The following is a 121,896-nucleotide window of genomic DNA, read 5'->3' on the forward strand; positions in this document are numbered from 1 at the left end:
TTTCTAAAGTTTCTGCCTCTATGGACAATAGTGAGATGTCTGACAGCCGTTCTTGTCCCATCGAAGTTCTTAAGTAATTTTTTATTAGTTTTAATTTTGAAAAACTTCTTTCTGCCGTTGCGGTTGTAACTGGAAGGGTCAAGAATAAAAAGCATGCTGTGATTACCTCGGGAAAACTGGATGCAAGACTATTGAATTTTACTAGCAATAATTCAATGAGTTCTTTAATGGAATAAATTTTTTTAATTTCAGAATTTAAGCATGTTTTTAGAGCCTTTAATTGGTCACAAAGATTAAGTGAGATGTCTTTACTGTATTTAGCAGACAGTTTTCCGGAAGCGTTTAATATCTCTTCGCTTGAAGAAGATAGGAGTTTCTCCGGTTGTAATATTTCGAATATACTACTCAGGTTGCAAAGGCTCTGAAATCTTTCTTTAGTTTGAGAAATTAATATATCTAAACAGCAATAGTATACATTGACTTTGAAATAGGATTCCGGGTCGGAAATTCTCTCATCTTGTGATAACTCATCAAAAAAACGCTTCGTTATCTTTCGCCTACTGTTTTTAAAAACAGTTGTTACCCCCCACTTTTTTGCTAAATCTTTGGATTCATTTAGCAAACTATTAAATGAATTCTGATTTCTTAATTGGCACAGTCTATTTAAAAGTCTATTTGAACGCACGCTTAAGGCGGGAAAAAAAGGAATTGCTTTATAGAATTTTGTCATTTGTAAAATAAAATAAATTAGAAAGTTTTTATTCTTTTTCCTTACACACTTTGGGGGCCCTTGTGGCCCGGGGGCCCCGTATAATTGATACGGCAAATACGGCGGTAGCTACGCCCCTGGGACTAAACTTAATATACTATGTATATATACATATATGCATGGTATAAAAACCATGCAATTAATCCATATACATTTCATATCTATATGTATATAAGGATAATTCTTTATTTTATAATATTTTTATATTTTAACATATCAAATTTTTATGTGTTGCTACTAAATGGCATTTAACTGTAGAATTTTCTTTGTTAAATTTATTTAGATTACTTTTTTAACATAAAAAAACACATTCCCTCTCCAAAGTTGTAAGAATATGCATGACCTAAATGAGATGCTAAAAACCTGTAATGTTGTTTTGTAGATTACCTGTACACAATTTTCCACACAATTTTGTCCGCCGTAAATATTACTAGAAGTCTTCAGTATTGTAAATCGTCAATACTCGTAGAGGTCCAAATTTTATAGAAAAGTGTGGTTAATCTACAGAGCCTCACTAGTCTCAGGTTTTTGGCAGCTAATTTAGGTCATACATATTTTCCTACAACTTTGATTGGTAGGGTGGACCCCCAGAACTATATGGGGGATTGGAAATAATTTGGAAATAAATTTTTTTTACCTAATAAAATGTATTGAACAAATAAGAATTTAACAGCTAGAACTATTCCATCCAAGTATCTATCTGTCAAAGATGGTTGCTTACATTAAAATTACAAAGTGGTAGTATCAAAGATTTTGTCAATTTTTTTGATAGTGGATCTCCCTTACTTAGGTAATTTATCAACATTAACAGTATTTTCGGGTATTTATTCAATTAATTGGACAAATTGTGTCATAGTTAAATTAATTTACAATATAACTGTAACTTAAATTTTGTATTTTATTATAAATAACAATGACATGTTTATATTTTATGACAGCCAATATATGACTATTTTCAAACGGATTTTTAAATCAGAAAGGTTACTCTAACATTCGTTCCAAATTCCTTACCCATTTGATAATATTTATACTAAATTTAGTTCCAAGTTTGTAATAGGTGTTCATAAAATCACTCGATTAGTTCATTTCCGGTTGTCTGCCCGTCTCTAAGCACGATAACTGAACAACGGAAAGAGATGTCAATCTGAAATTTTTATAGCGTGCTTAGCACGTAAAAAGTGAGGTCGAGTTTGTAAATGAGCAACATACGTCAATTGACTCTTATGAAAAATGTTTCTTTAAAAAAAATAAACAACTTTTGTTTGAAACATTTTTTCGTAAACATCACTCTTCACCCGTGAGAGCGCTAATTAGGGTCAAATTATATAGAACGTTTTATATGGGAATATCAGTTATGCGTTTGTGCCACTCTAAGAGTGGCTATCTTTATTTACTTACATGACGTACAATAACAAGCAATTGCTTAATCAACACTGTATAGTGTTTATATATGGTATTTCAACAATTAACTCAGTCAGTTGTTTGTTTTCACTTGTTTTAACATGGTTTTATTATTTAAAGAGAATGAAAAAAAAACCATAAATTCCAAGATTCTTTTAGATTCACACTACATACTTCACTGGGTTTTGTCATCTAGTTTAAAAATATTTTGAAATTTTTGTTTTAGACAAAAAAATACGGAAAAAATAAATTACGGCCCGTGGAGGTCATGAAAGAATAAGGAGTTTCCTCCCATCACTAATAGCACGGCCATTTTATTTTTAAATATGTTTAAAAAATTGTTTCTAGTACCTTTAGACCTGTGTAATAAATAGAAAATATTGTTTTTTTTTTTTTTTAATAAATTGAACTTTGATCTCATGCACACAAGGTGATAATACCCCTTAAAAATATAGTTTAAAAGACTGAAAAAAACGTTTCATTAAGAGCGAGCTAAAAAGTATGAATGAATTTTTATGATAATGTAAAATTCAACGCAAGAAATATGTTCGATGCCTTTCAACAGGTTTATTAAAGTGCAGAAAAAGAGCGAGTGAGCATCGCATGCTCTTCACATTGAATTTTACATCCTCATAATAATTATTTCGCACTTTTTGGTTCACTTGTAAATAAAATTATTTTGAAACTACCTATATTTTATTCTTGAATTTGACTTTGCTTGGACCACTGGGAACGTTGTCTTTAGAAGTGTATAGATGATATTAAAGAGTAATAATTAACACATCTATTTATTGTTATTAGGTATTATTTAGTATAAAATGTTATAAAATGATACTTCGCGTGGCATTGAAGGTTGTCCAGTATAATATTAAGACACGTGGACAATCATGCTTACAATTGAAAATAAAATGCACGTGTTTTGACATGCTGCGATTATCAATATGTAAATTACATAGATACCAACATTTATAAATACTTAGTGTTTATTGTGAATTCAGAATCTATTAATTAAGTAAGGGTATGCAATGTACAAATCTTATTGTCGCATGTAATTAACGGTGTATGGTTTTCTTTTAGAAATATAAAATGTGTTACGTGTTGGTAAAATAATGGGTTTTGTGATCAAAAATAACCGAGCTCTAATAAGTTTCAAGAATGTGGAGTCTTGGTCGCGGATTTAAGCACAAAAGTAATAGCTAGAGAAAAACTGTCACCATAGCTGAAAAAAATGCGCCAAAATTAGTGGGCCTCAAAAAAAATTCCAAAGATCGGATCAAATTTGCCTGTGTTATCAAAAAAATCGAATTTTGAATTTTATGACGTCATCAGAATCCAAAATCTTTAATTTTGCTCTATCATATCCAAATTTTATCCAATTTTGATATACAAGGTATGTAATCCTACTTAATTTGGGCCATAGTTTTCAAATTTGTGATAAAAAATAACCGAGCTCTAATAAGTTTCAAGAATGTGGAGACTTGGTTTCGGTTTTAAGCACATAATTGATAGCTAGCGAAAAACTGTCACCATGGCTGAAAAGAATGACCCAAAATAAGTAGGTTTCAAAAAAAATTCCAGTAAGATCGGATTAAATTTGCCTGTGTTATCAAAAAAATCGAATTTTGAACTTTATGACGTCATCAGAATTCAAAATCTTTAATTTTGCTCTATCACATCCAAATTTTATCCATTATTGATAAACAACGTATGTAATCCTAATTAATTTGGACCATACTTTTCAAATTTGCAATGAAAAATAACCTAGCTCTAATAGGTTTCAAGAATGTAGAGTCCTGGTTCCGGAATTAAGCACATAAATAATAGCTAGCGAAAAAAGTGGCGTATCTCAATTAATTTGGATGCTAGAAAGCTATTTTTATGTTATAGCTTTTGTATGAAAATTTTTAATTAATAAAACATTAAACTTCTTTACTCATCAATGTCTTAGTTAAATTCAATAGTGTCCATAATTCTTTAAATATTGGATTTTTCACAAAATTACAAAAAGCGCTTTCGACTTAGAATTGTACAGAGAATACAGATACACTCTTGTAAGCTATGACTTTCGAGTGACGAGACACTCTGTATACTTACTATAAAACACTTAATCAAACACGTTTGTCAAAAATTTGTATCAAACATTTTCATCAAACGCGTTTGACAAACAATACATGATACAATAAATGATATGATATTTTGATACAATAAATGATATGATATTTTGATACAATAAATGATATGATATTTTGATACAATAAATGATATGATATTTTCGTTCTACGTTGACAGAATTTGAAAAATTTCTTCATCGGTTCACGAAAAATAGCTAATTTTTGGATAGGAAAATCATTATAAATTATTATCTTAAATTTTCTGTTCATACATTCAAATGCTCTAATGATATTCATAAGATTAAAATGGTTTAAAACAAAAAATTTTCAACATTAGTATTAGTCTAGTCGACAAGTTGAAAATGGTGAAAAATAGAAATAATGCTCTTTTAAATATATGTGCAATCGTTGGATTGGAAATGATGTCTAGAAAAATGTGTCGAAAGCGTTTTTTAGCACATAAAAATTGCACAAGTTATAAACAATTAAAAATGGAATAAAAGGTATTTAGTTTTTCGCTAATATTTCATAAACTATTAATATTTATGAAATTAAAAAAAACAAGTGAAAACAAACAATTCAGTGAGTTTATTGTTTACGAAAAAATGTTTCAAACAAAAATTGTGACCTATGTTGCTCATTTACGAACTCGACCTCACTTTTTACGTCCTAACTATGCTGTAAAAATTTCTTCTTTTTTTCGTTTTTAAGTTATCGTTTCCACAGACGGACAGGCGGACGGACGGACAACCGGAAATGGACTAATTATATGATTTCATGAACACCTATATCAAAATTTTGTTCGTAACATCAATATTTTTTCAGCGTTACCAACTTGGGACTAAACTTAGAATACCTTTCATATTACATATATGCATGGTATAAAAATTCTTAAAGGGGAGGAGAAATTTGCAATAAAAAACTCTCACTCCCGCAAATCTATCTCCATTATTTATAATTTTAATTTAAAGTTGAAAATTGATCATTTTTAGATTGTTATAATAAACTAAATAATTTTTTTATATATTAAATATTAATTTAAATATTTGAAAAAATTATGATGCCTTCTGCAGAGAACACATTAAAGAATTTATTACCGTTGGAAATTTATATTTAAGTTAATTTTTCAACAAGTTAGACAATTGTTAATTAGCAAAACTTTCTCGAATTCTCGTCTTCATTGTAAACTAAAAAAAAAATGTTTAAATAAGTGGGATACAATTTTTTGGTTTCTTCGACTCCTTCTTTTACATATATGCTTAACAAGATTACGTCAAGACAATGTTTAAAAAGTGTTAATTCCTTGTTTATAATAATTTTTTTAAATTAACAATAAAAATAAAAAATGGTGCACTTTTTATAAACTTAAAAAAATTATTATTAAAATTTTTTAATTTTTTCTAATTTTTAAATTAATATTTAATACCTAAAAAAAATTAATTTAGTGTTAGATACTCGTTTTTGACGCTATTCAAACAATTTAAAAATGACGGAAAATGACCAGTTTTCAACCTTAAATTAAAATTATTAATAATGCAGATAGACTTCCCAGAGTGGGATTATTTTAAATTGGGGTTTATTTTAAAGCGTGATTACTTTTTTTTTAATTCCATAAATGTTAATAGTTAATGAAATATTGGCGAAAAACTATATACTTTATTTTTATTTTTAATTGTTTATAACTTTCACAAATTTTTATGTGCTAAAAAATACTTCCGGTACATTTTTCTAAACATCACTATTGTCAACTTGCTGACTAGACTATATGGATTAAATGGAAACATTAATCATTGTTTAAGGATGTATGATGTCGATTGATGTTCGATTCCGCCGTATATGTATGAAGGAGGTGCACTCAGTCTCTCAAAATTTTTGAGGAGCTGATAAATGAAATTATCAGCGGAAAAGGTGGTAAAACACATATATGGTATCACAATGGACTTCACTATATCCTTAGTGTGTCCTTCATGGACAGCCAATATAACCTAACCTAACCTAATCTAACCGAAGGATGTATGAGCAACAACAATGTTCGATTTAAAGACTCAAAATTTTTTGAAGACTTTTACCCAAAAAATATGTGGTAGAAATTTTAGGTATCCTTGTGAATTTTTAAGAAAAAAATTATTGAAAATCGATATAAAATACATTGCTCTTCTGGATAAATCTCAAAAAACGACATATTTCGAAAGTTTTTGTAGTAAAGTCATCTTAGATTTTTAAACCGAGTTAAAATTTTTTGGGGAAAGCCCGACTTTTATTAAAGGGAAACTCGATTACGGTTAGTTGTGAAAGATAAGTTTAAATTTGAAAAGGCGAGATGCTAAGGTCGTCATCTTGTTTAAAGGGGTGAGTTTTCATTTTGAAATAAGCACTACGCTATTGATTTTAGCGAAAAAAGTGCCGAGTAATAAAATTCTCTATAAAAAAGATCTCATGCATTTTTTGCGCAAGTCACAAGATCTCATTAAATAATCTACCGGAAATTTGAACAATTTTGAAATTTTTATTATTTTATATATATGGGTATTTTAGAGAGGAGACGCATACGCTGCTTTTAAATAATTCTGTATACGCTATGTTCGGGAGTGCGCAATTTTGGCGACCTCTGGCGCAAGAACAACGAGTCATAAACAATTGTTTAGACAATAGTTATTCCACCTTATGTTGCCCGTAACTTTTATTGAACATAATTCACTATCAAAATTGAAGAAATATTTTTTAAAATTTGTTTATATGAAATTACTCGATCATACACGCTCTTACATTCTTAAAACTGTAGAAAACTAGAAAATTTTATCAATAAATATAACTAACTTAATTAGAAAATTATTGCCTTGGAATCGAATGGTCATACATCATGACTTGTCTTTATTTAAAATCTTTATACAGGGTCTCACAGAGTCAGCGGAAAAAAAAGGATTGTCAAGATTGTCCTTTTTGTTTTAGAGTTTCCTATGAAATCAGATCTTTGACCATGGAATGACCTTGAAGGTCATGGTCAAAGTCATATTTGGATATAAACTATTTTACTATTTCCAAATTTGCAATAAAAGATAGCGGTTCCCATTTGAATAATCGATTTATGGTTCCCCGCGGACTTTGCGAGATACCCAGGAGTTTAATTTTTTTACACCCAGAAGCTTACTTTTGTACATGTGTATTTTTTGGTCCAGCTTTTAAGATAATATAGTTTTTATCTGGAATAGTTTTTATCTGGATTAGTGAACGTCAATTACTTTGGTAGGAAATTTAATGTTTGTTTTTTTAGAGAAAGGGTTGAATTCACTTCTAAGCTCTATAAATTTTAACTAGATGGCAAAGAGAGTTATACAATTTCCCTGAAACATTCTTCTTATTTTGTGAAAGTATGCAATAGATGGCGCTGCATAATAAAATACTTATAAATATTAATACATACGTAACTCCTGTTTATACGTATTCGCACCGTGCGTGAGTTTTATTGGAGGCGTTTCCATGGTAACGATACACTACTTTAATAATAGAATTTTATGGATCCATAAATAATTGTATGGATTGCATTTATGACTCACATTAAAAATTTAATATTATTGTCTCGCAAATTTAAATTAATAATTATGATAATTTACATTTGAAAAATAATATTTGTGCAATTTGATTTCTTATTTTCACAATTTTTAATGCATTAAGTTTAATTAATTAGTGTTTTTCAATAATTTTAATTTGACATTTCTATAACATTAACATGTAAAGAATTGCAAATTAGTCATAACAGCCTCCTTTATCGCCAAAATAGTAATTAAATTGTGTTGAATATTTTAGTATAATTATATTGATTGAATTATAAGTGAGCCATAGCAACGCGTGGCCAGGCTCAGCTAGTATCAGGGCCGTCATCAGTCAATAGGCCAGATGGAGGCAATCTGAAAATATGAACCATAACTAAAAATTTTATAGGGTCCTGTTCGTCAAAAAGGCAAAAAGAATTTTTATTTTTAAAAGTTTTAATTTTACTCTTTCAAAGCAAGTGAGTTATCTTTGAATTTCTAAGAAGGGTCAGCAGCCACTAGCTACCCCTTCTTGGCGACGCTCATGACTATTTTAACAGTATATTTTACTTTTTCATTTAGTTGAATATTTGCATATTTGTTATGTTGCTTGTCAAGCGTGTTTGTCAAACATTTTCAACAAACGCGTTTGTCAAACGGGTAGGTATACAATAGTTTTTATAAAAGTTCAACAAAAAGAATGTGGTGTCCGGAAGTAGGGTATCTTTGTTTTCTGGTGAGGGTCCAAATTAAAGCACAACTTAAGTTTCCGTTTTCTCAAAAACTATAAAAGGGTGTAGATTTCAAAAAAAGAAAAAATCTGAGAAAACTTTTCGAAATTTATAGGGGAAAGTGGCCGCCATTATACCCTTCATGAATCTTTTTGTTTTTCTAAACTTATCTTATATATAAAAATAATACAAACATTGAGATTCAATTCAATACTGTCTATATAGAGTACTTGGACAATTTTTAAGTCAACTGTTTATTTGCACTGGCTGTATTGCCTAGTTTTAGATATAAAAAGTTTACTGCAGTATTTGTATGTGCTCTGCATATTTGAAAAATTTTAAATATAAAATATCACGTTAATATTACAAGGTTAACCAGGTGTTTTAATTTTTGGAAAAAATTGTTATTTATTAAAAATTTTTTTATAAGAAACGTGTTATAGATTCTATTTACGCGTGCTTGTAAACTCGAGAAAATTAATTTTAAATAAGTGTCAACCCAATAAAGGAAAGAGATTTATTGAAACCATACTGTCTACTGCTGTGCTAGAGAATAATGAAAGTTTGTTTAAGTGATTCAAATTTTGTGTTTATGAAGGTCGTTTGGATCGGTTAAATTTGTTTTTAGAACTACATATAATTTCTTTTCCATGATTTTGAATTTTTCCATGATTTCAAAGTTTTACTATGTTAAATAAAAATTTTGAAAATGCCTTACAAAAATTTTAATTATATATACTTTGATGAAAACCAAATATTTTAAACCATATATTATAGGCCAATAGAATAACAGAAAAAGATTACATGTCCGAAGTGGTTTTAATCTCTGGAGACGGGTACACACACAATGAATCTGTCCAGTCCACTCGCCAGAAACCTGAGGATTGGAGTTATTAAGCAAATTAGGCTAAAAATTTTATTTTGCTTCCTTGCGAGGGATATAACTTGTAAATGGTACACTTTAAAATACTGGTGTAATGGAACTTTTTGTTCCTTAGATGTTTTTCTAGGACTTCAAAAAAAAAAACCAAAAAACAAAAAAACAAAAAACAAATTTCTTGTTGCAAAATTTTTGCGAAAAAGTGCCTAAAAACGCTATTTTTTAATTTCATTTATTTGTTTGCAAATAACTGTTTTTAATAAAATTGACCACTATATTTTGTAGCTGATACCTCAAAGAAAAAAATTAGCTTTGGAATGTTTCTCTAATAGTTTTTGCACAATTCCATTTTGCACTAGATGTCTGAAAAAAAGTGGTTGACTTTGAGCAGGTCGCAAGGTCTGAGTTTTTATCCGATCGCAATCTGCTTGACGGGAATCGAAAGAATAAAATGTCTATTTAATTTAGCAATTTAGTTGCCTAGACCCATATTCAATATTAACAATATTTACAGCGGTTTAAAAAACGGCGAAAATTCCTTAGTTGCAAAATTAATTTTCTCAACGAATTTTCAATTTAACGAGATGCGGGTTAAAATTTGCTTCAACAAGATTTAAAAAAAAAGGCGTCTCTAACACAGTTTGGGACCGAGTTAGGACATTTGTTACTTATGACAGCCACACGCATTTTTACAAAAATGAGCCATAGGTCGTTCCCAGACCGTATTAGAGAGATCTATCTTTTTTATTTAAATAATTATTTTCGAATCACTTTCCGAAGCAAATTTTAAAATCGCATTTGCTTCAACAAGATTTAAAAAAAAAGGCGTCTCTAACACAGTTTGGGACCGAGTTAGGACATTTGTTACTTATGACAGCCACACGCATTTTTACAAAAATGAGCCATAGGTCGTTCCCAGACCGTATTAGAGAGATCTATCTTTTTTAAATAATTATTTTCGAATCACTTTGACAAGCAAATTTTAAAATCGCATCTCGTCAAGTTGAAAATTCGTTGAGAAATAAAATAATTCAAGCACTGATTTTCAACACTATCTATACACAGTATTTCAACAATTAACTCAGTCAATTGTTTGTTTTCACTTGTTTTCATTTATATAGGTTAAAATTTTTTAGGCATTTTCAAAATTTTAATTTCACATAATAAAAGTTATCCCATTACAAACAACAATAGTTATTACAATAATTCTACAATATTACAATAGTTAGTACAACATTACTTATTTACAATAATTCAGTTAAGCATAAAATTTTTATTTCAGGGCCGTATTTATGTTATTATTTTAAGATGTATTTTCATTTCAATGTATTTCGATGACATTGTATATCACTGTGCTTTATTCTTATTTCTTACACATGTTTATATACAGAATACCTAGAGCAGAGAAACGTGCGATTTTGAAAACACAGTAAAACAAGAACTTTATCCAAATTATTTTTATCTCGAAATACATAAAGAAGCATTTAAAAAATTACATAAATAGTCCAGTCGACAAGTTGTAAATGGTGAAAATAGAGATAATGTTATTAAGAATATGTGCGATAGCTCGTTGGATTCGGAATGATAGCTAGGCAAATGTGTCGGAAGCGTTTTTAGTTATAAACAGGAGGAAATTTCCCATAAGATTCCCACTCTTGGAAGTAAGCATTCTCAAAGTGGGCATCTTCATTGTAAACTAAAAAAGTTATTTAAGTAGTTTTCGTTAAAATTTTTCGCTTCATGGAATTCTTGTTAGAGTTCGTAAATAACCGATATATGTTAATTGGGTCTTATAATTGGGACCCATATTGTAATCCGTTAGAGATAAAACAAAAGTTTAAAAAGAAAAACTAGTTGCTTTGTGAAAAATTATCGAAAAACGAAAGAAAATTCTACAAAATACTTTGGAAAATTTTCGAAAACCAAAACAAATGGCGGCTAAAAGCTCGCCATAATTGTATTGGTTTTTAAAGTTGTCTTATTTATTAACAAGTGAAAACAAACAATTGACTGAGTTAATTGTTGAAATATCATGTATAGGCAGTGCTGATTACTCTATCACATTACACATACATACATGTCACACATACATAAATGATATTCCCATATAATACATACTATACAATTTTCGCCTAATTTGCGCCCTCGCGGGTAAACAGTGCTGTTTACGAAAGTTGTTTATTTTTTTATAAGGAACATTTTTTACATTTAAACTTTTGTTCTAGCTCTAACGGTTTAGAAGACCCAATTGACCTATGTTGCTCATTTACGAACTCGACCTCACTTTTTACGTACTGAAAAATTTCAGCTTGATATCTTATTTCGTTTTTGAGTTAATGTGTTCACAGACGGAGAGGCGGACGGACGGGCAACCGAAAATGGACTAGTTAGGTGATTTTAGGACACCTAAACCAAAATTTTGTTCGTAGCATCAATACTTTTAAGCGTTACAAACTTGGGACTAAACTTAGTATACCTTGGTATAAAATATTTGCAAGCATTGAAAATCCAAACTTTCTATATAGGGTATTTCAACAATTAACTCAGCCAATTCTTTTTTTTCACTTGTTTTGATTAAAATCGAACAATCTATTATTTTCAATATAAGTATCAATTGTAAATTACAAGGCAACGCGATGTTTCAAGTCGAATACCCTGTATATTAAATTATTAATATATATTGCATATTATCATGTTTATATATTCTATTTATGATGATATTATTTTTATGGTATTTATAAATAAACTAACTATTACTTAATGGAAAATATCCTGATTTCACTATACATATACATATTATGTGATCAAACACACATTAATATAAATAAATATTGTACACTGCAATTCAATAAAAATGATCAGATTGTTTTTCTATGCACTACATTCTGGAGTCAATTCTTTTGGTAATCAACAATTCTTTTAAGTGCTTTGTATATGCGGGTGTACTCGGCTAGAATTTTTGTAATGGATTTTCCACAACACAACTGGTGTAATTAGCCAAAAAGTTTGCCAAAAGTGGTTATACCACTTGTGCATTCTCCAAGTGTAAATTTTTAGGAGATGAAAGCATCTAGTTCTGTTAATCATATTGTCATTGAATTTTTCTTTTTAGAGATAGTATTGTGAACTAAATTCCAACATTTCTCATTCATCAGAATTTTGTGGAGTTCGAAGCATTATCGCTTAGTATCGGATAACATACTTACATACATATAATTCCTTCATTTGATCTATAATGGTAAATAGCTCGCTTTGTAGTGAACCAATAAAAAAACAACTTAAACAAAAATTGTAGAGTTTGATGGGGGACGTCATGTTCTGACATCAGATTGGACCTAGTCCTTCGGGTTGCTTTAATAACTAATTAAGATTCTAAATGGTAAGATATAAAATAACACTTTAAATTAGAAAGTTGATAAAAAAAATAACAATTTTAGTTTTTATTTAATATTTTTTTGAAAAACGTTAGCTTTCGGAGGAAATGTGACTTAAAAATATGTCATTATTGCATTTCATAGAAAGAAAATAATTTAATCTCAATTTTCAATAGCAAGAAAATTTTTTCTGGATACAATTTCGGATTCTTGAGCAAAATTTTTCTTCGAAATTTCGGTGTGAAATTTATAAACCGGATACAGAGTATAGTTTTTAATTGCACACCTAGAATTTACTTGCATTTTTCGAAATTTTACTACTCCACATTTGGATCAATTTTATGAGACGTAATTGTACATTTATAGTTTTCCGTATTATTGTTTTAAAATATAAACAAAAACCGAAAACTCATATTATTTAGTCTAGATAGAATTGCACTTTATATAGAAATGAGAAAATAATAAATAATTTCTATTTCTTTTAAAAAAATCATGGAAATATAATGCAATTTGAACTTTTATAAATCACTTTTATGAGTAAGACACATGTATGAGTAAGAATAAAAGCGCATACACATACACAACCATAAAAATAATTTTAACACATTTTATAAACAACAGCAGGTTGTTTTAATTCTATCTATATTTGTTTTTTTGTTTTTTTATAAAACATCACATATTTGTACAATGTGCTTAAAAAGTATATTCTGTAATAGGGATGGTTAAATCGACTCTAACTTGAGTCAATAATTGATCTTTTGATACAAATAATCGAATTATTAGGATCGAATTGAGTCCGTCTTGAATCGGTTAGAAACGACTCTTATTCCATGATTTTTAACTTAACCTGTAACCAACTGAACAGCTTAAGCAGATGGAATAGTTCGGTAGTTAACAACACAACCTTGTCCTTTAGCATTAAGCGATTGCATTTAACAAAAGACCAAACAAGATTAGATAGGGAAATACCTTTCTTGTGAAACTATTTCTAGCTCAGCGTAAAATGCTCTTTGGACTATTTTGATCAAAATCTCTCACGGTTACAAACTTTTTTAAGTAGTAGTTTTCGAACTACGGACGACCAAAGCCACGAATATATTATAGTTTTAGTATATGACTAGGAAAATGGATTTCTGTGGAACTTTTTCAAACCGACCTCAAAATGTTCTTCAGATCGATCTGATCAAAAACTCTCACGGCCACAGAACTTCTGAACGAATATATATATTATATATATAGTACCTATATGACTAGCAAAATGGTTGAATGCCAGTCTAACTGATTCCCCCCCCCCCCCCCCCAACTATCAATAACCATTTTTAAAAAATCAAATAAATCACGCACTTTGTATCAGGAAATTAAAAATACGCGTGACTCAACGATACTCATGAACTATATTTTGAGAAGGAGGTAGCATTTTTGGTCTATTATTTGGTAGAATGTATTTTACATCGCCAACCCAACTTCCAACTAATTTGATTATACTTATAGAGAAACTAAAAATAACCTTCTTTCCTTTTTAATCGGCTATCAAAAAGTATTTTTGATTCATAACAAGCAAGTAGTCACATTTTCCTATAAAATTCTTAAAATTTGATAACTTAACAAAATTGACATTATTATGATAGCGGTAATTAAATTGATAAACTTTTTAAACACACTGTATTAAAGATATGCAGGCTGAATGGAATATTAGAAAAATGCTTAAACTCATTAACACGTTGAAAAAAACGTGACAACCGGACTTTTCATTTGAATCATGTGAAATGGCATGACGTCAACTATGTATAAACGACCTACGATTATATACTTTTATTAAACATATCAATAGTGTTATATGTACAAAAACGTATGTGTATTTTAAGTTCATGCGGATTGTAATGTAATAAACATACTATAATACCGACTTATATGCATCTCTTACAAGTAATATATGCGGAAGAGAGATGAAAATATATATACGTTTGTGTATGATTAATACTTTCAAATGTCACGTGTTTATTAGCGTGTTTATCGCAATGAGACCAGTCTAGTGTAAGTGCCAAACGAAGTTAGGCGTGATTTTAATAATATGGTTATTATTTTAATAGATTTTTCGATGTTTTTTTCATCGTAATATCCGATTTATCATCCTTGAGGATCAAATTACATTCAAAATATTTGATATTTTGTGTTACCGTATCGAAAGTTAAGTGTTATAATATTAGCGAAGTCAATAATATTTATTACACATTGTTACCAACCTATATCAACAATTATATGCAATTTTTATTAACATAGTCTGTGGTTAAGGTTTCTTTACAGTGTAAAACTGAAAACTGCAAGAAAAGTGTGCAATTTTCTTTATTGTGTGTTTATATAATAATTTGTTTTTGATAATGTTCAATTATACGAACTACATTCAAATTATATATTTTGTTGTTAAGTAAATTATTGTTAAGTGTAGTTTTTGAGAACTTTTACGAGCTAAATAAAAATAAAAATGAATACTACGCAAAGTTATTGGGAAGATATTTCAAATATGCAACCGGTAAAATTTGAAAGGTAAATATGTATACGAGTATATAGGTTATTTTTAAGTTTAGTTAAACTTTTTGCCGCAAGTGAAATTTTTCGCATGAACATCTTTTTTTTGTATTATCTTATGCAAACACTGCATTATTCTAGATTTTTGTGATTCTTTCTTCGATTCCGTACCAACGAAACAGTTCGTTTTCTTCTTGCCGTAAAAAGCTTATAAAAGAGGGACAATTTAAATCAAATTTAAAAGAATTAATTTTTAAAGGCCAAGATTTTGCTCAAATTGAAACTATGCTAATTTCAAATAAACCATCAAGTAAGTTGGTCCTCTGGTTAGTGTTTTCTACATGGTATTTTGAGTTACTTGGAAGTGAATGGCAATTAAAACTTGCAACACTTAAACTTTTAAGATTTTATATCTGACATCGTGAAGAGTTTGGGAAATTAATTTAAATTAGTTAATAACGCGTTTAGATAGGTATTTGAAAAAATTAAAATCTCAATTCCTCAAAAACCGCTTATTTATGAGATATATAGTTGACAGATATTTTATTTCTGAACATATAATTCTCAGTTTATAGACAATATGCTTAAAAAAAACAAGTGAAAACAAACAATTGACTGAGTTAATTGTTGAAATACCATGCATAGTCAGTGTTGATTTATTTATCACATTACACATACAAACATGTGACACATACATAACTCCGCCTAATTGGCGCCCTCACGGGTAAACAGTGATGTTTACGAAAAAATGTTTCAAACAAAGGTTGTTTAATTTTTGATAAGGAACATTTTTTACGTTTAAACTTTTGTTCTGCCTCTAACGGTTTACAAGATGGGTCCTACGGACCCAAGACCCAATTGATGCTCATTTACGAACTTGACCTCACTTTTTACGTCTTGAGTACGCTGTAAAAATTTCAGCTCGATATCTTTTTTCGTTTTTGAGTTATCGTGTCCACAGACGGACGGACAACCGGAAATGGACTAATTAGGTGATTTTATGAACACCTATGACAAAATTTTTTTCCTAGCATCATTATTTTTAAGCGTTACAAACTTGGGACTAAACTTAATATACTATGTATATTTCATATATACATGGTATAACAACAAAATTGTGGGTGAAGAGTCAATTCATTCTATTAAAAATAAAATTAGCGTTGTCATTAAAAAAATTAGGCTCAATTTTTTTTTATTCTTTAAAATTTGTGACCTTGATACATAATGTAAATTTAATATTTCCAAATAAAATTGAAACATTGAATTGTTGCTAATTAAACGTATAAATTAAATTAGACAATTGCTTGATGACCTTGGCAATACGACTAAGAACGTTTTTATTTGTAGTCACCAGTCACCAATTTGCCTTATTCACGTGTCATGACATTAATTAAAATTACATTGTTGTAATTCAAACGGTAAATTATTACAACTTTCAGAGCTTTAAGATATTTAGGCCCCCTTGAGTACCTACTCCAATAAATTTACATTTAAATGGGCGATTTTGAAGTGTTGTTCTTGCTACAAAGTAGCACTTCAAATTTTTTTCCCAGTCTGATTCAAGCAAACATGTACTTTAAAAATTGTGTTAAGCATTTTTCTTTGATTTTCTTTCGAAATTCTTTCCACGAAAATTAATGTAAAAGTGAATGTTGTTATCGCAATTTAAGTGATAAAACATAACGATATTTAGAACTTTGCAATATGCTCTATTGCTATTGCGATAGATACCATCAAATTTCACTTTTATTTTTCCTCCATGTATTTCAAGATCGAATACAAATAGCGCCGAAGTTCTTCTTGATCATTGAGATTTTCATAATCAAAACTTTTGCAGATAGGAAAAATGATAATTACTATTAATATAACCAGCCAAGTGGTGGAGAGGGGTAAGATGTTTGAGTTTTTGAATGTGTCTACTAAGCCTACAAATCTTAAAATCTCGATGGTAAGTTTAAGCTAGTGGTAGCAGCTGCCCGGGTGGAACGTATGTCATAAGCTCTAATGTAAGACTTTAAAAAGCAATAGTGACTTAGAAGGAATTATTTAATGGTTTTCAAAAATGTGGTAAAGGAGACTATTCATTGTTTTTTGCTCCTCCTCATTCTGGCAACGTTCATAGTTTTCGCGATGCCAAGAAAAGTAGTTCAAGTGCTCAGCATGCTTGTCTCTAACAGAGATTCCTGTAATGCGGCTCCTATTTTACGTACAGAGGCCCTTTGAAGGGAGATAATATTTTCTCCTTTGATTGTACTCTGACCATGTCGGGCTTACAGTACCACAAGTACGTTCCTTTCCCCACTTAATATTAGCCTCACTTTGAATAATAGTTTCATTCAGGAGTAGCTTGTAGTTCGTAAATTTTACACCTGGATGTATTTATTTAATTACATCCTTCAATCTACATCTTTGATTACACCACTCCTTTTTAACTCCTAAGGAATCCCTCGACTTTAAAGCTTGGTTCTTCATAGGGGGTATAGATTTATACTCCCTTTCCCTAGAAAAATTATAAAAAACTTTCAATATGCCCTAGATAAATAAGAGAAAACAAAGGTTAATTTTTGGAAAACATAACAACCTTTGTTTAGCACCCAAATTCTTTGTTAGCATTAAAAACTGCTTTGACCTTGTAAACACCTTATTGATCGCCCGTAAATATAGGTGTAAAAATTTTAATGATATTAATAAATCAACAATACCTACGCATGTTTATTAGCTCCAGCAATAATTGTCTGAGTAAAATTAACCTGTGCAGCACATTTATATTTAATGTAATAAAGTATCCATTTTGAGGTGTACCTGTTTATATGTGACTGCATTGGTTCGTTCATTCGTTGTTTGTATTTATGCTGAGTTTTATATGCAAATAGCCTTGATAAGAATGCAGTTGAACAGGCTTTGAGTCCATTCAAGTGAGGAATATTTCGTTAATGAAATACATATACATGTGTAAATACACATATACGCGCTCTCGATTTGTTAATATTATAATTGATAAGTAGTTGTTGGGATTACGCAGTCTAGTCATACAAAAAGTAACCACTCTAACCTTTTTCGGATCAGCTTATTCGAATAAAGCAAAACGTTAACATAGCCGGACAAAGCTAATCGAAATATTCAACCCAGCTTTAAAAGAAGGTCAAACGATGTGGAATCGTTAGCTGATATTGAATATTTCAATTAAAAGGTTTGATAAATATGTTTCCCATAGCTTAAGTAAAAAAGAAAGTAAAAAAAGCTTAAGTGAAAATAATCTGCATGCCACTGGAACTACCAGCGATTGGTATTCTACTCGCCAAAGTAGTAACAGAAAAAGTAGAGTCCATCTCTCCAATCGCCTGGATCTCTTCTGTACACTTCTAGAAACAAGTACATACCAAGAGAATAAAAAGAAAAAAATTCCCAAGAAGTTGAAAGGCAGAAAATTCGAATTTCACCGGTTTATTCAAGATCAAGAGACTCCAGACCTTTCTTAAAGGTCGAGTCCGTCTGTCCAATCACCTAGATCTCTTCTGTACACTTCGAGAAACAAGAAAATACCAAGAAAAGCAGAAAAAACATTCACATTAATCAGTTGATGACACTCTACACCTGTTATTATAGGTCGGGTCCAACTGTACAATTACCAAGGCTTCTTTTGTACACTTCGGAGAAAAAGTACATACCAAGAAAATTAGAAGAAAACAAAATTGACCTAAAAAAGAAACTTTAATTTCCCTAAGCTACTTCGACTGGTAGCTTCAGGGGCACATCATCTGCACAGATTTTATTACACATGTAATATAATGTGCACTAAATTTGACATTTTCTTTTGTTTTTTTTTTTTTTTTTTTGAACCCCATACATAGCAATTATTTGAATCGTCCTGCTAATTTGACGATTGGTTTTGTTTTACATGTAAACATAATTTGTCATGATGATTTTCATGAAGGGCAATTTTTTGAGAAAACTTTTGACTGTTAATCCTTTTAATTGGAATGTTCGATACCACTTTACTCATTGATTGATCTACTTTTAAAGCTTGTTGGATACTTCGGCTAACGTTATCCGGCTATCTTGACACTTTATTTTATTTGTAGTATTAAATCCTAACGTTTTAATTAAGATGTCAATACCCAAGGACCATTTTACTTTTAAGTAAAGAAACACAGGAAAAGTTGTTCGGCTAACTAGGCATAGGTCTATGACACAAACAAACGGTGCAGCCTCGTGGTATAAAGTAAAATTATATTGAATGCTAAAGCATATACACAAATTTACGTGTATTTTCCTACTGATACTTACCAATAGGTGATTTGTAATTAATTAAAAATTTTCCATACTTGTGTATGGTCAAACCAATTCGGAGATTGCGAACAACTGGTGCTTATTTTTAGCAACATGTTTAGGGAGCCAGATTTTGGTAAGTAGTTAGGAATAGCACTGCCTAAAATCAGTTTGATGAGCAGTTTGTTTCCCTCTGCTAAAATTTTATATGAAGTAAAAAATATTAAAAATCATTCATCAAATAGTTAAATTATTTGGATTGATATTAAATTTATTTGCAACCTGTACTCTCTTTCAGCAAAATATAGGTCTACAGTCATGAGTATAATCTAGAGCTGTAAACCGTATGTACCGAATTCTGAGTAACGGGTACGCCATTTAGTATCGAGAACTAAAACGCTACTCACAAATTTATTGCTTTATTCGCATTTTTCGTCACTCTAAATTTTTATTTAGAATATAGATATACACTTTGACCTCTACAGTTGAGCTATAATTGACATAAAATCTTACCAATTGAAAAATAACGAGTAACGTAACGAACGATTGTAACAGGTACTGATTATCTAACGTAACGAAACGAATACATACGCGTATGCAAATTATCGTTACTTTTACAGCACTAGTACAATCATTATAGTAATGAAATATTTTATTAGTTTTTTGCGAAGTTTTTATATTATATGACCTTTGAATATGAACTTTTACATGCTAATTAAAATAATGGCCATTTAATAAAAAAAGTCACGTTTCTATATCAAAATGATTCGAGTTTGTATTATGTCCGCTATAATACTAGACAATTTTTATTGGCTATACACGTTGTATTAAGGTAGTATGAGCGCCTTTAAACTTTATATAAAAGCTTTAGGTATAACGTTTCTAATCCCTCCAACCCTTAGTACAAAGTGGCAAGGGGTGATACAATTTTTTATCAATTCCGAAACTAGAAAGTGTAATTTTTCAAATGAGATATTGGTGTTCCAAATTCGATGATTTTCGGCAGAGAAACAGCTCAATACTTGTGAGTGAGTAATTGTGCAAATATTTGGAAAGTTAATATTGTAACATTTCGCGGTAAAACAGTGGTTTCTATTGTATCGAACCTGGGGAAAAACGTTATAATACAGTCTTTGCTGAACATAATTCCATGACGTTCCATGTGTGATGGATTTTTTCATCATAACGTGCAGTATGTTATGTGATATTTTTTTATACAGGGTGTCCCAAAGTATGGAAACCCTCAATTAATTTGACTATGATATCTCCTTGCCTTTATTTGCCAGGATTGTCCCTCTTGCCTTAGAGTTTTTGTCCCTCTTGCCTTTGAAATAAAAAATTGAACTTGGAATTACTTTGAAGGTAATGATTTAGGTCATATTTGGACGTCAAATATTCCGACCTTTCCAAATCGGATAAAAAATAGGGGTTACATTTTAAAAATCGACCTTTGGTTCGCTGTAGCTTTAAGGTTTTGTACTAGGACACCATTGAATTCCCCGTCGAAAAAATATGTCGGATATGGTGTAATGCAGGGGTTATCATTGCAAAAATAACTTTGACCTTGGAATGACCTTGAAGCTCATGGTCAAGATCATATTTTTGCTTTTCAATCTCTGAAATAAAAAGTGGGAGTTCCCATTAGCAAAATCAAATTTTGAGTCGCTGTAGATTTGAGACTATGCTCAAGATCAAATTAAAGATCATCTTTTGATTTACCGTCAACAATTATGTTGGATATGGTTTTTTATTTTTATTTTCTGCAAACTCTGCGAGATCTCCGGGAGTTTTTATTCGTTTGGGACACCATGTATTTTTGTAACAAAGTGTCATGGTTATTTTCGAATTACGTGATGTGGTTGTTTTAAAAGAATCATAACGCGTTGTGGGTGGTTTTTCGCTAAGTGAGCATTTTTGGTCTTTGATCCAAACATTTGTGTAACACTTTTTTTGTTGTAATAAATTGTTTATGTGCTCGAATTTGATAATTTCTATGTGTTCTCACTTACATTTACATTTATTAAGATCTCAATTGATGTATTGGAAAATTACCAAACGGGGCTTGACTCTTTTATTATTATGTTTTATGAAATTCAAGAAATCTATTAATTCACTCCAACCGGCTGTTATTTAATGAGATTCAATTTATTTGGAACTAACTATAAATAAATTTGGATGCTGTGGATTTGTTATTTATTATTAAATCATATAATAAATATGATGATGAATCAGTTTTATGTGTGAACGCTTTTAATTTTCACGCTTCTATCTCACTCTCAGCTTTTCCTTGTATAACACTAAAATATATCTTTATATCATCACATGTTCTGTGTATACTTTCACCTATATAGGTGTTAATAGTACGGGAGATACCGTAACTTCTTTCTCTCGGAATTTTATACCAAATAAATTTGATTTTTAATAGTTGTTAAATAATCAGCTGATGCATCTGCGGTGAAACTCTAGGCAACAGCCTGTGAGATGTTGCCTAGAGTTATTAAGTTGGTTTTGAATATTTTCATGCGGTACCAAAATTCACTGAAAATATTTTCATATTTCATATAATTTTTTTCAAAAAATAGTAAATATATATGTCGGTCACTTACATGAACCATGTTCAAAATTTTTGAATATAAAGTCTTTTTTACCGCATACAATTTATGCAGTTGAAGAGGTTTACTTAAAGTAATAAAAAACCGTCAGTCGTATTTTTATTCGTTCTCTCGTTAAAAATACAACCGACCATTTACAAAAGAAACATTTTAATATAGAGAACATGGATGCTCCATTCGAGAGCTACAGGCATAAGAAATTTAGCATACCATGTCAAATTACTGTCGAATCTGTTGGATTTTCATAAAATTGTTTTGAACAGAAGTTGTTGGTATATTTAGGAGAAACATTTTGTTATTTAAAGTCTTGCTTTATCGTTAACGGTTTGTTACATTTGGATCTAGTTTTCCTCTTTTTTTTACGTGATTGCTGGACGCAAAGGAGTGGTAATTAGTATATCAGTCTATGTATGTATGTATTTGTGCCTTTGCAGCACTTTGGAGACCAAATGCGTTGACTGATTTTGATGATTCGTACGTCAATCGATTTGTCTCAATCCTCCAAGTGTTAAGTGTTGAGAAAGACATGGCAGTGATGAATAATTCAATATGGCGACAACCAGAAATAATGAAAAAAAAAGTAGTTAAACCCTGTTAAGTAGATGAATCGATTGACGTAAAAATCATTCAAATTGACCCGCGCGTTTGGTTTTTAGAGCACCTCAAAGGACCAAATATACATGCATACGCTGAAAATGAAAGACGGCGAACTTTGTTAAGTGGGATAACATTGATAGGTATCCTATCAATGGTATCCTATAAGTCCTGAAAAATAAATGGTGTAAAATTAAAAAAATCAAAAAATCAGTCTGCGTTTAATAAAAACTGAAAAGAAGAAAAACTAGTCCGGTTTAAAGAGCCCCGGCTGCTAAAATCGATATGTCAACTACTGAACTTGTTTTTTTCTTTTCAGTTTTTATTTAAAGCAGTCGGGATTTTTTATTTTGTTTTTAAATTACTTTTTTCTTTCAACATTGTTATGAGTTTTAGTCGCTGAATTGCCTAAGAGAAATGATACGCTGCCTTCTGTACTATAAATATGTACGTGCTTGTTTATCATTTTCTCTCTTTGTCTCACACAAAATTCACATGTTTTGTAGCGTGTTTCACATTTTATTTTGTGTATGTTTTTATTGTTTATTTGTATGTGGTGATATTTTAATTTTTGTTTCTATAGTATTTTTATTATTGGTATGTTTTATACGTACAAACGTATGTTGTCTAGAAATAAATTGTCACGTGTAATTCATGAGGTGGGCATTTTAAATATATACATAATATATAATGTATACATATTTATAGCCTGTATACATTGTATACAGTATGTAAATCAAAACATTAATAAATTGTCAGTACATAGTTGGTGTGATACTGAAGTCGTGTTTGTGCGACCCCTGTAGTCCACACGACTAACTTCCCAGAGGGGGAAGAAAAAACATTAAAAAAAAGGTCTTGTTAGCCTTCATAGATTATTCTTCGAACGTGTACTGCAGCTTATGCTGGAACGATCATTATCTCCATAGATAAATGATGTCTTTTATCCACTTTTAAGATTCTGTTTATTCAGTCAGTTCAACTAATTCTGCTGAAAACTCTGCCAGTTCTTAAATACACGATTACGCATCGAATAAGCCCAGTCACGTGTTAATGTCATAACTGGTTCGCGAGATAATCGAAATACGAACATACGCACATACGTACACACACTCACACACAGACATCACATTGAAAAGGTTTGATTCGGGTATTGCAGCCTTGAAAACGTGGAAATATGTAAAATTAGAGATTTTCTAAATCGGCTCCATTACATTAACATCCTCTGGGAAGTTTAAAACTTCCCATAAAAAATAAATGCCATCTAGCGGATCTTTTTTTAATCTTCAGAGGAAAAACGCCTGGATTTATTAATTATTGTATGCCCGAATTTAATGATAATATGATAATGTTTAAAATTTGTCTTATGTAATGTAGTTAGTTAAAAATTTTTATTAGTATTATTTAAAAAATATAATGCTTTAAGGATGTATGAGCATGACAACAATGTTTGATTTAAAGGCTCAAAATTTGTTTGTAGGTAGTCTTTTACTCAAAGAATATGTGGTTAAAATTTCAGCTTAGTTAACCGTGCAAATTTTTAAGAAAAATCGAGCTGAAATTTTTACAGCGTACTCAGGACGTAAAAAGTGAGGTCAAGTTCGTAAATGAGCATCATAGGTCAATTGGGTCTTGAGTCCGTAGGTCCGTTGAAACATTTTTTCGTAAACATCACTGTTTACCCGTGAGGGCGCCAATTAGGCGGAAATTTTATAATATGTACTATACTTGATTATCAGTTATGTATGTGTCACATGTTTGTATGTGTAATGTGATGAAGAAATCAACACTGACTATGCATGGTATTTCAACAATTAACTTAGTCAATTGTTTGTTTTCACTTGTTAATTGATATTTTTAATTTTAACTTCACGTTTTATATTTACGTGATAACTTTACCTTTTATATTTATACTTACAGTATTCGTACATACGAGCCTGGGTAATTTATCTATGTTGCATATTTACGAATTCGACCTTACTCCTACGCACGCTATACAAATTTCAGCTTGATATCTTTATAGTGCTGCGGTACACTATTAAAAAACTATTTGCAAAAAAACCATTACAAAAAGAAACTCACCAAAATATTTTTTACTTTGAGCACGAATAACTTTTTTTTTATATCACATATCACTCGTAGCGTGTACTTTAACTTAAATGGGTTTGAAGTTAATATGCAGGCAAGTCCAACGACACCAAACTCATCAAATTTTTTAAATAAAACGGAAGATATTAGCCATAACGCAAAAAGTCATTTTCCAAGATGGCGGTGAAAGGGTTAATTTCCCGAATATGCAAAATCAGATTTCTCCAAACAACCCTCTATTAAATGAATAAATAAAAAACTCTAGTGTCACAAACTTTTGGGTCACTCCTCTTCGATTAACGTAACGGCACTGGAATATAGGAAATTTTGACATATGTAAGTATTCGTGAGAAACGTTTAATGAAAAATTGCGTTCATTCAGCTCAGTCTCATTTAGAGTTTTCAAATATATAATTCTTGAAAAAACACGAGTGTGTTCAACAGAGTGCTTAAAAAACTCGTAAAAAGCTTTATGTGAGTCACCTTGTATTTTATAAGTTAATATCTAAGTATAAAGGTACTAAACGCATTTATACACACGAGTGAAGGTCATTTTACACGTTTCTGTGCATACTTTGTAGGTCGTGTATGCACTTGTACTTGTAGGTGTGTTTTGTATGTATATGTGAATTTTGTATCTGGCGGCTACAGTTGATCAATTTTCATAATAATAATAAATAATATTTAATTAAAACTAGGACATCTGTATAAATTTGTGCTAGGTCATTTTATTCGTTTAATTTTCCGTGGTTTGGTTTTAGGTTAAAATGGGAAATTTTAGAAATCATCTATAATATATATATTTCTTGTGTGTGTGTGTATGTGACTGAATTCCTCCTAGACGGCTGGACCGATTTTGATGAAATTTTTTGTGTGAGTTCAAGGGGATTCGAGAATGGTTTAGATTTACCATTCGGTCCACTACAACTGTTTTTGAGGGCTCCGTACCAAAAAAATGAAATTTCATTAAATGGTGGGAGCGCATATAAATCATATCACATTATGTATACTATGTGTACTATGTATTTTTAATAGTATTCAGGTATTGTCAATAGACATTTATTAGAGCCATATGCGAGCGCAGCGAGCTCTACTATCAAAGGTCAGGCCAAAGGTCGAAGGTCAGGCCACTCCAATAAATAGGAGTTAAATTGGGGTTTAGCGGGATGGGTTTAGCGGACAGGCTAAACGTAGTATAGGTATTCATGAATTGGAGTTACGTTTTTACGGGACAACGTCCGTCGGGGCCGCTAGTGTCTATATATAAATGTTATGTTTGTTTATGCATTGCTAATGGACTCAATAAGTTCTGCAACGATTGAGCTCAAATTTTTACATGATATACAACTTGCTTCGAGGGTGATTTTATGTATATTTAACTCTCAGGGGGTAGAAGAATGGGAGGGGGGTGGAAATGGAAATGAAATTTTGTATATGGAAATCCCATGAAATAATTTTACAAATACAGATCAACGTTTGCTAAAATGTCATATTATTAGGTTTTCTTTCAATTTCATTCAGCATTATGTAAAAATGTTTATTAATCGAAAATCTAAAACTATATTTTATTGTTGTACCAAAAATTTGAAATAATGGTTATAAAGCTTTATATGTAAAGTTCGAATCGACAGAAAAAGTCGAGGGCAAACCCATAATGATAGAAACTTGTGTTTTTTAACAGGTTTCTAAAGGAAATATAGTATAAAAGATTTTTTGAGCCTAAGTGGCCGAGCGGTCTAAGGCATTAGTTATAGACCGTTAGTTTACTTAGACTTAGGTTGCGGGTTCGAATCCAGGCAGCGGCAGTGTGAACAATTATAATTAATGGGAGTGCAGAATTGATCACATTGTCGTCGCTTGGATAAGAACGTAGTAACCGACTCCACCCACATCAAAAATGTAATTGTAAATATAATTTGTAATTAAATAAATAAAGATTCAAAAATAATGATGTGGGTGGCCTCTGTTATAGGCGTATATGTCAGAGAAACGGAGGTTAAACCCCATTATTTTTCCATTATTTAGTATAAAAGATTTTCTTATACAAATTTAAATATCATAGAATGAATATTTGATACAGAACCACTAGTAGTTAAGGTTCTATAAAATATCTTCAAAATTTTTTTTTTCCTCTCATGGACACACATGTTCATCCTATTGATATTTTAAGTATCAAGATTGGTATCCAATTTCTGTTCGTACAAATAAATATAATTAATCCAAAAACGAAAATCAAGTCACTCCGATTGTTAAAATACAATATCTGCACGTCTAGTGTAGTGGTTGGAAAATTTTGCGACAAAACAAAATTTTGGTATAAGCGTCAACATAATTAGGCCATTTTCGTTTGTCCGTCCGTCTGTCTGTCTGTTCGCACGATAACTCAAAAATGACATAAATTGTCTAGCCGAAATTTTCTAGCGTTCAGGATGTAAAAAACTTCGAGTTCGTATTGCTCAATTAAGTAAGGCATCTTTTAAACTGTTACAGATAGATAGAACAAAAATTTAAATTTGTTATCTAAAATTTAACAATTATTGTTTTATACATTTTTTCGTAAATTTGTTTGTTTTGAAAGATAAAGAGTTGAAAATTTGGAGGTAGTTTCAAACAGTAATAGTCTACAGTACACAGAGTGTATATAGTTTCGTAAAACTTACGAAACTTTGAAATTGGGGCGTTTTCAATGTAGAGAAGACGGGAAATATGTCAATTAAACGATTTTTTAAAAGAATATGAACAACCGTTGTTTTTCTTGAATGCAAGATATATGAATATAATAAAAGAGAATAATAGTGGCCTATAAAGATATTGGGCCGTTTTGTGCGATCTCCATCCCCAACATGTCGGAAAAACGGGGGTATGAAAATTTACGAACAACCGGCTAATTTTTACATAATTGTTTAATAAATATAAGCAAAATTAAATGTTCAAACTAGCCTACATATTTCATGAGCCGTTTTCTCAGAAGTACGCCTTAAACATGTCAGTTTAATGGCTATATGTTTTATTATGCTAACGCCCCAATTTCCAAAGTTTTCGTAAATAAAAATGTTGTAGGTTACACTGAAATGAAGCCATTCACGAAGTTTAATGAGTGTGTTAGTCACGAAATCATACCCCCCCCCTCTGTACTGTAGACTATAAGTCTATTGATCCTTATTTTATACGAAGCATATCCAATAATATTAAGGAGGTTAAAGAGACCAATTTTCGAGGGGAAATTTATTTTATAAATTCGTCTCAAAGCCAATTTATATCACAAGGCGGTCATTTTATAATACATGACTCTTTTTGTTTTATTAAACTTATCCTATTTATAAAAATAATACAAACACTGATATTTAACACTCTCTATATAGGGTATTTCAACGATTAACTCTATTAATTGTTTATTTTTACTTGTTTTTATAATAAAATTTCTCAAATAATATAAACATATGATATGTATATGTATAAAAAACTATGTCAAAGTACCTTCCAAGGCTGTTCATTCAGTGAATTATTATACTTCTCCATACAAAAAAAAAAATGTGCAACTACTTATCAAGCATATATGTAATGTACAAGGCAATTAGATTATTCAACTGATCTATGACTGACGGACTGATTTGTATTGAGTTATTTATACAATATAATATATGTATTAAATGTAGGGTGGTTTAGTGAAAGAAGAGTGCCGGGGGTTTTGTTTGTTGGCTAACTAATTATTTACTTACCAAAGAGCACGTGATTTTTATCATGTGTTTGTGAATATGATGTATTTAATATTTATTAAATTCTTTTTTATTATTTTATTAATAGATCATGTGAGAGAATACTTTTATGTTTAATATATTATAAATACAAGGTGTGGTATTTAAAGAGTTTATTTCACGGGTAGAACAAAATGGTAAAAGAAAAGTACCATCTAACAAATGTGGGAACATCCTTTATTTATGACTCTTTCTTGGATAGTAGAAAAGTTTAAAGTGCTTCCAAGACTTTGAAGCAATCATTTTACTTATTTGAATTTACTTTAATTCTACTCTGTAATTTGTATATCTACCGAGAGATTTATTGAAAAGTTTATCCAAAAATGAATTGGAATATTAAAAAACGATAAAACAGGAGTCTTCTTATTTTCAGCGGTCTTGTTTTATGTACCTAGGGACGCTTCTTGGTCAAACGGGGGCAAATTTAATTTTTTTAGATTGAACTAAATATACAGTGTGTTCATTTCAAATGTATCCACCCTTAATAACTCTTGACCTGATGTGACCATTGTTTTGAGTGAAAACACGTCGAAAAGCCACAAAAAAAAAAAAAAAAATCAAAATCTGCAGTGAACGGACGTTAGCAGACAATTCGAAAATGAAAATGTCTAAAAAAATGCAATTTTACGGTTTTCTTCCGAAATTTTTGAATAAATTTTATTCTAATGAATAGTATTATCCGTTTTCACAGTTAAAATCATTGCCTAGCATGATTGGTACTGTGATAAACAATTAAATTGCATATAAAAATTTCATGTACAATATTTAGAAAATACGCTGAAAAGCCTAGGTCGGTTTCGTGAAACTCAATGGGCCTCGAAAACTGGCTCAGAGGTCGAAGCACTTAGGATACAAGGCCGCAAACAAATTATAGGTGTGAGTATGCATATATGGTTGGGATATGTTGTATTCTTTGCCCTCTTCCACGCATAGTCGGGTTGGTACGGGCCTGTTTAGTACGGATTAGTTACATAGTGACTTACGAGAAATCAGTTTTTTATTGTTAATTATATTTTCCGGAAACAACTAATTTATTAAATTTGAATACGATTATTTGCGGCCACGTTATCCCACACTTTTATTCATTGCTTATCAGCGACGAAAATAAAAATATTGATTATAGTTTTTTAGACAATAAACAACCGTCTACATTTATTTTTAGTTTAACCTTTTTATAATAATCAAATTCACGTGAGACCTAAAAAATATTTTGGAATGTCCTTGTATATTAAATTACATAGTGACGTCTGGCTACCACAATAGTGATAGGATCACGTTGTTGATCACCAGATCAAATAATGATTGTCGATCCGTGTTTTCATTAAACGCATATTTGTCTAAATGTCATCAATTATTGTGAAATGGTTTTGCATTTATTTGCTTTAGTTCAAATAATCTCAAATTCGACATGTAGGTACGCGGAAGCAAATTTCTTCGACGTTTTTATGGTTTTACTTCGGTACAGAGTTTCTAAATTGGCGTAGAAGGTTGAAAATCGGTATATATATAGGTTGAATTTGTATCAAGGATGTGCCTTGGTTAACTTTCCAGCACATCACCCCCATTTTTATTTGAAAATTAGTAACCAAGTTCAGTTAGTGGCAAGGATGTATCTTTTGTGGTTGTTAAATCCCTAACTCCCTTTTTTATACTCCAAAATGTTTTCGTGGTTTTGAAGACTTTTCACGTCTAACTAGATCCTTTAAATTGAGCTAAAGGGTTGAAAATTGGTTTGTAAGTTTAGTGTCAAGGATGTGCTCTTGGCGATTGAAACTTCTCCACTTCTCAACCCCTTTTTAAAACACAAAATCATGATTTTGCAAAACGTTTCTTATTTTTGGCAAAAATATTGCCTTACAGTAAAAAATTAAATGAGGGGGAAATATCACTTTACCGAAAGTGTCACAACCAGTGAAGGAAGAAGTCAATATTTTCCTGTTTAAAAATAGTTTTTCATCTCTCAAATATGCAGCACACATTATGCCTATATTTTTTGTGGGCCCCTCAATATTAAAATTTCATACATTTTCGATTGGTAGCAACTTATTCAACGCGAAAAATTACCTTGCGTCTTTACAAAATAAAATCCTTTTTCAACCCTTTTTCCTCTTTAAATCCTTATGTCTATCGTTTTATACTACCAAGTACTATCTTACAATGTATTCAGTAAACAAGAGAGAGTCGATAAAATAGGGAAGCGAGAAAATCAACATAGCTGTCATCATTTTTCATTTTACTCTCTTATTATTATTATTCAGGAAGTGCGAGCAAGGTACTAACTTTCAGTAAAAGTCTTGATTTTTAATACGATGTAGTTTAAATACGTTTACATGAATTTCAAAAGTGTTAGGAGGCTATCTGATTATTTAAATAATCGTGTATCTAACGGCTATCTAAAGTTAACGCTGTCTTTAGCTACTTTTCATTAAAAAAAGCTTCTAGAACGTCAGATAAAAAACCAAATAAACGCATTTTTGATCCCCAGAAAATCTGAGAAAAGCTCAAAAAACTTAAATAATATTCTGTTCACGCTAATCATCTTCTCAAAATTATCTTAAGACCTATTTAATATTTTCCTATGACAAAAAGGATAATAAACGGGATATATTTTGATAATTTTCACTCAGATTTTACCGTAGAAAATGAAAAAAAAGACCTTAATAGCATTCTATAGATGAAAGAATTAAATATCGGTTAAACAATAAACTCAAAAATGTCGGTTTCACTATGTAATATTTTTTTAAAGTAAAATACAGCTCATGTTACTGGCTGATAATGTAGCATTCTATAGGCAAAATAATTTTTTATTTGTTTATTAGGGAAGTAAAAAATGACGAATTAAAAATATAATTTTTTCTGTTTAAAATAATATTGTGTTATGATTTACAACTCAGACCAAAAATATTGACTAAGAAATGTTTTCTTGATTGACTAGTGACAAGAAAAATTTCCTTTCACAAGAAACTTTTCTATTTTATTTTAACTTTTTTATTTTAATATTCTTTAGTTTTCATTTTAATATTCTTGAACCAAGAAAACAATTTTTGCTGTGTTTATATGAATTTGCAATTTTTCTAACGTTTAAAATTTTATTTCTAATGATTTTTTATTTTTTTGTTTTAGTAGTAATTCAAATGATGAACCTCCGAGGCTGAAAGATGAACCGAACAGTTTATACCGATTTTGTGATGGGTATGTATAATATTTGAAAATTTGTTGACGTTATCCAGTACTACTGAAGTAAATTATTAAATAATCTTTATCGATTACTGATATTTATATATGTAATTTTGTTTTATTTCCAGTAATTTAAATTTTGCAACTGTGGCTTGCAGTGAAGATGATTCGGAGTATGGTAATTTCCATAAAAAAAATAAAGTGTCAAGGGTGAGTCTTTTGGGAATTTTTTTTGCTTTAATATTTTTGGCATTAATGGTCCTTAAAGCTTGGCATTATTAGTTCTTAAAAGATTGATTCATTACATGGGTATTATACAAGCTCATATTGAGTATCACGGATCCCAATTACAGTTCATTTTAAATTTTGAATCTAATTCCTGATTCAGTACAAAATTAAAGTTGGTCCTTAATGCCATCAGAAAGAACGTAAAATATAGTTGAGTTGAGTATTAATAAAAAACTTTAGAAACAAGAAATAGGATACAAGAAGCTTAGCATTTTTTGTTCATTAATTAATTGGAAAGTAATTTTTTGAGCTATTCGAATATTCCCTGACTTTATGTGAAGCTTGTATAATTTTTAATTCTTATCCATTCAAAAATGCTTTGCTTTCGAATAAAATTAGAGACTATAGTCACATTTTCAATGGCTTTTGAACCAACCCATTTCTTTTAATCCATTGCGTTATGATATGCATTTCGACTGAAAAGGAAGCATTTTTGAACCTGTTTGTCCTGATGATTTTTTGTCTTTTTTATGGGTACTATCTCCTTTCAAAGCATGTACATCTTTTTGGGATACCTTATATAATTCAAATCCTTTTTTACTCCCTAAACATATGCAAAGTAACCAGATGAAGTGATTAAATAATTAACTGCTTATTTCTATATGTTTTGTGTTACATAACTTCGAAAATAATATATTAATGGTTTAGATTACACGCTTCACGTATTTCGTCAAGAGATGGGAAACTTACGTGTTTCATTTTTACACTTGCGTGACGTGAAGAAAATTGTGTGTGTTATATAATCAATTATATACAACGCAGAAAATTCAATGTGTTATGTAAATATTTTTGTTGACAGTGAAATTTGAAACAATAATATACAGTGATTGGAATAAGTTCGACATTCCATGAAATACTTTCAAACGGTTCAAGATAATGGCTGAAATTCAAGACTACTATAGTACGCATTTCGACATAATCGTTCATACTGTATTTGTAGGGGTGGGAGTGGAGGTCAAAGTATAATATTTTAAATGCAACGGGGAGGGGGGGGGTTGAGTGATGACTTATTTGAAAAAATTTTGCAAAATATATACAACGGATTTTGTAAAAATTCTCTACGACTATCAATAACATGTCGAAATGACGAATTTTGGAACCGCTGTCTTTGTCATGACACACACATATGGATCTCCCTCCCCACACACACAAACATGCGATTTTTTTTTGTTGCGGATTTGATGATTTATGTCATATCCACGTAATTTTTGACTCTAAACTCTTTTGGTGTGCCTGCGTGCATCTTTACTTTATAATCATCGTTAGTTCGCGAAAATGGTCCATCGTAGGTCGCACCGATTATTGCAAAATCCATTGTACTCGTCTTGAAAAGCTTTTTTAAATTGAGCCATCCTCCGTTACTCAATCCCTCGTTTTAAAAAATGTATTTCTCACACCCTATGGGAGTTGCCTTATGAACAATCCTTTATCTTTAACCGCTCAAAGTAATTGAAGGGTTTCCGAAGTTTTTCCCATTACTGTAGGTATATAACAGATTATACAGATGGTGTGCTCTAATAGTATGCTATTATGCTATAAGTATACGTATATATATATATATATATATATATATATATATATAAGGAAAATTATATTGGGTAGTTTTCCATGGGTAGTTTTTCAAATAGAATTAGGGTCCGTAGAAAATATTCATCATTTAAATTACATAATTACAGGATTGTGTACTTATAATTAACTATGTTAATAATTAAAACATTAATATTACAAAGGCCATTTTGATTTTGTACATTTTAATTTGAGCGCCTCAACTTCTAAATAATATATATATGAGTGAAGAAAGTATAATTTTCAACTTCTTATAAGAAATAGAATTGAAGATTTAATCGTAGCTTGAATGTCGAATTTATGCAAATACATTCAAAATCCCAAAAAGTTGCAGGTTGAGTTTCATTATACCATGTATATGAAATATACCAAGGTATACTAAGTTTAGTCCCAAGTTTGTAACGCTTAAAAATATTGATGCTATGAAAAAGATTTTGGTATCGGTGTTCATTAAATCACCTAATTAGTCCATTTCCGGTGGTCTGCCTGTCTGTTGGTCGTATGCCCGTCTGTCATCACGATACCTCAAAAACGAAAAGACATGTCAAACTGAAATTTTTATAACGTGCTTAGGACGTAAAAAGTCATTTCAAGTTCGTAAATGAGCAACATAGGTCAATTGGGTCTTAGGACCGTAAGACCCATCTTGTAAACCGTTAGAGATAGAACAAAAGTTTAAAAGTAAAAAATGTTTATTATAAAAAATAAACAACTTTTGTTTAAACATTTTTTCGTAAACATCACTGTTTACCCGTAAGAGCGCAAATTGTATAGTATGTATTAAAAGGGAATATCAGTTATATATGTGTGACATGTATGTATGTGTAATGTGACAGAGTAATCAACACTTTCTATACATGATATTTCAACAATTAACTCAGTTAATTTTTTGTTTTCACTTGTTTTAATTTGTGTTTAAAAGTTAGTATATTTTTTATTTCAAGATATTATTGCCAAAGGTATTTGTGGTATCACGTAATCTAAATGCAAAGTAAAATTGCGTTCGTAACTCAGTATATTAAGGTTTGATTAGGTAGGTACCTCTGTATTACTTGTATACTATAATTATATAATATGTGTGGAGGTAAAAATATTATATTGGTAGTAGCTACCTTTTATTCATACCATGGTAAATAACACGTGATTAACTAACCAAATTCACATTTTATGAGCTGCTGTTAATAAAATCATATAAGAGACTTTGTCTTAAATTTCTTATTAAATATTCTACAGGGTGAACCAAGAACAACCAAGAACAAGTCACATTCCATTAGGCAATTTATTTATTATTCTTAAAAAATGTTTAGCTTAATAATACACTTTATTAACTTCCCAGAGAAAGTTAATGTAATGGAGCCGATTTTGAAAATCTCCAGTTTTACATACTTCCATGCTTTCAAGGCCGCAATATCAGAATCAATCCTTTTCAATGTGATGTCTGTGTGTGTGTGCGTACGTATGTGCGTATGTTCGTTTGGATTCTTTCGACTCGATTATCTCGCTAACCAGTTATGACATTAACACGTGACTGGGTTTATTCGACGCGGAATCGCGTATTTAAGAACTGAAAGAGAATTAGTAAAGCCGTTTTTTAATGGTAATAAAAAAAACTGAATAAACTGGAAAAGACTGAATAAACAGAATCTGAAAAGTGGATAAAACACATCTATGGAAATAATGATCGATTCAGTATAAGCTGCAGTACATGTTCGAAGAATAATCTATGAAGGCTAACAAGACTTTTTTTTAAATGTTTTTTCCACCTCTGGGAAGCTAGTCGTGTGGATCGCACTCACGCGACTTCAGTGCCACACCGACTATGTACTGCCAATTTATGTTATCAACGAAGTCGTATCACAGCGCGAATGTGCGAATATTTATTGGTCTGAACTTAAAAGGACCTCCACGCACTAATAACATTGCAAAAAGGTTCCGGTCAATATAAAATCTGGAGATATAAAATTAGAGGTTCCGGGGATATAAAATTATTTTCAAAAACGACGTTTGAATATTAGAAAATTGGATATGCTAAAATCACGATATTAGTGTGGAATTCTGAAATTTTAGGGGATAGAAGCTTTCGAATCATGGGATTTATTTTTTAATTTCACTCTTAGGTCCTTAAAATATCGACATCAAGTTTGATTGACACGATGTTGTTTATTGTTATAATTGATGTCATGTTAAATTTTGTTACCATTTAAATCAAGCCTCTACCAATGACAATATCGACAATCGTCCTTAAAAAGTTACAAAACACGAGTACTAGTTATAACATAATACCTATAGAGTTTTTAAACTTCGTTTTAACTTTTGGCTCATAAACGTAAAATTTGGCTCATGATTTTGGACTAGATAATTGATGTAAATATCTAAACAGATACAAACGAGAAAGATGTCATACAAATGCTTTCGTGCCTCAAAAAGTTTTCGTTTGAAATTTAAAATTCGTTCCAATTTCATGATTTTAATATTATCGAAATACTTAATATATTATCGAAATTTATTCAGTATTTCGACTTTAGTGTGACGAGAAATCAAAATTAAGTTTTCTTACAATTCAAACCGTCTCAGGGACAGCATATCTGTTGACAGAAGTATTTCTAATTTCTTAGTTTTTCTACAAAACAACTCAACTTTATGTTGCAAAATTATTGAAAAATTTTATATGTTTGTTGGAATAAATATGATTGCTGATGAGATAAGTTAATTAAGAAGAAATTATAATAATTAAAAAATTATACAAGCTATTGTTCGAATATTCGATCAAACTTTCGATTAGATTTGATTGCGTGTGTGGTTTGTATAAAGGAAATTTACTTGATAAGATGAAATATTTAATCACATTGACAAATACGTGAATTGATAGTTAACGCTTCCTTAGGCTGTGTGAAGAATAAACGTGATATAATATATTAGTCTATTTTTAGTGCTACTTGTTTTTCTCGTAGTTAGCTTTATATAAATTATTATATAAATAATAATTTAATATGATACTTTATTTAACAAAGTAAAAATTCGTTGCTAAAGCCACAAAGCCTCTATATACAGAATACATGTATTTTTTGTCCAGTACCCGTTTAGGAGGGGTTGCTTGACTGAAATTGTTACACCAGCCACAAGGTGCTTAAAAGTTTTCCCAAAAATTTGCTGAATCAAATCAATCATCAAGTTGCTAAGTGTGTAATCATAGATATTATGAGAACCGAGCCTCCCGAACTCTAAGGTAGAAGGCTTTGATAAGTAAGGGGTGGACAAACCCTCAAGTTTAAAGTTCAACCAGTAATGTAATTTACTAAAAAAGATCATGAGATCAAACTTTCAAACCATAATGTATGTCCCGTGTGTTTAAGATCTTGCCATATTTCCTCTCATGTATTCACTGGTGCAACACTTATACAATACCCTTGGTACCTTAAGTTTTATATGTAGCAACTGAAACGATTGAACCGTTAAATTTCCACGAAAACAGTAACTTTAATTATTTTCCGCTTACGCCATATTCAACTCTAAGGTAGCTGAGTTAAAATACTAATATTTGCGATTTACCAGTTCGAACTGTCATATTGCATACTGTCATGCTGCAGACATGTGTTGTAAGTGAATTTGCAATTTTTTTCAGTTTAATTGCGAATTTATTTTGTCTACATTTTTTCTAATTTTTTGTAAACACAATAAGTAATCTAAAATAATAAGTTTAACATATAGAGGTTTTGTAACATACATATTCACTTACTATATAGACTTCAAAAATGGACCACAAAAAACTTAAAAATTAAAACTTGAAACTTCGAACTTTAGAATTACTGCACCAGGTAATTTTTTGAAAAAAATTTGATTCTTTCGGAAAAACCCGCATTTTTGAAAGTATGTTCTTCATGAGGTAAAATTTTTCCGTAAAACGCTTTATTGCATTTATAAATAATTAATTATTGTCTCTTGAAATTTCACATCCATTCCATTTTCAATTTTTCGAACATATTTTTTGTCCACAAAAATTTGATAACTAAATTTATTTCTTTTGTTAATCTATTGTGTGTCTATCTTTCGAAATAGCAATTAAAAATTTCAAGTGATTCTTGTTTCCCTAAAAAGTTTTCTTTTTACGATTAATTAATATTATCTATCCTAACAGGTCAGACCAAAACAGTTTCTCTTTTTTCTGCTTTAATTTTTTTGATCATTTTTTAAAATTTTAGAAAACCTTAGTCGAATAGTAAGCCTAAAGTTTTCTAAAAGGTGTCATAAAATAAAATTTGATGATGGTTTCTTTGAAAAAAATCCAATACAATTTTTCGAAACCTTATTTAGTTTTTCCAGATCCTGCTTAGGTGTACGAATTTTTAATATTTTTGATCAATTTATATATGTTACATTTTGTTGCTGATTTATTAGAAGACGGCGACACCCAATTTATTAAAATCAGGCACTAACAACGATTATGTTTTCTCGAATTTTTGCGTCAATTTAAAGCCCATGTAAGCTTTTATTCCTAGACGAATCCAACAACACGTCACTTGTTGAAATCTGTCACCAAATATGATAAATTTTTCTTAAATTTTCTAATTTCCTGGACTGGCAACCGCTGTTTCGAAATTTTTGGGTCAATAAATAATTTTTGTTACCTACGTAAGTCCATTGAAATCTTTGTAATAAAAATCAATTTCCATACACGAAAGATTTTTGTCGAATTTTCGAATATTTCTCCTCAAGACTCTTATTTTGTTTTGGTCAGTTAAAAATGCATACTACTTTTTAAGGCAAGATAAAGTAAGACGAATAAAACGTCACCCTATTTATTAAAATCGATTAAATTATGTTTTGTCCATTTTTTATGAAAAATATCCCTATGAGTGATCTCTAGATGAATCACAATACGCAAAATACACTGTTAAGCATTTATGCGGAGTATTAACAATGGTGGAGTTCTTTCGAAATCCATTTTTAATTTCTGAATAACCTCTATATTACATTGTATATTAAGATTTTATATATGGAGGTAAAAATGAAAATAATTCTGAAAAAAACGTTGCAAATAATTTTGAAAAAACGTTGCAAGTGAATCCCAAACACGTTTATTATTTCTGCCTATCAGTAATAACCATAATCATCCACACGTTTTTTTTACAAAGCCATTTGTCATCAGAATATTTTATCTTGCCACGAACGGAGCGACGACCCGTGTATAAAAATCTAAACATATCCTTTATTTGGTCAAATTTATTTGCAACCGTCGAAATTTGGAATAGTAATCAGTAGTAGTAATATCCAGTAGTAGTAGTAGTAATATCAGTTTTCTCCCCGTTTCCGCGGACGGAAAGTGTTTCAGCAGAAAATTGTATACACACCACGGGAGCAAGTAAAGAATGTCTCAGATTTCATGTTTGTCACCCTCGGCTTCGCTTTGGGAGACAATGAACATGAAATCTGATATATTCTTTACTTTCGCTCCCTAGATGTAATATAGTACGTAACCGGTCAAATAAGGTCAAATAAAATATGTTTTGAGCTCAAAATTTTATTAATTTTTGTCTCTCATTATGCAAACATGAAAGTTTCACGTATGAATTATAATATTCCAGGCTAGTATATCAGAAGAATCTATAATAATATATATCTCTCTTCGATATTACGAAAAAGCCTATACGATAACATTCAATAAATTTGAACACTGAAAAAGCAAATTGGACTATGCTAGTTTTGGAGAAAATGGATACCAAAACAGAAAATGATTTACGAAAAAAAGTTTCAAGCAAAAGTTGTTTATTTTTTTTATAAGAAACTTTTTAATTTCTATTTAAACTTTTGTTCTATCTTTAACGGTTTACAAGATGAGTCCTACTGAAGATCCAAAGTTGAGTACGCTATTTCAGGTTGATATCTCTTTTGGTTTTTGAGTTGTAGTAATGACGGGCAAACCGACAGATTGACGGACAACCGGACATGAACTAATTACGTGATTTTATGAACACCTATATCGAAACTTTGTTCGTATTATCAATATTTCTAAGCGTTAAAAATTTGGGGCTAAAATTAGTATACCTTGATATTTATTGCATATCTACAGGTAAAAAATATACGGATATATCTAAAAATTTTTAATTATATCCTAAAATATATTGATTTAAAACCATATTCTAAAATATATTGATTTAAATAGGCACCTTTTTTACGTGAAATTATTGGTAATTGATTGATGACTAATAGAAATAGTAAAAATATGATATTAATATTTATTATTATTAACATATTATCCGTTAGCTATTCATTAAAATTTATTAAAAGGCTGTAAGTTATATTTATATAAAATGAATAAATATATGTATAATATTATTTTTTTATTTTATTTTACATAATAAAATTTGATATCGGTATTTAAAAAAAATTGTTTTATTGAATGTGCTCACAAGATTATATTATTATGGTCGCGCGTATTCCATTTAAAACCACGTGACTGATTTTTTTTTAAAATTATTAAAATTATTGTTGAATGTTCAATATCTGTCATGTGATTCTAACAAAATTGTTTCATAACTTATTCACAAGTTAATAATTACACGACATCGTCAATTTTTTAATAAAAGTTAAAAACAACTCGAATAAAGTTATATGGCTTTATGCTTTAACTTTAACTATTTTTTAACTTTAAGAGATGAATTGTCTTAAAGAGATAATTCTCCAATAAGAATATTTTGATTTTAAAGTTATAAGCGAGAGTTGGACAGGGTTGAGTGTGCAAAATATGAGTACCGCATTTTGTCAATTGATTCTTGATCAGAAAAGCTTATAGATTAATATTCTGGATCTTGCCAGAAGCCCCATTGGTCAAATTTTTGCATACCCTCCCTCCTCCACAGAAACAGTTAAATGACATTTTTACTGAATCAAGTAAAAGTTACTCTAGGTTCTATGGGTCATTTAACGTCAAAAAGGCTCTTTGTGATTTTTTCGTAAACTTCTTCGTTTTCGAGATATTATCAGTTTAATGTTTGGAAAAACTCCAAACAAGCCATTTTAAGCCATTACATTTTTGAGCTTATCAAAATTCTAAAATAATGTTTGAACATCCTTTATGTTCTGAAGAGTAATTACAGATTCTGTAATTCTAAAGCCACAACCTTAAATTCTTTAAAGATCTTATAATTCTTATTAATATCCGTGTGTAAGACTGAAATATTTAGTACCTCTGTCTTACTTATTGTTAATAATGGGAATTAAACATCTTTTTAAGAATTGAAAATTGATCCTCTAGAATGAAGTAACCTATATTACTCTACAGAACTTATTAAAGGATGTTCAAACATTATTTTAGAATTGATAACCTCAAAAATGTAATTGTAAGGCCCGGCCCGTTTATCAGCTTTTTTGGAGTTTATTAAACTGTTAAATATCTCGAAAAGAAAGAAGTTTACGAAAAAATCACAAAGAGCCTTTTTGACGTTAAATGACCCATAGAACCTAAAGTAACTTTTACTTGATTCAGTAAAAATGTCATTTAACTGCTTCTGTGGAGGGGGGGGTGGTGTATGCAAAAATTAGACCAATGGGGTTTCTAAGCTTTTCTGATCAAGAATCAATTGACAAAATACGGGACTCATATTTTGCACACTCAACCCCACCCAGAGCCTGCACTATTAAATAAAACTATTTGAGATATAAACGAAACTGACTGTTAAACTTTAAAACTGTATATAAAAGACGGGGTAGTAATAGTTTATAGGTAGTAGGTACTTAGATTTTTCCCGTCCACTTTTCTGTTAGGCTTTAGGATAAATTTTTCTACTTTTGTATGGTACCTTGTATATTGGAAAAAAACCTGAGAATTGAGTAAAGAACAAATGCACGTTAAAATACACGTGAGGTATTTTTATAAAGAATTATAAACTACAAATAATGGTCTATGAACTCAAAACAAAAATGCATTCTTTTTATTTATTTATATTTCTTTGATTACAAATTGTCAACAACTTTTCATTTCTAACATCGTGATTTGTTGCCTTTTTTGACATCATTCGGTCACAAGTGATAAAGATTATTTATTTAATTTTTTTTTTCTTCATATGTAAAATCATTTAAAAAGTGAAAATAACAAATGATTCCGTATCAAATATTTGATTTTTAAAAAAACCTTTAACTGTTTTTCTATAGAAAAGTAATTTGAATATATCAATTAACCGCAATAAAAGAACGAAACAAATTTTTTGAGTTCAGAGTAATAAAAATGGTGTCATGTATGTAAATTTGAAAAAATTTTTGTGGCCAAGGTCGCGGAATAAATACTATTAAAACTATATGTTCAGTCATGTAGTATCACGTTAGTGTCGGCTTCTGTCGATGAATTACTGATACCATCCATAAAATGATTTATACTTGGTTGAACTAAATAGACCTTACCGCAATTTTACCAACGTATATTTTCATAATAGTATAATAGTGTAAAAAACTAAAAAACACGCTTTTTGGATGTCCGCCATGTTAGATTTAAGTCATGTGACTATTTTTTTCGTATTCCTGACAACAAACCCTTTCATTTGATACCCATATCATGGGGATGCATTTCAAATAGCGTGTCCGCCATCTTGGACGTCCGACATATTGGATTTAAGTCACGTGACTATTTTTTCGTATTCCTGACAGCAAACCCTTTCATTTGATATCCATATCATGAGGGTGGATTTCAAACAGCCAGTCCGCCATATTAGGAAGGCCGCCACATTGGATTTGTAATGACGTTTCTTAGCTAGTCATGTATTGTCATCAGAACTCAGAGCGTGTGCAAAATTTCATCCTAATTGAAGACCGGCAAGTGGGTCAAATTAAGATTCCAAGATTTTCTTACATACATAGTTAGTTACAAGTGAAGATTGTAAGCACAAAAACCGTGAATCGGGTTGATCTAACTGCGCATTTTGGTTTTTAGAATATCTTTTATTCGCATACACTGAACAAAAAATTCTTAATATCAACCGATGTGAGGTTATCTCAACCTCATCGCGAGATCAAATATGGCGAATGGGACGCCGAATGTGATACAACAACGGTTCGAGATTGAGTGGTGAAGTTGACACAAACGCATGGATTGTTTGTATGAAAGTAATATACTGTCTAACAAATTTCAAATATTTTGAAATGCAACATAGTTTTAAACAATATTTTTTTGATTGGTTCTACCATTTATAAATATAAAATACTGATGTGATTGTGACACATACATAACTGATAATCAAGTATAGTACATATTATAAAATTTCCGCCTAATTGGCGCCCTCACGGGTAAACAGTGATGTTTACGAAAAAATGTTTCAAACAAAAGTTGTTTAATTTTTGTTAAGGAACATTTTTTACATTTAAACTTTTGTTCTATCTCTAACGGTTTACAAGATTGTCAAGCCAATTGACCTATGATGCTCATTTACGAACTTGACCTCACTTTTTACGTCCTGAGTACACTGTAAAAATTTCAGCTCGATATCTGTTTTCGTTTTTGAGTTATCGTGTCCACAGACGGACGGACGGACGGACGGACAATCGGAAATGGACTAATTAGCTGATTTTATGAACACCTATGACAAAATTTTTTTCCTACCATCATTATTTTTAAGCGTTACAAACTTGGGACTAAACTTAATATACTATGTATATTTCATATATACATGGTATAATAAAAATAATATTATGCAAACAATTGAAATAATATAATAATTATTTTTTTATAAGATATGACACATCACATCGTATATCGTCATTACCAAGTAAATTGTAGTCTCGTGTCGGTATTATTATATTAATAAGTAAAGTGTTGTTTGTATCAGCGATAATCAGGACATATGTGTAGATCACGTGTGAAATTTATCATACATACCGTGTGATCATTTTAAAATGTTTTTTTTTTTTTTTTTCATATTTTTATGACACCATTTTCATGTAACAAATTTTTTTCTTTTGATAATTTTAATGTAAATTTAATAATTTGTAAATTAGGCTATTAATTAATAATAATTATTGAATTGATTGATTTAAAAGTATTCTATTTATGAAACGTGATTTTATTTTAATTGAATTTTGAAAGGAATGTTTCATGTATTTATCTATGTGTCTGGTCACGCGTAAGCGCGGTATATATTTTTTATTTATTTCATATGAATGACTGTGCCTAAAAGTATTTCAGAGAAAAATGGGAAGAATATTATAAAATACTATCACTCATTTTTTTTTTTGTCAACACATGAACAATTTCTAATGGTGTAATGTTTTTTTAATTAGTTATTTTTCTGTTTATTTTTTCTTTTAGAACTAATTTTTCATTATGTTTCTTTTGAATTATTATTTCTTTAGGTACATTATTTTGAATTGTCTGATTAGGTCTTGTTAGGCATGTGGAGTAGATGAGGCGTTCCGATTCACTTTTGATATTTTAAATTGAGCGTCTCAAGCTTTTACAAAGAGTTGGGTATGAGTGACTCATAGATAATCACCAAAAACCATTTTTCTTCCATTTTCATTACCGGCGCATTCCCTTACGACAAATTCAGCTGTTTTAATTATTTTTCCCGAGTTAAGTAAATTTTTTTCTAAACGAAATACGAGTCCAGACTTGCAATGAATTGTTTCCTAGCAACATATAATTTAATTGGTCTAATAGTTTTGTTTATATTATATTACACACAATTTTATGATTTTATGCTTATTGTGTGAATAGACACAGTATAATTTATTTGATTGAATTTTAATTTGAATATAAATGGTGCTTTTTTTTTAAAGAAATAAACTTTAAATCCAAGTTAAATCCACAAAATGATATATATGGAAGTCATTTTGGTCCCACAGAGCAATGCAGTATTAGTCCATTGAAATGTTACAATTTTAGGGCCAAACTGAACATTTTTGGGAGGACGCGATTTTATTTGTGGAACATGTAGGGGGGGGGTCAATACAACCTTAACCCCAAGTTTTTGGGGTTGGCGCCCTTGTCCCATGCCCGCCATCTTGAAAAAGGGGGTGGAAACATATTTTTAGCTGTATCTTGTAAACTATTGATTTCTGCAAAAATTTGTAAAGGCATAATTTGTAGCAAATTGTCGTGGTTACAATTTTGTCTATGTAATTTTTTGCAATAAACTTAAAATTTAAAAAGTTATGAGCAAAAAAGTGACAAAGTTTTGTCAAAATTTTTTTTGTTTAATAACTTTTTTTCTTGTCATTTTATCATAAAATTAGTTTAGAGCAATATTATAGAGAATACGTTTATGAACATTTCCCTGCAAATTTTATTAATTTTTGTTAATTTTTAACGTAGTTACAGCGCTCCAAAGTTGACCGGGTTTATCAATGCGCATGATAACTCTGCTAAAATAACATGTTTACCTTATTCTCGTTGTTTACATATTTAATAAGCTGTTTTTTTTCTTACATGACGTTAAAACAAAAAACGATTGCGTAATCAACACTGTCTATACATTGTATTTCAACTGTCCATTCAGTCAATTGTTTGTTTTCATTGGTTTGTATTTAATAAATAGCCTTTACGCTTATTTTAGTTTTCATGAATTAGGAAATTGGTAACAGCATTTTTTTTTAATGGTACAACATCCTATAAAAATATGTTGCGCAAAAAATATGCTTTAAGCAAAAAAGCATTACTGTTAGGATTTCTATTTGCAAAGAAAATAAACAAATGAATACATTTAAATATTTTAATTTCAACGCGACAGTTCTATTATATGTATAAAATATGAATCGTAATTCGAGCAATTGTTTCCCATTTACTTATTAGCATAAATATTAATAATACATTCAATATAATATATTCAATATAAAAACGATCATATTTTTATTTTAAAAATATGTTTTAGATATTTATTTTTCTAAGAATACAAGTAAGAGAGAGTGTAATACCAGGGATCGATTATGTGTTGTTTAAAGCCATTTTTATCCTCCGACTAATAAGTGTCCGTCTGTAGCATCGAAGCTCCTTATAGTACTATTACTCGTACAAAATGTCTTTTTAAATTTGTGATTCATTATTCAAAAGAAGGCGTCCATCGCACAAGAATATAGTCTAGCATCGGACTCTGATGTATCTAAAATCACTCCCACTGTATCTGAAATCGGTCTTTTCAACATGTAATCATCATCACATTTCATTCTAGGGAACACCATCATATAATGTCATGATTATAAAATTAGTAGGTTATCAGAATTTTAACTGCGATACTCAATTCCCCGAGTACATGACACTTATTTTATAAACCAGGATAATATCAGCCAGTGCTATAAAGCTAGCTAGGTAGTAGGTAACCCTCAACTTCATGTAAACAAAGCTTACTTTTTTTGTAAAGTATCAATTTCGTAAAGAAGAGAGTAAACTAGCGTCCCAAGTCATAATTATTGAATACGATGATTTTATATTTCCACTAGTGTGTCCTGTCACAGAATTCACTATCCTATCCTTATTGACTGGTGTAAATTAATCACCTTTTTTTATATAATAACTGATTCTCTTTTTTATGTGAAAGCAGTTTATTTTGCAAATTAACTTGTTGAAATCTAAGTTACTGCAACCTTATTAAGTTTCTTCCACCTGTCGTGTGATCCTTTTTTTTTATAATCCAAGCCAGGATATCAAGTACCTAAGTCAGGATGTAACGCTGGAATACTAGATCAAAGAACTAGAATATCATAGAACATCTTAGAGCTAATCTATACAGTGGCGAGACTCCTTAACCAATTGTTCATGTCGTGTTCGTTCAATTCATCTTTCGTGGTGATATCCATTAACAAATCCCTTAAAAAGTCTTAATAGTAGTTGTAAATTCTTGGGTACTTGTAAGATACCTTGCAATAGTGCAATGCCAATATACAGATCCTTTTGCCAAGTTTCAAATTGCAAACCTTTGTATTTGCTCATAAAAAATTGGATTACTTTCTTCTGTCTTTCTTCTGTCTATGCGTTTTTATGAAGAATCCAAGTAGAAAATGTCAAGCTCCACGGTAAAATTGCAGTTGGTTCAGCATTGCCCAAGTTTTGACAAACGGTTAATGAATCTAACTATCCACTATTATGGTAGAAGGTAGAAAATAGCTGTGAGGGTATAGGTGTGACTGTTATTTCAGTCAAAAGTACTATTGTCAAAAGCCTGCGGTCGAAAATACTTTTGACTGATTTTGCTATTTAGAATTTTTGACCGGAAGAGTTTTGACGGTAACATATATACTTGCTTTACATACATAGCTGGACACCTATACTCTCACAGCTATTTTCTACCTTCTACCATAGTAGTGGATAGTTAGATTCATTAACCCTTTGTCAAAACTTGGGCAATGCTGAACCAACTGCTATTTTATCGTGGCGCTTGACATTTCTTACTTGGATTCTTCATGCCCAATGAAGATGGTCAAAAGTAGTTGTTTGACTGATTTTTGCTTACTTTTATTTCAACTATTTAATACCAACGGATCAAACCCTTGTAATAAACAGTTTCGCAATATTTATTTTTGTGTCGAGTTGTTTTTCAACGGATTCAAACCACTTTGGACCCCAAATTTACAGTCAAAAGCACTATTAACTAATGATTTTCAGGCAAAACTGTTATAGACAGACCAACCTATATGCAATCAAAAGTACTTTTGGCTGTTTTTTTCAATTACAAATGCTTTAGACCGGCTAAGATTTTTGACTGTAACATATACATACACGTAAGTCTGAGCGAACTGCAGATACTAAGTCTTTGGCCAATATCTGACACACAAGCTTGGAACCATGTTATTATTCGATGTGAATTAATGGCTCAACCTGATTTCCAAGCTTGGCCCATGGCTACTTTCTTCATAGATAAATGAATTTACAAATCAGTGATAATATAGACAATACACCAGAAGTCTACGACAAGTGTTGACAATAAATATTTGATTTTGATACACGGAGGTGATGAAATAATGTTGTAATGTGATGTTTGCTATGAAGTCCGTGTCTATTACTCTGTCTCTCTTTAACTTTAGTTGTTCGTGAATCGAATGGATGGATGGTTGGCGGTCAGTCTGTGCTGTATGTGAGCACATGTTTCACGAATGCACTTATTAAAAAGTCGCGTGGTTAAACAACGTGCTTAATTGCTTAATCATAACACATAGCAGATGATTTTAATATTTTGAGTATATTTATTGTATCGCAATTACTATCACTGTTTGTCACCGCTACCGCCCAACAACGGGATCGGGAGGGGTTCTCCGTCCACCGTCTATTGTCGCAGTATGACCGACCGGCCGGTGCGATGTATCAATATTTATGTTACATATGGTATTTATATGATAATAATAATAACATTTGATTTAATATATCACAGATGTATTGGTCTCGTTTCTTATACGCATATCAACGATAAAATTTTTATCTATTAAAATTTTTTTCATATTATGTGCTAGTAGACAGTATTATCGTCGTCACTCTCAAGTGAATTAAGATTGAAATTTTTAAACAATAATGGCTGGCAGCTGTAGATCCCACTGTTTCTGTGTCATGAAATGTGTATTATGATTAGCGATGTGCCGAATATTCGCAAATTTTTTAACATTCGCATTCGCCAACCAAAACACGATATTTTTTGGCAAAAAATCATTATTTTGTATCATAAAGTGCAAAATAACCTCAAACTATGTACTTTACTCATATTTTTATATCACTTTTTAATCAGAGTTAAATTTGACTGTTGGATAAATGCAATTATAACAAACTAACCTCAAATTAGAAACTAATTGAATTTTGCTCTCAATGGACTTATACGATACGATGGACTTTTTTACGCTAATGAAGAATTATATGTATTCATTTGAAAATTACCATTCGCATTCGCGAATATTGGAAATATACATTCGCTTTCGCAATTCGACAAAAAAAATGTACAAAATACATTATTCGTCCCTACACTAATTATGATTATCTCAATTAATTCCAGGCAATAACAGTTTATTCTGAGAGTTCACATATGGCAGCATCGTCCGCTTTGCGAAAGCTATCGTTCAATGTATCATTAACGAGATAGGGCTTCGTTACATATTGTTTGAAAGTTGAGAATGGCTCGATTAATATTCATATTGAAATTTTTGTAATAAAAAAAATTGTATAAAATAAGATTTCACAATTCATTTTCTTTCAAGTTAAATTTTTATCGAGAGAGAGAGATATATATGTTCAATACTCTAAAATATAAAATTTGAAAACTTATACCAAAAAATCAAACTTTTTATTTCAAATTAAATGTCTCCGTAAATATTAAACTTAGAAAAAAGTAATAAGAGCACAGATGCTAGTTAATTTTAAGTTATTTTCCTTTTTTTAACGATTTCTGCTTGACTGCCATTGATCGAAATATTATCGTTAAATTACATACGATAATTTGCGATGCTCCATCTCCTTAATCGTAAAAAAACCAAAAGCATGGAATACAAGTTTGTAATCATTAATCCTAAATGATATTTAGTACCTCAAGCTTCACATTAAAAACAATTAAAATTATTCTTTTAGGTACTTTTTAATCCGTTCCGAAAACATAAGATATTATTTAAGCACTAACAAATTAAATTTACAAAATTTTAAAAACCCCTGATAAATTCTTCGGATGCGGAACCCTAAACTCGTATTTGAAACGTTTCTAAGAACACTCTCTATTAAATTACCTTTTTCCTTAGAGCCTTCTCTAAACTGAACCGATTTTGAGGATCACCGCCTATTTTTTAGTTGTCCCGGGTACGAAACCTTATACTCGCACTTGAAAAATGGTTAAGAACACCCAATTAAATTACCTTTCAAACGAACCAAAAAAAAAAAATTCAAATCTGTTCATCCGTTTACGTGCTACGATGCCACAAACAGACTGACAGACAGACAGATACACAGCGGTAAAACTTGTAACACCTCTTTTTTTGGTTCGGTGGTTAAAAAGCATATGAACATATCAAAATATAGTGGGAGTGATGGAAAGAAAAAACAATTCGTCGCATCATTCAAATCTATATATTATTCGGAAGTAGCATAATTTTCAATTGTAGTATATGTACTGAACAGGGAAATAGGTTGACTAGAAATGCGGTAATAAAAACGTGATAAAAAATCATAAAAGATTTGACTTTGTTTTACGACCAACAAACTTAACGATATGACCTTATTAAATAAAGCGTTAAAGTTATTTCATTACTTTTTAAACATGAATTACAATTCAAGGGATTGTATTCTTGTATATACACACATATATCTACAATAAATATATGTATATATAAACATACATAGTAGGTACACACATAAGTGTATGACTAGAACACGTGATAATTTATATTCACACTTGAATCAATCACGTTTAATATATTATAAGTTAACTAACTTCGTGTTAATCAAATTTATCAAGAAATTCCTTATAGTATAGTCGATTTACTATACACTAGTAAGGCCGTATATAAAGACCACGCTAGTAAAGTAGAACGCCATCTCGTGTTTTATTTTCTGGTTTCTCTCTAATTCATTGGAATATCCAGGCCAATGGTAAAATTGCAATTCTGGATTTCACAATTAACAACACAACACTTTCGATTCGACCGTTTTTACTCATTTTATTGAATCTTAAATCATAATTTAATTCCACTTGAACATATGATAATGACGTTTTAGCCCGAAAGATTGTAGACATATTTGGGTAGGTGTTTGAGGCATTCTGAAAATTCGTCAGATCTGAAATGTCTCTCCCATAATATCCTAACACAAAAATACAGACCTGGCTGGAGGATGCAGTATCTTTAGAACCCCTATATTATCAAACATATAAAATTTTTTGTCGCAAAAAATATCTTTGAGGCAACTTGTATTTTTAGTAAACTTAAATATTGAAAAATGAAGAAAATAAACAAGCCAGGTCATTTGCGATGAACTATAACCCTGCAAGGTGCTTGCATAACTACTTTTCTTATAAATTTCTTGATCACCTGGCAGGTAGAAATCCCACCAAAATGGCCCGTCTTTTTTAGAATATTTATTTTTAATACTAAGCATTACCCTATAAAAATTTCAACTTGGCTCAAACATATTTTTTGTATTATTATACTCGCCAGTCTGATCTGCATTGTTGTATAAGGATATTATGGGAGACGTATCTGACGAATTTTCAGAACACCTCAAAGACCTTCCTAAAAATTTCTACCAGCTCTCCTACCATTTCTGCTAAACCACTTTTCAAAAAAATAAAACACGAGATGGCTCAAAGGTCATCCGTCAAAAATACTTTACTAAAGTATCAAATTTAATACTACACCTTGAACAGATTCTCTGAAAAATGGAGTAATTCACACACAAAATATCGAAAATCATTGAAATGGATAAATATTCATAAAATTGATTTTATTAAGTTAATTTTTGTTTAATTTTTTGTTTAAAAGCTATGCCATTATTTTGCACTTTCTTTCATGCCATTTCGCACTGTCAAACTACGCTTTAATTTACCGTTTCACCAGAAATGGAACACAATTTTGATTTTCTAAGTGGCACATATTTACTAATTCTATTCTGTAAAAATAATTTTTTGTAAGCTTTGCTCTAAACCTCACAGAAAAATCGCAAGTTGCTTAAACTTAAGGTTAGATGGAATGCATAAAGTAAATAAATATTTTAATAAAGTTTGGATAATTTTGTATCCTTAAAATCAACAGATTCAATTATACATCATTTTTGATAAGAAATATAGATTAAATTTTTATAAATTGCGCCTATACTATTTAATATCTTATAACTCGGTACATATTTGTAAATCTGATAAAATATTTCCTTAACTTTTGTTGAAATTTCTTATTGTATGTATTCTTACTTCATAGACATTGTGAAAAAAGTTATACAAATTCTGCACGTGATATTTTGGTATTATATAACTTCTGTACACATACCACGTATCTGAAGGTGTACGTAGAGAATATGCGAATATGCGACCTCCTGAATTTGGGTCCCATCTTCGAGTATTTTCTGTTTTCTGTCTTCCATATATGTAGCTTGCCTTACCTTGCCTTAAGCCAAAAGTTATCACTGCGCGTGAATCTTGAATTTGACTTTACCCTAAAATCATTTACTTAAAACTCGATTCGGATTCATAATTGGCATTTTAATTAAAAAAGTTATTCGTTATAAAAAAGTGAACACATTATTTCGTAAATCAAATAGATTTGGCATAAATTAAATATAAAAATCTTTTTATGAAAATCTTTTTATGAAAATGCAGGTGCAATTTTAAATACTTCAAACAGGAAATTGATTGTTTTTTAATCTCACGTGTGGCTGAATTCTTTAGCTCTTAAATAAGCCTGGTTTGAAATTTCTACCTAATTTAATATGGAAGTTACAGAACAGCCTTTTTACAACACGTCTATTTGCTCCAAAATTTCTAATAAATATCGTTTATCTCGAAAATTGTATATTTATGCAGATTTCAAGAATTTGAAAGATAAGAAAAAGTAAAAATCAATTGGAAATTTTACGCCCGATTTCGAGTAAATTCGAAAATCACCTGCGCAAATGAAAAATTTTATTTTACACGTAAAAGCTAAAAATTGCAATTGCTGTCTCCACAACTTATATAATGGGTGTAGTATAAAAAAAGATCAAAACTGGTGGTGTGTGATACATTTAGTAAATATTTACATAATAATTGATTGATTTTAGTTTAAGTATGATTTATTTGATGACCGTCTAATTGAATTTTACAATAATAGTACCCCTACCTGACAAATCAGTTTATTACTTACCTATTTTTATAATCAATAAGCATTTGTATTTCATCAGCTGTTTATTGAATTATTTCTTCCTATATGGAATTTTATTTCAATTAAGTGTGTGTTTTATTTAGAGATTTAACAATTGCCATATTAGCCTCTTAACATTAAGTTAAAATTACATCATTCAATATATCAAATTTTTATATTTCATACCTTTTTGTTTTATTTCAAATATAAAAAAAAGTATAAACCCAATTTAATTACACTTACTCACTTCTATAGACAATTTTAATAACTCATTAAAACATTTAATAAGATTTGGCACTAATTTCAATATATCGCCTCAATCAATATACTTGTATATAACATAATTTTTATTTCAAATATAATATATAATATAATCATCATTGTTTTCAAGATATTTTGAAACTATTGTAAAAGATTTCAAATCGATACACAAATGTAACGCAAATTTGAAATAGTTGATTTTAAGAAAAGAAAAATTGTGAATTTAAAATTGATTGCCATTGTTTCAGCTCGTATATACTACCAAAAATTTTTATATTGCCTAGGCTTTATTAAAAACTTTGAAACTTAAATATTACAGAGAAAAGAAAATTTTCACCATAAGCGAAAAGGATTTCGATCCACTTTCAGATAGTTTAAAGCCTTCACAATTTTTAAGGATACAAAAAGCAATACATTTAATACATATCATTTATGCCCATGAATACGATTCTGTGACCAACTAACCCTGAATTACTAAAATATGTTAAAATTTTAGCAATTTAACGATAATAGTAATTGTTCTTATAATTATTTTCGAGATAATATTATTAATATATTATACTGATAACGACTATTTTTAATACATACTTAAGAAACAACTTAATTAGAAATTTAGAAATTGATAGATACATCCTACAACTCATAAAAATTTGAGTAATGACCTTATTATCATAATATATTTAATTGAATTCTAAAAACGTGATCATCAACACAAAAAGACCTCATTTTATCATAATTTTTCAACTTCTTTTTCATTAAATTTATTGCGTTTTGTGACACATATAATATTTATGAATTCAATAATTTCTTCATTAAGATAAAAAATTAATTAAAAAATATGCTAGTACCTCATTAAATCCACCATGAAGAACTTTGCGGAGACATTTGAAGAATTTGACGGCGAGCTTTTTCATTATTTCGAACGGCAATTCCGTATAATGAAAACAAAAGAATTCTAGTTTTGCATAGTAATTTATTTCATTTAATTCTTTTTCCACATCATTTTCTATCATTTCAACATACCGTACATCATTTTCTATCAATTCAACATCCCCGGTACTATTTTGGGGGAAAATTTAAGAAAAAATATTAAATGCAATAAATGGTGGAAACGCATATAAATGACGCATTACATTACATCTTCATATGTACTATGTATTTATTTGCGCTCCCACCATATTTATCTAGAATTTTGAACACGTATTTGAATAATATTGAGGTAATGTTTAGTATTATTCAGGTATTGTGAATAGGTATTTATTAGAGATACCGAAGGAGCAGTGAATTGGATCTGCATGTTAGTTAAGATTAATAATCGCTTATCAATAATTACAATTAAATAAATTGTATATGAAACGAAGTTCACCGGGTCATCTGGCATTTGTAATGTCGATAAGTAAATCCCAAGGGCAGTCTCTTAGTGTTTATGACATGTTTTTCACATGGCCAATAGTATGTCGCCTGTTTCCGTGGTGGCATACCAGAAAACATATTCATATACGCATCAGAAAGTAAAATAAAAGAATGTTGTGTATCGTAGAGTTGTTATTGCCATTACAATAATAAACACTATGTTTTTGAATAATATTTTTTTAATTAATTATTCAACCTAAGAAATTTAAATATTTCAAGCAGCGCTTTTTGACAAGGATGGAAGATATAAGATATGCCTTTACTTGATTGAAAACAGTCCGAAACATTAAGAATCATTTTGTAAATGAAAAGCCCTATTAAATAATATAATAATATTACCATTGATATAGTTCGTACAAAACCAAGTGGCACCAAGCAAGAGAGAGTGTATGATGTATATGTATGTGCACTTATATCTATTCTCTCTCTTGTTCGGTGTCACTTGGTTTTGTACGAACTATATATGGCAATATGTATGCATTAAATTTTACAACTAAAAAGAAGTCTCATTCACCCCGAGCCGTTAAAAATATTATCATTTCAAGCTGTTGCTGGGCGAGAGAGGAGGATGCCTGTAAGATATACGAGAATATTGTACCATGATTCATACGCTTTAATCTATATGTTGTTTAATATTTAAATTATCAAAAAGAAAAAAAAATATCATAAGTGTTGAGGAATAACAATATTATAAACAGAGGCAATTTCCATTATGGAATTTTTATGCATCGCTTTAAAAAACACATAAACGTAAATTTTGGTCTTAGGTACAACACCTTTCCCTACCACTACAGGTATATTAACATATACTAATATTCTATTTATTTTAATTTGCTATAAATATGAAAAATTTTATTTTTAAATGCAGTAGGTACTTGTTGTATTTTTATAAATGGCAGATCAATAGATCGTGTGTGAGTAGGGGAAAATATGTTGCACGTGTTTCATACGCTCACATTCAATTTTTTTGTAACTTTAAAAGCTAGAACAGTAGTTGTTATTTGATTTTATAGTAGTCCTAACAACAAATGATTGAAAATGATTGAGAATGAAAATGATTACCCCTGTATCTTTTACTGCAAATTAGTTTTTCTTAACGTTGAAATAATTCAGGAATTAGTTTTTTAATCCTAATTTGTTGACTGTAAAAGATGATGGAGTGTTATGTTTCATTTCAGTTCCATAGTGTTTCATTTTCGCGTTCGTGTCTCGCAGGGGCCTGAAAATTTTAATAATTTTACTTCCGAGAAATTCTATAATAGAATCAAGCATTGAAACACAATAGCCAAAAGTATTGTAAATGGCAAAAAGATTGAAAGAGGTCATTCTTTTTCTGCGTGTTTTCACTTGATCTATTATAAATTTCTGAGCATGTTTTCTTTTGGTGATGAAAAACGTTTGTGTGAAAAATAGACAGCCAATTTTTCGTTCAATTGTCTATACGGAAATCTTGAAAATGTTTTCCTCATTCTAGTCTAAATCGAAATACTTTCCAGAACCGTCTGAACCATAAACGAGAAAATGCATTATTCAAATCTGATATTATCTTACGGTGTGGTGTATTTATGCAAACAAAACATCTTGTAAGTGCTACCATAAAATCAAATAACAACTACTGCTCTACTCAATACAAACACGTCCATAATTCTAACTTTTATTCTTACTCGATTATTCTTAGTACTATTTGTCAAAGATAGTCAAATTATGATCTTTGCCGTTTTTATATCATCACTAATTCCAAACGTGTCGAAGCTTGAGATAAATGCGGCTCAAACAAAAAATAATGAGATATTGAGGATAATCATCAATATTCATTGCTCTAGTTTTCCAGTTTTTCATTTTCTTTGATAACGGCTCAAAGGAAAAGCAGAAAAGTGGATAAATAGATAGAGTTTAATTTTTGCTGAATACGTACACATACGGAACACGTAATAATACATATTGTTATTCGTGCTATACAAAGTGGAGTTTGCAACTAGATCGATTGTAGCGCTGTTTTTTTATGAAATTTGCAATAAATTACGCGTTTTATTTGAAATATGACAATTTTCAATTGTTTACATGTAATTAGTAAACTTGTTACATTAGAAATTTTGAAAGTAAGAGACAAATTTGCATAAATAATATTTTTTAAATGTAAATTAACATAATAAAATTATAAAATAGTATTAAATTTTCAATATAAAACATAGGGGAAAGTTGTATATAATGATTTCGTTGTTTTAAGTGAACCATTTCAGCCATCTTGTATATTTATCGATAGATAGCTTCCGCGTTATCAAATTAATCCTTCAACAACGACTTATGACGATGTATAAGCTATTTTGTGTTTCGTAGCAAAAATATTAATTTTATTGATTATGATCTATGGTAAGACGGTGAAAAATGACAAGACACAAAAAGGTCTTAGAATAGTCCAAAATATTAATTTCAATCTTTTTTAATTATCAAATAGTTGATCACAATCATACGATAATCTTCAATTTTGTTAAGGACAAAATTTTAACTTAAAAGTGCGAATTTTTTTTATAACGCTTATGTGTTAAAAACGGTAAAAATTGTTTAAAATCATCCGAAATGTGACACACAACAACTTTGAAGTCAAATATTTGATTGAAACCACATAATAATCGTTGATTTCGACAATATCACATTTTCATCAAAATAGGTTTTGTTTTTTTTTTCAATCTCTTATGTATCTCCAAAAACGGTGAGTTTTAGGAAAATATGTCCTGAAAAAAATAAGTTCCAATGACTGTTTTCTCAAATTTCATGAATTTCTGCAGAATTACCTTGCGCGAACTTCAAAGGGCGCGCGGACGAGCGCATAGTAAAAGTACATTTTCTAATCAATATGACTTTGTTCTACAAACTCATACGAACATTTCTAACCTTATCTCATAAAAAATCATATTCTTCCATAGAATTGCAATCGTATGACCTTTTTCCGACTTTATTTTCTACAGTATAGATGTTACAACAGTCAAGTACAAAATCCTTCGACTAATGATTTTGAGACAACACGGAATTTTTTTGCGAATATAATTGTTCTATTACTTTGTACAAGGAAATAATTAGATTATTAATAAAAAAAAATAAATTTCAATGAATTTTTTGATAACAGCAATATGAGTTGTATGAAATACTGTTGCATGTATATTTTATAATATATTTATAAATATATCTCACATGACAGAAAACGTTATTATTATAAGATACAACGGATGTTAGTTACTTTGTAACTTACATTTTAGAATATGTAACATGTATTGGTTGTATCATAGGCGTCGTTTTATAAGCGACGTCGTCTATATAACCAACCAACGTTGTTACGCCACATGATACCATCAAATCTATATTGTATATCGAGTGTCACATAACTAATGAAACGGCTCAACAATATCCCCAAAAAAATAATATCTTTTTGAAAAAAGGTTCAAACAAAAGTTTTAATAGCCCAAAAAATATATTCACTGAACATATTCTTATGGCCTTGAAATGACCATGGAAGGCTCTATGAAGGTCAAATACAAAATTTTAAATCGAAGACCACATATTTCTTTGCTCACTCGTGTAAAAGAACTATAAAATAACATTTAATAACATTTTTGAACAGAATGTACCCAAGTACGACTTATTATATACTAGCTGTGAACTACCCGCTTTGCTACTTGGGTATATTTGAAAATATTTCATTATTCATTCCCACTTTCTCACTCCACCTTTCCACCCACCGAAGGTAAAAAATAGATAAAAACAATCCTTGAAGCTGATTGTACATCTTGTCAATATTTGAGCTTAATCGATGCACAATTTTTTAAGTTTTTGAAACACATATCTTTTAACTCCTATTTCAACTCCTTACTCTACTATATTATGCATGTATTATACATAAAAATCTTTCTCCTGAATCTAGAAAAAACCGCTTCAAAATCCGTTGAGTAGTTTTAAAGATCTAAATATACATAGGGACATGATAAGTTTCGAGAGCGGGAAGCGACTTTGTTTTATACTATCTATAAACTAGTGGGATATATTTAATTAGGTGAGACATTTACAAAAAGACTATTCTTAAATAATTTTCAGCGAAGAATCTAATAGTGACCTGAATTTTGACCTTGAAGTTGACATTCATGATTATTTAAAAATCAACTTTTCTTATTTATATGGAAAATTTCTTTGTTCTATGACCCGAATTCGTATTTGAATGTAAATTTGTTTATCCTTTGATTGCACATATATAAAAGGAAATTTCCATTTTATAAAAGTTTATATTCAAAAAAACTTCATGTATCAACAAGATAGATCAAAATTAAAATGACAAATGGTAGATTCCACGTTGAAAATTACTTAAGAATGACCTTGGCTTTTTTAAAAACTTTGTCACATAACAAAATATCCACTTGTTTCATTATTTCATAAATAATATTTAACATTTGATTCCTGTGGAAACTATTTAGCTTATAAAAATTTGCGTTCATTTCTAACTCTTCTTCGCAAATGGACGATGAAAAAAGAAGACATGTGTTCGAAAATTGAAAGTTGGTATTTTGACTCTAAAAAGTTATTTGAAGCGTTACTTTTGCGACACAGTGTATATTCTATGACTATGGCTTAATATTTCGCTCCTTTTTTTTTCTAACTAAATTATCATTTTTTACTTTTTAAGCTATAAATACTAAAAAATATCAAAATAAAATTGAAAGTTAAAAAACATTTTTATTTCTCTAGTAGTTTCCATAGAAAATATATTTCGATTATTTTCTACTTTTGAGTCCATTAAAACAAAAGCCTATACTTAAAAAGCCTTTTTTTGCTTAGATTAAAAAGAAAAACAAATTTAGTTTCCCAGAGCATGATCCATATTTCGTGTCAGAGAGACATATGCGGTCAGGCAGGAATCTGTCTTGCGGTCAGGCAGAGACACATGGAAAACATTTTTTTACACAGTGTCGCTGCGAGCAAATTAAATTCACCACCCAACTAATTTTGACAGTTGAATTTGACATTTGTTCATTATTAGATAGAAACGAAATAGGAGCTATTGGTTTTATCTACTTCTTTTACAGCTTCTTTTCAAAATCAGTTGATTCAATCCTGTTCTTGAAAATCAATGGCATCTCACAAATAATTCAAAAGAGCTAAAACCAAAAACGTCTTCTATTCCTCGAGGTTAAATAGTATTCATTGATCGCTAACAAGTATCATTTCTTTCTTAAGAAAAATCGTCTTGGAAAGTAAGGTACATAAATTAAAGTTCAAAAAAGTTAAGTAAGTCAAGTCATAAAGTTATCAGACTACAAAATCATAAAAAAAAATTAATCCACATTATCCAGCATTAATTACCGTGCGAATCTGACCTCGGCCAATTTCTAATGTCATTAGTTTTATCCATTGAAAAACTCTTAGTAAGTCACGAAAAACTCTGGCTATACGATTTCATTGGTTACTTGACGAGGTGTATTTAACGTGCAAAATATGCATCGTGGCGGTAGGTCGGGTCATTTTGTAGATACCACATACCGTCCGCTGAGAACCATGCCTTCAATTAAGATCATAAAAATGATCATGAGCCTGTACTTGTCTGAATCTATGTCAAATTTTGCAGTTATTTGGTAAAGTTTAATGCTTTCGACTATAAAGTTCCATGATGTGTTATTGATTTATATATTATAATCTTCAGATTTGACAGCTGTAGCTTGGCTGCTATACGATGTCAAAGCGCTCTTATTCGAAAGCCCTTTATAATGAATGATTCAATCATGTACCTATTGTAATGTTACCTTTATAAATATTGTAGGAGACCTACATTTACTAAAAAAACAGTTGTCAGGAACACGTGCCGTGCGCGATTTTATATTTAAAATATACATAACTATTTATATAAGCATTTTATTATTTATAATGAAAAGTAATCTAGCTATCTCTTTTTTATATTACATCCTTGTTTTTCTTTACACTTAAACGTGGGTTGTAATACTCCACATGGTAAAATCCATGGTTGTACCCGTGTTTACAAATACATGTAATGTGTTACCATTTTTTTTCTTTTTTAATCGATTAACCAAAGATTTATTTGATTATAAAACTATTGTTATGGCCTTGCCAATGGTTAAAAAGTTTTAACTTTCGTATTTTGTAAATACCTTTAGCTTTGATCGACGTATAATGAGTATATGATTTCAATCCAGGCTCCCGGAACTTTATTTTCTAAATACAAAATGATTTTAAATATTTATTATTTAAAAAAAAAAAGTAAGTACAAAATAATTTCAATTCCTTCATTTATTAATTGATAAAAATTATTTTTTTATCGTGTTATTAATTATTATCGTGTTATTATTATTGTATTGAAATTAGTTCGTTTCCAACATATTTGCAACTTTTTTAGCACCATACATTATACAAAAAACACCAATTTAAATATTTGCTTAAAACGACATGCTAAGCTATTGGTTCTCATCGAGTTTTCCCTAAACAAGTTGAATTTACGAACAATTTCTTATTCTCTAACCACGTTCAACTTGAACAGCAAAAATAATATTCTACCCATAAAATTTTCTCGTTAGAAAAGTCTTTACTGTCCAGTGCATTTTCTCATCTTATGGCTATGACGCAGATATATGCCTATTTTTATCATTTATATCGCAAAAATGCTTATCCAGCGAACTTTGTAATCGCGAAGACTTTTGGATCAACTAAGAATAGTCAGAATCCATAATTTCAGATATTTTGAGTGACACCCACTTTATTATTAAACATGTTTTTATAATGGACTAAAAAGTATAAAATAATTAGTAGTTACTAAAATACTTGTAAGATTGGAAACGAAAACGATAAACATGGGACGCTTTTATTTATTTTATACTTTTTAGTCCGTTATAAAAACATGATACACTAAAAATTTTTATTTTTTATTATTTTTAAGGCTATGTGAATGCATTGTCATCCACTTCTGAGCTATGGTCCCAATTTTAAGTGTCTAGCTCTCCGATAAGTTAGTTAAAAATTAATTACAAAATTCTACCCGAGCATACAAAATGCGAGTTAATAAGAACATGTTAACATAAAAAAGATTGCGGTCGTGAGACCCCCGTAAGGAACGAAGTTCCTTACGAAGCTGTACAGAAGCAAATGTAAACGTTAAATAAATACATATAGGTAATCTGTTCAATCTGTAGTGTCAAGTAGGCAGGGTTCCTAGACGCACATAATTATAGTCCACGAATTTTGTCATTTTTGTACTATTTGCATTCAAAACTAGGTATGCATATGTATCCATAACTAGTTTTGGATATAAATAGTACAAAAATTCAAAATTCGTGTACTATAATTAATAAAAATAATACAAAGTAGAATAACATATCGTGGTTCCCATGGATATGGCACACATACACACTCAAAGCATATCTCATTTTGTTACGTGACGATTTTTGCCAAGTTGCTCACCATGGCAAGTCGCCTTAACGAACTACGTTCCAAAAACTTTCCTACATTTGTAGAAATTGTAGAAAATTGTAGAAAATCTAGGGAATTCAAAGAAATTAAAAAATTTTTCAATGAATCTACCTTGAATTTAGGTTTTAGTTCTCGTTTAGCAGACACTGAAGCAATCGGCTGTATGATATCTTAGAATCAGTTAGAGACTTTATCATGTTTCCGCATCTTGTACGTCTTCCACTACACTCCCGGCTTGATTATTATTACCCATTATCATCATGATTATAATTCATACATAATATTTCTATATCTTTTGCACACAAATATTACAGAAAAAAAAGTAGATGACTTGCGCATTATTATTATATTACAATAATAATAAAATGTAAATGATAATACAAAATAGACAGGAACGCGCGCATCGATTGAAAACTACTACTAATCAAATATGCAGTGTGTACATGTATATATTTATTATTTATTGTTATAATTTGATTTAATTATAATATTTCCAGTAGTTAGAAAACGTGACTTTACTTACATAAAAACTTATATATATAACCACGATCATATACAGAATAGATGGCAGTTTAGTAGCCACTAGATGTCGATATCGTACGATATCATTATCATACACTCTCATTATCGTAACCGTTTTTTGGATAACAAACGTTCATCGTTTTTAAAGTTAGTGTCTCCAATTAAAAAAATAAAAAATAAACTTACAAATTAAAGTGATTTTGTGTCCAAGATCTAGTTTTTTGTAATTAAAATAAAGTGTTTTACATAAAAAAAATTTGATATGAATTATTTTATAGAATTAAGTGTGACATTCAAAAAATTTTATTTTTTATTAATGTTATGCTTTTTTATTATTAATTGTTTAAATAACAAATCTGTTTTTAATATATTTGTTGTACAATGGTAAATTTATCAAATACGGCAACAATCATGCAGGATTTAACACGATCGAAATTATCACACCAGGGTAAAGAGGTAAATTCACATTCATTTTTTAATTTGTATATTTTGTATTAGACGCGCCAAGGCGCTCATGATGAATTAAATTTTGTGCCAAAATATATAATTTTTATGAAACAGCAGTAAATTCATTTTTATGGGCATCAATTAATGGCAAAACGGCAAAAATTTGACATTGGAAAGTGTCTAAGCTTCATTTTTCTAAATAAAAGCCACATGATGTAGACCTTTCTATTTTTTAGTGCTCTCATATATAAATTTTGTTATTTTACATAATTTTTATTATTTTGCTTTCTCCCGAAAAGATAAATACCTGAAAATCCTAGAGCGGATTTTGTCATAATCATCGGTTTCACATTTAAAAAAATAGAACTACGGTGGAGGTGTTAAAAAACTTATTAGCTTTTGTCTTCCCATCGATTCCATCATAGTTTATGTAGATACCAACTTTTTTTAACGGAGAAACTCCACTAACAAGTAAAGGAATAATTTTTTCTTTATCCACGGTCGAAGTTACGTACTGGGTGCTTATGTTAGGAGGCAGAAACTCCGACATTTATCCTATTTCCTAGCTTCTATTGCTCCCAATAGAAACAGCAAGTACGTACTTTCGGACGAAAATAAAGGAAAATAGTATTCATTACACGGACAGAAAGTTTCTCTCTGCTTCGTCTGGGGCATCATATCGCACAGTGCAGAAATCTCAAACTTTCTGCCCTTGTAGTGTTACATACTATTTCCCTTGAGTCACCGCTATATGACTTATAAGTAAAAGTTACAGCTTGTACCTACTTTAGAAAGTATTTTAACACTATTTTTTGGATTTTAATAAAGTAATAATGAAATAAATACAATTTTTTTATTTGGAAAAATCAGGAAAAGATGAATACCAGGAAAATCATTTTTATTTGAAATGATGAACGTTCTTTTGCTCCATTTAAGCTTTTGTATATAAAAATAGGACAGTTATTTAAATAAGATAGGATAGAATAATTCATTGATGTGTAGGTACTCAAATAAACCTTTTTGTAATACACAGACTGTAGTAGTCACTCAGGATATTATATTTTAGGTGAGCCAAACATTCATTTTGATGACTGCCTTTGCCACATGATGATAATAACCAATTTAAATTTGCGGACATATTAGATAGTATGATAGTAATATACGCCAGTCAAATTCTCTTATCTCAAACCCTTAGGGGGATATCAAACTACGCTTTGCAAGCAAAAAATTTTTGCTCCAAATTTTCGAACTTTTTTCAGTTTTTCACATATTACGCAGATAGCACTAGTTTTTTTGCTAGCAAAACATATTTTTCAAACTCCCCTAAAGGGTATAAATAACATATCATAAAAGCAGCTTTACTTCGCCTTCCGACCGCCATTTGTACTAGTTTTCAAAAAGTAGTATTTTCTAAAAAACTTTTTTTTTTCAATTTTTTTCAAAAATTTTTCATATGGCTCACTAATTGAAGCTACCTAGATATTTTGATCTATCTATCTTTTTTTCCTTCACGAGAAATCAATAATACTTACGAAAAATTGTTTCAAACAAAAGTTATTTTTTTATGAGGAACATTTTTTACATTTAAACTTTTGGTCTATATCTAACAGTTTAACATAAGCAAAACTCAAAATTTTATCATTTCTGAAGACCAGGTAAATTTTTCAAGCATATGTCAAAAACTATTATACATGCGGAGATGTGGCTTCAATTGTTTCAAATTTACTATACTTTCAAATTGATAGTAGCAACTTACGTCAAAAGCTCATAGTTTTTTACATAAACTGCAAAAACTAAAAAGGGTCCAACAATTTTGCTGTTTTTCTCGGATAACATAAGTAGTACAACTTTTTTTTTGCTTGCAAAACGTAGTCACACTCCACTAAGCGGTCCAAATAACATACATCGTGGTTTACGATTTAAGTTGTTTTTTTAAAAAGATTGACTGGCGTCATATGTAGGAGGATTAAAACTACCGTACATTCTTTGGAGTTATATGTATCAAGCCAAAAACTATTGAAATACACAAATGTCCTTTAAATTATGACAAAAATAATTTTAAATTAATTTTTTAGAATAAAAAAAATATATATCTAAGATTAATTGCCAAGTTCAATGTTAAATTTATTTTGCTCACGTGTTTATAACATACAACACATTAAATTTTTTTTTATAAATGGTTTTTCAATAAATTTATTTGTTGAAATTTAATATATTCATTAATACTAAAATCATTTTATTTCATTTCAAATTGATATTGAACCTTGAATTGATATGGTCACTCAGACTTAATCGAAATTATAGTGAGAGAAGTAGCCGCATAAATATAAAATTTTAATTGCAAGGTCGACCTTATTGTAATACTCAAAATTTATTGTATCAAACCTGAAATTAAAGTACGAATATTAAATGTGCATTTTAATTATGACCGAGAGTTCATTGTGATTCTGCGGTTGTTTTATCTGCCTTTTGAAGGTATGATGAAAGTAAGATTTAAAAAAATTGAGCTCTTCCACTTTTTTTTTTTTTTTTTTTGTTGATTATTTTTAAAGAAAGTCATTGGTAACACATAGAACAAGGAAAAATTACGAAAAAGATACAAAATTTTTTACCAATTGGAATTTTGAACCAAATTTTTTTTTGAAAAAAATGGAAAGACCATATATAGGTTATATAACAAAACTGTTTTTATTTTTTCATGATGATTAAAGTTACAGACAGTTTTAAAAGTTTTTTCAAAAGAGAAACGAAAACGCTTGGCAAAGAAAATGTTCGTATACTTTGTATACAATTATGAATTAACATTATGACGTACACGATCTTTTACGAACCTTTTTTTTTTTGTTGGACGTTTTCGTTGCTCTTTAGGAAAGTTCAAAATAATCTTTCCATTTTTGTCAAAAAAAAAAAGAAAAAATTTTCTTTTCATTAATACCAATTCACATCATTTTCAACCCGTTCAATAATTTCCAACTCATAGCCAATATATAGCTTTCTTTTAACATATATGCCAAACTTATTCAAATTGATTCGGTAAAGTAATTTTTCATTCATGGTAGAGAGCTTTAATTTGTGGTATTCCATTTTTATTACGATTTTCATTAAGGCGGAATTAGACTCGGTTAGACAGTTGCACTAACAGATCCAATGTGGTTTTTGTCTTCGATTTCAAAAGGCGTTTCAGAAACAATAGATAGATGAAAATTCAGTTCATTTCAATTCATACCTACTTTAACTTTTTAACGATATGTCAATAAATTTAGAAGACATTGCGTGTTAAATGTACAAAAACCCCTGTTCATTTGACACAAAAAAACTACTGTAATTGTTGCAAGTAATCTTCTTATAATTTGAATTCTTCACCTATCTTTTTTAGATCCCGAAACACTGGTGAGTAATACGGACTTTATTCGGATTTTCATTCATATTCACTTTTACAAGTAACGATTTGTATTTTTTCGTTTCGTTTCTAAAACTGGCAATTGTATCAATATAAAATCAGAAGTGCTTCATAAATGGCGTTTGGACTAGTCACTTTATCTTATCCCAAATCTTATCTTGGAAAGAATTTACAAAAATGTTTAAAATTTAATCTATTCTATATTAATTTTTTTTAATATTCATAGAGTTTGGACTCATACGTGTTCACTGGAAGTAATCGCCTTGGCTTGCTGGGCTATTTTCTCTTATATTATATTACCAAAAAGCATAAATATGAATTATTTACATCAAAAGGCTTACGTGGCCTTGATTTATTAGTCTTGGCTAAGGCATAGATAAGGGTTGGAAAACCAAGCTTAAGTAAAATAATGCTGACCCCATTTAGAATCCATCGCTAGCATTGTAGATTCTATCTGGGTGCGTATTCAGCCAAGAACTCCATACAAAATCATTAAAATATTAATTTTCTGTAAAAATTAAGCTTATTTATAACTCTTAAAGAGGTAGGGCTGCGTTAATTATCGTTAATTTCTCGATAAATGTCAGTAAATTTGATATAAGCAAAGTTTAAAAACGGAAATAACTTCGTAAATATTAAAGTTACAGAAAAAATGCAAAGGGCATAAATTGTGCTAAATTTTATTTTCTACACTTTGGTTATTATAAAAAATTTAATTTGACTAACATGAAATGAAACGAAACATTCTAATAATTACAAATAAAAATTTCCGAAATCGTATCTCGTTAATGGTACTACGAATCTGAGAAACATTTTTTATGCTAATTGTTGGCATTTTTTTTCTGAGACACTATAGTATACGTAAAAAAAATAAAATGGTTAAGAAAATGTGTTAGGGCTAATTATTTAAATAATTATCTTTTTGGAGGTTTTCAAACAGTCATTGTCTTTCTTAGATTTTATTTTAATTGTGGTTTTTAGGAAAAATAAAATAAAAATTTCCATTTATAAGAAATAATCTAAAAATAAAATATTCTTGTCTAAATCTATTTATTAGCCTGTCATATTCAGATATAAATATTTAAGAACCGCAGAGTTTTATAATTATCTTGATTAAATATATTTCTAAATATATATATTTAGAATAAAATATTGTGTAGGTAGATAAAAAAAGAACAAAAACAAATATATCTATAAACAGCATTTTTAGAAAGATGCAAATTTCAGAATGTTTTTTCATTTTTTTATGTAATTATCCTAGACAAGCTTTAGAACGTTTAAGCTTCAGTTTAAGAGATCGTTCCAATACATTAGCAATATCTATCTGTGGCTCAGGGGAGTGGTCAGTGAAAATTTCTTTTTAAAAAAAATGGTTTTTCCACTTTTTTAAATATTAACAAGGAGTAGTTCAAATGACTCCTCTACTATACTCAAACAATTCTTAACACTTAACCCTCAAGCTTTGATATGTGTAATTAAAATCAATAGTGTGGCGTAATTTGAAGAAATACAAAAGTTTGATGAAAATTTGAAACTCTATGTTGATAAAATAGAAAACTATGTCAGGTATTGAAATAAATGGAGTCAATTGTTTAACCTCCCAAAAAAGGAATATAATATGAGGTCGATATCCATTGTTTATATTCAATAAACATGAAATTTAGTGATGGTGGTTTGATAAAAATATAGAAATGTTAAAAAATATATAATTTAAAATCAAAATTCTAGACGTAGCCTCCTCCTACAGTGCTCTTACTATTTTTTACATCGATCATTAAAGTTTTACCACACTGCCGAATATAACATTCAAACATCTATGCAAGTTGCTGCGCGTAAAGTTGTATTTCATACCGACTTAGAATTCGATCGAGAATTAAGATATACTTATTAATAATGGGGTTTACATTCCGGTTTTTAGACATCCATCTATAACAGAGACCACCCACATCATAATGTTTTATCTTTATTTATTTTAAACTACATCCGAATATACAATTACATTTTTGATGTGGGTAGAGTCGGTTATTTCGATAATATCCTGCCACTGCCTGAATTCAAACTCGCAACCCCGCAGTCAGTAAAAGCGCAATCGCCTTTAACCGTTTAATCAAATCGAAAAATTTTAAATGTAGGCAGAAAAATGATTTTTTTAAATACATAATCAAATATATATAATAATATATTTTATATATTTATATTATTAGGTAAGCCAGTACTAAATTATTAATTACATAGGCTTAATTTAATTAATTTATAATAATTGTTATTGTTATACGAGTCATTAAATCAATCCCCAATTACATGAAAAATTTTTATTAAAACAAAGAAAAATAATTTTTTTCCATTATGTAAAATAATATATTGATTGCACTGACCTTCATTATTTTCTTTTAAATTTATTATTTTTTTAAAAAATTCACTTACTATAAAATTTTGTTAATTTTTATTAAGTTTCAAATAGAAAGTTATTGCATTTTCTACGAATATCGAAATAAAAGTCTGTCAAAATTAAATTAAATTTTCCAATTAAAACTCTGTTTCAACTAGTTCATACCTAAATTTATTTCTGTTCTGTTGAAAAAGTTCATAATTTTCGAAAATTTTGGTGAAAATTATCAGAAATATCTAATGTTTCCCAAAGAGAACATTAAACTAGAAATAGCAAATACGTCTCTACTTAACTTTTAAAAAAACAACAAAAAGATAAAAAGATATAAAGACAAAGCCAAATTCTTGCATAAAAACGAATGCATAAATTTTGAAATACAATAAAATTACGCGAAGACGGAATTTTTTTAAGTTTTAAAGAAATTTTGTTAAAACTTTTGGGCACGGACTATTCTTGATTCTATCGGGCTTGAAACGAAAGCGTAATTCGTAAAGCTATTTCTTGGTAACTGCAGAGTAAGTAAATGGCAGATCTAGGTATATAAACATAAGTGTAGGCACAACAAGTTAAACACAAAAATACTCTATTTATAAACAAGTAAATTCCATGAATACCATATTAGATTGGTTCAAAGTCATTAAATGTTTTTTTTTCAAAATAATTACACGATTGCAAAATCGTTTAAATAAGCTTGATGTAAACAAAAGTCAAACACCCGTTAAGTATACTTGAACTCAAATTCGAGAAAAATATATGAAAGCGTAAATTTCATGGGTGCTATTTGTAAGATTTCTAAGCTATTATTATATCATAATTTTAAAAACCTTAATTCGCAACAATTATGCAACTTTTTTCAACGTTTAATAGTTATCTAAATAAAAGTTAATAGTAGGTATTAATTATTCAAATAATTAAAAAAAAAATTAAATTGAATATTGCGTAAAGAAAAACTGGCTCTAAAACATGAAAATTTAAAACAATATTATTACAAATTGAAATAATAGCCATTAAATTAAATTCTACCAGGTGGGAAAATATAATTCAAATGAGGGCTCGAACGAGTTTTGACTTATATTCAAATTTTGAAAATATAAAAAGAAATGAATTTGTATGCTTGACAAATTGACTTAAATTTTTTTGAATAATTTGAATTTCGCGATAAAAAATGTTTCTAATATAAGAAGTAGATTATACATTGAAGACACTGGTGTTTAAAAGGGAAGTTGTTTACCACAAAAACAAACAATCCTGAATTCACGGCAAAAACGTAATTATTTTGTAATTTTAAGCTAATTTTATCAAGGTTTGTTTTACGTTTCGATTAATGTTTTGCTTTCAAAAGATTTCAAAAATCGTTGCTGGTAACATTTTAGTTCTAAAGTACCTGGATGACCGAGCTGGCAAGGTATTTTTTTTTTGTTGGTAAATCGTGTGTTGCTTAACCACGCCATCTACTGAAACAATAGATGTCAGGAAAATCTGTTTTATTTTTTCCTGAAAACACGGATAAAACAACGTTTTCTAAAAGTTAAACTTAGCTAGTTTTTCGTCCTAAAACCCCCTGCATACTAAATCTCATGAAAATCGTTGGAGCCGTTTCCGAAATTCCAGATATATGTTTATAAAATAATTTGAATCATTACGATTTTCTGGCTATAACAGTATAACTTTAAATAAAGCTTTGAATTTGAGACTTGTTTTCTTGTTTCGATCGCATAATTTTATTTCTTGAGCCTAGGATCTTAAATCATGATGAAAAATGAATTTTAAAAGTTAACGAATATTTAAATTTAAAAAGAAAGTGGTACATACATGATTGAAAATTAAATATTTCAAATATAAATCCAACAATAATAATATTGACCTACGGAACAAATTAGAAAAAAGCCATTTATTTTTCAATGCATATATAATGAATACCTCTTGTAAGGAAATTTTTTTAAATATAATGTTTAGATAACTCATTTGACCGTCATATACAAATTTTACATTTTCTTAAGAAATTATTGCATATTTTCACAAATTGAAATGATAGTTTTCACACTCTTAAACTTTTAATTATGAAGGTAAAGTTATGCAATCTGAGTAATAATCTAAGGATCAGATTTCGACCCTACCAAACCGAAATCTGAGCCTGTTTTATATTTTTTTTTTAAATTCATATTACAAAATTGTATTTATAGCTTATATTAAGCTAAAATATTCGACTAAATAGAAAAAGGCGACTTTTATTCAATTTTCAGACAGGCGCGGATCTAGAAATTTCTTTCGGGGGGGGGGGGGGGGGGGGGATTTTTGTCATTTTTGTTTTTCAATAAAATAACAAAAAAACCAAATAAACAAAGATTTTTTTTTTCGGTTTGTAAAATATTGATTCAGCTCTTTTTTTTGAAATGCGGGCTGTTTTGGGGGGGTCATGACCCATGTGACCCCCCCCCCCCCTTAGATCCGCGCCTGTTTTCAGAGACCTATGAAACAATATTGTGCTGATACTGAATATGGGAATCTTGGATGAGTCTATCAAATTAAATTAAATTATTCCAATGACCCTTCTCCTGACAAGTATTTTCTCGGAAATGAGATGCGAAGGGTTGTATTATTGCCTATTTTTGAACTCCATTATATGTATGATATCGTCGAAAGTTAAAGAGAGAATTTTATGCCCTTTCAAATGAAGTATCACAAAGTAGGAAGTGTCATTTAAAATTTCAAAAGTAGAGTGGGTGGGGGTGAAGGCATGAAATCTAAAATTTTCTAGTTATCATTTTTGAACTTTTTCGTCGATACCTAAATGGACGTGCTTTGACTCAAAACAATAACCACATCAGGTCAAGACTTATTAAGGGTGAATTATTTTGAAATGATCACACTGTATATGTATATAGAGGCCATAAAAATATTATCAATAAATACAATCTTTACGCCAATATCTTGTGACTGAAACTATAACAAGGTAATTTTTGTAATGTAGGTACCTCTACCTAAAGAGGTGTTCTGCTCATTCTCAAGGTAACTCTCACATCAAATTCGTGATGAATATATAAAAAACTATTTAAGTTGATTGTATTGTTATCTACATCCAATCAAATTGCATTAAATTAAAAACTTATATTGTGTAGAACACCATATAGCACGTATATATGGAATTTTTACTGAAATTGGAAAAATGTTGACTATGGTTTTACATTACTATCATGGAAATTGTATAATATTCTACAATTTACCGAGAACGATCAATGCATTTTATATTTGACTGTTCAGCTCTTGTACAGAGGGATCGAACAACACTGACCACTGTTAGTATAAAACTTTTGTGTTTTGTTTCATTATATAAATTTTATTGGTACAAAGAAATTTTTATTATTCAAAATGTATAAATGTAAAAACAAACACCTCTGGATTTTTTTTATAAATGTGATATTAAGTAAATACACATTCAACGTCAGCGCTATTCTCATTCACCCGTTGCAAGCTATAATATTTTCCTAAAAGAAATATCTCGATTCAAAAGCATCTATAACAGGCATAGGCAAACGTGGCTCAGAGAAGTCCCTCCGACTTCTGTTTCTAAACTACGAGTAAGACAGTGACAACCAAAAATACGAGTAAGACAGAGAGACAACATTTTTTTTCTAACTATCTCATTACTATAAGAGAAACTGAGATAGGTAGAAGAATCGTACACCCGTCTCGCTTCCTCCTCTATGAGCAATGCGGACTTGAATAAAGAGGCACACAAAGTTTATGGCACACAATAAAGTTATAACAATGGTGACTACGACTTAAAATAACTCGCCCATATCTGATCTATAAGCAATATCATAGTTTCCATAGTATGCCATTGAATGAATGGACGAGTTGAATGATTGAGCCAGAAACTGCCACAATGAAGAAGAAGGAAAGGAAAGGATGACTTACCTGAGCCATTCTATAGCCATCTCTCTGATTTTAAATCAATTGACGTGAGATTATTCTTACTAACTTGTAACTGCTCCAAATGGTTTAAAATGGAAGCATTCTTTGACAATTTAGGCTTATCTCTTCACTCCCGATCAATTTTTTTCCATAGTCTTCCGAGAATGTATTAATTCCACAGTCTTCCGAGAATGTATTACTTTTCCTACTAAATACATAAATTACTATTGTGTCTAGTATACTGGACTTTGTTTATCAATAGTTCTAAAAATTTCAAATAAATCAGGAGTGAAAAGGCTATATAATAATTTGGAGTAATCCATTTAATACAGTAATTATTGACGCTAATATTATCATTCATTGATTCTACTCTGAAACTCGCCTCACAAGATTTAATTTAGTCTTCAATCTTTTGGCTTTTTTGTACTGAAGATTTAATGATCTCCAAAGAATACAAGAATCACGAATTATTTTACCTGGTACAATTTTCAATAAATATTGAAGAACCTTCGAAGCTTATTTAGTATGTTTCTGTTTTCACTGCCCTCCCAAATTAAATTATTAAAGAGCGAAAAAATGGTATGTAAATTCAGTCAGTTTTAGGAGCACTTTTGTTTTTGTCTCGATATACCATGTGATAATTAATCATTCTGAGACTAACATCGTTTTTATAATAAAATCGAAGTTGTTGAAATATATGTAGATATTTGCAATAATCATAGCTACCGAATCACTTACCTAAAATTTCACACCGCTTTGTAAAAACAAAAATGATTTTGATTAAGGTGGAGCAATAGGACATTATTTGCAAGTAGGCACTCGTTTCAAAAAAAATTTTCTTTTCATCGACCGGCGTTGTGTTAGTTGCGAGCAATTACTTACTCAAACTAAAATATATAGTGCGCATAATAATTTATCTTGAAATTATTTAAATATAAGTATATTTTTTTAATGTCGTTCTTGTTGCTGTAACATTTTCTCGGGATCAGTGGTATAGTAAATACATTAATAAAAAATTTTAATTATTATAAAATTTTCTTTCGATTGGTACGCAACAAAAGTTTTGTACTTTTTTCGCTTTAACGTATAACGAAAACTATTATTGCATAGTTGTAAATTATTTGCAAAATAATTATTTGAACTTATTATTATAGTAAATGTTATTTTGTGTTTCGAATTTAAGTGTGTAGTGTAAATTATATTCAATGCGTGAAGCCATTGTTCCCGACTCGTATACGAGTGGGAAGAATATGCACGTAAGTTTTTTTTCCTGGCATTTATTATTATATAATTTTCTGCATACGTCAACTTTCATCAATTTTAAAATATTATATTATCTCTCACTTTTCCAAACTGTGTTGATGATTGTCTTGCTCACTTCGATTTTCGATACATGCTGCAATAGAATTTTCTGGAAAAGTTATTTTATTCGAAGCATGTTAGATTCATCGATTTTTGTATTTTTTTTTTAACAAAAACTATTAAAACTGCTTATAATGTATACAGTTATGGTTATTAAAAATTGCATCGACGGTAAATCTAAACGAATATTAAATTTTCCCTAAATTTTTTTTGTGAAGTGTAGTTTAACATTAACATATTTTCTATTTTTATCATGAATACATTTTATGTTGAAGCGTATCAAACGCGAATGTAATTTAGACCATTATTGTGAGATCCAGGGAAGCCATTTTGAAATGTGTATGGCGAGTAGTTAGCAAAGTGCCTACTTCAAAATGTAAAGTCTTGTGCTACTTTTTTTAAATCACAAACACCAAAATATTTTTAATGTTTTGGTCACGAGTTACATAATAATAAGACGCCATTTGTATTATCAAACTAGGTGAGACGAAGTGTAATTATAGCGTTCTTTTTTTAGTTTACATAAATAGTACTCGTACCATTTAATATCCCGTGCGTGTAGTACGTATTATAGCAAATCAAATAAATATGGCGAATTATTTTATAGATGATCTACTCAACTAGCATTGTTAACATAGAACTCAACTTGACATGTAGAGTGAAAACAGTAAAGTTAATAAATTGAAACTTAATCTCTGTTACTCTCAGTACGTGTTGAAATTAATAAATTAAGCTTTAATTTATACCAACTAAAAATGAAAAGTTTTTACTGCTTTTATTTTAATATATAGAAAATATCATATGAAAGAAAATGGTACAAAAAGTGAGTATATCTACACTTACATTCAACAATTAGAATAAATATTTTAATAATAAATTAAATCTGAAAATAATTAAAACATTACTTTTTAAATATTTAAGATTGAATACAATCAAAGTTTGAAAATACTTACTGAAGTATTTCAACAATCATTATTTGAAAATACTTACTAATAAGAGTAACTCGTAAACAAAAATTTGGCTTACCGATTGATTGAAAAAGCTTTACACTAAATAGCAAAACCTGTATTTAGTGCTTAGATTTAGATACCTATTTGAAGCATATCAATTGAATTGAAGATAATTTTGAAGTAATTGATACAGCATACGCAAGGCAGTGAATTCCTGGGAAATCGGTTACCCTATATCAGAGGTTCTCAAACTTATTTTGTCTACCGCCCACTTCGAGAATCAACTATTTTTCAGCACCGCCTATATATAATTTCTATTCGATTTTTTGTGTGTTTTAATGTATGAATATATATTTTATATACAATAATAATAAATTAGCCTTACCGCGTACTTATTAGGACTCTATCGCCCATAAGAGGGAGGTAGCACCTACTTTGAGGAACACTACCCTATATTGTAGTTTAGACCTTGATAGGCCATCTAAATTATATAAAATAATTGTTGGTACATATAATTACAAATATAAGTGTAACAAATAAAATTAAGTGTATTGTACACAAAGTGCCTACCTTGAATATTTTATGATTTATGTAAAAAGAAAGAAATAAATAATTTAAATATGAATATTATTAATAACAAGTACACTTTTATATGCTAACATTTACTAAAATGATTATTTGCACGTCAGTTTTTTCTTTTGTCTTATGAAAATTCTTTGATTCTTTTACATATCTTATTTGGAGAATTGAAAACGTTTGTTAATTAACAAAATTGAAATCATATAAAGTTTTATTATATAAGTTTATATAAGTTTTTCAGCGATTTTTTTGTGTCTGTTACCGTATATGTTAACAGAAAGTCAATGGTAACACAGTACGTAAAAAAGGGGTTACAAAATGTGATTCAATTGTGAAAATAAATTCATCAACATTTGCAAACTTCCTGTCATTTGTTTAACATATAAGACAAATTACCAGGTGTATTATTTGCACACTAACATGTAAATAGACATTCTGATTTAACAAAAAATATTCATAAATCTCTATAACTCAATTACTTTGATTTTAATTAATAGTTACCTTGATATATTTTAATCAATTAAATATTATTGACTCGTGAGCACGCATAATTTTATACAAACTTTGTCACATTTTTTTAACCGTATGATTATTCATGGTATCATAAATGTTTATGTTGAATCTAGCTAGCTAAATCGGAATTTCGCTCGCTAAATCATTATTATTTTGAAAACACTTAACAAATTTTTCGTTTTTTACTTGTAACATATAAGTAATAAACAATCGTTGATCTTTTTAGTATTAGATCTTACTCATGAAATAGTACGATACACGATATAATTTGTGGTATCACACACACATAACTAATATTCCCATATAATACATACCATAAAAAGTTCCTTGTTACTATAAAACATAATTTGTGCCCTTACAGGTAAACATTGATGTTTTTGATAAAATGTTTCAAATAATAGTTGTTTATTTTTTTATAATGACCAATTTTTACATTTAAACTTTTATTCTATATCCGACCCGATCTGAATACCCAATTGACCTATGTTGCTCATTTACGAAGTCAACCTCACTTTATACCTCCGGAGTACTCCATAAAAATTTCAGCTTATCTCTTTTCGTTGTTGAGTTAAGTTCTTGTTGACAGGCGAACAGCCAGGCATACAACCGGAGAAAGACTACTTAGGTGTACACTTATTCCAAAATTGTGTTCGTAGCATCAATATTTTTAAGCGTAACTAGCTTGGGGTTAAACTTAGTATACCTTGATATATATCATATATACATGGTATAAACATTTTTACCAAAGGTTTACTTATAAAAAAAGTCTTAAAAAATTATAGCGGGTATATACGCTTTTCTTAATTTTATTATCGGTATCTCTTAAGCGATTAAGTTTTATAGCCAAATTTTCATAATGCTCATGGAAAAACGCTCTTGGACATATTTGTATCAATAATAAAATTTTAAACAACAAGTAAAAATAATTTTTGACTACTTCTACTTCTTACCTTCTTACGTCTACTTCTTACAGTGTCTTATTTCATTATCATTACGTCAAATACTGCAAGTCAGATCAATGAGGTTGGACTTATCCAAGCTATTAAAATTGATTATTCATTTTCTATACAAATTAAACTAGTTTACTTACTACTTATTTAATTATTTCGTATAATAATTTATGTTTTTAGTGAAATAATAAATAATTATTATTATTAAGATTGAGCAAATAATATAATTTTGTATTTATTCAATTGTGTAATAAATGTAATAATACTTATTCTTTGTTACACTTTATTGTATAACTACTAACTTTACAAACAGTATACAGTATAGTGCAATGTAATAAAAAGAGGGTAGCCTACTTACTTAAATACAAATTGATTTATAAATCACGTGTTTTGACTGCTTTTATTTTAATTAACAACAATCATAAATTACTACATTGAATATTGTTGTTGACAAATGCTAATAGTTCAGCTTTTTTAATGGATTATTTTCTTAAGCCCTTTAGCAATGTTAATTTTTTCAGAATTTTTAGTGAGTTTTATTTGCAAATATCGTAGAATTACTATTATTTTAAAATCATTAATATTATTTTTCAATTGAAAAGAAAATTTTTTTGTTAGTGAGCCCCTTGTTAAAAATCTCATAGCACGCCACTTACTTATGTTTTTTCTACCCTTGCTCCTTCCCCCAAAATCAGAAAAGGGGGGGGGGGTCTTTTTAATAGTTATTCTGATATTCAGGATGGTAACAAATCCAACAAATCAGAGATTTAAACTTCGGTCCAGCCGTTCTTGTGTTAAAAATGGTTTAACGAACTCGATTTTGTTTTAAATATTCAGATTTGTGTGTTTCCCATATTGTCGCGATTTCATTAAATGGAGCCATTAGATACTTAATAGGTCGAACATCTGAGCCATCAATCTCCAATCCCCCTATAATGAGAAGTGCCGCGAATGCTTAATTTGATTTTGGACTGAAATCAGTTTCTGTGATCAATACTCATATTTTGTGTACTGTTTTAAAACGTAAGATACAGCCGGTCTTATCCTTGAGACAAAATATTTTTCCATGCCCCCAATCTAGTAACAAATAACTGTTCTCGAACACAATAGTATAAAATCGATTGATTTGCATTATTTCACTATTATTCGCATAACATTTCAAAACATGCATCGTACGTGCCTTTTATCAAAACTTTTGTTAATGTGTAACAGTATGTACACCCTGTATCAATGTCTCGTAAAAATTTATCATTGAAATAAAAGTCCTTGTTATTTTTTTCTGCGTATTATGAAATACTAATATTACCTCTAAACTAATCGCGAAAACTAATAAAAAATTTTTATTAAATAATATTGTTTTGCAATTTAGTTAATATTGCATAATATGCATTTCATTATTTTTAGCACTAATATAGAGTGTCACTCGCGGCTGCTAACTAATTTTCGCTAAATGAGTTGTTGGAAAACGTTAATCTAATATTGTTGTCGGGCTATAGAAACATTCCAGGCAAACACGACGAGCACGTTAGAAATTTCATAAACCTATCAAGCACAAGCATCGCAAACATGTAGACTTGACTTTTGCAACGCAGACATGATCAGATTGTCAATAAGGATTAACGGGCGTCTATATTGCAATATGCTCAGTTGAAGAAAATAAATATTATAATGGAACTGTGTCGCTTTGAGACTATTTGAAATATAAAAGTCTCCAACACAATATTAGTATAGTTTTGAATAAATATATTTACATAACAGTTTTACGTTGTTTTCAATTGAATAATTGGCCCCCAAAACTTATATCACTCAATTGTTACAGAGATAAATGTAATTTAAACCTAATATAATGAAACAATAACATACAGTAAGTATTACAGTAAAATTATCATAAGTCATTCTCTGACTGCCACGATTTATTTTGCTACATTCATTCATATTTTCTGAAAATGCATTTTTTATATTGAAATGAGTTAAACTGTGCATTTTAGTTAATAATTAAGTTTGTTACTCTTTCATCGCTTTTCAATATTGATCCGAATCGACATTAAACAATTTTATTGATAAAATCGATTTTTTAGAAACTAAATTTTTTTTGTTAAATTCAAAATCGCTTTTAACCGCAAAAAGTTTAAGTTATGTTGGGTATGTTGGATAGAGCTATATTAGGTTTGTTTTGACCCTTTTTTCGATCTGGAAATTATAACAGCTAAAATTTACTTAAAAATACAAAATTTCAAAATCATTTTTGACAGTTGAAAACCACGTACGTTTTACCTGCTATGAGCATTGACTGTAATATTTATAAAGGTTTTTTTCTTTTTGAAAAACTAATAATTTAATAAAGAAAAAAAAATTATATATTAATTTAAACATTTATTTATAAATTAATTTCGCGTAAAGAAAATATTAAAAAGACATATTTACTTCAAATTCATTTGTTAAATTTTTGTACCTAGTCGTTCTTTTTAAATTTTAATTTGTTCTCTTTAAAAGCAAGACAAAGAGAGCTTTATGTCTTGAAGTCGGTTTAAAAACCTAAGAATAAAGTTAATACCAATAAAAAAATTATCAAAGAAATACGTGTGAAAGACAGAAGATTCCTTTTTTTTTAAAGTTGAATAAATAGAATGTAATTTTTCCTTTGATTAAGGTGGTCAAAAAACAACAAAATCCTTTTTCTATCAACAATTTTCTACCAAGCATTTGCAGCATTTTTATCCATTTATAAGTTTTACATTTATACGTTTTGTTTAAATATTTATAGCTTAATAAGAATTAATGTGAATTTAATATAGTTTTTGGGATTATTTTAATTAAAATTTTATGTATTCACATGTAGGTGGTTTATCAAATTCATGGTTAAATATGTTATATAATTATAATGTAAACATACACGTTTATATAATTTATACCGGGTGAAGTGATATTTAAGCAGTTTTTCACTTATCAGTTTCATAAGTATAAAGTCTTGTATGAATACCAGACAACTTCTAAACACGTCTTATATTTTTGAATTGTTTTTATAGTCAAATAATTTGAATTTGCCAATTAAGTTGCAGAAAAGTAAGCACATACATAAGAGTTATATAGCAGTATAACTAGTTTATGGTTTTAAAGAATGTATGCTATTCTATGCTGTTTAAGTTATAGAATAATATCGATCAAATGATCACCACGACTAGTTTTAGAGATGTTAATCGAAATTTTCGATGCCATTTTCTAGCATTGTCGCTTTAACGGCATTTTTCACGGGAATAATGTCACATTTTAAATTTTAAGATAGTTGCTGGTTTATTAATGTGCAATTATTCTACATGTTTTCAAAATTTAGTTAGAATGTCTTAAGACTTATTACAACAACAGCAAAATACTTCATAACTCGATTGCGGAAAACCTATTATAGAAAATCAATTTTGTAAAATTGTCGTATTACGATGCTTCGTTACCGATCGCGCGTGGCTTTTCCGAAACACTTATTTCTGCATTGTTGCAAATTAGACGAAAACCTTATATTAATTTAAAACCTAATATTTGAGACTAGAACGGATTTCTTACAAGCCATATAAGGCGAGAAAATAAAAGAAAAACACGATAATTTTGGGGTAAAATTGTGTTTTCTCATAAAGTTTCGAGCAAATTTGGCTTTAGCTAGTCCCATTTCACGATGCTCGAATGAACAAAAAAACTGAATGCTTTAGTTTATTCCGCGATATAAAGAAGGACACCAAAAATGAGATGGGTGGACAATATCACGGATGATGTCAAAGTCGCAGGATGGTGCTCTAAATCGTAAGTCAAAGGACAAGATTCTACGGAAGCATAATGTTGAGAAGGTTAAGTCCCACCCTGGGTTGTAGTATACTTTGTATTTTTACTACGTTTATTGTAAGGCTCAGTGTTTTTTTTTTTAAATTTTACAATCATAATACTGATATTGTATAACGAGGGCGTATTTATAGGTTGACACCCTGTATAAATGTTATGTATTATGATTGGACAAACAATGTAGATATTTCGAAATAACTAATAATAAAATATACTTGTGATTATTATAATTTGGTAGGAAAAAATTTTATTGTGAAATTGATCCAATCGAACTTACATTATAAATGTATTGCTAACTACAACTTTACCTTGACAAAATTTTGTGAAAAATATAAAATTCATTTATTATAATTGAAAATTTATACATTAATAAATTTTCTTCTTTAAAGGTGATTAAATTTTAGAATCAGTTTTTTTTTAATTCTATTTTTTTTTTTTTTTGCACTTATTCGAGATTTATTCTTTTTTTTTTCGTAATTCCTATGCACACCTTTCGTTTATTCATTCTGTATACCAATTTTGGTTAATAAACGAATATTGAATATAACATTAATTATTAATTTTTGCAATTTTATTTCAAATATTGAAAATGAATTAATATTGAAAAATTCAGTCGTTTTCGTAAAACCCATTTAAAGATTTTTTAACAAAATCATGTTATTTTATAATTATTGTGACAAAATAGAAAATAAAAAAGGATTTCCATTTTGAAAGGTGATTTTTAGTATATTATTTTGAAAATGTGATGAAATTTCCAATAAAACAATAGAAAATACGAATGTAATACATTTTCAGAAAAATTATAATATAATTTTAATAGAAAATTAAACATTCATCTAAAATACAATAGGTAATATCAGAACTTATAAAAATTTTAACATTTTTAAAGTTAAAATATTATTATTAAAATAAAACTTTCATTAATTAAATTACTGATTAAATATTTCCAATAATCATAAACCTTTAGTCTATCTTTGCAAGTCATGGTTTGAATACATGAAATCGAAATTTTATATGATCAAAAAAACCGTTTTCCTAGTGAAAAAAATCAATTTTTCTATTTCTTAAGAATAAATTTTGCGTGGTTGCTTGCTTATCAATAACCTATTAATTTCAAGTTCATAATGTTCATTATCTAATTTCATCAAAAATTAAACGTTCCCATGATTAAAATATAAACCTAATCAGATATTATTGATAATTAACTTTTGTTACCAATTAAAATAATTTTAATCGTTTTCCGTTAAAAAATTACATAATTTTCTTTTTTTGTTACAGCAAGATCCTATGTCCCATCGTATTATTGAAAAGAGGCGGCGAGATCGAATGAATAATTGCCTGGCGGACCTATCACGGCTGATACCCGCTGATTATTTGAAAAAAGGACGTGGGCGTATTGAAAAAACTGAAATTATTGAAATGGCAATTAAACATATGAAATATTTACAACAGGCGCACCATAGTCAATCTGTCAACTCTGAACATTATCGGTTGGTATTTTTAAAGTTTAAGTCACATTTTTTCCCCAACTATTTTTTAATAACATTTTTTTTATTTTTAAAAATTACAACGAATAATTTTTCAACTTTGTTTGCCTGTCAGAGAATCATTCTCAGAATAATTCCAGCAAAGATCAATCTTTTATCATAAATTTCTCGATCACCTTTCCAAAAATATTAAGCAGTCCTCTTGTGCGTAGTCCATTACGGTTGTCCGTCCGTCTGTCTGTCTGTCCGTCTGACAACACGATAACTCAAAAACGAAAAAAGATATCAAGCTGAAATTTTTATAGCGTGCTTAGCGCGTAAAAAGTGAGATCGAGTTCCTAAATGATCAACATAGGTCAATTGGGTCTTGGGTCCGTAGCATATACTATATCCACTGAGGAAGTGAGAAGGAAGATACTCTTATTATTTTGTGTATAAGAGTGATTATCTTTTTTTATTTACATGGCTTAAAAACAAACGATTGGGTAATCAAAACTGCCTATACGTGGTATTTAGACAGTTAATCTAAACTTTTAGTAAGCATTGAATTGTGTTCCCTGAATTTCAAAATACTATTGACTATCATACAAAATTCTTCATGCACTGGCTTAGCCGTAGCCGTCAATCACATTTTAATCACTTGAAACTGAAGAGAACACAGATCTGTTCAAAGTATAGTAATTTTACTATCTACTCGAACCCAGTGATCAGAATTTAAAGAAATATTCACATTAAAAAATAGTTATATTCCATAGATTCCATAGAGCGCCAAGTTATATTCCATAGATACTTTTTCAGGTTCTTCCATTTACCTACTCTATTATACGAAGTGTGATCTAGCTGGAATTATCACTAATTAAAAAAAAAAAAACTTTTGTCTTGATTTTATGGTCTTATTTATGCATCATTTCTTCTTTGTTATTCAATTAAATTGAGAAAAATTTGTTATTTAAAAGTAAGAAAGTATTTTGAGAACGATAAACTATTTTGGTAAAATTTATTTTAACAAATACTATTTTTGCACACTATTTTACAGGTTAACATTTTAAATATTTTAACAAAAATAAAAACACGAAAAAAAACTATTCTTATTATGGCCTTATTTTATTTTGTAGTAAACAATTTTATAAAACAAAAAATGGATTTATTTCAATCAAATAAAAATTTTCATGGACAAATATATTAAATTTATTCTAAATTAATTTTTTTTTTTTAATATTCAAAATTATTTATGTAGCAAATGACTTTTTTTGTTTTGAAATATTTACAGCTTCATAAAAAAAGACGGTAAGATAAGCATGCTTTTTTTAAAATCAAACCTGAACATATATTTGATTTTTTTCTATTCTTTTGCTTTTATAAATACATCATTGGGAATAACACGTACTAAGAGATCGATTTTGAAAAACAGTAAGTTTCAGAATCGATAATTCCTTGTAAAATTTGGTTTCAATTGAATATTGCACTATGCACTTTCATGTCAATTGAATTTTGGAGTGAATCTGTGAGATTAATACGTCCAACTCATATATTTACCGTGAACTGGCGTTCGAATATTGCGAATTCACTTTTGAATTGAAATAATATGACCAATATCAAAAACTTGTTCTGAGTGATACCTTTACTGTGTTAAGGACGTTCATTTATCAACCGGTTTTGCTGTGTGCGTTCATAGGGAAACAGTGTGTCAATTTTAAATGAATAGTAAATGAATAGAAATTGAATTTTTTTTCAAATTAAGAAAAGTTTCAAGTATATAGCTTTCGATATTATTTTTGAGAAATATCGATTTATATTTTTCATTTAGTCCCATGTATAACTTGAACGTATTTTTTTTCTTATATCATTTAAACTTTTATATTATCATAATTTTTTTCCTTATTAGCAAGTCTTATGAATGTACGTCCTTAAGATTAGTAAATGTACCCGAGAGGCGAGAATTCAAATTAATTTAGGAAAAAAGATAATATTAAGCTCACAAGTTAACTGATCACGAAATGTTAACTAATCACTTTATCACATTATACTTCTTGTGAGGTATGTTTTAATCGAGTGCGGGAAAAAGCCCAAACAAATCAAAATGCCTTATGCCTTTTAATATCATTTCTTTTTTATTATATTACAATCTCGCTTTTTCTTATGCCGATTTTTCATTACACGGGCAAAAAAGAAAACAAAAAATAAACTCGTGTCGAATAAAACAGAACTGCAACTTTTTACAAACTTTTTGAAGACTGGCAATGTAATAGCCATTACAGTTTCAGTTTTGTTTTTCAGGTTTTAGAAAACATAAACTAAACTGTCCGTTTTGTGGAAAACCGGCATTAGATATTCATCTTTACACATTTCCATCTATCAAGTTACTCATTTTCATATTTTCACCATATTTTAATCAAAGAATAACTGTGATGTATTTCACAGCATTCAAAAGTAGGCATAAACTATAAATGTACCTTCTATGCGCATAAGACAGCTTCCTATGATAACTTTGTATTTTTCAAATTGATGGTACCTACACTATTTTTTACCTAGCAAAAATCATTGGCGTAAATAAGCTAATTTTATTTTCTAACATGAGTCTGTTTTAAAATCAATACAGCATGTTGACCAACACTGAAATGCTATCAACTTATTGGCCATTTTATTTTCTAATATGAGTGTTTTAAAATCAATACAGCTTTCTGACCATCACAGAAACGCTATCAACTTAAATAAACCGTGCTATCATAGTAACTTAAGCTTGCCAATATGCCAGATTAATTTTCTAAACATACGCCATTACTAATTTCCTAGTTGGTATTATAAGACAACTTCTGACATTATTATAAATTAAATTTTACAGAGGCTAATCGAAACCTACGCAGCGTTTAATTCTCGTTCTACCTGCACAATATATACCTATTATTATAGCAATATTTCATTATTTTAAATTCGGTAATGTGATCAATTATGCACAAAAAATCTTTCGGGCCAAACATGCCCCATAATATCAACACAGCCAAAATAATGCTTTTACAGTCTATTCTCAATAAGTTCAAACTTTTAAGTAGCTCGATTAACCAAAGCAAAAATAATTTTGATGCTTCGATATAGAATTTAGAATCTTCCTAGACTTTAGAATTTAGAAGGCGCTTCCAGTCTTAAAATTTAACCTCGTTATTTTTTGTTTCTCTATTATTTTTACTTTTTAAAACACAAACTTTATTTGATTTTTACGTATTTTATCGTTATAATTTTCGAAAAATCCGTAGACAATCAAATATTGAACAGAAGTTATTCATTCAGTTAATTGAATAATAATTTGCCAAAATTTATTAACACCCATTCATTCATTTTACAGTCTTTCATAAAAAATTATTACATTTTTCACCAAATCAAAATATTGTATCAAAAGTATTTATCAAAAATTTAAAAATTCTAAAAAAATACATTGTTCTTAAAGTATATATAAAAACCAGTATTATGTAATACTCCTTTACACAGGCGGTGACAATCATTCGCTATTCAACAATTTGCCGAATAGCGAGTGCTCGTAATAAGACTAGTGGTACTATAAATTACATAAGTCTATTTTGGTGTGCATCCAGCTTCTAAGAATAGCGAATATTTTATTTACTCTTAAGAAAGCAGTTAACCGGAAAGCGAGTTTACTGCCCCTGAAACTGTATCTTGCAATCAACAGAAGTGCGAATGTTGGAATGATATTTTATTACTTTATTGTTGTTAAAACATCAATCCGCTGGGTAAATGAAGTCAAGGTTTAGTTTAATATTGACTTCCTTTTTAATTGAACCCATATTCTAAATAAATGAAAATTAGGAGTATTACATATATACTTTAATACATAAAGTAGCCTCCATATTTTTTACGTTTATTAAATTTTTATTTATGTTTCAGACTTGGTTTTCAAGAATGTATGTCTGAGACAATGCGTTTTCTAGTTGAAGTTGAAGGGTTTTTTGCCCGCGAAGCACTGTGCGTAAAATTAATAAATCATTTACAAGCACATTGCGAGGCAATATTAACTAGTGATCGTTTACATTCGGGCAACCCAATTAGTCAATCCACAAATACAAATTTTAATCCAAATATTGTACAACTACCTCCACCGCAATTACGGAGTCCAATAACAAACACAAATCAAAATATCAATACATCCTCCGTGAACAATATTATACGACCAACGTCAAACTCATCACCAATGCAACAACAAAATGGTGGACAATTACATCATCAAGCGACAGATTCACAACAAAATCACTCTACGCCGTATGATAGTAATACGTCTCAATCTCAATTACGTGATATGTTGACAACAAAAGAACAAAATGTTCATATTATAAGTGAGCCAATACCTTTGACAACGACACGTCAAATACACAGTCCCAATCATAATAATATGATGACATCTTCGACAAATCACCATGACAAATCGCCAATGCATCATGACGTAAGCGATATGTATGAGTATCAACAACGGGCAAGATCTGAACGTGAAGAAAATGGGTCGCAAAATGGATCTGATTACATGATATCCGTTCCAGTAAAACCACCACGTTTTGAACGTACATCCAATGGTGGAGGAGGCAGTGTACCAAATTCTTCCGATACCGAAACAAGTAGTCGAGAATGCTCGAATGGTGCATCACTTTATAAATTCAAAAACAACATCATGCAACGGATTAGTCAACAATCTGTTACCAGTTCTCTGTCCACGCATAACATCAACAAATTATACAAACGACGTAAATTAGAAATGCATCAACAACATGGCGGAAATGGTGGTAGTGGTGCAATGGCGGATAGTAGTGGGGGTAGTGGCGCTACTGCCATAAACACTATATCGTCAACGAATGAGAATTATAGTTTTTCTGAGAACCATAGTAGTTCCCCAACAGATGGTTCTCAAACATCACCACCAAGTAGTGACATTTATACTCGTATATCTTCAGAAAGTGATAATCAACATCGTATCTCACCAACGGGTAGTTCTGTGTCGGATAATAAAGTAACAAATGGTAGACAATCGCCGCGTAAACGTTATACCTCAAGTTATCCAAAACATTTAATTCAAATATGTCGTAACTCACAAGAGGTCTTACAAAAACATCACCATCAGTGTAATAATAATAATGTTGGTAATAATATTGGCAGCAGTACGGGGAGTACAAATGGTATGAGTACAAATAACAATAATAATAACGGTGGTCAAACAATTAGTGAAAGTAAATTAAATTTAAAGACAGCAATATCTCAAATGTACCATCAAAATAAAACGAATTCATCGGAAAAACAGGCTAATTTTAGTGTACCAATATTTGTGCTACATGCCAAGGGTTCATTTTATATACCATTAACAATTGACTATAATACATTAGTTCCATACTTGCAAAATTATAACATTTTGGATATGTTACCACAAGGACATACAAACATCGTGTTACATCCTGTAACCATCAACGTTAATTTTCAACCAGCGAGTGTTTCAGCGACCATTAATACTAAACATCAAAAATATAAAAGTGAAATGCAAAATGACTGGCATTAATTTCAGTATTTTTATAATAAACAAAACTCAAAAATAAAAAAATTTTTATACAATAAAAACATACATAACCTCATTTTTTTGTGTTGGTTTTGATCATAGACATAGAGAATGAATTACAATGTTTGGGAATAATAATAATGCATAGAAGACCATGTACAATAAAGTAGTAATGTCCTTTCCCTTTTTTATTTCCAGCCGACGAAAAATGACTAATGTGTTTAACGTTACACTGTATTATGTTTACCTCCTTAGATTTTTGATTCATACACAAAAAAAGTCGAAAATAAAACTATCCAACGAACGTATCTTAAAACTATTTAATTTCAGACTCAGGTCATTTTCTGATTTTCTTTCTTCGGCTGTGACATTATTATACAACGAAATTCTGTCAGCAAACATTTTGTTCCAAAATATAATCTAATAATCGGACGAAAATTAGAATAACGTATTTTTTAGATCTTGCACACTTTCGTACATGTGTAAATAACACTTTAAGAACAATTCAAAACTATGATGGTGCTAAGCGATAACTGTATTAATGAACTAAATTCAGGCCCCTGTATTTTATTAGATATTTAAGTCTGTTACAATAACAAATTTTAAATTAGTAAAAATTTTACGAAACTTGACTTAAAAAATTTTTCAAATTGTAATGGAATTTAACATGCACAATCTTAACACAAAAACCCTCAGATTTACTTTTAATGATTCTTAATTGTGGATATTTAAAAAAAAAAAAGAGGACACATTCGATTTGACTCAGTTGTATAATAATGTCGTGCTTACTCATTGAATGAAATGATGCATCGATTAGAAGTCATATTGCCGGATTCCACTATGTCCAAAAAATAATTTGTCATTTCGTGGAAAGGCCACCTCGCACGCTAATAAATTTATAGGGTATTTATAATTAATTATCTTATCAAGAGATAAGTTTTCACACAATAATTTTATCATTAATGTAATAATATTGCCCATATTTTTAAATAACTAATATGATTTACTATTAATTATTTAAAATTATAGAGTCAAAACATAATTAACTTATGAATATTTCCACGCGTTGCGCTAATAAATTAGATTTCACACGGTAAAAATTACGCTTTAGCACGACATATATAAATTCAAAAGTTGGTATTATTAAACGAGATAACACATGAAATAGTATATTAACTTATCTTATACATTCCCTGTTCTTGTTATTTGTGTCAGGTAATTGCGTATTACTACTCTTTCGTAGTAAATTTTCCTCCAAAAATAAGATAGAAAAAGCAATTTTTTTCATATTTTGTTAATTTAGCAAAGCACGTACATATTAAGCATTTTTGAGAGAGTACATTGTATATCATACAGGAATGTGTCTTTGCATTAGAAAAAAAGGAGAGATGTTTTCCAGCAGATTAGTAGTCCCTTTTCTATGTCTATGTTTTTGAGAACACAAAAAATACTGCAAATAATGGAGTATATTTTTAAATTAAAGGTATATTTTAAAATAAATTAAAAAATAAGTGTGAATGTTGTTATTTAGTTTTTTGTGTTTAGTTGTGTGTTTGAATGTTTTGATTATTGTTTTCTTTTCATATTAATTCGATGTCGATTATTTTTTGTATATAGCTAATCAATACGATTTTTAGCGATTATTTAGTATAGGTTATAATATGGTCTAGTAAATTCACTATACTAAATTTATTTTGGGACGATTTACATATTTTTTGAACAATGCATTATTAATATTCTTCTGCTGGTAAAATTTAGGAAATATATTTGTGTAACTTTAATGTAATACCGATATTATATTATATCATAGTCATTCGTATTTTATTAGCGAATTAATTTTGGAAAAATCGGATATTGCCAGTTCTTTCCTAAACACAATAGTTCTTTTTTAAAATCATATTTTACTTTGAAGTATGGAGGGTAAAGATAATAAAGACCATCTTAATGTATCAAAAAATGTCCATTGAAAAGCAGCAAATAAGGATAGCGTTGCTGTAGCAAAAGTGTAAGTTTTAAAAGAAGTTCTCAAAGTAATAAGAGTAAGATAAAGAAAACGATCTAAACAAATTGTTAGAGAAGGGTAGAGAAGTTCACATAAAACACATTTCGCTACACAAGGGCCATTCTGGTGAATTTCAAAATGTTATTTGATGTTTTCAGATGGGCACTTTTTTACTTTGACCGTATTTATTATGGTTCTCTTTAGATACTTCAACCCTCTATACTTGGAAGATATAAATCTAAAAATAAGGGAAAAAATTTTCCCACCCGTTTTTTTAAATTCATTTCTAAATATGTTTTGGATATATTGATTGATACTTATTTACCCTAAATAAATTTATATAAGAATTTTATCTAGGCCAAAAACATTTGAAGGCTGAGAATTTGTCAAAATATATAGGTTAGAATAATTTAATATTGAAGATTTGTTTTCTCTTTCTTTTTTTACTTAAACAAACAATATATAAAATGATTATACAAAAAATCTAATATAAATTATATTTAATTGTTAAATATTTCAAAAGTCTATCTTAATTGTTAAAATTATAAAAATAAAATATTTTTGGAAATGATAGTGAGAGACGGAAGTTTCTTAAAATTTAAAGTGCTATTATCCTTTCAACGGCTACATAAATTAAACTGGCTGTAGTAGCATTTGACTTTGGTTGGTGTACATATTGGATATATAAAAGAAGGCGGTCCTAAAACGATCCAAGCTATTAATATGAGATAACCTTTAATTTTATCATTAATAAACAATTAATTCAATTTTTTTTAACTATAATTTTTCTTCTCCACTTTTTCCTATTCTATTTACTCCAACATCATATGCTCTTACACCCAGTACATGAGTTGTGTAGCAAAACATGGTCAACAAACAAAAAAATTAATCCTGATTGCTCCGTCTCTAATAATAGTAATACACCAGTATTTAGTTCGAAAAGGGTAGGGATAATCTATGAGAGATCTGATCCTGATGCCACTCACATTAACTGTCATTTACTTCGAAAAAAGCGATTCCTTTTTTTTATTTGCTAATTGAATCTTGCATTATTCATATAGATATAGATTTCATATAGATAATTTTCTTGGTCCTTTTTATCAATAACTTTCAGTTTTGTTCAGATAGATAGAAGTAAACGTGATTGAAAATTATCGGAGTAGTTCCAGAATTTTTTTTGATAGATTCCCAAAAGTTGACATGTACGGTGTTAGAAATTGGGTCCCAATCCGTTTTCGGGCTAAATACTAGTCTGTTAAATACTGAATTTAGTGTTTAAAGAAATACTATTTTATAATATTTAATACTTTTGCATTTATATAGAAAGGAAAGAATTATTTAAATAAAAATGTTTAATTTATTAATCTTAGCGATTATGTTAGTGTGCAAGGTGGAAGAGAATTCAATACCGATCCCTTATAAATAAAACCCAGAAATATATAGAACTAGATTACTTTATACTCTATACTTTATCATTTTTGATGGTTCAACCGCGAACGATTCTACACGAGGGAAATTTTTGCTCTTACTTTTCCTTATCTTTTTTAGAAAATAATTTCTCCTAATAAAAAATGTATCAAGCGACAAAAATACATGACATTGCGCAGGTCCCATTGAAGCGTTTAGTGCCGTAACACGCTAGCACTGGATGACGTTAAATCAAATAGAAGCCGCATTTGCCTACCATGGAGTGGTGGACATGTAGACCATACAAAATCGTAGATGGCTAACACGAATGTCACTAAATAATAACGCATCCACCATTCTGATTTATAATGAACTAAGAGTATTTGTCACATCAATAAAATACAAGTTTTTCGGTACCAAAATTTTTAACATACCCTCAAGTTATTTTGAATTAAATTTTTATTCCATTAACACAGTAAGTACAGGCGTTTGGTGGTAATGATTAGTAAGAAGCCTTGTTACCATCTGTTTCTGTCACGACGTTAAGCACGGATGTCCTCGTTGGGTTAATGCTTATAACGATTACTCTTTAACGCCATTGCTTTACGTCTCAATGTATCTGAGACGACTATTCTGTGTCCTGGTTAAACTAAAGCATGGAGTGTAAAGGAGCACAATCTCATATGGCTGTTTGACTCAAAAATATGTATATATGTAATATGCATGGTACTCTAAAACACCAATGGCATCTTAATTTAATGCAACTTAAGAGGATTACTTTTTTAACACAGAGATTGTGTTCCTATACCTCTACACTCCCTAAACGAGGAAGGTTTGTTCATTAATTTTCAATGCGTGTAGCGTTTGGAATGATAAAAGTGTTTGAAATTATTATATGATCCGTTCTGTAGTTCTATATATCTACAATTAACATCCCGTATATTTTTGGTAAAGCTAATGTATTATTTAATTCTAAAAAGATACAAAAGTGCCATTTTTCATACACACAAAATGTTAACTTCAAACATCATTAAAAAGAAATTGAAAGTTGACTATATATAGGCTAGTTACAAAAATTATTTTTTGGTTTAAGTTGTGTATTGTAATCACAGATATCTGGTAGAACTTAGGCTTCTTGGTTATTTAAGTGCTAAAATGATCGTATGAAGATAAGAGAACCTTCGCTTGCTATACAAACGTATGATACAAACCAGAATCAACTTACAGAGGCCAGTCTTGAAAAAATAACATTTTTAAAGCACACAGTTCAATTTAAGTAACTTGATCTTTTAATTCTGCTTTAAAATAACTTGAATTTTGCAAAATTATAAATTCGAAACTATTAAATTGTGCTATTAGGCTCAAAGACACACTTTGAAATTTTCAAGGACGGCCTTAGTCGGTTGATTTATCATAGACTTCATAAGTGAATATGACTACCAATGTCATATGTTTTTTTCAAGCTCTATATCTGTGCTTATAATATAAATTTTGGAATTATACACATAGGACAAATTTTTGGTAAAGATAAGAATTTTCTTGTAAAAAAGGCTGTGATTGAATTTATTTTTTTTGTTATTTGTAAGACTGAAATAAAAATCTTCAAAGATATATTAAATAAACATTTTCTCACTAAAAACAAATTCTGGAAAATTTGTATATTTTTTAGAAGGAAAATAAAATATATAAATTATGATGTTTCAAAAAATTATAAAAATAATTCCATTTTCAAATAATTTAATATAATTGTGGCAGAAAATGTGATTGATTGTTACCTACTATTTGAGAAACATTTAAATCTAAAATACAATTTTTGTGTATATGAGACAAGTCGACAAAGAGCCATAAGTCATATTAAAACAAACACTAACTTCAATTGATTTATTTACTTCAATACCTTTTTTTTTTTTAATTTTATCACTTTGAAAGAAAACTATGCATGAATCTGCATGAAAAATGACATGTGTCGTTAAGTATGGTTTCGATAAATATAATAAAACTACTCATAATGATTTATAAAGTAAATAATATAACTTTTGTTAAAAAAATGGGTTACTTTAGTAGTAGGTGATATTTGGACTCCTTTTCAATTAGTTTAAAAATTATTTGTTAATGGAATGGAAAAAAAATTAGGCTTAGAAAGACACAACGCTTACCAAAATTTCTTTATATAAAACAAAAAATACAAAAAGTAAATCGATAATAATGAATTATTTATATTATTTTTTAGGAATGTTAAGCTTTTCTTTTAACCATAAATTTAGTATTTCATCTTTATCATCCATTTTACACACAGAGAAAAGTCTTATCTCTAGGATTTTACATAAACTAATGACAAAGAGCAGTGAATTCCAATAGAACTTGTTATTTTAAAAAGTGATACCTTTTATTTCGGAAAGTTTGTTAAAAAAACTAATGTGATAAAATGATCTTCCAAGATATTTGATCCAAGACAAAGACAAAGATCGAACTTATTTCTGTTTGTCCGAAACAATAATGAACCATAATTGAAATGAAAAGGTCTAAGTATGGGAACTTCTAATTTCTCTTTGAAGACAAAATGGCTGAACTCTCATAATGGAATACTTTATTTGTTAAAAATATAATTATTATAAAATATAATCACGTTATATCGTTTAAAAAAATGTTTATATTTGTTACAGAAACTATTAATTGTATTTAGATTAATAAAAAGTACATAATTAAATGTTTATGCGTTTTATTCATAAGCCTTGTATTTGCGCACAGTTCATAAGTTTTATTTCAGGCGTTTCCATTGTAACGATACACTACTTACTACACTATAAATAATTGTATGGACTATGGATCAACAAACAAAAATGAAATAGATAAAAAAAATCCAATAGAGTTACATATGATAATAAAATTAAAAAAGAATTATTTCTGCTCCTATATTCCGATAGCAATCACTAAAATAACAAATGGTCACCAAAATTTCAATAAAACAGTCTTCACCGATCTCACCTCTAGAAGTGAGGTTGCGTATGCAGGCACGAATGCCATTTGGTATTTGGATCCTGTAAATACTACTATATTTACAACAAATTCTGAAGAATATTTACACAGAGCACTGAGCAGAGTGGCACGGTGGCAGCGTGCTGGGCTAATAGCCCAGAGATCCTTAGATTGAAACTACGCTCTGCTAACAGAACTTTTTTTAAACAAAATTATGGAGTTGAAGAGTGTTTATAACTGGACTCAATCACTAGAGGAGGAACTGAAACTCGTATACTCTTTTTTAAAATTTCCAGTAATGGGAGCCTTCTCCAGTTCTCCTCTATCTTAAACTCTTTTGTAATACACTAGTACTAACAAGTACATCCATCAAAATTGTTATATTTCAAATTGAAACTAACCTCTAAAGGTGAACCTAACCTAGAAATTTTAATAAACGTTATTTTCATAAATAAAATGACTTCTACTTTGATTTATTAAGAAAATTTAATTATCAGGTATCCCAATTATACTAATGGCTAATGCTATAAAAAATGTTCTTGCCGAATTTTCCCAGGACATAGGAGGTACTTCCATTTTGTAGTATATCATATAATTCAAAGAATAAATATTGCCAAAATTTTTAGATTTCTACTTAAAAGATAATCATGTTCATGTTTTCGACACCGAAATAAGTACAAAACAATTTAAACTTGATTATGTGGCACAAAATTTTCCTGTATTAATTAAAAATGGCATACAAAATTGGCCCGCTGTTAAAAAATGGAATATGAATTATTTCCGGTAAAAGCTGTTAGAATCCACAAAGAAATTTTATAATTGTGATAATTTTAGCCATATTTTAGGTAATAAAGGTGTCAATGTAGCAATCACTCCTAATGGATACGCAGATGGACTTGCTTTCAAAAACAACAAAGAATATTTTGTTATGCCATACGAAACACAAATGCCATTTTCTGAATTCTTAAATCATTTGGATAATCCAAGGTATAATTTTAAAACTATGTTTTGAATTACATTCACTTCATGGACGGGAAAATTTTTAGGGATAATTTCATTTGTTATATTCAAACACAGAATTCGAATTTACTGAAAGATTTTCCAGAGTTAAAAAATGATGTAGATTTGGAATTATCATGGGCTACTTCCGCTTTTGAAGGACGACTGGATGCAGTAAATTTTTGGATGGGTGATCATAGGGCAATTACTAGTAGTACGTATATACACAACTAAGAGAATTCTAAGTTGATGCTTCCTAGATCCCTTCATTCAAAGTCCGATGTCTGTATATAGGTCCGATTTGATTTACGACCGGAATAAATTTTGAATTTATAAACTCTTTCTAAAAATAAAATAATTTAGGTTATTCGAAAAAAGATCGTAATTGTAGTTTTTTCGTAAGTGATCCTAAACGGAAATAATTTGCGTTTTTGAATATTAATTTATCATTTTCATAAAATACCCGTGAAATTTGATCATCTAGTTTATAATCGGCAATTTTAAGAAATTTTCAAGACTGCCCAGAAAATTTTGGAACCGTGAAAAGTCAAAATTGTATTTTTGTAGTTAGTTTTTGAGTTTGAACGTCGTAAATAAAGTTTCATGTGGAGTTTAAATGGAGAACAAAATGCGTTGTGCGTCAAATTTACAAATCACGCCAATAATTTATTTTCTGATTCCCCACTTACGTAAACTCTTCAATTTCAGTCTTGTTTCGGATAAGCTAAATTTTCATGATTTAAAGAGTTCATAAAGTCAAATTTTTGTCAAAACTTATTCCGATTAAACCGGGCCCAAATACGGACATTGAATTTTGACTGAAGGTACCTAGGGAGCATCAACTCAGATATTTTCATAAATTAAGAAAGAGTTCACACGGGACAAAAGACACATAAAATTATAAGTTGAAAGGACTACGATTTTATTTAAAACAATTTATTATTTCAGTGCATAAGGATCCTTATGAAAATATATACTGCGTCGTTGAAGGTAAAAAGGATTTCATACTTATCCCTCCAACAGATATTTGGCGAATACCGTATAAAAATTATCCGAAAGGTATCTACAATATTAATTCTCAAAATCAATTTACGATTGACGATGTTGCTATTACTGAAGACTCTTTAGACAATTCAATATCGTGGATTGCAATTGATCCATTAAATCCTGATATAAATTTATATCCAGACTATAAGGATGCAAATATATTCAAGGTAACTGTAGAAGCTGGAGACTGTTTATACTTGCCATCCTTTTGGTTTCATCATGTTCGACAGAGTCATGGATGTATTGCTGTTAATTATTGGTTTGATATGCAATTTGGATTAAATTACTGTGTTTTTAAATTATTAGAAAATTTAACAAAAATTAGTTAACGATAATTTGTTTTTTCGGCTTTTTATTTTAATTCTTCATTTTCCTTTCCATACAAATATTTTTTGTTTCTGTTCCATAAGCCAATTTTTTTACCTTTCCTCGATGAATTAATTCTTCGAAAGGAGCAGATAATTTTGGATTCAAATTTTCATTTCCTCTTAATAGTAGAGTGAAATTACGCCTTGTGTATGGATTAAAAGTTCGAGCAATGAAACTTTGGGGTTTTTCTTTTCACATCAAAATAAGTATTTTTTGAAATTTTTTACTTTCCCGGAGTGGTGCAACATGTTTAAAAAACAAAATGGCGTCAAAAATGCAATTTTTTTCAGAAATTTTATCATTTTTATTTTATATTCGCAAAAGGAGACATCGGTGCATATCCAAATTTGGTAGGTTTTTAGTCAATGTTAAGAAATACTCCTCATAATTTTTTGGTGGGGTTTCGTCCCTTCCCCTCCCAGTTATATATATATGTATACATACATATGGTAAAACAGTTCATTTGACTGTAACTTGAAAAATTTTTAATTGATTTTAATGAAACTAATATCAATAGTAGGTTTCATTACTTACAACTTTCGGTTAAAATTTTAGCGAAATCCGTTACATAGTTCGGCCAAGATTTCCAATTTAGTAAATTGTTTAAAATGGCTGCCATTTTATGCCATTTTGTCCTACGAGGTTAAATTTTTTTTTAAATTGTAGCATTTTTTATTATCTTTCGATTTTATAATAAGTGGCTTACCCGTAAAATGACTCCTTGATCCATATTTTTGCGAAAAACGGAAAATTTAACACTTTCTGGAAATAATTGTTTGGGGGGTGTTTTTTGCTTTGGCATGAGAAAACTATTTTTAAAAGAGGTCTATATGGTTTAAAGCAAAATTTTTAAGTTTTAACCCCCGCGCTGTAAGGGGGAAGGGGTGTATGAAATAAATGTATCTTAAAAGATTTTAAAAAGAGGTCAAAATAGTTTAAAATGCTAAAATAACCCAAAATTTTAGATGTTTTAATTAATATAGCACTTTTTACAACATCCACCCCTTCCCCTCCCGCTTTCATATTTTTTGCAAATTCAAAATTTTTATGACGTATAAAGGGGTTTTTGGGGTCGCTGATCTCGAATTTTGCAATAGATTATCAAAAACAATTGTAATATTTTTAGGGGGTGTACTTATTTGGGCCAAAAAATCGTGATCAGCGACCCCCAAAACCCCTTTATACGTCATAAAAATTTTGAATTTGCAAAAAATACGAAAGCGGGATGGGAAGGGGTGGATGTTGTAAAAAGTGCTATATTAATTAAAACATCTAAAATTTTGGGTTACTTTAGCATTTTAAACTATTTTGACCTCTTTTTAAAATCTTTTAAGATACATTTATTTCATACACCCCTTCCCCCTTACAGCGCGGGGGTTAAAACTTAAAAATTTTGCTTTAAACCATATAGACCTCTTTTAAAAATAGTTTTCTCATGCCAAAGCAAAAAACACCCCCCAAACAATTATTTCCAGAAAGTGTTAAATTTTCCGTTTTTCGCAAAAATATGGATCAAGGAGTCATTTTACGGGTAAGCCACTTATTATAAAATCGAAAGATAATAAAAAATGCTACAATTTAAAAAAAAATTTAACCTCGTAGGACAAAATGGCATAAAATGGCAGCCATTTTAAACAATTTACTAAATTGGAAATCTTGGCCGAACTATGTAACGGATTTCGCTAAAATTTTAACCGAAAGTTGTAAGTAATGAAACCTACTATTGATATTAGTTTCATTAAAATCAATTAAAAATTTTTCAAGTTACAGTCAAATGAACTGTTTTACCATATGTATGTATACATATATATATAACTGGGCGGGGAAGGGACGAAACCCCACCAAAAAATTATGAGGAGTATTTCTTAACATTGACTAAAAACCTACCAAATTTGGATATGCACCGATGTCTCCTTTTGCGAATATAAAATAAAAATGATAAAATTTCTGAAAAAAATTGCATTTTTGACGCCATTTTGTTTTTTAAACATGTTGCACCACTCCGGGAAAGTAAAAAATTTCAAAAAATACTTATTTTGATGTGAAAAGAAAAACCCCAAAGTTTCGCTGCTCGAACTTTTAATCCATATAACAGCCTTTTTTTGCTTAGATTTACTCCAGTATAAAATTAGTAGCTGCTGTTGAATTATACTTATATTTCTATATAATCTTTGCGCTTACATATCTATGTAGTTCTAAATTGTTGCCCACTGAGTTTTCAAGATTTATCTCTGGAGCAAAGCTACATGACTTTTTATTTAATTCTAAGTTCCCAAATTCACAATCGATTTCCAACAGAGGAAAATAAATTAAAAAAATTTAAATAAATTCATTTATTTACGAAAAAAAAAGTTTACATTCAAATTTATCTTATTAATCGCAGTTATTTACATTATTTTAAACATAAAAAAAAGAGATCAAAAGATCCTCATATTTGGGGTAAGAGCATAGGAGGAGCTACAAAATAACAAGGTAGTTAACATTTTCTTGTGCTAGAATAAAGAACAAGAAATAAATTTGCTTCTTTCAAGATTTTCTCCAAAATCTTAATAAGTTGACTTATTATATCGAGCTTCGTATTAGTGTGTACAAGTTCTTGAACTTAAACGAAATTGATTTTAATACGTTTGAGTTCAAGAGAAATGCCGTTCTATGTAACCATCGTTTTAAAATTAAAAACATAGAAAGTGGATCTCTAAATTACAGGTATTTTAATAAACAATGTAATATTGAAGCAAAGAAATGCAGAATACAAAAGAAAGTTCTTTTTTACAGGCAAACAGAAAATTATTTTACCAATGAGGTCATTAAGATAATTATCTCTATTATTAAAGAGCGAAAATTAATAATTAAGAAAAAATTTATACATAAAATTTGACTGACAGTTACGATTAAAGCGATATGTTGGATATGTCCGAGATAATAGCATTTTAAGAAAGGATAAACACATGAAAAGTTTAGATGGGCAATTTGACATGTAATTAATTAATTAATTGGTATGATAATTTTGAGTGAAATTGTAAACTCATTTAAATCTTTAGAGCATAATTAACTTATGGTCTGATAGCTAATTTGTAACACCTAATCATAAAAGCAAAATACTTTCCAGACCAAACTATTTTAGGCTTTTTAAACACATCAATTCCATGTCATCACCTTTCAGTTCGCCAAACCTAATTTATTTATATAGATATATATCTTGATCCAACTTTCTTTGTTTTGGATAATGTAATTTGCTCTTTAAACAGTTTAAAACACTATTTTATCTAAATAATAATTGACTTCATAAATTTCTCACAATTATTTTTATCAATAAAATTTATGTAAATCAATTTTATTAATCGACCCATAGACGTTCAACATTCTTGTTTCATAATACGAAAAAAAACTATATCCATTTTCATATATATTGATTTCACTGAAATTTAACTAAAACAGAATTCAACTTGAATGTTAAACATAGGCGGATACTGAACGTCTGCGGGCTGCTTTATTTCTCAAACAAAAAATAAAAATAAATATACATTTTCAAGAAAAAGTAACAGTTTTTTATCACTATTTATAAAAATTAAATCACAACATTTTCCCCTTTGTGTGTGTTAAGAGAAAAATTATAAAAATTAAATTACAAAATTACACTTAATTCATTATTAATTAAACGGTGATAGTTCTTTTAGCCAAAAATCTGATGATAAAAATGCAACATAAATTTCATTACGCTAAAATTATTTTCGAGTGTTGATATTATGATCATATTTGCCACATGTTAATAATAATAATTAGAAGGATGCCACAAGCGGATTTACCACCCAGATTAGATCTTCGCCAAGTACGGCCTTATCTCGTCATCAATTTCAGGTTTTTCGTAATCTTTTATTTCTCATGAAATTGAATAAATTCGCAATTTATAAATCATATTCCAACAATTTATTTTAGCCTAAAATGTTAAAATTTCAAATTGCTCATATAAATTTCTGATTTGGACAACTTGAGTCTCTTTTTTCTATAATATGCGCAATCTAATTAAGAGAAGAATGTTTTTTTGACAAACATAATCATATCAATACTTTAAAAACCGAAAGCTTGGTGAAAATGGAGCATCTTTTAAACCATCAGATCTTCAACTATTTCGTTAAATGAAAAAAAAAATTATATTAGTTCAATTTTTTTTTTTGTTTTTCAATCAATTTTAACAGCACTGTAAATTTTTCTAATAAATGAATAAGCAGCAAAGAATCCTATTGTTCCAGTCAACAACCAAAATGTTAAGACCATTAAACCAGTGTATGATATATACAATAGAGTGGGGATGAATTCAGTAATTTCTAATTTTGTAACAAAATAAAATATTGAATATGCAAACACGTATACAGCTGAACCACCTGATACGATGAAACTTCGCCACCACCAATGGTAATCCTATAAAATAAAATTTTAAAGATTTAATAACTACCATTGAATACAGCATAGCACCATAAGGGATCATACAAGTAGCCACATATAAACGTAAATATTGATACCGAATAATGGTATATTTCTATTAAAAAAAGTAAAAGTGGCCACACCTTTTAATAATTTTAAGTTTCAAATTTAATTAAAAACTATTTATTTTTGCGAAATTTTAAATAAAAATCACGAACTCCATAATACCTAAATTATTTAATAAAAATTCTAGGTATATTATTAAAAAGGAAATTTTATAGCCAAAAGATTATTTTTTTCAGCATATAAAAATACGTAAGAAATTCTTTAATGCGAGATTGAGATCTCTAGCTGTTCCGAGAAGTGGTTTGATGCGTAATGGCTAAGAGTAAATGACAATAATGAACAATAGTAACTTTAGGTGGAATGTGATTCGAACTGAGCGAAAATTAAAAAAAAATATATACGTATAATAACTTATGAACTCTTTACGAAGACTGAACTGTCGAAGAAGTAATGATAATTTTTTTACGAGTACTAGCACAAATCTAATAATTTACTAAAAAAGAATCATACAAATCAAAATGTATTATTTTTATTGACATTCCTGCGTAAACAAATAAATTTAAACTTTACATTTGAACTTACCTCTCCACATAATTGAAAATAAACCATTACAATGGAAATTTGTGAACATGATATAACAAGTATACAAAATACAAGGAACAAAAATCCAAATAAATAATAAAATTGATTTTCCCATATTGCGGTAAATATGAAAAACAATTCAATAAATACTGCACCAAATGGTAAAATACCAGCCATTAATGTACTGCAAACACAAATACATACAAAATTTAATACATATAAAATGTGACACTTTCTTAAATATTTAAAAATATTATTTACCATAAAAATGTATTCATATACCAAACTTGCTCAGGTACTTGACGTGGAATTTGATTTGTTCGTACCGGATGTTGATATGGTTGTTTTCGGTAACCGAAATAGTAGCCCAAAAATACCAATGGTAATGATATACAAAACCATAATAATAACAATGCAATCATTGTGGAAAATGGTACAGCCCCACTGGAATCTTTACCCCAAATGAAAAAGTTTAATAGAAAACATGTACCAAATACAATAGCCGGATATAATACAGCTGTTAAGAATGCAGCACGTTTCCATTGACGTCCTTTCATTGTTTTATACAACCGAGCTGAAAAATATCCGGCGATTAAACCCATAAACACGTATAAAAATATAACAGCTGTCATTAATGCCCCACGGGATGATGGGGACAACATTCCTAACATGGCAAAAACTGCAAAATAAAAAAATTAAATTAATAAAAATTAACGTTTAAGAGTACCTTCTAGACTTATTACAAGATAGTTTCTCAGTGTGATGGTTAATTTTTAAATTCAAACACATTTTTAAAATTAAATATCATATTATAGACAAAGAGCTTAAGATAGAGGAGAAGGTTCTCATTACTGGCAATGCTAAAAAAGAAAAAAAGAGTATACGAGTTTCAGTGCTTTAAGTGATTGGGTCCAGTCATAAAAGTTCTCCACCTCCATAATTTTGTTTAAAAAAATTTATGTTAGCAGAGCGTAGTTTCGATCTACGTATCTCTGATTTGAGAGCCCAGCATGCTTCCGCTGCGCTATTTCGCTCTATGTAATAATATCGTAATGTACTGATTCTGATTTAAATACAGTAGTATTTACAGGCCACTAATTACTAAATGGCTTTCGTGCCTGTATACGCGACTTTCTCTTCTATCTTATATTCTTTGATTATAGAAAAAAAAATTTCACACCATTCCCTCTCTCTCTAACTTTTAAGTCTTGCGATATAGAAATCTGGAAAGTGGCGTCAGCAATATTCAATAAAGACTATCTATGTTAATTAAAAGACGGGGGGGGGTGGATAAGCCCATTTGTATTTTTTTATGGTCACATAAATACAGTAGTACAGCGGATGATTGAATAATCAATTGGAATGCTTTTTTATTAATTAAAATATTTTATTTTATTTTACTAACAAAATCCTAAAATAAACTTCAATATGTCGTTATCATACTGAGAAACTCACTTAAGTTCAAACAGTTTTATTTTTCGGTTATTTAGAAAATATTAGAAACTTACAAATTGTTATCAAAGCCATAAAAAATATCTGTATTCCACTGCCAATAACCGCAGCAAAGAGCCGCGTATGTCTTGGTGGACGAAACACATCTCCGTGTACCAATTTCCATCCCGTTTCTTCAATAGCTTCATCGAATCCGTCATCCGCATTATAGCGGGCAATATCTCGTCGTAGTGTTCGGACCATAATCATTGTTAAAATTCCTAAGAAAAAAAAGAGCAATTTATAGAGGAGTTAATTTATAGAGAATTATCATAAGTTAATCCAAAATTTTATACCTGATAAGAAAAATATTACAACTAATGAATTAATAATCGAAAACCAATGGATTTGTACATCATTCATTCCTAAATAAATATCCCAACGGGACGCCCAACTAACATCAGACTTTTCCCATTGGACAGAATATGTAAATAATAAGGTTGTGCCTGCATTCCCATTGACTTCTTGCGGCCGTGGATTATCTGGGAATGTACATGTACCATCATTAAAATTAATTTCAGACAGATGAACAGATTGTGCTTCAACTTCAAAGCCCACAACTCGATATAATTGCCTAAAATACATATAAAATTTATATCTTTCTTCTGAATGTATTTTGAGGACGAAAATTTGTGTGGAATTCTGAAGTTTCAGTTCCGCCGATTTTAAATTTTTTACACTTGATATTGTCTGATATTATAGACTTGTAGTCTGATACCAAACAAAATATGTATCAAAATTCAAAAATCAATCGAACATAAAATCTTTCCAGAACTTTAATAGAAGTTTTACTTACGGCACATGTGAATGGTAGAATAATTTAATTTTTAAATGATTATTAATATATTGTTTATTTTTAATATTTATCCCTAAAGGATATCCATGCTCTACTTGAACTTCTTGCGTATCTCGATTTAAGTATCTTGTCGCCGCTGGTAAATTATCTACAAGCCTAAAAATTGCAAAACTCGCTATATAATTTTGATTTTTTCGACAAAATCGCTGCAAATAATTGAGGAGCTGGATACAATAACGCTGTAAGTTTACAAAGTTTGAGCGCTATATAGATAAAAAAAGATAATTTGAGACAGCTTATGTCTTTCAAGAATATCTTATGCTTAAAATTTCTTACAATTTAAGGATTTAGCTATTTATTTTCGACTTCAAAATAATTCTGTTCAAATTCCCTAACTTAAAATTTTCAACTTTTCCAATACAAAGTTTATACGTATTTTCATAAATATAAATTAATCATATAGGCTAGGCTCCTGTGTATTACATCCTAGCGTCTATGTATCGTTGTATTATTATTTATTTATTTATTTATTTATTTATTTTTTTTTAAGTTTCTGTTTTTTTTTCTTTTTTAATATTTTTGTTATTTTTCAGAAGTTTGTTTTAATTATAATTGTATCGAACGTTTAATTTAATTTTTACTTAATGAAATGTATATTTTTATTTTTTGTAAATGGCTTTAATGGCTTAATGGCCCTTGCCAAAATATTTTAAATAAAAAAAAAAAAAATAAATAAATAAATAAAAAAAATATAGGCTAGGCGAAGTTAAAAAATGTCCATATTTAGACAAAATTTAATTTTATAACATAAACGTAACAAATTAGTTGCGAAAAATATCATTATCTAATTCGAACGTCTTCAGCTTTTTGCTAATTTATGGGAACATCAAAATACGAAATATTTTCTTATATTGAAATATTTTTTAGTTTTAAACAAATTGAACTGTGTTAGTATTTTCTGTATAATACTTTCAGATTAGTATTTTCTGTGTAAGTTAATGAATTGACGAACATATGTCATAATGCACCAATTTAATTTAATTAGTGGTTACACAAAAAATATACTCAATAAAGCCATGTGCACGCCTTCAAAATTTTTGTTATAAAGCCCTTAATTTTATTCGTACCGCAATTAAATTTTGATGGAAAGTAAAAAACATTACGAGAATTTAAAAAAACCAAACGGAGCAAAAATCGCGTAAGTGTCCCTACAATCCGTTCATTTGTAATCATAGCATTTTGTAGGAAATTTTCACCGCGACATAAAACTTTGTCAAAATATTGTTTGGAAATTTTTGAAAAATATGCATAGTTTGAAACATGTATTATTTCCATGTCCATAATGTAAAATGATTATAAGTATTTGGTTCGCCAGGCCCATAGAGACTTTTGATTAGGATCCTAACTACAAAATCCTTATATGAACAAATTTGGCCAAAACAACATTTGTACTTTCTCGGTTAATTCAGGAATGTAAATTTTAGTTTTACAATAACCTTGTCTTAGTAAAAGTATCCTTCAGAATTGCGCACCGGGTTTTGCGAAGGACTCTACGATGAGTTAATTGAATTATCGCTATAAATAAAGTCTCTACGTTTTGTTGCAGAAAGGCAAATCAAGGCAATTATCTAACTAACAATGTAAGGTATACCCAATGTAATCGTCTAATTGTTGAAAATAAGGATAAAATAGGACTGCAATTAATTCAATGTGACAAATGTTAACTTCTATTGTGCCTTGAAAATACCGAAAATTTTATTTCTCCCCTTTAAGAGTATAATGAAGTAAATATGCTATCATAAGTGCATATCTTCAATGAATACAAAAATTGTAAACTTATCTTTTTAACTATTCCAAAACATTTAAATTATCAAAGGATTGTACAGAGTGCTTTTCCCAATTTCATTATTATAAATGATACTTACAAATGAACAAAATATTCATGACGAATTCGTTCAATAACCTTCTGTGATGCTTCGGCATTCCAATTAATTGGATCATCGTGTGAGTGACACAATAATTTACAGTCAATATTTTCAGCCATACGCACTTCATACGGTGTATTTACAATACGATCTCCTCGTAACACTTCACCAAGATTTTCTGATTTGTATATAAGTGTGCCATTTTTCGGTAAACAAAACGGCAACGAATAATATTCGTATGGTAATTGGGTGTGAACACTAGTCATTTTAACAGCTTTCACATCAATCTTTTGACCTTTACGAAACTCAACCGGTGCGACACCCGGTATGTAAAATTGATGTGATATTCTGAATATCTGTATGAACAGTATTAATAATATTGGATTCATATTCTGTAATAATTTTTTATACATCATTTTTGTTCAAGTTTTTTTAGGTTACGTTTTATTTATTTTTTATGCAGAACTTGTATTTTCATTTGTGTCAAATACTTTCTAAAATTCCATTGTAAAACTTACTGTAACATTGCTTTTGGAATTAAACTAATTACTTTTACAAATTGTATTTTATTGTAAAATAAAAAATTTTTGTCAGAAAATCATGTCAAGTTTACACATCAAACTGTCATTTTTATTGCGTGTAAAACACACACGATTGCAAATTGACTTTTCTGATTTGTCTTAATACCAACTCTTAACAAAAATTACTATTATGAAAATTAATGACAAATCCCAATAGATGTCTCGAAATCACTCAATTTTTGGAAGCAACAATATTTTAAATTATTTTAAAATTTTAATTTTGTGTCGTTGAGGACAGAATGGACTTTCTTATTTTTCGTTTCTTCCCTTCTAGCTAAAGATGTATAGCTTCATGGTGACGCTGGCTTTGAGTTTTTTACGATTTAATTCTGCTGAAATTTTTTTTCATCCAGATGGCAGCATGGCCAAAACTGGCCACGTGATCTAATTTGACGCACAAACTCAGCGTTATACAGCGAAAATACACCTTATAGTATAAGAGATTCTCAAACCCTTAGAAAGACTTGAAGCTCTTGGAAGACGATGATTGCAATTGTAATTTAACGTAAAACGATTATTTTCCGTTCACTTATTACGCCATCTACTGACAAAAGCTCAACCTTTGTCAATTTGTACATTTTAAAATTATTTTTGCATCTAACACCTGGAAAAACGCATTTTACAACATTTTTCGAATGGAAGACTTACATTTTTTGCATTTCTTTGACTTTAATTAATCAAAAAAAATAAGTTTCGTCTTTGGTCAAATTTTACATTAAAATTTTTTTTTGCGTCGTTTCCCTGCAACGGATAATCTCCGTTGTGTTGATTTTATTAAGGATAAATGAAAATGATATTTTACATGTTAAAATAAGTCACAGAATTTTATTATTTAGAAATTGAAAATACGTACAATAGCAATACATTTCTTAGACACTCACTTTCAAGTACGAATATGTACATTTGTTAAAAATATGGCCAATTTAAACATAATTGGTACCAATAAAAATAAAAAATTAAACAATGTGAATAAAGTAAATGGTATCATAATATCATACAAATTACCATCTGTTTTTATTAAATAAATTAAATGTACGGTAAATAAATTAGCCGTTAACATTAATATCAAATAAAATTTATATAATGATATTTGATTCTTTATCACTAATATTGTATAGATTGTAATAAATACAGATAATATTGGTATCAATATTTTATAAAATATTAAATATGATATTATATAATAATCTTGATCTTTTTCTGTATTCAATGCAATAAAACCATTTATCATTTTTTCATTCCATTCGAATATTTCTTTGTAATTATTTGTACCAAAAAAGGCAAGCATTATATAATAGATCTATATTTATGTAAGTTAAGAAAATATTATAGGGAATAGAGAACTTTTTTTTAATAGAACATGAAAGCCATAATATTTGCTGTCTCCGAATTAGTCAGAAATATTGTTTATTGTTGAGAGCTTCAATTTGTGGAAGTCTATAATGATGATTTTTTATAACAAATTTTAATAGTAAAAAATATTTAGAGTGTTGTAAATTTTGTTTTGCTATTTAAACAATGGTTACATTGAAAATTATACAAATAAATGGTCACATTATGTAACAACTATATATATATAGAATTGTTACATAATGTGTGACTTCGAAAAGACTTTCATTTGAAACATTTTTCTATAAACTTAATAAATTTAATAGAAATCGAATACGGAAAAATAAAATTTTTGACTTCAATATCTACCCTATTGTAACGACTATTTGGATTCGAAGCCAGGTGAATTCTTGGTAACTCTGATGTATACATAGAAATATAACAATTTAACAGTAAAGCAACAAGTAAAGTTATTTAAAGTTTTTTGGGGTCATTGTTTGTCAAAAGCATATCTTATAATATTTTCGTTAAGCTCACCGTTCTTTAGGTATTAACAATTTAATGTTTTGGAAAAAAAAAAACAATGGTAAAAATTTTTCTGAAATAATTTATGCACGTCCGATAACAAAATCCTGTACAGTAATTATATACAGGGTGGGCCATTTTAACCAATCAAAAACTAACTCAAACAAAAGTTTCAGAGTGTGATGGGGGACATCATGTTCTGACGTCATCATATAGCACAGCAGTGCGTATCGTAGATTAATTTAAAAAAAATGGAAAATCGAAAATTGAAAGTGTATAATGTATGCTGTATATGTGAAATGTGTATGCTTTTGCTGTGACTATATATACAGGACATAAAATAGCCCTTTTTCACACCCTTATATCTCAGAAACTACTTGAGCTATAATGTTGAAACTTTCAACTTAAGTAGATATTTACCCTGGGACGCCGTAAATCAAAGCTCACGTTCACGGCTCTCATCGTTTCCGAGCAATAACGCGTCAAAAAACGGCCACGCCCCGAAATTTTGTTACTGACTCATATAAATTCACAGCAAAACTGAGAAATGGTATCAAGATGCGGTTTTCATTAAAATAAATTAGAAAAAAATCATACCCCAGAAAAACTTCCAAATATCAAAATTTTTAACGGGAAATGGGAAATTTCGCTAATTAAAGGTGCATTTTTTCCGTATTTAAAATACATGGTAAAATATGAACCAATCAGAAGGCTAGTTTTTTTTCCTATACAATTTGTATGGTAAAACTTAAATACGCTTAAAAATTTGTTATTTATATAATTTTAATTAAATATTGATTAAATTTGAATAAATATTATATAAATATTCAAAAATTAATTGTGTAATTCAATATTTTTAACGGGAAATGGGAAATTTCGCTAATTAAAAGTGCATTTTTAGCCCTATTAAAATAACATGGTAAAATATGAACCAATCAGAAGGCTAGTTTTTTTTCCTATACAATTTGTATGGTAAAACTAAAATACGCCTAAAAATTTGTTATTTATATAATTTTAATTAAATATTGATTAAATTTGAATAAATATTAAATAAATATTCAAAAATTAATTGTGTATTTCAATATTTCCAACTTAAAATATTATAAAAATTAAATAAAATATATCTTATTACTAAGACCCTATGAAATTCAAAGTACCATGTAGAAAACATATTAAAATTATTATGTTACATTAATTAGGAAAATTTTAATTTGCTTTTATAGCGAAAACTGTAAGAGATAGAACAAAAGTTTAAATGCAAAAAATGTTCCTTGCATAAAATTAAACAATTCTGTATGAAAAATTTTGTTGTAAAGGTAATTGTTTTCCCGTGAAAAGCAAATAAAGTAAAAAATTAAATTGCAATTTTCGGAAAAACGGTAAGAGATAGAACAAAAGTTTAAATGTAAAAAATGTTCCTTACATAAAAATAAACAACTTTTGTTTGAAACATTTTTTCGAAAAAACAATCATTTTCCCTCGAGAAAGTAAATAACCAGTCCTGTTTTTTTCGTTAATGCAAAATCCAACTATTTTTGTCCTTAAATTTAAAAAAAGTATAAATATAATTTTACAAGAAGTTTTAAACCATTTTGCTTAAATGGCTTGTAGTGTTTACTACTAATTGTTGCAATGACAACGAATTTTATTTTCTTAAAAACAATGGTATTGTTATGTTCAACAATAAATAATCTTGCAACCCAATTTTGAAGCCGACACCCTCAATCGATTACGTTGAAATTTTGTAAGCACGCTGACTTTGAATGACATTGAATTTTTATGGTTGACTTGATCAAATTTTCTCTTCGCTTCCGCCATATTTTGTTAAATGGGGGGGGGGGATGTTATTACTCAATTTTAAAGCAGATATCTTCAACCGATTGAGTTGAAATTTTGTATACACGTTTAGATTTGATAACAAAACATGGTAAGGTTAGTGGCGTTATTATTTTTCCATCACTTCCACTATAATTGATTTATCTATAAATGATTCAGCTATACCGATTCTAAGGGACTTCTAAATTATAGAAAGATGCGATTTTGGACATTCGACAGAGACTTGCTTGAATTGAGGGTCAACCTATGCGCAGTACTATTACATGTAATCCTCGTGTGCGCACAAGCAATTTTTAAGGCCTACATGTGCGCAGTAACAAAATATAAATTTAGCGTATGCGCAGTTGCAAGATTCAGGATAAATGCATGCGCACAACTATAATTATTGATTAATCTGTGGGCACTTCCCGGATATAATACCCAAATATGCGCACTAACAAAATATAAAGTCCCTGTATGTGCAGTTGTAATATTCAGGATCAACCCATGCGCAGTATTATTACATGTAATCCACATGTGCGCACATGCAATATATAAGGCCTACATATGCGCAGTAGCAAAATATTAACCAAGCTAATGCGCAGTTCTAAGATTCAGGTAAAATGCATGCGCAGAACTATCATTTGTGATTAATTTATGCGCATTTTCAATATTTAAGGACCAAATATGCCCATTTACAAAATATAGGGTTCCCGTTTGCGCAGTTGTAATATTTAGAATCAACCCATGCGCAGTACTACATCATGTAATCCACATGCGTGTACTAGCAATATATAAGGCCTATATAAACGCAGTAACAAAATATAAATTCAGCGTATGCGTAGTTGTAAGATTCAGGATAAATGCATACGCACAACTATAATTATTGATTAATCTGTGCGCACTTGCCGGATATAATACTCAAATATGCGCACTAACAAAATATAAAGTCCCTGTATGCGCAGTTGTAATATTCAGGATCAACCCATGCGCAGTACTATTACATGTAATCCACATGTGCGCACTAGCAATATATAAGGCCAACATATGCGCAGTAGCAAAATATTAATGAAACTAATGCGCAGTTCTAAGATTCAGGTAAAATGCATGCGCAGAACTATAATTTGAGATTAATTTATGCGCATTTTCAATATTTAAGGACCAAATATGCCCATTAACAAAATATAAGGTCCCTGTTTGCGCAGTTGTAATATTTAGAATCAACCCATGTGCAGTAATATTTCATGTAATCCACATGCGTGCACTAGCAATGTATTAGGCCTACATACGCGCAGTAACAAAATATAAATTCAGCGTATGCGTAGTTGTAAGATTTAGGATAAATGCATGGGCCGAACTATAATTTGTGATTAATCTGTACGTACTTCCAATATATAAGACCCAAATATGCACACTTACAAAATTTAAGGTCAATGTGTGCGCAGTTGTTGTATTCCAGATTATCCCATGCGCAGAACAATTATATGGGATCAAAGTGTGCGCAATACCAATATATAAGACCCAAATATGCGCACTTACAAAATATAAGGCCCCTGTATGAGCCGTTGTAATATTCAGGATCAATCCATGTGCAGAACTATTTTATGAAATCAAGCTGTGCGTATTACCCATAAATAAGGCCTAAATATTTGCAGTTACATAATATCTGTCTGTCCATATGCACATCTGTCTGCCAACACGATAACTCAAAAACGAAAAGAGATATTAAGATGAAATTTTTATAGCGTACTCAGGACGTAAAAAGTGAGGTCAAGTTCGTAAATGATCATTATACGTCAATTGATTTCTGGGTCTGTGGAACCCATCTTGTAAACCGTTAGAGATATAACAAAAATTTTAATGTAAAAAATATTCCTTATAAAGAAATAACCAACTTTTGCATAAAACATTTTTTCGAAAACATGACTGTTTACCCATGCGGACGCAAATTAGGCGTAAATTATATAGAATGCATTATATAATAATCAATATCAGTTATATGAAAAGGAAATTTTCATTATAATATTTATAAATAACACTATTTTGATGACATCTTGTTCGGCATATTTCTTGACGTACGAGGCTCAGTATTCAACAGTAATTCAATGTATGCATAATGGTGAGTTAAAATTGTTACAAACACTTTCAACTTAAATACTATTGCCTGGCAAAAAGAAGTGATATCCCACCAAAAACATAAATGTGTAAAAAGGCGTAGATGAATTCCAATAAACTCAATTACGTCAGCCCAAAAAAGTTGTGAAATCCCGTAGAGAAAAAAATTATTCGAAAAAAAATTATAAAAATGGCATAAATTTATTGAGTAACTTTTCCGTAAAGAAACATTAAAGTATTACATTAGCAACTTTTCGGTGCCTTCATACCTACACGCACCTGTATAGGAGAACAAAAGATAATCGTTAACCCCCTACTATCTCCCTCCTCCCCTCTAATGTTATGACGTAATAATTTTTTCACAACTTTTATGAAACATCAAAATTTAAATTTAAACAATCAAAGTATTCTTTAGATTAAAGTCAAGCACCTACTTAACAAAGGCCTAATTTTTTTTACTAAAGTAAGAAAATTATTGGTTTAAATTTCTTGTCAAGTTTCTCCTTAGTACGTATTTATTTAATATTTTACTTCGCAAGTTTTTTATTTTTAGATTCGTTTTTATATTCCGAAAACTTGCGAAGTAAAATATTAAATAAATACGTACTAAGGAGAAACTTGACAAGAAATTTAAACCAATAATTTTCTTACTTTAGTAAAAAAAATTAGGCCTTTGTTAAGTAGGTGCTTGACTTTAATCTAAAGAATACTTTGATTGTTTAAATTTAAATTTTGATGTTTCATAAAAGTTGTGAAAAAATTATTACGTCATAACATTAGAGGGGAGGAGGGAGATAGTAGGGGGTTAACGATTATCTTTTGTTCTCCTATACAGGTGCGTGTAGGTATGAAGGCACCGAAAAGTTGCTAATGTAATACTTTAATGTTTCTTTACGGAAAAGTTACTCAATAAATTTATGCCATTTTTATAATTTTTTTTCGAATAATTTTTTTCTCTACGGGATTTCACAACTTTTTTGGGCTGACGTAATTGAGTTTATTGGAATTCATCTACGCCTTTTTACACATTTATGTTTTTGGTGGGATATTAGGGAGACAGGACATAATTATAAATGTAATATACTTAAGTTAAAACTAAACCAGGCCTATGCACAGATGATTAATTTTCATCTCTATAGGTGCATACTATATATGTGTATTTGAGTATTATATGTATGTATGTATGTATATTATCCTGGCAATAAATAAAATAATAAAATAATAATAATATTGGACCTATTTCTTCCGGCTTCTTTAATAGCCAATTTAGATTCGAAACGGTAAGATAGAATAACACTTTAAATTAGAAAGTTGATCCTCATAAAAAAACTCAATTTTTGATTAAAACATTTTTTCGAAAAACGTTAGTTTTCGGAGAAAACAGCAATCCCATGGACACAGTCAATCTCATATCCTCTATTGTCCTTGACAACCTTTGGCTTAAGTATTTTTCGTAGCGTGTTTTCTTTCGATTAAATGCAATAATGACATATTTTTAAGTCGCATTTCCTCCGAAAGCTAACGTTCGAAAAATGTTCGTAATGTTCGTTTCGAAAAAATATTTTAAAACAATACTATATCCAATCTGATGTCAGAACATGATGTCCCCTAACATTCTAATATAAACGAGCAACTTGCTTTGCATTGCTGCATTATGGGTCAGTATTAATGTAGTAAATCTTTCGTCGCGATTATGCAGGCTACTGTTATTTATCATGGAGTTTAAGAATAAATGTAAAATTTAACCTGTTAAGCATCTATATTTTTGAAAAGGATACCATGAAAAGCACACGTCGAAAATCGTTAAAATATACAGAATTTTTTGATTTTCTGTAAAGATGTGTAACAGTATCTTCTTTTGTGTGGAATGTAGTCTGAAAATTTTAAATTCTTTATTATGCTTTTCTAGTACCTACTAGCTTGTATTTTTATTAAACCAGAATTATACAGTAATCGTATTCTCTCGATTATGTTGTAACAAAATATAGCCAAAAATATTCTTAGAAATTATAATACTAGTGTTGTCACCGCACTGGGCACTGACACAGAAAGAATGGAAAACCTTAATCAAACTTAAAGGGAATTTCCAATTTTTATATTTTACGAGATCAAATTATCTGATAATTATATTGTATATTCGTTAGTTACTGGAAACCCTACAGCTTGATAAGTTACAAATTTTCAAAAGGGCTGAATGGGGAAATTATCTGATAAAAATTTGTTAGATACTGGAGACCGTACAGCCTGATAAGTTAAATATTTTTAAAAGGGCAGAATAGAAAAATTAATTTCTTGTAAGATATTCCCTTTATATTTTTGTATTAGGAAGAGCTTTGTCGGACAGCTTTGTATTAATGCGGTCAATTTATTATTCTTACCTTCATTTCAGTATCTGTGGATTTGTTTTGTATTTCAAGTTTTTCCATTTGATTCCAAGATATTAAATTGTAAATAAATACCAAAAAAAATATATGTTCGTAAGCAATCGATGATATTAAAACAGGAACTAATAATGTATGATAAATCGAAATGAGGCGATAATTAATATTTAAAGATGTTATTAGGGTTAGTAAAAAACTAATAGCTAAAAAAGAAACATTCATCAAATTAGACTTATAGTTCAGCATGTTTATTCTAATAAATCTTTTTCTAGAAAATGTGTAGATCAGGAAGGGGTCTACACATTTTTATCATCTCGCTCCGCTGTTAACATTTACACGACACGTCATAACATCTGCATGACATGCCGTTAAATTTGCACAACATCTAGTTAAATCCCCATACTCCCAAAATATTTTTTTTCCAACAAGAATTTTCAATTTGTTAGCTTATGGCCCATGATTAAATTAACTTATTCAAATTTTGCAAATTAATAATTTTGTTGTTTTGCTTTATGATAAAAATTTTCTTTTTACTAATAACAACTTAGAAAAATTCAACGAAAAATTCACTTTCAAAACCACTTTATATTAAATATTTTTTGTAATACAATATCCTCCAATTTGCTAAACTCTTAATTTTTCTGGAAATATAATGAGATCAATTCCTCAAAGCCTCATCGCATCAGCAAAAATTTTAAATTTGTTTGATATAATTTATTTGGGAGTTGTCTGTTAAGGCTGTTGTCTTGTTATGGGCATAGTATCAGAAAATTCGAAAGTTTTGTATACTTATTAAGGGTATCATATAATTACCACCAAAAATTGAATTCGATTGACCGTCTTTAAATCGATATAAACTCAGTTAAAGTTCGGATCATTAACACGGAGAGCGTTGGAGAGCGTTTCTGCTTTTAACAAGGTTATTAAAAAAAAAACTGTCAGAAAATAAAGAAAAAACTAACTGATCATTTATGTATTTGTTCTAAGTTATCAATTATTATTGATCGTTTCATTGTTGATATATAATAATGCAAAGCAAAACCATTTTATTGTTGAATAGAAACAGCTATAGTTAGAGTATTGTGATTGTTACAGAAATACCTATAGTAGCAGAAAAATCTGATCGTATATATAGTGTGTTGTATGAGAAATTGTTGTTTGTGTTTTACACTAGTAGACAAAAATGATATCTTATTTCACTACCAACTTATTTACTCTTACCACGTATATAATCAAGAACTTTTGGCAATATTGTTCTAAGAACTTAATTTATCATACAATTGTAGGTACTTGTTTTTCGGGGTGAAAAGTGGAACTAGTAGCTTTCTTTAACAAAGTTAATAAAAGCATATACCTGTAACACTCCATCCAAACACTGGGACTAGTGTGATTGAAGGAAAACAATCAGATTTTTGATAATAAGTATACATTTTGATTGCTGCAATAATTGCAACAATTATCATTTGTAAATGTGCAACTGTATTATCTGTTCGTTCAGACGATGTTGGCTGTACAGTTGTTCCATCTGCTTGTTGAACAGTTGTCCCATATGCTTTTTTTATTTTAAATCCATTCCATCGATTTGTCATAACACACTCAAAGAAACGTAAATATGCTGCCAGTATCCATAAAATTAATCCAAGTACCCTTAAAGTTTCAAAATACATTGATATATGTTTTATTAGATAAATAATTAATAGAAAATAGGAGTTTATAAAAATTATATAATTAAAAAAAAGTATATATATACAGGATGTTCTATAATTGACTGCAGATCTTTGCACTTCTTGAATAAGCTGAAAAATTTGGATCTGAGCGAGATAATTTCATTAAATTCATACAAAGTTGAATGTCTTCATAAAATAACAGACCAATTAGAAAAATGTTTATTACCTCATAGTTTGTACGAGTTACCATGCAAAAATAAAACTAACAATAAAACTGATGTTGAAGCGCGGGATTAAAAAATAAATGCTTACAGAAACTGATGATAATAGTGATCTATATGACTTGAAATTGGAGGTAGATTTGGAAATATTGTTAATAAAAAACAACTCAATATCCAATGCAAATATGTGATGTTATATGGGAAAGTATAAGTGACACCTATTAACCATAAACAAAAACCTGTGCTGGTGATGGCAAACAAACTACGATGCTGCAAATCGGCCATCTAAAAATACAAAAATTTTATAAAACAAAAAACAAATATTTCTATAGAAGAATAATTATTCTTGTTTTATCAGCGAACGAAAAATTGTATGGTTATACTTATAAGATACGTAACAAATTGGGTTGGGGGTAAATAGAGCTTTCTTATGAATGTACACTCAATGCCTGGGGCGACAAGGTTCTACATGACAGCGGCCTGTAGAACATGGATACCGCAGAGCAACTTAACCACTTAATTTCAATACGCATTTCTATCGATCTAAAGGAAAACTAAACTAAACGTATTAACTTTTAGCGTATAAAATCGCAGTTTTAGGATCTCTACTAGATAGATCACTACTCCATGAAATCTTATTTGTTCAACACAACCGTGTCGAGCTAGTCTCTCCGCATTTATCTCATATTTAATGAGCTTGATAATCATGGGCGTCGTCAAAGGGAAGCAGGTAGGGACAGCTGCCTCCTCTAGAGATTTCGAAACATGAATCACCCATTTTTGCATGGATTTTCCCATATGCCTCTGCCTCCTCCCGGTTTTGAAAAATATATAAAGTATTAATTACCAAAAATTGAATGCAAATGAAATAAATCATGGCATTTTTTAAATAGACCCATTGTTCGTTAAATGATTTTTTAAAATATTTATAGATATATTTGTACCATACAACCGTTTTCAGTACTACAGCCACAAATAGAAATTGCACCAGAGCAAACATTACCATGTATCTAGGTGGTGTTTTAGTTACTAAAATTGAAATTTATTCGAGTTAAGATTATTCTAATGATATAAGTATTCTAATGATTTACAAACCAACTGAAATGGATCATCAGCAAAATACAATGCTTTTTCTATCGAGCGTATAGTTAAATTTACTTTATTGCTTGTATGTTTCACCGAAAAAAAAGAATTATTTTAGATCGGCCAATGTCCTTACGTCGTATGAACCTTCGAAAAATAACATACTAATTTTTATTGTAGACTTATTTGACTCAAATTTTGAATGCTTCTTTAAATTTTTTAAAGGCTATTAATGCCATCATTTTTTACAAAGAACAATTGCAAAGCCAAAAAACAGAGTTGCTTTTATGCCCAGAATATTCTTCAATGCCAACCTCTTATAAAAATAAAGCTATTATGTGCTGTTCAAAAGCAACCTTTTAACAAAGAGCTCTGGAACTTTTAGGGAGCGAATCGACCGTGGTGACAAGGTGTTTGCTTTTATTTGTATAGATTATACTTACCAATTCCAAAGGATACATTGATCATTAATAAAATTACAATTATCGTTATAAATCGATATACTTCTAAATAATCGGATTCCAATTTCGATTTTGTATAAATCGGTGTCAGATCACAAAATGCAAATAACCGATGTGATGATTGTTCACGATTAGTATTTACAATGAATTCTAATAATAATAAATTCCAGAATATTAAAATTAATAGTAGCATTAGACGTACAAGTGGTTTATAATAATTTTCAACATATTCAAGTCCTGAATATATTTGATTAATAAGTTCTTGAGATTTTAAAATCTGGAAAATATTTTAAATATAAGAGAATTCGAACATAGGTAAATATTAATGAATATGGGACTTATAAATATTAATGAATATGAGAAACGCTCCTCTTACAAAACTAAGCCTTGGGAAATATATTGAGAAAAATACATAAAAATGATATGGCCTGTTTTGTAAGTGGGGGGGGGGTTATTCAGTCTGCAATTAGACCAAGATACAATAAGCTTTCATTAGCGAATTGGGATATTCGAAAGTGAAGGCACATTAAGGTAATTAGGTACCATAATTTTTCAGTAATAATCTTAAAAGTGTGCATAGGAGAGACATACTTTTAGATGAACGGATACAGACTTCAAATCGTAAAAAAGGTTTCACAGCAGAAAACATATTGATATATCAGGAAAAGTTATATATTTATTAAAATTAATATTGTCTTACCGATAAATTATATGATCCATTATTATTTAAAAATTTAATTACTTCTAGTAAATAAGATTCATTTAAAAATGATTTGTAAGCTTGATATCCAACGTATCGTAATTTTTTATCTTCATGTTCATGAAACAATGATAATAAATGTTTCGCATTTGCAAAACTTATTTCAGCCATTTCTTTATCTGATACATTTAAACAACCAATTGGTACTCTACCCTACAAATAAAAGACAAGAAAAGTTTCAGCACACTACTAGCAGAAGATCAGGCTTTTATGCATTTTCTAATTTTTTTCAATTATATTAAAAGCAAATTATTTATCAGGTAAATTATTCTGCCTCTCGTTGAAAGCATATGTTTTAAGCAAAATTTGCTTAATGAGGTGTGTAAAATATTCTTTAAAATGTAAGTACTAATATTTTTGAAAGTTCTTTTAAAGGGATAAAAGCAGCACAAGTTTTTACTTGTAAAGATGGAGAAAAATCAATTTTCTCATTTGACAATAGAAAACTCTTATTTTGAGTAATCAAAAGACCAGACTGTATTCTAGCGTTCCATTTTTTCTGTTGAAATATTGTTCGATCTAGAAAGTTTATGGTCTGAGAGTGAGGGACGATAGCTGCTGTCTACTAACTTGCTAGACAAGTTAGACAACAAATTTTTTACACATACGATAGACACGTTACTCTCGTTTCATTTTGATATAATTCAGCATCTTGAATACTGGGCTTATCCTTGGGCCTGAGTATAAAAGCGTTAATGGCCGACGGAAAACTCAATTTCTGTATTAAATCCTGACTCACCACAGATTCCTTTGGAATTGAAATATCCAATAAACTAGCGATTAACAGTGGTGTATCTGTTTGATTTAATGATATATGCATGTTTGATTTCTTAATTCCAGCACCCCATGCAAGGAATGGTATTTGTGTATCTACATCACTTATATTTGAATGTGTTTCCAATCCACGATTGCTGGTTAAGATAAACGTTGTTTGATTATCATTTTTATAAAAATTTATGAAAAATCTTTCAATATTCATCAGTAATTCATCCAAGGACCTCAAATATAATTTAGATACACTACAAAAAAAAAATTGTTATTTACTTTAACTTTCAAGAAATAGGTTTTCTCTGTTTGATGAACTGATTATGCAATAAATTAATGCTGAGAATCCAAAGAGATGCCTTCTCTTCGAATGATAATGATAACGATTATTGAAACAGCGATTAATATTATTTTTCTGTCTTTAATTTAGATTTAAAGATTATAAAGAACACCTTTTTAATCCCAGAACTGAAAAGGGGTGCTATATTTTTGACCGCTATATATGTGTGTGTGTCTCTCTGTCTGTGGTATCGTAGCGCCTAAACGGATGAAGCAATTTTGATTTTATTTTGTTTCGTTTGAAATGTAAATTAATCGGTTGCATATTATTTAAAACAACTTATCCAAATAAAGAATGGCAATTCAGTTAAATTGCTGTAATTTGCTTATGAGTGTATTCACTAAGTGAATTTTGTTTTATTAAACTACAAGGGTGTGAATTGAATTTGACTGTTTTTTAGACGATAGTTACAGGTATTATCTTTTGTGCGTAGACCATACATTATAATATATAAAATTCTGTATCACTATATTAAAAGATTTGGCAGAGTAATTGTTAAATGGAAATGGTGTGTTATAATAGACACAGAAAATTTTTAAAATTTTGACTTGAATTGGATTGTAATTACTTTGAAAATGGACCATATTTCTGAACGATGCAATTACTTCCATCTAATGATATAAAAAATAAGATTTTATCTGCGTTTAGTTTTTGTTGCAACTGCTCGCTTTTATTATGAAAACCATGGTTCATTTTATACATAATTCTTTCGACTACATACTCATCACGATCAATACAATCTATACATTTTGGAATTTTCTTTGATCCTGTATATGTTTTATCTAAATTATGAAAAAAATTAATTAATTAATTCTAATTTTGTTGGATTTTTGTGAATATTTTTTTTCGAATTATCTAGCATTTTGCAAATCTCATATTTTATAAATAACTAAAAGAAAAATTATAATTATTAACAAATTCAAGGGTGTGCAGTTCTCTCCAGAAGTAAGAATGCCTTTGGAAATGTTTCACATTGGAGCCATTAATTTTTGATAGTATAAACTTTTACTTACTGGAAGATAAGATATTAAAAACATCTTGCTTGTCTCCAAAACAATAAGTGAATTCTGTATAATTTACAATTGAATCATAATGAATGTTACTTGACAAATATCGCCAGTAATTTTTTTTATGACTCGGATGCTCTTTGACACCAAAAAATATTGATCGATAGCCAGAAAACTTGTCGATTTGGGGAGTAGGTTTTATTGTTCCCCATGTTCCATTAGTTTTAATTACATTTCTAAATTCAAAATGAATAATTACTACTCTTTATTAGCGTATTAAAGAATTCTGTATGTTATTTTTCATGCATTTCAGTTTTTACACGTAGGTATCAACAGTTAAAGGTGCACATTAAAATGTACATACAATTGAAACTCGAACAGTAGTTTTCTACATCACCTAATGTTACTTTAGTCAGGTAAAGTGTAGATAAAAAAGATAGTCATGGGGACTGTTGACGGAAGTGAAAACAAAACTTTGGAATAGCTGGCTTTCGGTCTAGCTGGAGCCTTCGGTGGTGGAGCTCGCTGCGCTCGAATATAGCTCTAATAAATACCTATTCGAGTAAAAACAACTTTTACTTAGTTCATTTTTCCCAAAAGCTTTTCCGTGAAGAAACTTTCAGCAGGATTGCTTAAAATGGCACACCTGTTTGAAAGTATAAAATGTGAACTAGATAATTTTTCCCGTAACACGTATAATCATATGCACGTTTACAAGAATCGTGTAGGATTTGATTGATTTTATATTACTTACTTGATAAAATTTACTCCTTCAGAGTAAGAATCGTTACTGACATTATAGATTTCATTTGCTGATAGATTATCAATGACAATTAAGACAACACGTTTTCCAAGCGGCGCTTTTCCCAGACGAGTTACATTATGTTCTTCTATGTTTAATATTGGTGTTTTGAAATAAACTTCTAAAATTGTAAAGAATATCACTAGATATATAGTGAGTTCAATTAAAAAAATTTTAAACATTTTATGAATATCAAAATAAACACAAATTACAGAATTATCTGCAAAATGTTTATAAATACTATCAATTTTGTTTCTAGGTAAAATATGATTTTTAATTTAAAAAACAAACATAAATGTTGATATTAAATTTAGATGGCTAAACAAGCCTTTTGTTTTTTTATTACCTAAATTCAAGGATTTTGTATCTTAAGAAAGTTTAGTTCCTGCAATGTGATTTTTCGTAAACTTCAAATAAATCATAATGAACCTTTAATATGCGATTAATATTCACTGCCCTTTCATATTCACTTCATGCGCCTTTAATATTAAATGAATATATATTCAT

The 121,896-nt window shown here is 29.3% G+C and overlaps 4 protein-coding genes across 7 annotated transcripts; 2 read left to right on the forward strand and 2 right to left on the reverse strand.

Annotated features, from left to right (window-relative positions):
* Positions 1-14,844: 14,844 nt before the first annotated feature.
* On the forward strand, positions 14,845-90,334 carry LOC123306187 (transcription factor cwo). Of its 4 annotated transcripts, none has more exons than XM_044888086.1 (5): positions 14,845-15,340; positions 31,767-31,832; positions 31,946-32,027; positions 81,702-81,913; positions 85,808-90,334. In XM_044888086.1, the coding sequence occupies exons 1-5, from the start codon at positions 15,279-15,281 to the stop codon at positions 87,456-87,458; spliced, it is 2,073 nt and encodes a 690-aa protein (XP_044744021.1). In that variant the 5' UTR covers positions 14,845-15,278; the 3' UTR covers positions 87,459-90,334. The 4 variants fall into 4 exon arrangements, with proteins under 4 accessions (XP_044744021.1, XP_044744020.1, XP_044744023.1 ...); XM_044888085.1 differs by having other exon boundaries at positions 14,846-15,340; positions 31,764-31,832; XM_044888089.1 differs by lacking the exons at positions 14,845-15,340; positions 31,767-31,832; positions 31,946-32,027 and adding exons at positions 66,809-66,818; positions 75,417-75,422.
* A 3,674-nt stretch (positions 90,335-94,008) lies between these two features.
* On the forward strand, positions 94,009-96,197 carry LOC123305631 (bifunctional peptidase and (3S)-lysyl hydroxylase Jmjd7-like; the record flags this gene model as incomplete). The annotated part of the gene is made up of 5 exons (XM_044887404.1): positions 94,009-94,406; positions 94,467-94,623; positions 94,675-94,827; positions 94,887-95,053; positions 95,788-96,197. Coding segments are annotated over exons 1-5 (939 nt in total), but the record flags the coding sequence as incomplete, so codon positions are not given.
* A 2,431-nt stretch (positions 96,198-98,628) lies between these two features.
* LOC123305103 (transmembrane 9 superfamily member 4) lies at positions 98,629-106,157 on the reverse strand. The gene is made up of 7 exons (XM_044886719.1): positions 105,538-106,157; positions 103,613-103,768; positions 103,113-103,390; positions 102,834-103,037; positions 101,587-102,004; positions 101,326-101,509; positions 98,629-100,674 (listed from the first exon to the last, which is right to left on the reverse strand). Exons 1-7 carry the CDS (start codon positions 105,951-105,953, stop codon positions 100,435-100,437), a joined length of 1,896 nt encoding a protein of 631 aa, XP_044742654.1. The 5' UTR covers positions 105,954-106,157; the 3' UTR covers positions 98,629-100,434.
* Positions 106,158-113,659: 7,502 nt separating this feature from the next.
* On the reverse strand, positions 113,660-121,571 carry LOC123291472 (GPI ethanolamine phosphate transferase 1-like). The gene is made up of 11 exons (XM_044871778.1): positions 121,342-121,571; positions 120,594-120,823; positions 120,149-120,362; positions 119,215-119,494; positions 118,509-118,628; positions 117,698-117,992; positions 117,019-117,200; positions 116,263-116,456; positions 115,638-115,930; positions 114,281-114,486; positions 113,660-113,776 (listed from the first exon to the last, which is right to left on the reverse strand). Exons 1-11 carry the CDS (start codon positions 121,569-121,571, stop codon positions 113,660-113,662), a joined length of 2,361 nt encoding a protein of 786 aa, XP_044727713.1.
* Between the last annotated feature and the right edge of the window lie 325 nt (positions 121,572-121,896).

This window comes from Chrysoperla carnea, chromosome 1, assembly GCF_905475395.1.
Source record: "Chrysoperla carnea chromosome 1, inChrCarn1.1, whole genome shotgun sequence".
Lineage (NCBI taxonomy): Eukaryota > Metazoa > Arthropoda > Insecta > Neuroptera > Chrysopidae > Chrysoperla > Chrysoperla carnea.

Excerpts from the sequence above, each read along its gene's own strand:
- LOC123291472 (XM_044871778.1), bottom strand. The coding sequence starts at position 121,571 with ATGTTTAAAATTTTTTTAATTGAACTCACTATATATCTAGTGATATTC. Across the intron at positions 119,495-120,148 it reads AAATATGGTCCATTTTCAAA|TGTATCTAAATTATATTTGA; the intron begins GTAATTACAATC and ends TTTTTTTTGTAG. Across the intron at positions 116,457-117,018 it reads TCATTTGCATTCAATTTTTG|ATGGCCGATTTGCAGCATCG; the intron begins GTAATTAATACT and ends TTGTATTTTTAG.
- LOC123306187 (XM_044888085.1), top strand. The coding sequence starts at position 15,279 with ATGAATACTACGCAAAGTTATTGGGAAGATATTTCAAATATGCAACCG. Across the intron at positions 32,028-81,701 it reads AAAAAAATAAAGTGTCAAGG|CAAGATCCTATGTCCCATCG; the intron begins GTGAGTCTTTTG and ends TTTTTGTTACAG. Across the intron at positions 81,914-85,807 it reads GTCAACTCTGAACATTATCG|ACTTGGTTTTCAAGAATGTA; the intron begins GTTGGTATTTTT and ends TTTATGTTTCAG.
- LOC123305103 (XM_044886719.1), bottom strand. The coding sequence starts at position 105,953 with ATGATGTATAAAAAATTATTACAGAATATGAATCCAATATTATTAATA. Across the intron at positions 103,391-103,612 it reads TTCTACCATTCACATGTGCC|GCAATTATATCGAGTTGTGG; the intron begins GTAAGTAAAACT and ends TATGTATTTTAG. Across the intron at positions 100,675-101,325 it reads ATTTTCAATTATGTGGAGAG|GATTACCATTGGTGGTGGCG; the intron begins GTAAGTTCAAAT and ends TTTATTTTATAG.